The sequence below is a fragment of the Lepisosteus platostomus genome, chromosome 4 (assembly GCF_059453375.1).
Source record: "Lepisosteus platostomus isolate fLepPlt1 chromosome 4, fLepPlt1.hap1, whole genome shotgun sequence".
Taxonomy (NCBI): domain Eukaryota; kingdom Metazoa; phylum Chordata; class Actinopteri; order Semionotiformes; family Lepisosteidae; genus Lepisosteus; species Lepisosteus platostomus.
In genome coordinates, this window is record NC_142614.1 from 64,109,456 (window position 1) to 64,253,634 (window position 144,179).

At 35.5% G+C, this 144,179-nt stretch overlaps 1 protein-coding gene and 2 long non-coding RNA genes across 3 annotated transcripts; 1 reads left to right on the plus strand and 2 right to left on the minus strand.

Moving 5' to 3' along the window:
* Positions 1–29,348: 29,348 nt before the first annotated feature.
* LOC148673598 (uncharacterized) lies at positions 29,349–55,007 on the minus strand. The gene is made up of 17 exons (XM_088630239.1): positions 54,727–55,007; positions 52,425–52,471; positions 52,058–52,122; positions 46,354–46,487; positions 44,205–44,253; positions 43,640–43,844; positions 43,196–43,312; positions 41,891–42,109; positions 40,910–41,619; positions 37,301–38,122; positions 33,532–34,477; positions 33,297–33,365; positions 33,088–33,182; positions 32,852–32,986; positions 32,138–32,301; positions 31,413–31,503; positions 29,349–29,616 (listed from the first exon to the last, which is right to left on the minus strand). The coding sequence occupies exons 1-17, from the start codon at positions 54,748–54,750 to the stop codon at positions 29,519–29,521; spliced, it is 3,990 nt and encodes a 1,329-aa protein (XP_088486365.1). The 5' UTR covers positions 54,751–55,007; the 3' UTR covers positions 29,349–29,518.
* A 28,406-nt stretch (positions 55,008–83,413) lies between these two features.
* LOC148673599 (uncharacterized) lies at positions 83,414–85,027 on the minus strand. The gene is made up of 2 exons (XR_015936216.1): positions 84,886–85,027; positions 83,414–84,078 (listed from the first exon to the last, which is right to left on the minus strand). It is a non-coding gene; the product is annotated as an uncharacterized LOC148673599 (long non-coding RNA).
* Positions 85,028–89,192: 4,165 nt separating this feature from the next.
* Positions 89,193–90,604, plus strand: LOC148673600 (uncharacterized). Its single transcript, XR_015936217.1, has 2 exons — positions 89,193–89,266; positions 90,046–90,604. It is a non-coding gene; the product is annotated as an uncharacterized LOC148673600 (long non-coding RNA).
* Positions 90,605–144,179: the final 53,575 nt, after the last annotated feature.

A 144,179-nucleotide genomic window follows, 5' to 3' on the forward strand; every position in this document is an offset into this window, starting at 1 on the left:
CAATAAAGAAGAAAAAGCTAGACATACATACAATCTATTATTTTACTATTCATTTTTGAAGTTTGCTACACTCCATATAGTTGCATAAAACAGAAACGTTTGGTTTCAGTTCACTTAATATCTTATTATAGGTAAAACAAAAAGGAAAAAGTAGGATGTTGCTATTCTGTATTTTAGTATATAATCTTAATTCTTTCAGATTTTATTATTTTGCTCTGATAAATATAAATCCAGCATTAATATACTATTATTATACTATCATAATATAAACTGAACCTAATATTATCATTAGAGGGTTATTTTGTATTTTTTCCAAAATTATACATTAGAGAATAATACAGTACAGGTAACTCTGTTTATATGTGATAACACATTTATACTATTTTGTCTACTGTATACAAAGAATACAAAGAAGTTATAGCCTAGCTTTGCATGATTATTTGTACAATGATTATTGGTTAAAAGCAGAAACTATTACAGTTCTAACCCATAAATAATTGCAAATTGGTTTTTAATTTATAAGCGTTAAATTCAATATTTAGGAATTAAATACATACTGTACTTTCCATATTGAATCTAATTTAAATTTAAACACAAATGTAAAAAATTGAATTAATTTGGTTTTGGTTTGGTTGTTTTAACACTTAACAAATTGAACAAATTGAATCAATTACATTCATGTTATCAGCCATATATTAGGAAACACAATGAAGCTTCAACGCAGGTGTTAATCACAAGATTCCCTTTTGCAGAGTTACTTTATCACAGATATATCATTTCCAGGTGTCTGCTGTTTTAATATTTTTTCCTCTCCAGTCAGGAACAGTATATTTTCATTCTTTAATTTTAACTCAACGGCAATATATTGTAAACATGTCATATTTTAACATTGATATTGTGGTATTATTCCACTTTTCCAAAACAGTCATTTTGATCTCACCAATATGATAGAATAGAAATGTAAGAAACCATGTGGCTTATGTGTTTCCTGTAAGTTATTTTAATGCAATTATTATGAATAAGTAGAATCCAAAAACTAAAGGGAAAAATTATAATGAAAGGAAGGAATAAAAGTTGGATACCATGAAAGAATATTGGCTACAAAGAACAGCATCTGACAATGCTTATTCATTCTGCCAAGCAATTGTTCCACTGTCCACAGCTCTCAGCAGTGACAGACAATTCATCTAGTGCCAGTCATGTCCTTGGAGACTGGTCACCATGTACTTACCATGATAATCCAACCGCCATTTCCAAGTAGGGAGCCAGATGTGATGAGGTCAGCCCCTGCTTGCAGTGCAGGCAGGAAGGTTAATGATGATTGATGTCAAATCACTTTTTGTGAAGCGTCTGCTTGTCACATCAAGAAGTCACACGTACAATCATTTTGTGCTCTCTAATGGAAACATTTATTTCATTTTCAGCTGCACAGTTTTATTCCAGGAAGTCTTCATAGTAACAAGAAATGAATGCCAAGTTTTAGTCTCAAATTTGCATTTAAGCATTTCAATATGCATCTTCAAAAAGGCATTTACTAATCCCATAATTGTCAGATTCTGTGAAAAACTTGCACAATCATCAATTTGATTCTGAAAATAAAAGCCTGTCAGATTCATTACATGACACTTTTTAACTGCTGACTTTTTAAAAAATACAACAATAAATGTATAAAATGTATTGATCTATTTATGTGTGTTTTTGAAAATCTTTTGAAAAAAAGACCATGATGTACTCAAGAAACTTTGACTGTTGCACATATATACAAATTCAGCTTGGTATTGTAGGAGTCACTGTAATGGGGTGATTTATCCTGTTTAAGGAAGAAAAACTAAAAAAGAAACCAATATGTACTGCTTTCCATGAGAACAACATCTTCAGGTGGACGCAACAACAGTGGAACCTCTTTAGTGATAAATCAAGGTGGAACACCGTACTGAACCTCAGACATGCTCAATTATATTCTTATTATGTATAGAAAAACAACCACAGGTCCAAGTACGATGGTTTCAGCAGGCGTGTCTATCTGCTACAGAACTTTTGTTTTGTAGTGATTGAAGGCAATCTGGCCTTACTTGCAAGATCAGAATGTGACAGATACAGTACCGTATACCGAATATGCCCTTTTCACCATGCTTGAGCCCCATTGAACAATTGTGGGATAAGCTGAGATGACTTGTGACGTCTAGAAAATAGTTAACAGGTACTGTACATACTTGTCAAAGCTTAATGAGAATAATGGGTCAAAGTCCCCAAAGACAGATCTATAAAAAGGTGCAAAGCATGGAAACGTACTGTATGAAAATGTACAGCTTGTATAGCTTACAACAGTGTCCGTTCACACTACTATCCTATTGAGCAAACCTGATTATTAGCATAATAAATGTATCAGTCATGTTCAATAATATCAATGCACATGCTACAGTTTTCTCATATTACATTTGTGAATTACTTGCAATTGTACGTTTCTGTTCATGCATCAATTTTATAAACAATTCATAAATATAATCTGCAATTCCTTAATTTATCTTCTTACTATCAGTCTAAAAGTACATTTATAGTTGTAAGTAATTTCTGCATATAGCACCCAAATAATAGATCTTTCCTACCAATTTTATCAACTTTTCATAACCACAAGACTCACTTAAAACAATAGAGGGAACAAGGACAGATCAGGGTTATCTCAAGAACATATTGTACCTATAAGTACTTTTCAGAACAATTTTCAATTGCATACACCTCGAATTCAACACTGCTTATGGTCGAGTTAGCACTGACTGGAAGAGTGATGATAACACATGAACATCACTCTCCCCACAAGTTCCAGGGACTGTTGACAGGCTTATAACATCTTGGCCAAACCAAATCTACAGTTTCTGTGTTTAGCAAACTGTGACCTGCTGGGGAAGCGTAAGTCACAGCTAGATAAGGCATTAAGCCAGAAAATGACTAGACTGTAGGGCTTGACCTGTGTTAGTAATGTGTGTTCTTACTATTAAAGCACCTGAGAAGCCAGAGAGATCTAAAAAACCTATGACAAGTGATAAAGATATTTTGAAAGCTAGTGTTAGTGTCTGTTTCTACTTTGTTTTTAAAAGTAGATTGGTTTGTTACAGTATATAATGTATATTATATGTTATTCTGAAGTATATTTTAATAAATCCATCCATCCATTCTCTAACCACTTCCTCCATTTGAAGGTCACAAGGGAGTCAGAGTCTATCCTGGCAAGCAACGGGAGCAAAGCAGGATACACCTTGGACAGGACGCCAGTCCATCACAAGGCACACACAGACACACACATGTACACACTTACACCATGGCAAATTTTCTCAGAAGCCAATTACCCTACCAGCATGACTTAGTACTACGGGAGACAACTGAAGGACCTGGAGGAACTCATGAGAACACAGGGAGCACATACTGTACAAACTCCATACAGATAGCACCCCAGGTCTGGAAATGAACCCAGGGCTCTAGTGCTGTAAAACAGCAATCCTAATCACAGCATCACTGTACCACCCATATTTTAATTAATAGATTTAAAGTTTTAGAAGTTTTAATGAAAATCCTTTCTTATTTTACTAGTATTAGATTATAGATTGGAAAAAAAAGAGTTAAACATGTTGGGTTAGTATTTTTTTTAGGTGAAGGAAATACTGTGCTAAATAAAACTGACAGCATGTAACTCAGATTGGCACGTTTCTTTTAGATTTTCTCTAGACATGGCCCCCTATGGTTCTGGCACACACTGAGTCATTTTATTATCAAATGTTCTTTTTCTTTGGCTGCATACAGTGCATCTTTGGCAATTTGGGGTCTTTATGAATATTTCAAGAGTATTTGATCCAATATTTTGTTTATTAAAAGAAAAGTACAAATGTATTTTGTGTTATTTGCTGGATTATCTAACACTCTTTAAAAATGTAAAGATAGAGAGATGACTTTTTAAAACAATTTTACAGTATTTACTTTGTTAAGTCAACTGGTTTGTCCCATCATGTGTCAATAAATCAGCCTCATACCAGCAATTGTATAATGTTAAACCATCCTAAAACTTTTTGTATGTTTTCCCTGTTGATGTTTTCACAATAACTTTGTTAACATTTAATTTTCTGAGACACTGTTCACTATAAGCAGGGCATGATGACAAACGTGTTGGTTATGAAATCTTTATTGTAGCTTGAGACCATAGGTTTACCAATACAGATGAAAACAGCTACAGGTCCTGAAACCTGGGTTAATTGTGGTGCTTTCGCTCAAGTACAGAACACTGAATTATGGGGTCATGCTGTGAGTCTACAAGCAAATCCAAACCACATACTGCCCTGCAGAATGCATCCTTCATGGCATAACTGTGCATAGTCACATGTATACTGTATGCAGGAGTAGCTTTCAATGCAAAAAAATAAAATATTCCTTAAAATGTGTGTGCACACTTTAATGGATGGAAAAAATGATCCACGTAAAATTCCTAGGACCCATTTATTCTCTGTTTTTTTTATTTTCTTTAGAAAAGTAATTGTTCTATGTTTCAGCAGTTAGTTAAAAAAATACTTAAGTTATAAAGCATTGAAAGCATTTCTACAGATGTGGAGTCTTATAAAAGTCTAAAATGAGCACTGTGGGAGGATTGAATCTGGCATTGAGGACCATTATGATCAAATGACTAGTGCCTCTGTAACTGAAAAGAAAAATACTTCTTGTTAAATATTTCCTGTTAAATACTCTAAGACGTTTCAGGCACACACAAATATAAAGTATTATACTGCACACAGGTGACCCATAAAATAATTAAATACACCTGACAGATACTGTAGGTTTAATTTGAGACATGTTCTGACTATCGATGTTCTTTATTCTCCAGCATCATGCAAACAAATATTTATCGACAATAAAACAAAACTAAATGACACAAAATTGTGCACTCATTTTACACACACATACTGTATACACACAACATTGAATGTTACACTATTTACAAAACAAAGCATCTCAGAGGCCTGTGCTCTTAAGACCCAGATAACCAATAATGCTAACACTGGAACCTGAAACACTATACAAAGCCTAAGTAGGCCAGCAAAAGAGATAAACCTTGTATCCTAAGTAAAAGAATATGGCCAAGCGCTAAATCGCTAATTCTGATGGCTAACGTTAATGAGAATCTCTCCCCATGTTCTAGATGCATCATCAACATGGAGAGTATCTTTTTTGCCTGAGGATTCCACAATAAAGGACATCAGAATTTATTTTATTTATTAGAATTCCTAAAACAAAGCAAGGCAATCTCACCAAAAAACATGGCTCAAATCACTTAACCTCCAAGATTGATCAGAACAAAGTACTCTCGCATGGTACAAACTTGGGTGATGGTCATTCTTCTCTCTCTATCTTTCTTCCTTCCATTCTTTCCCTCTCTTTCTATTCTTCCCACCTCTCCTTGTTATGCTGTCTTTCTGTGTGCTGAATATTTATTATGATTAAACAAAGTAATTCACCAGAAAGTACTCTTTGATCATTTGTATTGACCTTTCCTGTAGCTGGGCAAACACCTTGAGCTTTACTCATTGTTTTTAGGCTCTGAGAACTTGGAGATGTGATCTTTCAAGTTATGACCACCGTAGTACAGTGGTAACAATATTATAAGAAAAGACAAGAGAAGACTTGGTCCCCTTGTCTCTCTGTTTTTTTATTTACTCGGTTGTTTGACTTTAAATCCACTGACATGTGAAAGGGTGAGCTGGACAGGGCAATGAAAAAGATTACTGCAAACAACATAAATGCGCTCTGGGAAACGGTGAGGGCTCAATGGGTAACAATGGAGAAAATGCACGTTGTGTGATGGAATACCTAGATAGTGTGCAACTACCATTGTTAACAAGTGGCTGAATTCTGATGAGAAAAATGTTAGGTACAGCATTCCATTTGTGCAAGATTAATAAAGAAATATTTTCTTATTTCAACATTAGTAAAACACATACCAATAATTACAAATAATTATGTATCATGAAGATGTATAATGTATATGTATAATGTAATTATACTCAATATGTATACTGTATATACACTATACATATCACATGTACAGAGACATTGATTGATATGCTTTTGATTGACACTTTTCCTCACAAAGCAAAAAAAATTATACTTCTTTTTTATGCCCCCAGCCACCTCATTCAGTTTTCAAGTGTCATGAAAAGACTGTTTTCAGGTCGTTGTTGGAGGTGTATAAGGAAATCAATATGCTATGAAATGAGGCATGTGGCGTTCTGCATGTATTGATCTGTCTGTTTACGTGATATAGTGTTCTTCATGAAACACCATTTTGCTGCTTCTTATCCCATTATGAGTATCATAACCACAGGAATCTGCTATCCTGCTGGTTACAGACACCTTTAAAAGGAGTTTGTTAATATTTAGAAATGAATCTACTGGGCAGGTATTAACATGGAACACTGTTGTGCTTTATTTGTCAATGATTCTTAAGTATATTCACAGCATGTCAGACCAATCCAAAGTGATTCATACAGTAAGTTTAAATTTAAAAAAATCATCTTCAAAGGAGAGTTTAACCATAATGTTCTGTGAATTTTCCAGGCCTTCTGTGGATGTCTGGGTTCACATCATTTTACGGAGTCCTGCTGAGTACAATTAGGAAAGGCTTGTTGGACTAAGTTTAAATAGTAAATGCAGGGTAAATGCAGACATCATCACAGCTACAAGGCAGGACTCTCAAGGTTTATCATATTCATTTCTAGATGTCAACAGTCGCTACATTTTTATGAGCACTATTTCACAAGTCCTGAGAGAAAATATTAATCAATTAATTTGTGTTAAAGTATGAGCAACACAGAAAGCCTTAAGAAAATATATCAGCTAGGCCAAATATCATTGGAGTATTAAATAATTTGCCCACAGATTATATTAGAAGAATTAATTCAACTCTAAACAATGGTTCATATACTGTATATAGTTATGACAAATCCATAATTAGTCATAGTACAATTAAACTGAGATATGTTATAGATTGCCATCCACACATTTTCACTTTACTTAAGCTTGTTTCACTATGGCAGCATGGTCAGTATAAAGAAAGGTCTTTTTTTTCTATCACAGATTCCAGCATTACCAGACCAGCCAGTAATAAGCTTAAAAATACTATCACAAGATCTAATTGTGAACTTTTTAACTTGACAGCTTTCCTAACTAGTGCCAGTTTGTCTTAAAGTTGTCACCAGGAGAGGTACAAGCCACCAAGCCACAGGTTTTTGAGACCCAACAATCAAGCACCTGGTCCATTCAAATTAAATACTAAAGATCGCACCTGGACAAAATAAGGTTTTCCATAAGTGGGAGCTGATTTTTGGATCTAATCCACCACCTAGTGGTGATCATTTTACAGCTCTGCCACTCCTTTAAACAAGTGTTTGAATTGTCACAATGTTCTATAGTACCTGAAGCACTTATTGGCACTTTTTTTAAAATATGGTTGTCATTATAGAAAATCCATGCCAGCACATGAGTACAAAAATAACTCACTGTTCAGAGTCAGTTAATGAGTGTTGATTTTTCCCCATCAACCCCTTCCATGTATCTCCTTCACCAAAAGGGGCAAAATCTCTGAATTGTATTGGGTGGATAATTGCTGTTGCCCTGTTATCTACTGGAATAAATTCCATTTGTACAGTATCCAAGTGAAAGCCTATGTATATCTCCACACCTGCAACTCTGGAGTAAGAAAGAAACCAGCTGAGGTTTTTGGTTCCAGAGCCAATGCTATTGTGAGAAGGGAGACCAATGATATCTTAAAAATACTTTTCCATTTCTTCCACCATCTTGATTCTATCTCCACTAGAGAAGTGACATTCCACATTCCCGTAGCCATTCTTCATTACTAAAGTCAGTCCATTGTGGCCAATTCCTCTTAATACCATATTGTACATGATTCTTACTCCATGTTGTTTAGATGACTGTGGGTGGCTAGCTTCCTGGACCGTTCCTGTGAAACATCTCCAAAACCTTGATCCAGATGGGTTCCAGTACTCATGGCAAGGTTCTAGAGGTCTTTTATAAACCTTGAACATACTGTAATGTCCTTTTTCCTAAGATTGGTTTAAATATACTGTAGCTCAAGATTTGAATGTCTAGTTTAAAGAAAAGTTAGTTTACTAATACAATTACCATAAGACCATAAAACAGGTTGTGAGGTTCAGCTCATCTGTTGGTTGCTATTCATTCAATATGATAAGAATCTTAATGAGTCACTTCTTAGAGGATGCCAGAGAATCTGCTTCAAGTCCGTGACTTGTTAGCCTTTTCCAAAATAAGACCTGAACGTGATGCAAGTGTTGTTGTTCTGTCAGCACCAATATACTGTCTTTAGCCTGCATCAACTGACCTTTTTAGCTATCCAATGTTCCAGGTGTGTATTAGCGACAGACATTTGATAAGTGGACAACTACAAAGATTATACTAAACAATCCTCCAATGTTACATCTGGATCCAGTATACATAGCTCTCTAGACACAGTGGAGCCACTCAGCAGGTGGTCTGTGTGCACTATCTGTGAGCCCTCATTGTTTAACCCTGGTTATTTGTTTTTATGGGACAAAATATTCAATGACTATACTATAGTCCAAACTTGTATTCCCCAAAGCACCTAGACAGATATTGTGGAATTATTTTAGAAAAAACTTGGAAATTTCATAAACACTGTCATAAAAATAATAATAATAATAATAATAAACTTTATTTTATATAGCGCCTTTAAAGGTGGCTTCTCAAAGCGCTTTACAGGATGACAATAACAATAAATAAGAAGACTACAACAATATGTCATAATGTCATAACTTGCTTATTGTTCAAAATTGCCATTTTACAGTTTAAGTTAAACCACTGCAAAACAAAAAATTAGTAAATTTTTAAACAATAATATTTGTCATTTTTATGAAAGCCTGCTTCTGCTTCTTTTTTGAACAGCTTGCTTGAAAACAGCTCAGATTACTTTATGAAATGTTTACCATTACCAACCTAGCTTGAAGATTAATAAACGTGCCATGAAAACAAATTACTAAGTTAGATATGCATTACACATACTATGGTAAATACCCTTGCATTTTTATTTTGTATGTAGAGCTACAGATTTCCACTCTTATGAAACCCCACAGGTGCAGAATGAATGTAACTAAATGAGTGCAATTACAGTAGCAAATGTATTTGTTAGATAAAGGAAAGATAGAGAAAAGCACCAACTCAGCTCTTGGCTCTAGAATTAAATAGACAACCAGTTTTCATGTTTATATTATATATTCAATACTATTATATTTTGCCTTATGAAATAAGCTACTACAGTATTATGTCACTACCAGACATTACATTTACTGGAGTATTTCTGCAAATGTTTGGGGAATTATTTATTGCATACAAACTGGTGTTAATCATTTGAAGACAATGATTGTGAATAAAATATCAGAATAAGAAATCTCAGCACACATGTGACCTACAGTTAGAATACACCCCTGGGAGGAAACTAGCCAATCACAGGGCACACATACAGTACATACAAATGGACAAACTAGAGATGCCTGTTAGCCTAGGAAGCATGTTTTTGAACTGTGGGAGGAAACCAGAGCACTGGCAAAGAACTAGGACTAGGACTATTGGTAACAATATAACTTTACATAAAAGGCACCCCAGACCATGATTAAACCTAGGACCCATGAGCTGTGAACACAGCTAAACCACACATTCATTAAATGAAAAAATACTATGCATGATTCAAATTTGAACATACTTTAATACCTTCCAAATAGACTTGAAACACAAAATATGGAACAGGATGCAGAGCCTTGTGTCACCTTTGACATCAGCTTGCGCATGGGAGGAGTAGAAGACACTGAACCGAACACTGAAATGAAATGAAAATTTTTGGTAAATCCTGTCTAATGATAAAATGGGTTAGAATGTCAGATGATATATTATAAGAGTTATATACAGTTTAGGCTAGTGATAGATCACACAGGGTGTAAGATGTGCACAAAAAAATGCTTTCAGTGTAAATTTGGTTTAATTGTGAATTTGACACCTTGTTCATGTAAAATGACCAAAAGGCAATCAAATAAACTTTTTCAGTTTTTCAGTCAGTAAAACTACCAGAACAATTTTTTGATGAATCTGGACCAGTGTTGAAATTACCTAGAAACCGAGAAAGCTACAAGCAGCATGGGAGTTGTGCTTCAGATGTGGTCATGACTAATGCTGATACTCAGGATAAAAGCACGACTGTGGAAAATGAGGAGCACGGTGTGCCACTCGATGCATTCAATGAAGAGGACAACACAACTCAGGTGCTTCTGACCGTTGGGACTACTGAACAATTTAAATTTCACCAAACCAAACATACTGTACATGGCTATTTATGGAAAGCTAATCTCAACAGCTTGACATGGTTAATGGTAGGCCCTCTGGGTCCAGCAAAATAGCCAGGCACAAAACTACTGTACATATAGAGAGGGTAACATCCACTGTGATCTTATATCTGCCAGATTTTCAAAGAAACATAGGCACATGGGAAAGTTGTGAAAAAAAGTTGTGCAACACACTCGAACGAAGGTGCATTTAGAATTTAAAATTTAGAAAGCTAAAGGGGACACTTTAGTGCAGAGCATCAATGCTCACTATAAACAAAATATACACCACTGCAAGGGTTTACTGCACAATTTACTGTACAAAGAAGCTAAATAACATAAATAAACCATACACCCACATTCAGTATTGTTTTCAATGTGAAATTGTCAAGAATTGAATAAGATCAATAGGGGACAGATCTTACATTTAAGTCCTCAAACATTGAACAGCACATTTGCTCAGAATATTGTTTGAGAACGTTCTCCTTAATTCTGTCTTACGACAGATAGAATTAGAATGTCAGATATGAGCTATATACAGTATAGTACAGGCTGGTGGTAGATCACACAGATCACACATTATGAAACTCTACTGACCTGATGAGAGGTTCATCAGAGTATGATTGCTTCAAAAATAAAGTCGATCTGATAGCATATGATTTTGGTATTTGAAATTACTTATTAAAATATAAATGTATATATGTTATATATTTGTTATATATTATATTACCTTGTTTACATGATATTGACATTGGTGACAGTGGTTATAGTGCATTACATTAATATTACTTGCATGTCACAGTATAGCACCTTGGTACCGCCAGTGTCCCTCACAAAATCCATTCTCTCCAGTTTATATTGAGCTCTGACACCTTGTGATTTACAAATTAGACTGTGAAGTATCAGAATAACCCACCACAACACCCAATCTCAACTAACAGGCATCTAAAAATCACTGTGAGTGACACAATGATAACTTAAGAATAGTTGTGTGCATTTTGAGGTTTAATCAGGTTAGCAAAATGTGCAAAACAGAAATGGATACAACCATTTATATTTCAATAACAAAGGAATATAATACACCAGTAAAATTTAAACGAACGTCAGAAAACAGTGTGTGATATTAGAAAATTGTCACAGCTGCTTTGAATCACACATTTTGGTGACATGCACATCTAAATAAAGGAAATTCAGATTCTAATGCGTAAATATTTATTTATATTTATTAGAATTCCTTCTCTCATTGCAGAGAAATTAATTAAAATAATTTGTATACTTGAACTTCAAGTAATTGATTAATTTCTATATTGGTATTAAAAAACTAGAATTTTTCACGTGCATTGCATCTTTGTGTGATTGTTTTATTTAATTGCTTTTTATAATTGTCTTGCCTACAAAGCAAAACAAGTACTATACTGTATCCTACATCTGTTTAAATATTATACAGTACATGTGTTTGTTTGGAGAAAAGTCTACTTAAATGTCGGGCATTTTTTAAAAGTGGTATTTCTATTGTCATCTTTCGGTCTGTAAATAATTTTCCAAGATAAACAATATTACTTTTGTAGTATATTCTAGCTTTATACATAAAGTTATTACAATCAACTAATTTGTCCTCAATATCATTTATGATGAATGGAAAATGTTAGACATTATCACAAAAGCCCTGCAGCCACTGTATATGCTTTACTAAATTACTGATTTACAGTATGCAGAACATTTTATCTTTAAATGTTCAATTGGTGATCTTTCCTTGTTTGTGAAGGACATTCTGTAAAACTTTGAGGACCTTTAATCTTTATTTCCCAAATTAGACTGTAAAAGGCAACTAAATAAACTGCATTGCTTACTCTTTAAATAGATCTAAGTTGGTGTATTAAAGATACATTTATTTTGGAGCATGGTGTGAGATTTTTGAAAACCTTACTCCTAATTAAAAGTTAGGTAATACTTAACTTGCATTACTAATTGAACATTCTCATATTTGTGAAATACATTAAGAAATAGAGTAGCCAGTACAGACTGTATACAAGTATAGGCTATATATATGCCCTGAGAGAAAAAAAAAGTTGATTGGCTACTTGAAGATATTCATTCCACAGAGAAATTGAAGGCAGATGGACAACTTACCCTACAGTACCTCCTTATTCTGCTCGGTCAAGAATGACTCTGATACCTTTCTGTTCAATACCTGAATGTGAGTATGGGTCTATGCAATATTACTGATATAAAAGAGGTGATGTACACCCGTGCCGCTTTTATTAATCACCAAAAAGTTAAGTACTGTATATAATAACTGTATCACAGAATATGTTTAAAAATGTTTAAAAATTTTTGTCTTAAAAAATAACACCAAGAGAGAAGTGAGAAGCAAGAATAAAGAGAAGTATTAAGTAGAAAGCAAAACAAGATTAAAAATGGCAAAAAAGGTGGTTAAGCTAAAGAAATTGCTGCTAAGCTTTTATAGAGTTAGAAATCACTTCTTGTAAGTGGCTTATGCCTATAATAATCACCGTTTGCTACATTGAGGCTTTTAGTTCCAACAAGAATGAACAAGTTCCTAGGGGATTCCTTTGTATGCCATAATGTTTCCCCCAAGTAATCTAATTGGTTTATTGGCCTGCTGGAGTCATCCTCCTCAAATTCTCAGGCAGATCAATCGCATAATAAAAACGCTCATTGTTGAATTCTACTTTCAGCCACAAATAAAAGGGATAGTGCCAAACAACATTTTATTTTTGTGTTTATAAACTTACATATATAAACCCTTTTAATTGTATGCATTCATATATACCTTAGAACACATACAATTTAAAAGAGACATTCACACTTTACTAAAAGAAATATTTTCTAACCTATATTTCAGTAGTTTGGACTAACCCCGATATAAGATACAGGAGTAAACAGGTGAGATTGAATTAGTATGTGTAAAACATACAGTACATACAATCTCAATGAGGACGTGGATGTCAGAAAAAAGTCCCCTCCCTCTATGAGCCATGAAACTGCTACAAAGGCAAAGATTGCAAAATTAGAGGAGGGAGGATTGCAAAATTAAACACACAAGCTATTAAGCCAGAAACTAAATATTTACAAGTAGGTAGGCAGAAGTGGGCAAGATTAAAATTTGACCACTTCCTGAATTTTCATGGAATATTTCATAAATATAAACTGCAGGTACTATTATAACGTGAATGAATTTAACTTAAAAAAAACAAGTAGTGGAACTTCACCAGTCTTTCCTTTTAATCTGTAGAAACATGTTTCTTTCAATTCTGGGGGAATAAATGAATGAAAGACATCCATAACAATGAGTCCATAGGGGACATTCAGTACAAATCCGGGTCCATAAATGCACCATTGAGCTAGTTTTGAAAGAGCCACAACATGTGATTTAACAAATGTGGCAGCAAGAGTTCCTTATGGGTGTCACTTCATGCTTGTTCTCAGATTTGTCACATGACATTTATACAAAAACAAAGATTGTTTTCAGCCTTTTGGATTTCTGTATCCCCCTACATTTTTGTCAGATCATTAGGCTTCAATGAATCACCAATTAATTCTACCATGGTTGCTGTTGCCATCCTGATTGATAGGTGTCCTTGGATCTCTCTCTAGGACAAGCCACAACGGCAGGTCCTTGTCACTGTCAATCATTTCTCCCCTCCTGGTGTCCTGTGCCTCACTTCATTTAACACTAGCAGCATGTCACTCCTAATATAGACCAAGGAAAACAATTAGCCATGAGAGGAGGTTAAGAGATAGCTCGTCTTTCTCAATCCCCGGTCACAAATTGCCTCATTTAAAACAGGAAGAGTTGTAGATTACCTTTTAACACTTAATATTTCAGCACTCTGTTTCCTACATTGCTTGGGGGTATTTCAGACCTGGATAATGTTTTGTTCAATAGGAAGCTGCTGTTCTTATGTCTTGCAGAGAAGAACATCGAAGAAGAAAACTATACCACCTTATAAAATACGAATAAATAAAACATAAACATGTTTTATATGTACAGATTTATATTACAGTTCAGTAATTTTGTGAAATAATAAGGGAAATGGTTAATACATAATGCAGTAGTATTTTTTTATTTCTACCATGTGTTATATTACTTGTTCTGTACCCCTATGTATATGATTCTGAAGTGTAGGGAATCACTGTTTAACATATTGTGCTGTTGATTCAGATTTTTCTAACGCAATCATGACCTTAATCTCACTGAATAGGCATTGAGCATGAAAAGAGTACACTGCAACTACCAAAAATATGTTCTTTGAGGTAATTGTAACTGAATGGATTAAAAACTGCACATTCAGTATTTGCATACAAATCAATGTTTTATGCTGATTCCTTTTTATAATTCATATGTCATCCACCACTGAAGTGCGACACCCTCTGTGGAATGTAATTGTGCACCTCCAGATCACTACATAACACATATGGTAGGAAAAAATATTGTTTGAACTAGCTAACCTAAATAGAGAATTTGTAAGTAGAAATAATTGAAAACTAGTTAGTGCAGTATATAGGATTCATTGAACAATTCTTCTGAAATGTGCAATTTGTCAGGACCTCTTTTTACATTCTAAAGCGTAAAACCCCCATTTATTTTAATTTTTGTGATGCGGAATTAAAATTGACGCTTGTTGGTCTAAAACCACCCCTAGGAGCATTCATCTGTTTTTTTAATTCAAGGTTCCCTTCTACATACTGACTATATCCCTTCTTTATTTAGATTTCTGACAAAATCAGGCTTCAATAATGAATGATTAGAAGCGAATCTATTTAAAAATTTAGCCTTAGAAGAAGAAATCATGTCATTGACTATAAACTGGTCTTTCCAATCCATCTCAGATAGGACATTGCAATATGTACAGTACAAAATAAAAGGATAAATGGACTTCATGCTGAAACAAGGTTTCAAAACAGAGAAAAAATAAATAACTGAACTGAATAAACCAAAATGTTACATGTTATTTTTTCTTTCATCATAATTCACACACTTTTAATCTGATAGACTGTGCTACTGTATAAATAGTTCATAAAAATCTTTATCCACTGCATTTAGTAATTTGTAACATCCATACCAGCTTCCTAGTATTACATCTACCAGGATAACTGGAGCTGCCATGTTGGCTATTGTGGGAAGGAATTCTGATATTCATTTGGTTCTCTCACCAAATCAAACCAAATCAAATCCTGCCCACCTTTTCACATAGGCTGTGAATGATAAAGTCTCTAAACAATACTTCCTTTTGTTACTGCAATATACTGTATAACAAATTATTATATTATTCAGATACTTTATAATAACGGACAGTAATTTTACAATATGAGATTAAGCAAATGACCAAGACTTGCTTGTATAAAATTACACAGGTGGTCATTAGAATCTGTAAAGCCACTGCTGTATTTTAACTATAACATTCCACTGTTGAAAATTTACAAATCTATAGTACTCAATAGTATGCTCTCACATATTTGACATTACTGACCATATTACTATGGTCAAATAATCAGGAATGTTTTTAACATAAAGTTGAAATAAAGTAATGGTGTGCTTTCCTTAACAGACATATACAATATGTAATATATGTAATATGACCAACTCCATATATTAAAATGTAATAGGTACTGAAAATTTAATGTCATTCTATATGTGTCTAAGATTGTGAAAAATGATATCAACATCCCCTTAAACATACTGTACACTGCTATGCAAAAATATAACATCTTAGACACAATTGAGAGTTACAATATGTACTGTATAGGTTATAAGCTTCAACTATTTACTCAAAAGCACCCTCCAGTGTTGTCTACTGTAATCACACCTTCGTTACTAATGAATAGTGTTTATTAGACAGACTTCCGGGAGGAGGTCAAATTCTAATCTTGCATTTTCACTCTCCTGCAAAACAAATACTCCCTAGCTGGTCATGGTTTTGCATGCATCTTTTCTAGCACTCAACATTTTGTTTCATTAAACAGACACACTGTATTTTGCGCTCATTGATGCTAGGACCTTACTTTTATTGCATTTGACTTCTACAAGTCATGACTGGAGTCACTTTCTCACATATTCAACCTCAGACCTTCTACTGAAAATAAGCATCTCTGCTGCTGCCACACTATCTGTGCTTTTCTTTTAGTTCTCCTGATGTCAGTGCTTCCAGGAACTCCAAACAATGTAGCCATTTTGTCTGTTCTCCCTTTCTGTTTCTGATTTTCCACTGAATGGGGGCTTCCACGCTCACACCCCTCACTGTCCCAAGCCCATGTGAGCCAGGCTGGTACAGTGATGGGCTTGCCCCCTGACCCCTTTACTCCCTCCCTTGGTTGGTGTCCAACTGACATAGTGTCAACCCTCGACTTTTCTACTTCTCTGAAAAACTTCCATCTGAGAATATAGCTGATATTTCTTCTTCTTTTGATGATAAAACTTCAAATATGTCCACATCCATTCCATCTAGTAAATTTTAGCAAGTGATAGCTCACTTTCTACTTCCATGTCGTTATTTGTCTGGGTCACCACAGTTTCTTCCACGGCCTACTACAGAAGTCTTATCTCAAGATAGCTACTGCTGCTAATGCTGTAACATGATTACTTACTGGCATTCACATCATAGGGGATTCTCAAGGACTTCATTCTCCAATAATGTTACTCCAAAACACTTTCCAAATTTACTTAGTCAAACAAGCTCAAGTCTGCATCATACGCACTTCTTATTCATTCTATGCTAGATGCACCCTTACTTAGCTCTTAGCTCTTGGGGATACTTTTGAGGGAATGTGACAACACAAATCACTGGCCAGGGCTAGAACTACCATTTTCTCATAAATGTGAGATAAATTATATACAAGCAGCCAATATGAAGTGGAGAAGATAATCCATCATATTTACCAATTAAATGTAAATGACTCATAGCCAGGTGTTCATGGTTATTAGCATTATTTATTCCTCTCCTCACAACCTTGAAGCTAGAAGGCTACATTTCACTACAGAACACAGATCTATAAGGAGAAAAATTAACAAATTGGTTAATATTTCAGCAAGAAATTGCCATATAATTTTATTCTGCAGAAAGAACTGGATAAAGGCATTTGACACAAAAAATGTCTGAACATTTTTTGCACTGGTACTATATGTCATGTCATAGTTTAATAGAAACAGATTTTGAACATAGCAGATGGGCTTTATAAGATTGTTGTTAGAGAATTAGGAAATAAAAAAAGGAAAATGAAACAATATTACGTTATTTTTCAAAAAACACAACTTATGGTTTAGACTTGAATTATAACACACAAGTATTCTCAACAGCTACTGTATGTTGCTTTCATTCTTCGAATGGCTGATCTGCAAAGATAGCACATATACACAGTTTTTTCCCACTCCTTCTTTACCAGTCATCAGAAATGTATGCAACATCTCCCCCTTGTGGTGCAATTCAGTTATAGGAACATGAATTTCAAAATGAAAAGAAGACATTCCATCCTTCTAGCTAATTTGGTAGATAGTAGCTAAGAGAACAGAGAGGACCTCATCTAACCAGGATATTGGGTTCAACAATATAGCTGGTTAGTGTGTTTCAGCTCCCACAGCCCTTTATGTTAAATGTCCTCTGAAGAATTCCAGAGGGTTGGCTTTGAAGACTTTGAATTCTTGCATCTATTAAAGGCAGTTTAAGTAGATGACCTAAAACAGTTAAAAGGTTAACTTTTTTCTGTCCATTATTTCCGGTGTCACATTACTTATTTTATCTTATTTTTGCAATTGTCATTTATGCAATAATATTCAGATTCAATATCAAAAGAACATTTATTATAGTTGTTTCACTTTCTATTACACAAACTAAGCAGTTACAAAAGAGTTGCATTTTTTCTAAGACAATTGTAACACAAACAAAACACACATAATACACCTGGTTAACAAGGATACCACACTATGAAATTGTAATTATTTTAAATGATATGTTTGAAACTTTTAGCTGCCTATATGCGTGATAAACTGTGACATGCCCGAGAATTAAAGAAAAACTATTGAAATGCATTTTTATGGTGATGGTATATTACAAATATTATACGGACAGTTATAATCCCATTCAAAACGTAACTCCTCCACATACTGTACCACATTATGAAAATACAGACAAAATGGTTACAATGTTATAATGGAAAGGCAATATGCAAGCTGTGAAGGAAAAACGAGAGATTATTTCTTCAGGTATACTGTATATGCATATTATACATGTACAGTATAGTATTACCTCAGTTCTGGTTTCCCTTTTGCTTTATTTTTTCCTATCTTTATCTAAAGAGACTTCCATTTGTACTTCCTTCTTATAGAAGTGACTAATATGGAACTTTAACAAAGAACTTTAACATAATAATATAAACAACAGAATGTTAATCATTTTAACCAGTGTCATTTACCCTTGATGGATTGTAACATTTGACTGTTTCACTTAACGAGGATCGTTAAGCTGAACAATGTCTTCTGTCATTACAAAAGTTAGACTTCTTGTACTGCAAGAAAACTATATACACCCTCCTTCAACAGTACTATAGTGATATTTGTATAACACCTCTCTTGCCTGTCCTCTTGTAAGTCCTTTGTCATACAATAGCTTCATGTTAGTAGCAATAAAGTGGCACAGAATAGAATCAACACTTTCTTAACAAGGCATTAGAAGGCCAACTGGGAATGTTCACACAGAAGTCCATTACTTAGTCACTGGGTCATATATCTATGTCTCCAGATGGCTTTTAAATCCTTCCCTTTTAAGTGTCACACGACACCTTTGCTACTTTGATACAGATCCCTCAGCTTACTTAGTCATTACTCTTTTTTGGCTCTGCATAACTGAAATAAAGCTGTTAAATCTATCGTCCTGTATTCAGGGACATATGCCTGGTTTGCAGTTCTTTAGAAGATGTATTATGGACTTCAAGACACATTTCCAGTGCATTCTGATGAACTAATTCAAAATTTGTTAGCACTTTCAAACAAAGCGGGTAGCCTAAGGAAACACAGAAAATTCTGATTTCTTTGGATAATAAAAGCAACTCAATTGTAAATGAATAATATCAATATATTATTAATATCAGCTAATTGTAAATTCATGATATAAATATGATTCATTTACAATCATGGTGAAAATGAAATGATTAAAAGAATCCTTACGAGCAAGTGTAGAAAATCTTCTGGGGTATTACTGTCTGAAACGGACGGTTTTGTTTTGCTTCTCAGGACCCTTTGACTAGGTCAGTGGAGCCAACCTACAATATAACCAACAATGCGTAATGTGTAATTTATTAGCTCTGGATCTGTGTATGGTTGAGCTCTGATCTGCTGTCTCATGGACAGAAAGCTAAAACACAGGTATCTTGGCCTTTTGATGCTCAGTGCACTTGAGAGTCTCAAAGAGTGATGTCACTGTTACACAGTGTTTGATTTTCACAACTTACACAAGACCTCTTCCTCCCTCTCTATAATCCACACTAAAATCAGTGATTGTCAAGCATTAGTCCCATTGATTTTGGTCACAGCAGCAAAAGAGGTCCTGACTACTTCATCATTAAAGATCCAGTGGAACAGAGTAGGCCAAAAGGAGAGGTGTTAACTCCAATGTCCTGGATAATTTTAACTTCGGTTTGCTCAATCTGGCTTTTCTACATTACCCCATTAATTTAATTAGTGAAGAATTTTCCCAGATCTCCAGTAGATTTATTATGCTGTGGGACTACGAGATTATAACGTCAATCTCCATGCAGGTGGGTGTTGCACTGTGGTTACCCCTTCTACGATACAGTATATTCAAAGCACGTTGGGGTCATCAAAAGAACAAACCACATCAAATTAACATTTTAAAATACTTTTCTCATATCTTTTCATATCAAACACAATAAATATGTATGAACAACATAAACATTTTTTAATACAAATGTTCATCCATTACATTAAATATTCCCTTACATTTCTACATTATTATTTCTGTATGCTTTTAAAGCATATTAAGAAATATATAATTCAGTGAATTGTTAAAGATCAAAAAAGCAGTCTTTAAGTCACATTAATCAAAATCTTTATCACAACAAAATTAAATAAACTCATTGTCAGGTATTCTTCATCATCAATATCAGTTATTTCAATCTACATAGCCAAAAGGCAAAAAATGATACATTGGAATATGAGAATTGTTACCTGTTTAATATATCATGTGATATACAGATGCAGCCATTCAAAGTGCGCGGTACAGACACCGCAGTACAGATACCGCAGGTATGATGACACGCGATACCGCGGTGCGTGATTGGTTGACCGACAGGGGCACTCGTGGTCCGTTGGTCTGTCGTAGAAAGACTTACTGTAAACGTCTTTACTGTGCCCATTGTAGATATTGAATTTTACCACTGAAGGGAAATCTTAGTAGCTGAGCATAAAAAGAATAGGAGAATACTTAACGCGTGTGAAGGCCATAAACGATATTAATTTTGGAACGTAAACATACAGTATATAGCTGGTCTTGGTACTTTAAAGAAAAAAATACACACCAGTATTCCATTTCTCCCTAAACATTGTAAGCTTCGAAGTCTTTAACTAACGTGATACCGGAGTCAACAAGCATACTTTTAGAATTTGATTAAAAGGGAATATAATATGGAATCGCGTATCCATCGCGTATGGAATGCTTGTTGACTCAGGTATCACGTTAGTTAAAGACTTCGAAGCTTACAATGTTTAGGGAGAAATGGAATACCGGTGTGTATTTTTCCTTGTGATATTTTAAGCTCTAGTTGAATGATAGGTGTCGCATTTTAAATCATTTTCGTAGCTAGAAATTATGAAACGCCCTGTTAAAAGCAAGGAAGTTTTTATGCCCCGTTGAAGTAAAACAAAATGCCTGACAAAGTATGGCTTGGACAGATTCCAAGTGCTTGTACAAATGTGCTAAAGAAATTATACTTTGAGTATACAGCTTGTCCAAAGTCATCCATTATTAATACTATTAGTAATATCTTCAGTAAAGGCTTTGATGCATAAATATTTCTGATAAAGGTAGGTTGGGTACTTTTGTCCAACTGAGCAATCTTGCTTTCATAAAATATACCAACATTTTAATGACTGATGATTAACATGCTGTAATACACAGTTCAAAATTAAAGGCTCAAATGCTGTACATGAGAGGTTAAGCTCCCCCTGGCGGTTTTACAAGGCGACGCCGGATAGTTAGTCACGTGACACACGTGAAATGCGTGATACTGCGTGATACTGTGACACGCCCACCGGGGTATGCCGCGAAATACCTCACTCATTTTGAATGGCTGCATCTGTATACAGTATGTCTGTACTGTATATACACGCACTGACACAGTTTTCAATAAATATACAGTAACACAAAAGGTTTCAACCATCCAGTTTCAACACAAACCTCATAATTTTCAAGAATAGAAGTAAACATTCCATAAATATTGATAGTTTCTTGCTATTCTAAATATGGAAATCATCTGCATGCAAATCCACTCTATGAAAATCTAAAGATTTATTCATTATTCCTTTATTTTACCTTGGTAATCAATTAAGAGCAGGCTTTCATGTCTAATTTCCTTGGAGTTGAACTCATAATTCTACTGTTTCCATGCTGCTGCCTTGAATTTTAAGTATGTTGTTATACAGTAGTTAAAACAAATGGTGTTCTTATTTTAACACATCAGTCTTTGAGTCCAATCGCTCTGCAATGTTTTCCTTTCCTTGCTCAAAGAAATCAATAATTCACTTTTGCAAGCATCTTTGTTCTTCCACTCTCAGTCACACACACTTTAGACTTCTGCTCTTTCACTCAATATAATGCAGGAAAGTATTGAAAACTTTCTTGTCTCTGTCAATGGGGTCATTCCAGTATGTGTGAGGTCAACTATCAGCAGGCTATCAACTAAATTATCTCCAGTATGCAGTACAGCAGGGACATGCACACACTTCTAAAGGTCAGACTGAAATTTAATGGAAGGATTTTTTTCCTACAGAGTTTTATATGCTAGTGTGGAATGTACACTTAAACAACTCAGGATGGACTTAAGTCTTATTATATTGTTATACTGTACATAGTGCATTGTATAAAAAATATTTTACAGAGGTTTTAAACATTTAGAACACCTAGCATTTATCCCACTACAAGACTGTTGGAGGTACTTGATTCTCCAGGTTTTTGTTTTACGACAGCTGTAAGTCGTAATTTTAGATAAATATTACGACTGCTGAAAGGGGCATCACTGAAATACAGGAGTTGGGAAGGCTTCAGAATACGGTATGCAAAGTTGTTAGCTCAGAATGCTTTGTTAAAAACCCATACTCGACACTTTTAGTGATTTTTTTTTGCCTGCCTATGTGTTTATACTGTACTGTATTTTAAAGGGGAATGTTTATTTTGAGTAAAATACGCGGCATGCGGCATGCAATATTATAATCTTTTATAATATTGCAACCTAGTTGCCAGACATCGATTAGGCACTATTAAAATCTAGAGACTGTTTAAGTCATTACCCTACAGTACTGTAAACACGGGATGTTCATAGATATAGAGTACTGTTACGCTGGTTGAGTTACAGAAGTATTTATTTTTTGTTTGATCTCTCATTTGGAATATGTGCTGGAAAAGGCATTGGTTTAGAATACGAAATGCCAAACTGTTAGCAGTTAGGTGCAAAATTCCGCGTTCATGTTGTTTTGTTAAATGGTGACACTCCCATCTTTCATTAAGTCTCCTTTTTACCTGTATGTGCGTGCCTAAAATACCATTCTCATAACAGATTGTGATCTGAGACTAAGAACTCTTACTGGATAACAAGCCACCCGTGTTTCAGATGTTGGAGATAGATTGTCATTTATTTTTTCGTCTAAAATGTTACTTGGAGTAAATCGATCGTTTTGTGCATACGTTATTGAAGACCAAAGATCATTATGTTGTTTCTGATACATTACCTTCCTGAGGCATAGGGGACATATTTTTTTAATCATATACTGTATGTTAGGGATTCGGTAAGAGAAACCGAAACCAGCGAACGAACCCACTTGCAGGAGCTGATAAAGCCTAGCCGTGATCCAAAGAAAGCCGTAGTTGAAGAAACGAGCCGAGAGTCCAGGGGAAGCCAGAGATCCAAATAGGGAACGAGTAACCGAAGCAAAGCGTGATCCGAAACCGTAGATAATAGAGCAATCCGAGAGTCCAGGGGAAGCCAGAGATCCAAAACTAAGCGTGAGTACCGAAGCCAAGCCGTGATCCGAAAAACCGTCGTCAAAGGGGGAAAATCCGTAATCCGAAAACCGAGAATGATACAAGACAGAAGAAGGAGTAGCGCAACCAGGAAGCTCGAAAGGAAAACCAATACTGAGCAAGGAGGTAGGGAAAGACAGGTGTTTAAGTACAGGATGAGACGGGGGTGTGGTGGTGAATAAGAAAACTGATAGGTAAACTGATGGAGTAAGGCTTCGCCTTCTTCTGCCTCTTCCGTTGCCGGGAGGCAGGGATCGTAACATTACCCCCCCCTCTACAGGCGGCTCCTGACGCCTTAGCGGGACAATCAGGGAAGTTGAGGTGGAAGTCTCGGATGAGGTTGGGATCCAGAATATCCTTCTCCGGAACCCACGAACGCTCCTCTGGACCGTAGCCTTCCCAATCAACTAGATATTGCAGGATCCACGAGACCATCAGTAATCCAGGATCTTATTGACAGTGTAAGCAGGGAGTCCATCAATTACACGAGGCGGTGGGGGTTTTCATAGTGGTTTCGACAGGGTGGATCTGTGAAAGGGCTTAAGGAGGGAAACATAGAAAGCAGGGTGGATCCGAAGGGTAGGAGGCAAGGCCAGCCGATAAGTTACTGGGGTAATCTGGGTGAGGACACGAAAAGGACCAATGTACCTGGGAGCAAGCTTGCCAGAAGGTTGCTTTAGAGGAAGGTTACGGGTAGAGAACCAAACAAATTGACCACGTCGAAATCTGGGTGGGATTCGACGGCGCCGATCAGTCACCAACACTGTAGGCCTACATCGGATGGTGGTGCACGATATAAAGAAAAAAAAACCTTATAGAGTATATTGGCGAATTTGAGTAGGTCTACTTGCATTTTCACATGACAATTGTGAATTTATTAATTCGCATCTAAGTTCATACACGAGATATTACTCTCTTTCATTTCTGTACCTTCATACTAAATAGAGGGGTATTTCAAGTTTCCTTTGTTTAATGAAAAACGTGGTAAACTGATATTTGATTCAAACTAAATCACTTGGTTTAACTAAAGTGTGCTTCAGTTAAAAATACACAATTCTTAATTTTGAACGCAAGATAGTGTACCTGTCTCTGACCCTGGAAATAAAATTATATTTAACCACCTACAATACTGAATGTATTACTTGCTATTCTTTAGCCATAAGTACTGTACATTACTTCTTTCAGTTGTTTTCAAATTAAAACAGTTTTTTAGTTTAAATAGTAAATACACACAAGTATATTTCAGAAAGAGGCAACACTTGTCGTCTCTGCTGCTAAGTAAGCGCTCCTTCTAGAATTGAGAGCGTGTATACTGCCCTCTTGAGGTTTAGTATTCACCTAGATTTAGCTTCCTAAAAACTGAAATGGGATTGCTGAGAAATTCTTCTGAAAATGATTCGATTTTGGTCTGCATTCATATATATAATACAGTATAAGACAGTATAAAAGCCTATAATAGTGTGAACAAATAATCTCCTTAAGATGCTTTTCCATTTATTGCTTTATGGTTTGAGAGAGTTCAGGTTATAGCAGATTAAAATAAATCAGTTTGTATAATGTACAAGTGGAACAACATTAGATAATGTGAATAGTTTTGAAGTAAAACCCATGTTAAGAATGAGGGTGAAAAAGTTTGCCTGCTTTTCCTAGTGTATTCACCTCTCCACCCTGACAAGCACATTACTTGGAAAATAATCCAAAAATAATATAAAGTATATCGGTAAAAATATTTCATGCACAATAGGATGAGCCAAATTAAAACAAAGCTTTCTTGATGGTGATGCTTCCACTGAATGCAACATAATCGATTAATGCTTCAATTCTCCAGTCATGCATCATCCATGACCTCTGCTGTCATCTTAGGTAGGCTCCTTAAGGAACCAGGTATAGACAGGTCACAGGGGAAGCAAGTCAGTGCTGAATGGACAATGCCGTTACCTCAGCAACACCACCTACAGAATTGTTCTTGGAACTCATCTGTTATATGTCCTCACAGGGAATGCTCTTACCCTCAGCTTGCCCTCACTTCAGCACCTTTTCAAATGGAATAATTACTGTTCTTGGCTGAATATGACATTGGTTTTGCCTAATTAGTCCCATAGCTGACTTAACAGTTTGTCAGTATGTGGACCAGGTCCATGGATGATAAATTGTAGGAAATAAAAATACTTTAGAATATCCCTGTCAGTAATTCAGATATTCCTCTCAATTTCTGTATACAAAGGAGAACTTTTAGCATATGAGTCTGACATTCAATATAACTTTTTTTAAATTTTTATGTAGTGTCTTTTCGGAAACAAAAGGACAAAACTTTAGTTAATGACTCAGAGAAGTTAAAGAGACCTGGCTTTCAGAAGTACCATTATTTTTTTATATCCAGAAGCAAATTAGTTCTTACATATTGCATAGTGTGAGACACGGGGATGTTTTTCTAGGAAGGTTAAAATGCTATGTAGCATCCTGATAAAGAAATAATTCAAGAAGACAGCAGTCCCTGCCATAAGCACATTGAACATGTCCTTCCTTGCTTCATGTTATTTTTTGTATAAATATATACAAATAGAGATCCAGAATGTGATCTATGCATAAACAGTACAGAATCAATATACAGTACTAATAAGGACAGGAAATATTAGGTGTTAATATCAAAGGTTGTAATATCAAACATACACAATGCACAGTAGCCCCTAAATGTTCTCACTAAACCTCTCCTTTTAACATCTATTTTTGGTATATTAGTGTTATTGTGTGTAATTGTGTTATTGCCATTTTCAATAAACATGTTGTAGTTAGCAACAGTAGTATTGACACTGTAAATTTACAACACTACTATTCACAAATTAAGTGGAATTCAGTGAATTGATTTGTTAATCTATGTGTTCAACAATTATATCTTTTTTAACCATACTTATTGCATCTACAGTTCTAAGAATTTTTTATGCACAATTAAGTTTCATTAGATTATAACTATTCAATTATGACATCTCTTTTACAGTCATTCATTTTTTAAATTGGGAGCTAAGCTTTCCTGCCAATTCATTCAAGACAAAAGGTGTGATTTGTTAGTTTGGATGTTCTGTATATGAAGTCCCAGAAATATTCACACTCAATCTTAAAACCCTTTTTCCCCCTTAAATGTTTATCTTAGTAAGTACAATAAAAAGAAACACCCCATAAGCCAGTGGTGTTTCCGAACTCAATTAACAATGTTAAACATCCACTCAGTAGACCTAAAAGATTTCCCAATAGAGTGTAGTTTTTAGATATGTGACATAAATCAAATTGCTTATGTGCTTGTGGGTTTCAACAAATTAGTAATTATCACAGTAGTGAAGGGTAGTTTTTCCTTTGTTCTTGGTTAGGTAGAAGCTGTTTTTTGTTATAGCATTGATGATAATATAATAGGAGGCTTAAGACAATACCCCAGATACTCGTATGCCATAATTTTGTTCATGCATCGCTACATGAAAATGAATGGTTCCTTTAATCTTTTACACAGCTAATCCTTCTAAATGGAAAACGGCAACATACAAAAAAGCTATGTAACCATATTACAACATAGAAAATGGCAATGAGCATGATGTGATAATTTGATGGGCATTATGGGGCAATTAACGTCCCTTGGCATTTAGCTTACTTACTAGGAGTGCTAGTTGTAGGGATAAGTTGCGAACTGGGGGATACAATACATTTGGGAGACACAAAACTGAAGCAAGAAGTATTTTGGTAGAAATTCTACATGAAGAAATTAAATGCTGGAGGAACATTAGTTTTGTGCAATTTCTGCATTGAGCAGTGAAAATGGCTTTTTATTATGTGGAGAACCACCAATTCTTTCTTCATACACCATTCTCTTCAAGGAAAACCACAACTGTACTGACAATTATGTCAATAAAATTGAAATAATTTAAGAGCATGTACGAACTGAGAGATTTGGTGAGCTGATTGAATTGAGAATTATTTAATAGAAAACGGAGGATACACTTACATAGCCCTTTTCAGGACACTCTACCCAGAGGAAATGGGGACTCCCCTCCACCACCACCAATCGACAACATTCACCTGGATGATGCAACGGCAGCCATAGTGCACCTGAAGACCCACCACACATCAGCTATCAGCAGGGAGAAGAACAGAGTAATGAAGCCAATTCATAGATGGGGATTATTAGGAGGCCATGTTTGGTAAAGGCCAATGGGAAATTTGGCCTTACTCTTTTCGAGAAACACCCTAGGATTTTTAATGACCACAGAGAGTCAGGACCTCAGTTTTACGACTCATCCGAAGGATGGCCCCTTTTTAGTGTCCCCGTCACTAAACTGGGGCATTAGGACCCACACAGACAGCAGGGTGAGCACCCCCTGCTGGCCCCACTAACACCTCTTCCAGCAGCAACCTTAGATTTTCCCAGGAGTACCTGGTCTCCCATCCAGGTACTGGCCAGGCTCACACCTACTTACTGTAGCTTCAGTGGGCAGCCAGTTGTGAGTTGCAGCGTGATATGGCTCCTGGCAGAATGTTCTTTGGCAATGTAAATTAGAGTTCCACAGAGATCTGTACCAGGACTGCTGATCTCCCAGATTTATTTCAATGGTCTAGACTGTAATATAATCAATAAAATAGGCAGGTTTGCAGACCATACCAAAAGAGGAGGATTAGTCAACTACTGTATATAAGCAGCAAATTAAATTGAAAAAGTTGTTGTTGATAACATTCAAACTGGTAAACCATCTGGCAGATGACAGTTAATATAGAGCAAAACAGAATAATACACACAGTTGGCAAATACAAACTAAACAATGGGTATCATTGATTTTTAAGAGGCTATATATGAAAAGGGTATTTTATGTTGAGATCATTTACATCTTTTAGACAGGGGAAGGAATAAAAAAGAAAAAACGTTAGGATACATAATGCTAAGCATAGAATGTAAACCGAGATATGTTACAATGAACAAGTTAGATCACCTTAAAAACCCTATATAGAATGTTATAATATCACCATATTATAAGTCCTGGGTTTAAAGGAATGTCTGAATGTCTCCTTGAACAGATTGGAGACCTGATCCCATCATTCAAAAGAATTAGAAAAAAGTCAAGCCAATGGTCACAAACCAGGGGACACAAGTGGAAACTGTGTGCAAGTGCATTTAAAAAAAGGTACTTCTTTGTGCAAGGCTGAATAAGCTAACCAGCCATGTTGTCAAAACCAATACATTGTCTTCTTTCAATAAATAACTAGTTAAGATCCTGAAATCAATGAGCAAATAATTACCAAATGGGCTAGAGGAGCAAAACTAAATTGTCTCATTTGTAAACATTCTTCTGTTCCTACATAAGGCAATGAGAGCAATATGCTTAAACCAGTAGCAGTTATCTATTGACCATAACATGTTTTTGTTACTAATTTTTCTATGCTTTACCAATGCAAAGCACATAACAGATACAAAAAATATATAGAGGTTGGAAAGTCTGTAGTAGGCCACCTATTTTCCATTTGTCCAAACTCCAGCTACTAGTGGAAACTAAATGTAATAAGGAATAATCACAGAACTGAATCAATAAGAAAGGCAAGGTGTATCCTGTACGTAGTTCCTAAAAGGTACTTTAATTCTTAAATCACTGAACACTTTTCATGTGACAAACTGCTATATCTAATGGAAACAAACAAGTTCACAAGAGGTGATGTAAAATTTTATTTTACATGTACAAAATAACCATTAACATTTTCAGAAAACCAGTTCTCATTCAAATTTAAAAAGTTTAGCTGTTTTAAAAAGTTATACATGGCTCTTATGAAAGCAGGTTTTGCATATTTACAACTTACATTAAATTAACATTGTTTTTTTTAACAGTCCTCCATGTTGTTAGTTTTGGAATACTTCATCTGTGTGTACAGGAGCAATGCAGGTTCTTCACACATATTTAGCACACTGTACATCTGCCCTAAAACGATAAAAGGGGATACAATTTTGAATGACAACAAATGTTATAAAACATGGAACAAAACTCAAAAGATTTAATTAAACCTGCAAGAGCTAACATCTGAATTTTATATCACTTAAGCTATTTATGATTACAGCGAGTATACAGAATTAAATTTAAGACACCACAAGTCAGTAAAACACAAAGCATTTTTTATACAGTTATAATGACAAATACTTCTAAGGCGTGTTTTGTAGTGCAGGGACAAATATTAAGATATTCAAAAACCTATACACTCATACTCCTGTATAAGAATGTTCGGTATAAGAATTTTCTCTAATCCAAACATGAAAAATGTGTACCTTGTCATTCGTTATAAAAACGAAATTTCACTAATATGAACTTTGAAGTTTGAAAGTGACTGACTTTGGCCGAGAACCTTCTGCAAACATTTGAATTCAGTGCCACCTAACAGCTGTTTTTTTCTGCGCGGGCACAAAGCATTATGGTTAAGGACACTGAGGAAGCAGTCCTTTGATTATGATCACAGCTAAAGCTTGTGCTCTCATTTTCAAAGTGTTTTTTTGTGTTTGTTTTGTGTTTTTTTGTAGTTTCTGTTCATTATGGGCCCTAAGGAAGAGAAAGATTCTTTAGCATAATAGTAACAGTATGTACATCATTCTAGCTGATAGCTTGGATAGCGGTCTATTATGAAAGAATAAATGTGAATGACATTAATTATTTTACAGCTATAGTTTATAGTTATTTAAGTAAAACTGTGTTGTTCACTAAGCTTGCTATAATGGTCTGTATGGTATTATGTTTAGAGGTTTTTGACATCCTTGTTTAAAACAAAAAAATATTTTTTTAAATATCTTTAGAAATATAACCCATCAGAAGCTTTACTTAATTTTGTTTAGAATTCATATAAATAACACTGTTAAGTGACCAACAGATACATTATAGATGGGCATGGTAAAATTGATCTCCATGTACAGTATACAATTTACATACACATTCGCATCTCTACATATTTGTCTCTTTTTACACGTTTGTGTGTACAAGTGAAAAATGTGACTGTATATGAAATAAAGGTTTGTAATGTAAAAGGCTTGCAAAATAAGAGCCAGCTATATGATATACCAATTACACAATATAGAAATGTGTAAGAGTTGTGACAGTGGAACACACCTCCCATTGCACAGCACATGGGAATGCGCAGCTACCACACCGGAGGCTAATCAAGGCTGCGCTTAAAAGATCCCCACGCGCCTGCAGACGGGGTTCTTCGTAGAACCGAATGTGTTCCCCTCACAGGTGACACAAACATTTACTCCGATCCACGAAAGGATTCTCTCTTATACTAGAGAACAGAAACATCTGCAGACGACTGCACAGAAAACAACAAGCGCTCTGCCGGTGCTCAGGCAGCTTCCTATTACATCCAACACTATCACAGAGTTAATCCTGAACAATGGAAAGAAGGCTCTCAGTACAGAAAAATATTCTGTTAGGGAGTTTGTTTAAACATTTTTTCAGGCTATAAAAGAAACTCAATTGTAACAAAAAGGTCACATTTTTATGTGCCTGTAAAAAAACAAACAACAACACAATCAGAAAGTCTTATTAATATATTAGGGCAAAACATACCATTACCATTTTTAATATTTACACCTCCTCATTAAAGTTATAGGATCTTAAATCAAGTATCAGCCAAAGATGGTGTCCAATGCTATAGCATTGCTAGCAATTACTTGCGTAGCGGCTTACTATAAAAAGTTCTTTAGCAATTACTTAGGTCAACAAAATTCCCATACCAGGTGAAATGCAGAAAACATCTCCTGAAGAAAGATTTTGTTCCTGAAGATCAATTTTTACATGGACAGTCCCAGCCAGAACATTGAAAATCTGAAATAAAAACAGAACCGCTTTTCTTAGAACTGTGATTGAATTAAGTCCAGCAGACAGTATATCCTAGTTTTTTCAACATAAAAGCACACATTCTGTAATAAAACTGCTATATGGCAAACCATCCACCTGCTCACCTCCCTGTGTATGAACATTAAAATTACAAACGCTGTGTGAGTGACAATAAAGACAATTTCATGGGCAACAGATATTTATAACCATCTAATGCTGAACTCAGTTTAGCAGCTGTGACACTGCCAGCCCACACTAGCTGTGTCATGTGTTAGTTTTGGGGTTTAATATTTTTTTTAGCTGATATTGATTGGTTTAAGCATAATTGTGTCTTTTGTAGTCAGATTATTACAAACTTGTCACTTTGACCTATAAGCTCCAGGCACTACTAAGTATAAAGATTTGTAGCTAGACATCAAGCGACTAAATCTTTTATTTTAAATATGAAATATCTAAATTATATATATCTTAAATATATCTAATTCAAGCAACTAAAATTGAGCAGCAAAATAACATGCATGCACAAACACCTGGAATCAATTTAAATAGAGTACATCAACTTACAAAAAAGCATAAGTCATGTAATTTTGAATTAAGCAGAAGAATTTGTAATACTACTCACCATCACATCACTGACAACTAACTGACTATTTTTTTTCATGAATGGCCCCAATAGGATTTTCCCTTGTGAGAATAAGGGGCATTTAACATTTTTAACCAGCCCCACAAATTTTCCAGAAGATTCATACCAGTCAAAATCATCAAGAACAACAGATTCAGCAAAACCTAGAAAAAATGGAAACAAAAAAAATCTTCATGCTGCCTACTAAAAATCATATCGTATGCACACCTTTTCTTCATACTGCAGCATACTCTCGGACTCATAATTGTTCTTAGACTTCTGGCCTCTTATTATTGCCTACAATATCTTGCAATGTTTTTGCTTAATTGTACTGTGCTGTATTCTGTAATACAGTAGTAGGATGTAGTATGAATACAGCAATAGGAATAATTGTAGTAATATAGCTACATATTTAATTATGTAGTGGGCTACATAATTAACACTTAATTGCACATTTTAATATTCCATAATCTATTTCACAATTGTACAGAGATCACAGACACCACTAAAAACTCAAAATATTTGTAGCCCAAATTAACACCAAAGACACAGTTTTACTTATTCTGCCATAGTGGTGTCTGTGTATTAAAATATTTTTTTTCCCAAGAAAACTTAAATGCAGATTTAATGCATTAATAAAAATTTGCAAATCTGATACAAATTAAGGATTTCCTAAACATTTATTACTATAAAAAGCAATGGTAATTGTATTACATGTGATTGTTGTTGTCCAAGATTTTTTTAGCCAAAGATAAATCCTTTCTTTTTCTGCTGTGGTCAGTTCCATCTGATTTAGTGACATCCCACTTGCTGGATTCTCTGAAACGTGGAGGCAGGATTTTTTGCCAGCTGATGAAAAAGATCAAAGGAACTGTGTCACTTGTTTATCTGCACAAAGGAAGATTCATACTAATGAATTACTAAAAATATGGAAGCAGTTCAGATCCTACCTAAAAAGGAGTTCTCTTGTTCACAGTCTACAAGTACATCATCTTCATAGTGAATGGTTCTCATTGAGGAAGGTCCACTCTCATAACCCTGATAACTATCAGAAAAATCAATTTGAAGATAATGACAATCTTATCCAAATTTCCACATTCAGGCTAAAAGCTATATATACACAAAATGAACAAAACCAAATTATAACCACTTATAATACCTTGCGCATCCTGAGTGCCTTCCTATACGGAGATGTTGTAGACTGGATCTTCTTTTTTGTTGCTTTCCTCTAATGATATAAAAATGAGAGGCAAAAGAATGAAGCCTAAGTGCAAAGTTTTAATTGTAAACACTGTAAAAATTGTAAATAAGTTGTAAAGATAATCATACATATTTAAAGTTCAAAAGGTATTACTTTCTCTTTATACATCACAAAAGCGCCATTGATAACTCACATATAACTGACAGAAGGCTGTGCTTCTCTGAAGTGGTGTGCTTGATCACTTGGAATGGAAGACAGCATTTCTTCATTAGCACCCTGTGCTTCAACAGAGACATGCTCTTCACTCACAGGACAAAACTCAGGTATAGACACACAGTTCAGTTTGAGTTCAGAAGCTGGGAAATCTCTAAGAGGAGAGACGCCATCCTGGTGATAATCAGCAAGTGGTAGGAAACCACCCAGCATCTCTTGTGTGTTCGGCACTGGTTGGCATTGTGTGTGGCCCTTGGAATGTTGGTGTACCTGAAATGATTTTGGAGCTGCAGATGATATCTGATCTGTTTGAGAAGGAGAGAAATAAGTATTTTTGGACTTCTGCTTACAGAGTATCTTATTTTTCTTTTCAGACGCTGCTCTTGGAACTGTGGATTCCTTTGTTCTTGGTGTTAATCTCTGCGGGACATTAAGAGGAGTACAGATGGCATCAAAAGAAGCTAAAGAGGCTCTTAAGTTCCTGGGGCCATTAAGGTAGTCCGCTATGATTGGTTGTTTAATTTTTGAATGTTTAGGTTTTAATTTTGCTGCAGTGGGTCCGGAAACAGTATCTGAAAGAGTGTTGCAATCCATCCTCTCTTCCCCTGAACAAACTTTCTTTAAGTTGACATTGTTTGCTCTCCTTTCCATGCATTTATTTATACTGCTTCGTTTAAGTATAGACGCCCGTTTTCGGCTTGGTTTAGCTGCACTTGAACCAGGCTGACCAGGGTCTTTTGGTTCCCACCAGTTGCCAGGAGGCTTTCTCTGACGTTTTTGGTGCACTGGGCTAGAAAAATACCCTCCTCTAGGTCTCTCTAGCTGTTTCTGAATTGTCGAAAGAGTCTTCAATATATGCCGTTCAGGCAGGCTGTGCTCTTCTGAGGGATCTTCGGAAATGACAGCGTGTCCTGGAAATGTCCTCTCTACAGCATAAAAAGAAAGAGAAATAAACAGAATATTAAAAAGCAAATTTACTTAAAGACATGAAAACAAACCTTGCATTAGTCAAAACTTTTAAAAGCTGTAATACATGTCATAATACAGAAAAGTCAGTAACACAGGTTTTATTTTTCTTAGTTTTGGCCAATGTAATACTAACTTAGAAGACTTCCATTTATTTGTGGGTAAACTATGCCCTCTAGAGTTTTTTTTCCATTATAACCCACTGACCAGTTAATACTTTATACATTACTTCTTTATACTTCAATAAGCTAAAAAAAACACACATTTGAAAACTGTACTTCTGTATCTTTTAGTTTTGTGTAAACACCACAATAAACAGCAATGGCATCACTTTAGAATATCAAATGAAAAGCAGAGGCTATCTGAAGCTCACGTACACATTTTGTATTTCCATATAACTGGGAGTACCTGGAAATTATTGCAGATTAGGGACTACTTTAAAACTAATTTACAAGCTCCTGCTCTGTTTTCCACCCCACACCTTCTAGCCCTGAGTGTCGGTATGTGGTTATTATCTGTGTATGTGTTTTTCCTTTGGTGATGTAGAGTGGGTATAGAAAGTCACTACCCCGTTTCAAAATGTGTACCTTTTGTTGTATGACACTCAGAAAATAAAAACAAATTAAATTAGGCTTGTTACATTTTTATTTACACACAGTAACCCACATTCGCCAAATGAAAATAAAATTCAACAACAATCTGAAAATTAATATTACAAAAGTAAAATACCTTATTTGGATAAGTGAAAACCTCCTTTACAATTGCATTTGTAAACTTGCTCAGGTATAACCAATCACCTTACAGATCACACAACAAACTAATTGGCTCCCACCTGTGGTGATTATGATTAGTTCAGGATAAAAACAGCAGTTTCTAGAGGATTCCACTGCTTGGAAGTGCATTTCAAAGCAAAGAATCCACTATGGGTGGAAAGGTGCTTTCAAAAGAACCTCGAGCTAAAGTTGTGAAAAGGGCAAAAGTCAGGAGATAGGTATAAAAGATTTGAAAGGCTTTAAGTATCCCATGGAGCACAGTCAAGACCATCATCAAGAAGTGGAAGGCGTATGGCACTCCAAACCGAACGACCGAGCAAGAAAGAGACAGGTCAGAGAGGCTACCAAGAGGCCAATGGCAATTTTGAAGGAGCTACAGGCCTTTATGACAAAGACTGGTAATGGTGTGCATATGACAATATCACAAGCGCTCCACAGATCTGGCCTGTTTGGGAGGGTGGCAAGAAAAAAGCCACCCCTTAAGAAAAGCCACATCAAGTCTCTTTTATGTTTTGCTAAAAAGCACCTCAAGGATTGTGGCCAAGTGAGACCAAAATCAAACTTTTTGGTCAGAATGCAAACAGTATGTCTGGCGAAAACCCAATACATCTTACCATGCAAAGAACACCATTCCTACAGTAAAGCATGGTGGTGGCAGAATCCTGTTGTGGGGGTGTTTCTCTTCAACTGGGACTGGGGCACTTGTCAAGATAGAAGGGAAGATGGATGGTGCAAAATACAGGCAAATGCTTGAAGAAACCCTGCAGCCCTCAGCCAGGAAGTTGAAAATGGGAAGATAGTTCACCTTTCAACATGACAATGACCCCAAGCAGACCGCCAAAGCAACCGTACAGTGGCTGAAGGACAGGAAGGTGAATGTCCTTGAGTGGCCTAGTCAGAGCCTCGACCTAAATCCCATCAACAAATCTTTGGAATGACCTGAAGAGGGCAGTCCATCAATGGTCACCACACAGCTGGACTGAACTTGAACAATTCTGTAAGGAGGAATGGGCAAATATTCCTCTCTTCTAGGTGTGCAAAGTTAGTATAGATGCATCCAAACAGACTCAAGGCTGTAATTCAAGCAAAAGGTGCTTCTACCAAGTATTAACTCAGGGGGGTATTCTCTTATCCAACCCAGTTATTCTTATTTATTTATTTTTTCTTTCTTTAACTTGGATGTTGCAAGGTATAATTTGTAAATAAAACTGGAAAAAGTGGTGACTTTCTTTCTTATTTTAGCAAATTAATTATTTAACATTTGATAAGAAAAGGTTTTCTTAGAAGAAACACTCCTGCTGCATCACTAGAGCCCATCCCAAGACTTTTCAGTGAAACAATTCACAACTTAAAAAAAATGTCTTATGGGATAACCACTGCCCTTCATCTTTCTTCTACATAGGTAGGGTTATACAGTTATACTGAATTTAAAGACAATAAAACATTTTAGTATAAACAGACAATTTAAAAATATAAATGGTTTTGCTTGGTTAGCCTTTTCTAACATCCAGAATTTATATAAAGTGTATTTGGGCACTTAAGTAAACCTATTTATTGTATAAGATTATTCTTAAACATTTGGATTTACAAAGTAAACAAAAAAGTTTCATGTCTTGAATAGCTGTTTTTTTATATACTTTTGTTTCAACTATTTGTTTCTTACTCAGGGAATCACCAGGATTTCTGAGACAAGACAATATTTTAAGATATAAGATAATCATAGCCATTAAAGACCCCAATCTTAGTACAAAATGTTTGCTAAACAGAATACTGTTTAATCATGAAAAAAAGCACAGCACTACAAACTTTTTAAGTAATGTTAAATTAATAAAATATGCCATATCATATTCATTTAAGTTCTTTGTTGATAAGCACTTGCACGATACACTGGTTATAAACTCAATCAGATCAGTGTAGAAACAGTGAACCAAGAGGCTACACCTACTGTATGCTACAAAACGTATTTAAGTTATTTACAATGATCCACCTTTTGATTTAAGCTTTCACTACCTGGTGTAGAAGCTAGCTCCTTGTTTCTTGAAGATAATGGTGGTGATGTGGAAGAAAGTGCTTCTTCTTCGTTTACAGAATTAGTTTGCTCTTCACAGATTTCCATGGCTAAAGATGCCGCGGCTTTGTTATTGCTTCTGCTCTTTGAAAGCTTTGACTGTGTCTTTCTTGGCTGTTTAGGCTTTGCTTTTCTGCCCTTCCTGGTGTTAACCTTTAACTGCTGTGCATCACTAATTACTTTTTTCCCAAGCGGAGCCTTGGACAGGTTAGGGCAAGAAGAATGGAGGGGGCTAACAGAATGATCTTCTTCATTAATGTAAGCATCTGAGATTTCCTGTCCATCTCCTTCATGCTGTACTCTCACATGCATTTTCAACTCATGCTCACTTGGTTTTAAAATATCTGAAATTGGTCCTGTATTAGTCCTTTTCCTTTGTCTGGTTGTCTTTTGTGCTTTAGCTTCTGTGGAATTCGAAACTTTGTGCCTTGTATTTCTGGTATGTTGTTTCTTCATCACTGTCTGTGCCTCTGATGCTTGCAAAACTTCAGTCTGCTTTGATTTATGCTTTTTTAATGTGGCTTCTTTCACTCCATTTCTGTTCAAATTCACATTAATGCTTTCTTCCTGACCCATAAGCCACCATGGCTGTGGAGGTTTGCATTGGCGTTTCTCGTGAGCTGGCTTTAAATGGATTTGCTCAGGACTTGTGAGAACACCTATCAATGCTTTCTTTTCAGTCTTGATGTTTTTCTTTAACAATTCTTCTTGAGTTACTTTTGCAGATCTGCACATCCCTTTGGAGTCTTTACTTTTCTGTTTAACTGTAGGAAAGAAGAAAAGATGTGTTAGTCTAAGCCACAGACATCTACTATAATTATATTTTCTAATATATTCTATATATTATATTTTCTATAATTCTAAATATATAAATTATCAAAATGTGTAGGATGTGGTCCGAAAATTCACACCTGAGGATAGTCAAAGCTTAGCACTTCAAATGCAGATTGAGTTTTAATAGTTTATTATTTTTTCTAGAGTATAAATGATAAGATTTTCTAACCCTGTGCTTTCTAAAACAGGAGTAAAAATGCCTGAGACTTTTACCTCTCAGCCTGTGTGTACATCCCTGCTTCGCTATGCAGCAAAAATGCTGGTATTGATGGGTTACAGATATGTGGCCACTGACAAGACAATACAAAAATTTATCACTACAGTAAAGTCAGTATGAGTATGGGAGTTTAAACGCCTTGAGAAAGAGGGAGGTGACATTTTAGGTTTCAAAAACACCTAATAATGTCAACGTCTGACTAATTTTATAGTGACTGTTTTCTACTGGTGTCAGTAACATTTCTGTAACAGGATGCAATTTATAGGGCTTGGTCTTTTATTTCTACCACAACACTATAATATATGTGAGGCTCTAGGTTTCACACTGTGCCACTTTTACTTTAACAGTCAAATCAATCACTCTGCCTAACTCAGCCTGCCCACTGCTCCCGCCTTCTCAACTCTCCCGGCTTTTGTTCTCCTATGCTATATCAGCTGCTGACTTCCCTGTCTTTCTCACACCTGAAGAAGGCTTCACAGCCGAAACGTTGTTTCCTTTTTTCTCTTTTCATTTTTGAATAAACCTTTACTTGTTCCTTTGCAGCCTACACATGCTGATGCAGCTACCTACTTGAAGTAGATCAATCAGATGGGTGAACATACTTTAGACATAAAAAAAACATTTTAAGATTTCTCACTGAAATAGTCATCTCTTCCAGCTGGTAGAGGCATTTAATACTTCCAATACAGCTAGTTGGCACTGTAGTTTTGATCAATACCTATCAGAAAGTGGTCTAATTTCAAGAAGTGCATTTGTACACTTATGTTCTTTTTTAAGATTTCCGGAAGTAGGTAAAGCTCAATTATTTCATATTACGGATATGAAATTTAATTTCATAATAGACTGATCTGAGCATTTAAGACATAGTAAAATAAAAAAAAACATACCAAATTAATTAATAATCCATTACAAAATAAACAAATTAAGTTATTTTTCAGATAGGCTACTGGAATCTAAATGAGATTTCCATGATTGATCATTAAATGGTAAATGTTTTAGGGGTGTTTAATTGATTAATCCTGCAAGTGTATCTTGATAAAAATGTTGATAGATTAAAACTAAACTTAACAATGGCTCCTGAAATGTTCAGTGTCTTAAAAAAAACTGAAAATTCATAAATACTAAATGTTAAACAGTTATAACTGTGAAACTGTATAAACTACTGGTTTGTAAAGATCAGGTTATGCACTGTATCGATGTGGATTCTTTTTTAAACTGCTGAGTCTCTTGCAGGGTATGGTTCTTTGGAGTGTTGTATGATGTCATGCAGCTATTTCAACAGAGACCAATTCAGATTCACCACAGTCCAGCACAACTTTGAGAAGTAGGTACAAATGTGATCTTATAATAAATTAATGTTTTAGGCAAATATGGTACTAACATCTGCAAACACTTAAGTCTGTCTTAAAAATAAACAATGTTTTCATTGATTGCCGTCATATGCTACTCTGTTCTACAGTAAGGTTTGGATGGGCAACAATCCTGTTCTATGAGTACAAGGCCATTACCTTGTTCATGACTTCATGTGCCTCTTAGTGTTTCCTTCTCTCCTTACTGGATAAAAGTACTTTCATATAGGTCTTAGGATACAAGGAACATAAGCGAACAACATTCTCCAAGATTAGAAATGTATTTTATAACAAGAGTAACACAATGTTTTACTATTTCTGTAACTAGGAGCACTTGAATACAATATGTAAAACCTTGTTTTCTCCCCTTTATCAACACCTAAAGGGGAGCTTGCATAAATTACACAAAGCCTACTAGAGGACCATATTAAAGAAATTTTATTACATAAAGACCTTTTTAACAGACACTACACTGAAAGATTAATTATACGTCTAGATGAATAAAACCTACATTTGGGATAGTAAATTATGCTACTGGTTATCAATCTAAAACTATCTAAACCATTAATAGCCAAAAGGATATTAATTGAATTTAGCATTATATAATGAAATAAAATCCTGAATACAAAAAAATGTATATGCACTGACAATAAAAACTCAGCCTTAGACAGCTTAATTTAGATTTTTTAATAATGAATTAAATCCTAAAATACTAGTTAGAAATTTTAGTAAGAACTTCTGTTGGCTTTGTTAAAAAAGTCAGCAGACCTGAAACACTCTGAAAGTGATTAGCAACACTAGTCAGTTGCCATCGTCTGCTGCAAAAGAAAATGATTTTTTAATTGCTATTTTTTCCATAATATTTGAATAAACATTTTAAAATTTATCTGAACACAAAAATTAGAATAAATGATTGATAATGCATAGTAAAATACTGTTTGGCTTTGTACTGTAAGAAGTTATGAAGAAGGGACAGAATATATCACGGGATGTACAATATTACAATACAACGACTGGGTCTGCATGCAAACAGAACCAACAAACTACTTCTGAGACAGTTACTCTTCATATTGTTTAAACATTAATATATACCTAAAGCATGTGAATATCTGAAATTAACTTTGCTCCAGCACTAATTTTAAATATGGTACCTGGTTTTATCACTGCATCCTCCGTCTCCGAAGAGTATGATGGACAGTGGTCATTGAGATCCCCATCTTTGTTTAAACTTTTGTTGGTTTGTGTTTCTGTACCCATTGTGTTTCTACGCGCATCTGTGAATTTTATTTTGGCTTTTACTGGCACTGGGGCTTCAGTGCTTAATTTCCTCTTTTTAGCTTCCTTTGCTTTTGGTGCCGTCTTTATTTTGTCCTGAACTTGGGCATCTTCATCAAAATAATCATTTTCTTGTTTTTTTGAACTGTTGTCCTTGATGCGTTTCTTCCGGCTTTGTGTACGTTGGGCTTCTTTCTTTTTATTTGGAACCACATCTGCATCCACTTGAGTATTTTCCTTAACAAAATTATTTGTTTGGTTATTTTTACTGTTCTCCTTAGTCTTTTTTTTCTGACTTTGTTTACCTCGGTCTTTCTTCCTTTTATTTTCACCCGCAGTTACATCTACTATGTTATGTTCATTTTTTGGAGATTTTGCACTGGTCTTGGACGGTTCGGCTTCCTTTGCCGTTTGCTTCTTGACATTCTCATTTATATCATGCTGAGGCTGATTACTTGAAGTACATTTCTTCTTTGGGATGGAAATCCAATTCTCCCATTTAAAATTTTCTTCTTCCAGAATCATAAAATCCTCATCCAGTTCAGGCAAGGGAGGATCTTTCATAGGGGATTCCTTCTTCTTGGTCCTGTGAAAAAGGACAAAGTTATTCACTTCACATTTCTGCCAGACAAGAATAATATGCAGAGATTATATAAACCCGATTTATAAGCCAGGAGATATTGCCACTTAGCTTCCAAGTCAAATAAACTTGTAATTTCCAAATGAGATCAATATTTCATGCAGCGATTACAAACTCCTATAAAAACAAAACCAATTTATCATCAACCATAAATATGCAATTTGTAATGCAATTTCCCATTCCCAAAATGTAAATGTTTTTCTACATATAATCTTACCTCAAAAGTTCAGAACGTCCACGGTTTTTCAACTTCTGAAGGAATGAAGATGTCTCATTTGCCTTTTTTGGTATACTGGTTGTTGCAATGGGGGAATTTTTAGGTTGCTTTTCCATATCCAAAAGAGACTTTTTCCATTTCTCGTGAGGCAGTGCATCTGTGATCTTCAGTTCTTTGGGTGATGGTGAGGGATTTAACAATGCACACTCATCATCTGAACTGAAACAAAAATGTTTAAAACGTGTTAAAACCTTCACCTACCAAGAGCTGATCAGAAGAGGTGCACAGACAGTTTAGGACAATGTAAGGCAAGGCGCAGGTTCGGAGAGTGCGGAAGAGTTCCTAAACCAGATCAGTTATGTGACAATTTTAACTTGCATTTTCAAATGTACTTATTTGACAGAATTCTTCTGTGGAAGAAATCTACTATTCCCATGCCAGAAACTGCCAGGCTAACAACCACCATCTCACAGAAACTCTCAAAGAACTTAAATTTAAACCATAACTTGATAAAATGGGTCCTAGACTTCTTAAGCTAAAGGTCTCAACAGGTATGACATTCACTACACTTCCAATGGATCACAAAAGGGCTGTGTTTTGTCCCTCCTCCTGCACATTTTGTACACTAATAAGTGTTAGACCAAACACAGACAGCTCAATAAGTTTGCTAATGACACAGCCCTGGTTAGGTTATTGGATACCCAGAAAACCATGCACCCATTCTAAATAATTTTAATAGATGGTGTAATGAGTTATTTGAAGTTAAATTTCTTGAAAAGAAATTAACATTTTAGGAAAAATGCAACACACCTTGAACCTACTGTACTTGGGAAAGGATTAATTGACACAGACCTAAGAGTTGACAAATGCTGTGACACCATTTATAAAAAAGGCCAAAATAGACCCCTTTTTTCTTAGGAAACAGCTATTTCAAGTTATATAGAACTATTTTTACACCTATACATAATAAGTTATGTATTAAAAAAAATGTTTACATACTGTATCACTTGTTGGTTTGGCAATATCAGATTTATTAATTATAACAGGTTGGGAAAATTAGGTTAAGTAAACAATAAATTCATGGTAAAACAGAAAAGAAAGCTACTTTTTATTTTCTAATACTTGAGTGCCGATAAGAGATGATAATTCTGTGCTTTTATTTGTTTTCTTGAAAGTAAACTTTTACTTTTAATGAATTACTTATTTTTGAAAGTAACAGTACTTTTACTCAAGTAACAATTGAGTACTTTTTACACCCCCGATTCTTGAATTCTTTACCACACCTATGCAAAATCCCATACTCACCTTGTCATCTTTTTAGGTTCTTCATCTGAAGAATGAGACTCATGTGATGGCACACACAAAGGATTCTCTGCTTTCTTTTTAGCCAGCGATTCAAATTCATCATTGTTGGAACTAAAACTAAAGGAAAATTTCTAAAAAAATCAAACATTTTTCCAAAACATCCGACAGGATCTATTGAAGTATCAGTAATCACACGTGGATTCAACAATAAAAAGGGGCAGATTTGTTATTTACAATTTCTATATGTAAGCTTTGGAAACTTTATCTTAATTAAAAAGTAGTTTGTAAAACCTTAAGATTTGTTAAAATTTACCTTTCTATACACTCCCATAGCTATTAAATAGTACAAATTTCATTTGTGAGAATGTACTGCTACTATACATTTTGAATCCTTGGCACGTGCTATTTTAATTAAGATTATAACAAAATCGAATGACTTTTTACCTTTTCTGAGCATTTTCTTCTTCTGGTAATTTCCGACAACACATGGACATCCCTTCTGCTTCTGTGGTTGATGGACTTTTTTCTAGAGTACCAACCTCAATCTCAATAACTGCGGAGATGTCACTTTCTCTACTTAAGTCAGTTTCACAGGCAACTTGACTTGAACTCTCCATTTGCAAAGAGCCTTGGCCTTTTAACGGACTTGCTGTTAATTAAAAGAAATAATGAAAAAAGTGTCTGAGATGTTAATAGAGTATTTTAACAGTACTCAAGGTGCAAAGTAGTCAGAGATGGCAGCAATTTGTTTTGCACAATATCTCCCCCCTTCCTCAATTCTTGCATGTGTCATCACTTTAAATAAGGGTCATTTATAAAGCCACATTGCTTGAAAGATTTTCCTTCCTTTCCCAGTACAGTATTTTCAAGTCATCTAGTGATGTTATAAGTATTGAGAAATGCAAGCACGCTAAATTAGGCTATATCTACACCACTTAAAGCAGGATGATACATACTAACAATTTTCATGATGCTCTCAAGTTTTCATTTTTTTAAAAATAACTTCTACCTCTGTTCTGTGATGTCTTCTGTACCACTGCCGAGTCTTCATGCGATACCTGTAATTGAAAAAATTAAAAACAGTTATGTCCTTAACTTACAATTTAAGGACATAACTGTTTCAATTATAAAATCAATTTTATATACAGAGGACTAAAATATAATTTGGTATTCAGCTTTGAAGATGCATAATTTTTATTTTACTTCTCTGCCACTATTTTAAATGTAAGCAAATTCAAGCAAAGTGAAAAGAAAAGGGCTCCACAGCTGAAATGTTTAATCATGTGTTTCTAATTTTCAGTGTGGAATTATTCAATCGTAAGCTTACATTATTTTAAAAATACAGTTTCACATCTGTTATTCACAAGAAACAGAATATCCATAGTCCCATCTATGTTTATTAAGACAGGAGGCAAGAAACTATACTTGAATGTTTTTTTTCCATCTTGAGTTTCCTGTGCAACAGCATCTGTACTATGTGTCCACATGCTGAACTATTGCAGGGACTAGTACTGAAAAAATCATAGTTGTTGTTTCTGTACATCTCTGGCTCTATAGTCACACAGCTCTCACTGTGCTTTTCTTGAAAATGTACTGATTTTACACGGACAAGTTCTGTCTCATATTTTCCCCCTTTCATTAATTGCACATAGTTATTCTTGGCATTCAGTCACAGACAAAAAAAAGGGCATCCTTCACAATTCCCACCGGGTAAACAGCTTAATGTACAAGCTGTTCCAATTTTATTTGTTTTTTTATTTAATCTACTTATTTTTCATTAGTCTGATAAAACATACACAGCTGTGCAACTGGCTTTAATTAAAACACGGTTTATTGACAAAAAAACTAAATACAAAGGAAGTTAAAGTATAGCATGCCCCAGCATGTTTTGTGTATTCTAAAAACTATATTTGGTTTTGTTGATTAAACTGATGGATAGAGTGTAGAACATAAGTGTCATTTAAATAATGAATGTGAAAAAGGAGCAGCATGAACAAACTAAAAAGGTTAATAAAACACACACTACAGTGAACAGCAGACAACCACATAAATGAGCCTAAACTGGATCCAAACACAAACTGTACTTACTCAAGTTAGAAGATTTCACTGGTGCCTTTAAGACATTTATGCGTACAGTAGAACAATAATATTTATAATGAATGATAGTGTGATAACCACTACAAGTAATTATGTCAATGCCAGTATGAGCTGCTGTACATAAGGACATAAGAAAAGGTTACAAATGAGAGGATGCCATTCAGCATATTTAGACCATTTGGTAAAAGTTAATATATATATAAGGATCTTATTCATCTAATTCTTGAAAAAAAGTCACAGCCCTTTCTATACTCTCACCCTTAAACTCTGTAGTCTGTTAGTCAGTACAAGACACAAACAATGTATGATATTTGCATATAATACCCTACACCACATAACACAGCCAAAAATAAAACTAACTGCAGTAAGATAGTGTTGAATGTTACAGCAAATGTTAATATTAAAACATTTTTTTCATATGACTGTCATATGACATTAATGTTCGCATTTGTTACATGAACAAATGTTTGGGCACAACCAGACATTAAGGTGGCCCCTTGAGTCTTTGAACACTGGTATAATATTGTAAGCAAAACTTAAATTTACATATATTTTACATAAAGCTAATAGTAATTTTCCTGCTGCTAAATTGAACAATTAAGTAAATATCCATACAGAAAAGGGATGCTAAATGCAAAAATGAAAAAAAGTTCAGCTGTGAAGCTTTCTTCAGGTGTTAAATATTGATAGTTCTATCCACTAACACTTTCATGTAGTAGTTCAATATTAACTTGGTTGTCTAAAAAGAAACCTTCCTGAAAAATCTGTCAATGGAAAACACCACAATTTCTAATTATATTTCTGCACTCTTTTCTCCAAATTATTTTCTTTCTGGTTGAACATTGATACTCCATTATCCTGGTTTATACTTGAAGAAAGTCTGTTCTTACAATATAAATTTCAAGTTTTCAATATATATATATGATATATATATCATATGATGTACACTGGGGTATCCCTTAGATATTTTAAATTTGACGTGCTTGCTCTATGTTTCACAACTAAACACCTTTGGAAAATTAATTTGTTCACAAAAAGCACACCAAAGATGTGAACCATACCGGAATCTGATATTGTGATTCTGATTTTTGTTGACTCAGTAGGATCAATTTCTTGTCTAAACATCTGGGTGTAGAAGAACTCTTAGGGACTGGAGATGGCATATTCATATCACAGAATGAAAGAGGTGAAGAATCTGTAAAAAACAAGATACATTAGACTTGCAAACTTTTGTAATTCTACATACAATATGATAAAAAAAACATTAGCAACACAATTGTTTTTTGTTACATAACCAACTAAGTACTGGGTAAGCCCAATAATGAAAAGCAGGGAAGGCTATTCCTTTAGTTAAGTTACAGAAATTGAGATGTATTTCCTGCTTACATTGAATTCCAAAATTCAAAACCACTTGCATTTTGTTTTTTTAAATGAATACAGGAGGCACTTTTGTCAAAAGCACATATACATTTCAAAAGGGGTGACTGCTAAAGATATTATTCCCAACAATGCTGCTAGAGATATTTAGCCAGGACCCCATATCAGTACAGTCTCCTAGGAGGTGAGGTGGAATGATATTAACCAAGATTAGACAGGCTCCTAGTGAAGGCAGCATGCCTCCACTAATGCAGACTCCATTATTATATTGGCGTAAACAATGCTGACATTCATAATTTCAAAAAAACCTTGGAAACAAACAGAAGAGACTACTAATTGTGTAAATGATCCTGCTTGCACAACCCAAAGAAGAATATAAATGTTCACTATCAACAACTCAACACAACACTTGCATGATTGCATATAATAATCATTACTATTATTCTTATTCCTAACACTTATATAGCACCTTTTCTGGACACTTTACAGGTAATGTGCAGCATTACTCTCATCACTCTGTTCTCCACCACCACCAATGTGCAACACCCACCTGGATAATAATAATAATAATAATTAATAATAATTGCTTACACTTATATAGCGCCTTTCTGGACACTCCACTCAAAGCGCTTTTACAGGTAATGGGGACTCCCCTCCACCACCACCAATGTGTAGCATCCACCTGGATGATGCGACGGCAGCCATAGTGCGCCAGAACGCTCACCACACATCAGCTATCAGTGGGGAAGAGAGCAGAGTAATGTAGCCAATTCATAGAGGGGGAGTATTAGGAGGCCATGATTGGTAAGGGCCAATTGGAAATTTGGCCAGGACACCGGGGTTACACCCCTACTCTTTTCGAGAAGCGCCCTGGGATTTTTTAATGACCACAGAGAGTCAGGACCTCGGTTTTACGTCTCATCCGAAGGACGGCGCCTGTTTACAGTATAGTGTCCCCATCACTATACTGGGGCATTAGGACCCACATGGACCACAGGGTGAGCGCACCCTGCTGGCCCCACTAACACCTCTTCCAGCAGCAACCTTAGTTTTTCCCAGGAGGTCTCCCATCCAGGTACTGACCAGGCTCACACCTGCTTAGCTTCAGTGGATGATGCGACAGCAGTCATAGTGCGCCAGTATGCACACCTAGTGCTGGGCGATAATTCGATAACGATAATTATCGCGATATAATTTTAACAAAAGTTAGATAAATGTTCGATATATATGTTTATGCTTTGTGCATGATATGCATATGCGCACAAAATACTGCTCGAGTGCGCGTGCGTGTTGCAGACCGGGCAGCTAACGTGGTGTTGTTTACCCACACGGTGGTGGCTGACAGGACTGTAGTTAGAGTGGAGAAATGAGCGACACTGAAGCAAATGTAGTGCTGCCAACGACCAGCTCGAAGGACGATGACATTGTCGACAGAAAAGGTCATTCAACTTCGGTAATTTGGAGATATTTTGACTTTTTACGATCAGACATAAAACAGAGCACTTTAAACTTTGCAGTCTGTCTGAGCCATCTTCTATGTGTGTTTTATCACACTGCAGTATTTAATTTTTCTATTAAGATTTATTTTGTAAATTTTACTCCTGCATATTTTGACATAAAAAAAACTTGAATACTCTCTGCCTCAGATTTGTTTAATGTTTCTGCTGTTTGGCAAGTGTTCTTAAAATAAAGAGTTGTTTCATTTACCAATTAACTGTCTAGTTTCTTCAACTTTCACTCAGGAGAAAAAATCTGCCTTTAAAAGTGAAAGAAATAATGATTTGACATTTATTGTGATAATTATCGATATCGACTGATATGAAATTTTTTTATCGTGATAATGTTTTTGGCCATATCGCCCAGCCCCACGCTCACCACACATCAGTTATCAATGGGGAGGAGAATGAAGCTAATTCATAGATGGGGATTATTAGGAGGCCATGATTGGTAAAGGCCAATGGGAAATTTGGCCAGGGCGCCGGGGTTACACCCTTACTCTTTGCGGAAAATGCGCTGGGATTTTTAATGAGGAAAGAGTCAGGATGGCACCTTTTTACAGTATAGTGTTCCCGTCCCTATACTGGGGGGGCTTTAGGACCCACACAAACCACAGGATGAGCGCCCTCTACTGACCCAACTAACACCACTTCCAGCAGCAACCTTAGTTTTCCCCAGGTCTCCCATCCAAGTACTGGCCAGGCTCACACCTGCTTTGCTTCAGTGGGTTGTGAGCTGTACGGTGATATGGGTGCTGGCACAGTGTGCTTAAATAACAGTCCCAATATCTGACTGGTTATTAAATTGCAAAATTTTACAAATTCCAAATTAACTTTGTGAACTTTGAGAAAGAACTGTATACTCGCCACACGTTCGCAAACCACAGGTCTTACAACGGGAAAGAGCAAGAGTTCATGCAAATTGTGACCAAAAAAACAGCTCACCTGCTCACTTATCAATAGATTGTACATTGAATAATCTGCATGAGACTGTAATTTATTCCTATATGTTCCTTGCAATTTACCGTACAATTTCTGATTTCTGTTATATTAAATTAAAACCTTACAACACCTACAATACAAACTGCTAATTTGTCACTTTTACTGTAAAAAAGGCAAAAAAAATCCCAATCACAAAATGTCAAAAACCCAAAGTGAAGCGGCAATGAAAACTCAACATTCCTGGAGGGAAATCCAAATAGAAAAGAAAGAAGAGCGAATGGGTCCTGATGCTGAATTCGAATTAGGCGCTAAACTAGATAACAACAATGACGATGATTATAGAAATTTTATTCTTCTTTTAATATTTTTTCCCTAATTTTCCGCTTAATTTCAGAAGGCTAAGAAAACCATGTCAGGACCTAGCTTTACAAAACCTCTTTCAGAGTTTTTTTGTTTCTATGTTCTGTCAGTCTCAACTTTTTATCTAAACTAGTAGACATTTTGGCCATCCCCGGAAAGCATTCGGGGTTCATACACGTGCTACAACTTGAAAAACTGAATTGACTTTTGAAGAAAGTTTGATATTTGATTGATATAATTGATATTTCAGACTTGTTGGAAGTCCCAATCATGCCACTTGCATTATTTGTGATAATAGCTTATCTTTCCATCTTTGGGATTGTCCATGCAGCAGTTGTTTTGTCCACTGAGGTAACCACAGTCACAATGGACTTATGAACTCCTGGATCTGCAATAATGCCTTCTGCAATTGGTATTCACATTGACATACTGTGTAGTGAAAATCAGCAATAACCATAAGTGGCACATTAAGTTCCAGATAGCAGTCTCAAAGCTCAATCGGCATACAAAATCACCTTCAACAACCATGTGCGTGCACTCTAATATCATGCTGTACATCTCTAATAGTACAGTCTGACCTAAAAATAGTGAGGTGGGCAGCGTTTAATGTGGTTCCATATAGTCAATGATACACTGGAGACCAGCATCTTTTTATAATTGAAACGACTGATCATTCAAAGCCATTATATAATAAGTAATTTCTTCAGCCCTGACATCTTCAAATTTCTGTGATCATTTCAGTGCTTTGTGTCATAATTGCATTCCACTTTTTCAATGATCAGAAAGAGCGACACACCAAGAAAATGAAAGTATAATGAATTGAAAGCAGGAGTACAAAGCCTATAATGGAGAATTTCTAATGACCAAATGCATAAAGCTAATACATTACACAAATAATTCACTCAAGTGTTGCCAAGGAAGAATCTGAAAACATGCCTCACACTGAGCATGGAAAACTCTGTTTAATAATATTAACACTGAAGAGACAGAAGGGTTCTGAGACTGATAAGATTCCATAAACTGAACAGGACCCAGTGATATCCTATAAATAGCAGGAAATTAAATACTCATTTACTGCTATCACAACTGTTACAAAAGTTACTCAAGACCGTTTATACCCATCAACTAAAAATCCTAATATAACTCTTATCCATAGATAGGGCTGCAAATCAATATCAGATAGTTACAGACCAGTAGATCTTACTTATAATACAAATTCAGTTATGGAAATCATAATTAGAACTACACTCAAGAATCACCTTTAGGAGAACAGGATTCTAGGGGATAAAAAAAGAGATGCGTTGCTTAACAAATATGTTAGAGTTGTTGTGAGAAAGCAACTGCAGGAATGGATGTCAACAAAACATACAATGCAGCTTAATTTTCATAAAGTTAAACTGTACATTGTTTAAAAATAGTTACAATTAGCATTCCCTAGTATGCTCAACGCCATCAAAACGGACACTGGCTTAGGCATAGAACAGCTGAAAGAGAAATTCCAAGACCAGAAAGCGTGGCGAGAGATGGCCTATAGAATCGCCGAGAGTCGGATCCTACTGACCAGATAACATCATCATCAGTAATTATGTAAATGAATACATTTTTAGTTATGAACTGTTATGATTCGTTCACTATATATTTAGGTGTTAAATGTTTTAGACCATTTTGATACTGTCCAAAGGAGGAGGGGCTTCCAGTAGAAAGGAGCCCACCAGCCCAGTTAGTGGTAGAATAATGTTTGTCATGTGGTAGAGGTAGCGTCGTCTGTGTAATTCATTGATTGTTTGCCCGTTTTTCTTATTGTATATAGCTCTGTTATATTGCATGAATGGGCAAGCCACAAAAGCTTCAACCAGGTGGTGAATAATAGATTATGATGACATTGCAGGGATAACTTTAAAATTATTAAGTGTCCTCAGCTATGCCACAGATTATGCTAGTGTTCAGATCTGAAAGTGCTGAAATTGTCGTATTGGTGTCATTGGATTTTTAAAACTGGACAGAGTAAAGTTTTGTTGCTTTTAATGCATTTTACATTTTACATATACAAAAACTGTATATGATGAAATAGTTTTTAATTTAAAAAATGTAAAAGTCTGCAATGAAATTGAAAAAAATAAGGACATAAGTACAGTTCATATGGTAAGTTATTATAATTTAGATGAAACTGATAATTAAAAAGCTGTATTTAGTTTTGAATGCTAAAATTCAACACATTCAATTAATACAGATCAAATATCATGCATGATAAGTACAACATATTATACCAAAATGTTCACTGAAATACAAGAACAGAATATATGTATATTATTTGGTATATGTGAAGAATAAACACTTTATAAGGTCACACTGTACTTTATTAAACTACGGACATCATTCCATCAGTTCCAAAGACTGTTGTAGTCTAATGGATTTGACGAATAACGTTAAAAGGGAAACTATTAAGTTGAGCTACCTGCTACCAATTCCCTATGGAATAATACACTTCCTCAAAATATCATTAATGATTACATTTGTACATCTTCAATACTTTTTTCCATCTGCACTCACATTTTAACTGAACAGTAAAAAATTCCAACCATTTTATTACCTGAATCTTCAAAAACATCATCTAGGACGTGCATATCTCCTCCTCCTTTTTGTATTGTTTCAAATCTGACAGAATAAAGATGAAACTGTCTTACATAAACTGCCAACTTAATGACAAACTGCTTTTAATCAACATCTCATATCTGGAAAAAAAATAATCTGACTGGAGTAAAATCATGATCAAATCAGACAATTGAAAAGTTTACGCTTGACACATCTCAATTATCAAGTTACTGTGTTGAGCAATGTCTTTGCTCTGTAGCAGAAAAGAAAAAACTGAAAAACATTTTATTTGTGTCATTTACATTTTGTTTTTTTCTGAACACCAGACAGCTCAACATTTAACAATAGTAATACAAAAAAAACACCTTTCATTCTTTTGGGGGAAATACCGTAGTTTTGGAGATGCCCTTCCCTGCAATATATAAGGAAAATGAATAATGTTGTTAATACATATAAAAAAAGCATAGGTTAAAAAGAACATTAGAAAGGCAAAGTGAACAAAAGGAATATTGCAATGGAAGATAAAACAATAAAACATTTTTCAGTACTATAACAGCGAAAGAACCATAAAGGATTAAATTAAATGTATCCGAGACAAAGATGGCAAACTCCTAGATAATAAAAATGACATGACTGATGTATTTCACACGGAGATGTGTTTCAGGTTCTGGCACGACCCAAACCATTCTAAAGCTCAATAGTATCTTACCAATCGTAATAAAAAAAAAAAACAGATGTTATTCAGAAGGCATTGATGCAACTGTTCCAATGGTAGTCCACACAGTTGTACTCCATTCAGCTAGTTATGTGACTTCTAAAGACAAATGGTTGCACCAGAACCTACTTAGGTGTGTCATAGGAAAAGTGGGTTAATACTTATACAATCAGTTATTTTGTTTTCTTTTTATAATTAATTTATAAAGGAGGATCTGTATAATTTTGATTTCACTTTGACATTAGTGTTTTTTGTTCATCGATGGCACAAAATCAAAAAACATGATGATTTCATATTGTAACACAAATTGTGAAAATGTCCAAGGGGTTGAATATATTTTAGCTGTATCTCGTGGAAGATGAGATTATTTTTATTGCAAGGATTTTATACATATTTTTTCTTTAGAATATTGATCGGAAAAGACCACAGATACAGAAGACAAAAGCATAAGTGCATTCATTACCATCTAAATAACTTTTTAATTAATCAATTCAATGTTGTGTTGTTCAATTGTTTGAAGGTTTCAAGTTAACCTGACAACCTTACTGCTTAAAGGTGTGCTGTGAGGTGTTTTTCAGGTGTTGCAAAAGCTTTTTTGTTTCAAACTAATCACTTCAAAAAAGGATAGTATTCAGTACAACCAAAAACACAAGGAAAACAACATAACACAGAAGTGATGGAGTCTGTTCAGGTGAAACTATGGACTATTTTTGTAATTACCCATGAAAGTAAAGAAAATGGTATGAACAATTATTTTATGTATGTTTAAAACAAAGGTACTTCAGATGTATAAGAAATTTTAATGCAGTATGAATTTAAAACAGTTTCAACAAATGGCTAGTTTAAAACTTCAGGTTAATGAGCTAATTACATTAATGCAATACAAGTACAGCAGCAATAAAGTATGAACGTTATACAACGTTCAAAGAAATGAAATGCATAACTTATTTTATTATTCCCTATAAGAAAATAATGTTTTTTTTAATCAGTTCCAAGGTTCAGTCTAGACAACAACACAATATAATACCATACAACACAGGCAAATTTGTCTGAAAAATTTATAGTGTACATTTTAAAATATATATACATCAACATACATAATTCTTAAGACTACAGTCTAGAGCAATAGGCCACTTAATACAGAAATGTCCAATGGTAATCTGACATTCTCTTGTGCTTCTTGGTAAAAAAAATTCGTTAGGATGGAAGAATGATCCAAAATCCTGTATTCAATATACAGTTGCCAGAATACATGTCAGTACACTTCACGTAACAAAATACAGGGTGTGAATACTGCTCTCTAAAACACTACAGGCCATAGAAAGAATAATTGCATATACTTTGCAGAACCGAAAAAAATAAGATGCACACTGCTCAGACACAATATAAAGCTCTAAATCCTAGTTACACCATCAGCAAACACTTCCTTTTAACTAATAGAACACCACCATGATGTGATAAACCCACACAAGATTACTGAACTATAAACAAGGAATGAACGTTTGTTATTCTACAATCAAGCTTATTGTTAAGGAAACCGATTTAACAGCTTCAAATTCATTGATTAACATCAGCCGGACGTTTTTGTTACTGTATGTTTCTGCCAAGTATTCGGGTTGACATTCACCGCAGACACGAAAACATCAGGTAAGGTTACCAGCGACAGGAAGACATTCAGCACCTATAGTGCTTCTGGTTGTTAGCAGATTACCATATACCCTTTTCCTGAAACAAACGTTTTGACGTTTGAAATCTCATGTCAGTCTGCCACTGCCCAATTGTGAAAATGTCTCCTGTCCGAAGAGACACTTCAAAGTGCATGTCAAATAAACGCAACAAAAATTGTTAAAAGAGCTCTAAAACAGGAGTAGGTTCTGTTTATTATTACGGTTTTGCTAAACATACCAGTTCAGTTTCCGGAAAGTGAGGGTTTGATTTTAAAGAGTACTCACCAAGCTTTGAAGTTTGTTGTCCATATTGTAACGTTTGTTTTCCCAGCTCTTCCTACAGGCCACTATTTTTGAGCTAATTATACAACGAAAAAAAAAGTCCAAGCACAGTTAACCAAATAACCAACTCTTAAAAAGGTGTCCCTAGACCACATTATATTCGTGAAAAAAAATGGCTTCACATGAATACTAATATGATATTTATTTTGTTTTCTTCAGATATGTTCCAATCCCCAAACTTCCGCGCGCTTTGGCGGACGACCCACAAACAAACCTTACGCGCATTGCACCACGGGACGAACCAGCCAGTGTCCCCGTAAAACGTCTAAGCTTACCGCATATTTAATTGTAACGTAATTCCCATGTAAAATAGTTTCAGTGTGAAATTCGGGCAAAGTTTTAAACAAGACGCAATAATATTTGGGGGGTGGCACCAGACTGCAATAATTTGAGTGTGATTTGTAAAGGTGCCGATGTATTAAGAAGACAAACGTTGCTGAAATGCTCTTACCGTAAATCTTCAAAAACTTAAACTTTCACTTGTATCTTGAATAATTGTTCTTCGTGGGGCTTATGACCGATTTAACTTATAATTTTACGAGAAACTCGCGTTTGATACATGTTTCTTTCTTATTAAAATGGATTAAAAATTAAAGTCAAGCTACATTTTAAAATATTCCCATCCCACCAACATCAGCTTTCCATCTTAAGAGACAGGAGAGGCAGATTTAAAAAATGCGCGCATATATTCTTGTATCCGTTTTTGCTTTTGATTAGGACTGTAAGGGAAAAAAAATATTTACTTGCGGCGGTGGGTACAAAATTCGTTCAGGGTTCCAACGGTCATGGAAATACTGGAAAAGCTATGGAAAAGGAAATGTCATTTTCCAGACCTGGAAAAGTTTTGAAATTTTATAAAATATACATTAAGTTTTGGAAAAGTCGTGGATTTTTTTTTTAATTGATCCAAAAGTATCATGCTCTATCATGTAATTTTGTTCGTAAGTTGGCAATTTTTTTAAAGGGGGCTGTGGCGTTACCGTTGCTAACATTACACATTATTGTCGTGTCAAACCCTCTCGCGGGAAGTTTCTAGTGAGCTGTAAAAAGATGAAGACCCAGGACGTGCGAGGCGTACAGTACTGTAAATTATGCGGGAAAACGTTTGACGTGAAGAATATGGGTGAAGCTGCGCTAGCAAGTGACGCGAAGGGTAAAAAACACATTCACAATGGTGAGGCTGCAAGAGAAACAACTGGAATCGGCACCTTTTTCAACTCATCTCCAGCTAGCACAGCGAAGCACCGCACGGTCACCTTACGCAGTGAGACAGCCCAGCAGACACAGATATCAGTGTCTAACAATGATGCGCTTTCTGCTGAAGATTTGTGGGCGCTGAAAGTAATTGATTCACATTATTCGTTCAAATCGTGCGCCAGCGTTGGGAAGCTGTCTTTTTCGTGTGGCAATGTTCCGTGCCAGCGAAATCGCAGCTAAATTTTCTTGTGGTGGAACAAAATCCGCATATTTGACAACTGTGGGGATCGCTCCCTATTTTAAATCGCTGCTTGTCAGAGAAGTGTCACGACAAGCAGGATATGGCCTGCATTTTGATGAGATTCTTCATCACGCACTGCAACTCATGCAAATAGATTTACATGTGAGGATTTGTGAAACTAGGTACGTAGGCTCGGGAGTTTATGGGGCATGCGAGTGCTCACGACATTATGGAGAAGATGCACAACACGCTCTCAGAGGGTTGACTAAAAAATCCGTTGAGACTGATCTGATTCTCAAATGACACCTTTCAATAATATTGCACGAACTATGTTCAGTTTGTCAAGATGTTGAGGTACTCGAAGTTATTCAGACAGAAAAGAGTTTGTGTTTACGCAGTGAAGCATTTCAGGGATGAAAAAAGCCATATATTTTCCTAGCCTATGTGGGTTTAATGATGAGGAATGTCGCTCATGTTCTAGGAGTAAACATGCTGTCCAGGTAAAAGAAAAGTAATGCCATGCAAGAATGTATTTCAAATGAAAGTTTTGTATTGGAAAAAGCTATAGCAACTATAGACACTTGTATTTATGGTGTCTTGTATTTTGTACACATTTCCTAAGAAATAAATCATAAGGGTGACCTTAGACTCAGATATATTTGTCATTATGTAGGTTTTAGTCCACATTTATGCTTAATGGTATTGAACTGGCCTGCGTATTTTTCCTCTAAACAAGCTCTTGCACACCTGAAGGAACTGATCACCAAACCCTTAATTGAATCAGGTGTGCAAGAGTTGGGTCAGAGGAAAAGTTTGCTGGACAGGGGCCCAAGGAATGAATTAAATACCACTGCTCTAAATCCCACAAATTATTGTAGCAGTTGTAAGGCCAATTTATTCATGAAAGTGCTGTAATATAGTCATGGAATAGGTTTGGAATTGTGTTGGTAAAAATTAGTGGGAACTGTGTTTGTTAATATTCATGTTTCTGAATAGTATTGTAAGCTCAGTCCCTGAATAGTGTAGGAGTGGGGGAGGCACTGAGAACACAACAGGGTCAAATTATAGAAGAGAAGCAGCTGTTGAGTGATTTTTATTAGTGCAAAAAATTTTTTTTTTTAGATTTTAGATAAAATTAGGGAGGGTACGAAAAGATAACAAATTATAAGTGGGAAAATAGGATAATGCATTTCTAGTAAAAGACACTACGATAGGAAGCTCCACCAAGTTTATGTTGTATTGTCAAGTGATCTGTAGTGGTTTTGTTTTTAGTAATTGTGATGTTTTATGGAACGGAAGAAAAACTGGATTAAAAACATTTTGTTCATTTTTAAAACCCACTGAGTAATGCATTACACATGGTCTATAATATTTGAGTACTGCAATCACTAAGGAACAGTGCTAATAATACAAAACAGTAATGTATGAAATAATACAGACAGTAAAATAATTCCATGTTCCACGAAAAAAAGGTGGATAAGTGACTTTTCAGAGAAAAAATCTCCGTCAATTAAGAAATGTAAACAAAAACTATTAATCAATGAATACTACGTTTAGAGAAAATCTGGACAGAAGAGCCAGTCTGTAAAGAAAACCAACAAACATAAAACAGAAATCAAACCACAGTCACTGTCCACAGTCACATTAATGGTTCTTGCCTCTAAACCAGATGTAATGACTTTTTCCTTCAGGATGACATTTGTTCCTAAAATAAAAAAAAAAATGTAGGACAGTGACAAATGGAAAACATAATGCTAGAAAACAGTGGGCCCTAATGGATTAATGAATACAGTACATTGAAAAATACATATAAGATGGAAAGCACTTGATAAAATTATTAAATAAGAACCGTACCAAGAGAAAGAAAAGGATTATAATGATTTGCAAGAACTTGTGAAACAGGATATTAGAAAAGTCAACCGTGAAATAGAAATGAATATTGGAGTGGAAACAAAAACACTATATAAACTGTAATATGTGTTGTGTTCACTATTATAACAGCTAAAGAAGGAGAAAGGATGAAGTAAAATTCTAGAGAACGAAAGGTAAATTGCTGATTTTCAAAATAAATATGAATGTGTTTTCCATTGAAGAAATTAATAAAATACCAAAAACTGTAGTAGGATATATATTAAATGGTGTGATAATTGAAGAGACAGTATTTCTATACTGTAGGTGCTAGAAGCACTTAAGATAACTCTACCAATTATTGTTAAGAAAACGAGATTGGAACATTGTAAGTGTATTACCCATCTATAAAAAGATTACAAAATAGAACCAATTTATTATAGGCCCTTAAGTTTTACTTATATATGACTTATACAGTATATAAAGGTTTTTGGATTTACAACTAAATTAGAGGACTGTCTGTTTGGGAATAGGTTCCTAGTTGACAATCAACATGGCTTTAGAAAATTTAATTACCACACAATTTGGTATTGTAACACAAGGGAATTGTAATGTCCTTAATTGCTTAGTAGGCTTAAAAGTAATAGAGAACTTAAACAATTCTTTACTACTTCTTGTGCCCTTGAATGTCTTTACAATGCGCCCCCACTCACTACTTACAGTAAGTCTCCTCAAGTAAAGGAGGTGTCCTGGGGCTACCAGGAAAATGTCCGCTGCTGCCAATGGTTGCCCTTATCTCCCCTCCAGAGCAACTTCAAGAAGAAGGCAACTACTGCAGATTCGATTTTCAGAGGGGTTTTTTTTCATAAAGTTCCATCTAAAATATTCTCATTTTGCATGCAGTGGGCGTTCAAGGTAACGTGCTTGGACTGGAAACTAATGAAAGAATAACAGACAGTGAATAGAGGTGAATGCTATAAGGGACCTCTCATGTGGCTCAACAGGTAAAAAGCGCAGGCAGGACTTTTTGATCACAGATTTGAATCTGGGTTATGAGTCAGCTGTTCTTGGGACTCTCTATGTGCCAGTGCACAATTGGGTAAGCCCTGCAGAAGACAGGACTGGATTTGTCCACCAGGGCTGTCTCATCACTGACCCCTGTGGCCACCCAGGCATTTGCAAGCATAGGATGCTTTCAGTGAGGGACATTCCTCTTCTCCAGCCAGTACTGAACCTAGTATAGGGCTTTGGTGCCTGTGACGTGTTAAAAAAAAAGGAATGTTTCCCAGGTGCCAGGGTTGGAGGAGTCTGCCTACCTACCGTTCATCATCCTCCCCTGCGTGGACGATAGCCGAGAGCCAGGATGTGAAAAACACACCATGGGCATGTCAATATTGATTGGGTATAATGCTCTAAATTTAGAAAACAAAAGATATGAAGTCCCCCATTGGGGGGGGGGGATGAAAATAACAAAGTACCAAAGGAATATATTCTGTACCACTCCTCTTCCTAAATTATTCCTGATCTAGATTCTGATATAGTCAATAAACTGGTGCAGTTTGCAGGTGATACTAAAATAGGAGGACTAAGAAACACTGTAGAAGATGCAAAGAAAATTCAAAATGATTTCGACTGAATTCAAGACTGGGCAGAAAACAAGACCTGGCAGAAAACAATGTCAACAAGTGCCGAGTATAATGTACAGTAGAAGTAAAAAACAATATACACAGTTTCAGTACTTGCAGATTTAACATTCTTAAATCCTGGCATTTAAAGTGGAGTTGCAAGTCTAAACTGCAAGTATAATGCTTTGTTTCAGATATGGAACATGAGGACATAACAACATTCAGTAAAACAATGTAAGACATTTATTCCATATTGCTTGTTGCTGGTTTCTGAAATATTCTAAATTTAGAATATTCAGTATTTTATATGCAGTTTTCAATGTCTACATATTTTGTGCCTGAGGTACATAAGGTATGTGCAGATGGGACTTAGGTAACAATGGGGTTAACAGAATGAAAATAAGATCAGTAGAATGCAGCCAGGCAGAACAAGCCAGTTTCTGTTTCGTTCTTACCACTAGGTGTCGCAAAAGGAGCATGTAGGTAAAAAGTGAAAACTGGCTAACGTAAAAAAATTAGAAATTGTATGTTTTATGATATTAACATTCAATAGATAACTAGTCCACGTATTAATGGGATTTATGTGCAAATGTATTTAAATTTCAATACAAATATTAACCTATCTTTTTAAAATTTTCATCATGTACATTCTCATATTAAACTCATCAAAGGTTTGTGGCATAGAGGGGTAACCCAAAGGCAGGTCTTAAATATAATTACACTGACAGAAAACTGTAAAGATAACATTCCCTTGTTGTTTTTGTTAATGCACAATTGTCTAGAATCCAAATTCTTTTCAGTTACAGAAAGAATGCACACATTTGAAGTGCCCTTAGAGAAAGACTAAAGACAAAATTCAGTGTTTCAGAAATTAGTATTCTGGCATCTATCTTCAAAAAAGCAATTGAGAGTACATTATTTTCATTTGTATTCTACTTAGGTTTTGTGTTTGCAATGGTTAGTCTGCTGTGCCCTTGAATCAAAACTGGAGAGTAGGACAGTAGCAATCTTTGACAATACTATGCTTAACTCAGAGACAGAAACACTCAATAAATTCTAGTTGCTGAGAGAAAATGTGTGACAACATTAAGCTGCAGAAAGAAACACTCATAAAAACACACCATACTAACATGCAAACTTCAAATCAGAGAGATATGGAACAAATGGAAAGATTAAACTGTCTAACAGAACTATTTCAAGAAATGTGGAAATGAAACATACACAATTTGGAGTCTTATAAATGGTGTGATCGTTGTGTGTTTATGGTGAATATGAAGAAATTGAGTCATCAGCAAGAAGGTTTAGAAAAGGTAGAAATCTGAAATGCCATGAAGACATGGCAAAGACACCTTTTTACCGTTTGTTATGAGACAAAACGGAATGAAAAAACAGGAACAATTGAAGTGAAAAGAGAGAAGTGTGGAGAGAAACTGTAACAAAGATGCAAACAGAATAATTCAACAGATGATTTGAAACACTTCTACTAAAATGCTGAACACAAGGTGAAGTAAGAATGTTGATATCCATCTCATTTCTCTTTCTGTATAACCAGACAGTTTGTCTGCTCCTAGTAAATTAGAAGTTTAATGAGGTTCCTAGGTTGCACAAACCCCCTTCTCAGTGAAAAACTGGAAACCAAAAAAAGAGCAACTCCAGGAGCAATGACAACCCTACCTCAATCAAGATAAATGCTGGATGAGATGACAGTCCATCACAGAGCACACACAGATACACAAACTCACACCAGGGCAAGTTTTCCCAGAAGCCAGCTTATCTCTATTTCTATTGTCATATGTTGATACTCTAAAAGTTGACAACCTGTTTTGTAGTTCACACAGATGGATCTGTGTGTTTTACTTGCTTTTTTTAATAAAAGGAGAAAAATGCTCTAGAAAAATTGTTGAAATATATAAAAGTATAAACACTATATAGAGGACTCAATTCTTTATGTGATACAATTAAACATTAAAATATGCAATTTTAAAGTTGCAAGGAGCTTGCATTCGTTTGCTTGTCGGTGTCCTTGGACCCAGCAGGATACAAGGTATTTAATTGAATGTATGTTTGTAAAGTGGATTTATAGAATTATCATGGCCAGAAGCTTTTCATTTGTATTGACCTGGGGTGTCTCTCGAGTTTCTTGCAAAGCATAAATATTGCTAGAGGTTTGCATGACATACAGTACATTGATTTAAAATATTTGCTACCTAACCAACTTTCTGCAGGTTTAGTTTTAAACAACAAATGTATGTGTCAACATATACAGCATAAAAGTAATTAAAATTATCTTTATTAAAAACATACAGATTTCCATTTACACTGCTGTCTTTAAAGTTTAACTTTAAAGGGTCATATTGACCATAGCAGAAAAAAACACAAGAAGAATAGTACAGCAGCTGTAATAGGGATATAAGCCTTGGTCATTAATACATTGTGCATATTTCTGATGCTTGATGAGTCTGTTTAGTCAAAGCTAATACCCTAAAAAAGCTGTCTAATGATTTTGTCCAATTTATGACAGTTCATATGTTTTTGTACTTTGCAAATAAAAATTTGACCAATCTCTGTAACCAAGAAGAGACATTTGGAAATGTTAAATGGTGATGGAGGCATGTTTCCATTAACATTTAAAATTCTTTTTAAAAAGGCATGTCTTATAAAGACAGTGATCTAGTAATGTGAACAGGAACGCATTAACAAAATGGCAAAATTGCCTCAGAAATTGTGAAAGCGGTAAAAGAGCCACAGAAAAAGCCACACAAAAAGAAATGAATTTTCTGAGATTTAATCATTAATAAATTAGAAAAATTATTTTATCTGCTTTATATATAAAGCAATAAATAAAACTGTAAACTGTAAAAAAAAAGAATAAAACTAAAGTAATTTTCATGAAATCTGATCATTGTAGAATAGAAATGCCATTTTCATGATAATTACATTGCCTATTGTTTTGATAACCACTACAAAATTACTTAGTGTCAACAAAATAGTTATTTACAAGAGAATCAGAACTAATTATTGATATACACATTTATATATAACCATTTAATTGTAATTCTTTTATTGTATCTTTATTTTACATCTTTGAATTTTACATTCTTTAGAGTAGATAAGCTATAATAAAAAAATAAATAGAAGAATCAGAGACAATAAAAATGGCTTTCATTTATCTATTCTATTTGATTTCTTGCCATTGAAAGCTTATTCTACTTTCAGGAGATAAAAGTTTATTTGATTTTTTCAAGTATGAGTTATATAATTGGTTTAGTTCTATGAAAATGAAAGACGAAAGCTATACCATACTGCTCAGGGACAATGCTTAATATTTTCAGTTGCTTTGTTACACCATTAAACATCAATAAAACCACATACAAAATAAATTGGAGAGAAATTTTCAGCATTTTCATTATGGGGATGTGTGCTTTTTAAATGAATGTTTATTCTGGCCTTTCTGTTTCCCGTATATACTGTATGTGCATTGTAAATGTGAATATCTGTCACTAAAACATTGATACTGTACAAAACCCTCCATAATAGAAAAATAGTAAAATAAAAGATCATCATAAACATACTGTAAATTACATAAATTAAAAACATATATATTAACATCACAACAAATGGTGTTAGTGCCAACACTCAATTTTTGCATTTTTCATGCCACTCAGTGTATGAAAAATGAAACTGAGGAGAAACAATGTCTTGGGTGTAGTAGCTTTTTCCACATTTGTCATTTACGGAAATAACTTTTTTTTCCAACATGTTTTCTTTTTCCTGTAATCAGATCAACTTGTCATTATTTTATGGTATTCACAGTAAGTTCCTGGTTAATGTAACAGTCAAGAAAATCTGTCAGAGGTCTTTGAAGTACTCACAGTTATAGAATGTAATGCCTTAATCCTCAGGCTTTGCAGCAAAAACATTGTGTTTTTTCATATATCTTTTTACTTTTCAGAGTGGAATTAACCTCTGCTTGTTTAATTCCTTCTTATAGGCTCTCTGATAAACTGAATAAAGAGGTAATCATAGTCATGTCTACCATTTCAGTTTGAGTTGCTGACATCCCTGATGTTTTTTTTTTGCAATCAACATAAAAGCACATTTTACTTGATAACCACTTCTCTCTTTATTCATACATGGTATTAGAACTAATGTTAAGGGTATGGTCATCATGAATACACACAGTATGTATCTGTTATGTCTTCAAATAGCATATTATATCTTTAAACAGTGGCCTTGATGAGAGGTCCATATCCAGCCCTGAGTATACAGTAGTTGTAGTGTTACCTCCACTATAAACAAAAGATTCTTCTGACAGCCCTCTTAGTGTATTTTCTAACTCCAGAGAAACTGTGATGTCTTACAAACTAATATGTGTGTTTTGTTTTGTGTTTTATCTTGTGTATTCTTTTTATTTATTGTTGTTGTCATCCTGTAAAGCGCTTTGAGAAGCCACCTTTAAAGGTGCTATATATAAGTTTATTATTATTATTATTATTATTATTATTATTATTATTATTATTATTATTATTATTATTATTATTATTATTATCATTATTATATGTACACCTTGAATAACAAATGTTAAAGTAGAAATGGACCGTTAAAACCCACGATATTTATAATTCAGCCTTCCAGCTGGAATCACTGGATCTTATTTGTTAGGATTGGACTTCCCCTTACCAGACAATCAAGTACAGTAAGTATTAATTTGCTTAGAGAACCTTTAGCCTCTTTTCATACAGAATTCATAAAATAATTCAATTTTAATAAAGCATAATCCCAGACATCTCATTCAAAAGCTATAAAACCCTATTAACAGAGCAACCACTTTACCTATTATATTTGTATATACAAAGGGAGTTGTATAAGGTCATTTTTTTCTTGAAGAAATGGCTTCGGTTATTTGTCTCCTTTTTCTTCCAATTAAAGCTGTATCATTTTCCATGGATTATAATGGTATGAATGAATTCCCTAAGGTCTTCCAGTTACCAGTGGAGTGGTTATTACTTTTTTTTCTTCTGTAATTAAGCTTGCTTAACAGCCAGTATGTTTGCATGAATTTTATTTCACACTTGGTTTGCGTCATGTCATCTTTGGATTGATGAATTTTCTTATGTCTTAAGCCATTAAAACCTATCCTTGTAATTCATCTAGAGCGATTGGCAACATCTTAAATTATGCAACAAATTTGAGAGCTTTTAAGGCTGTTGTGCTGATGCTTTTCAGTTTGAGTTCCATCATTTGCAAAAAAGCACACTACAGGGTGTCACCTCTAGCTTAATCTCATGAATATTCCATAAATTCATTAGGGCATGCACATGCACCTGCAGTATCCTGCTGGAGACATTCCAATGTGAGCTGAAATCACTGCATTTATAAATGATAATTATAAATAATGTTTACACTTATATAGAGCTTCTCTGGACACTCCACTCAAAGCGCTTTAAAGGTAATGGTGACCCCCCTCCACCACCACCACCAATGTGTAGCCCCACCTTCATGATGCGACAGCTGCCAAAGTGTGCCAGTACGCTTACCACACACCAGCTATCAGAGAGCAGGAGAACAGAGTGATAAAGCCAATTCATTGATTGGGATTATTAGGAGGCAATGATAGGTAAAGACCAAGGGGAAATGTGTCCAGGATGCCTGGGTAACACTCCTACTCTTTTTTCGAGAAACGCCCTGGGATTTTTAATGACCACATAGAATCAGAACCTCAGTTTTAAATCTCATCCAAAGTTCGGCACCTATTTTGCAGTATAGTGTCTCCATCATTGTACTCAGGCATTAGGATTGATACAGACTGCAGGGTGAGCACCCCCTACTGGTACCACTAACACCTTCCAAAAGAAACCTTAGCTTTTCCAGGTACTAGCAGGGCTCACACCTACTTAGCTTCTGTAAGTTGCAGGGTGATATACCTGCTGGTTATACAGTATTTTTCTTCATTTTTTCTCCTGCTGTTATAGTTTAAGCCCATACTGTTATATTTTACCATGCATGTTTTAAAACATGTATGTTTTAGAATTCAACTCCCACTTCTTTCCCTTCACCTACGTCCTACTGTCTAAGGTCATAAACCCTTCTTCATTTGTCAGGGTTTGTGACAGCGTTTCTCCACCACCTCCTTGCTCTTGCTTCTTAGGTTCAACTACCTTGTCAACATAATCAGTAAAAGAATGTAATAATTAAAACACATTAAAAGCACAGAATGTTGTGCTTATATCTGAGTACTAATCGAATAAAATGCTTTTAATTATGAGCAACAACAAAAATATCTAAAATATGTGGCAGACTAGTGCTGCCATAACTAACTACATCATGCAGGTTTTGATTTGTTTGGGCTGCCTATTGGCTAATGGGCTTGCGTGAGAATGTAGAGTACAGTAGGTGTGTGCCTTCTTCACCCTGATACAGTTATCAGTCAATTAGCTGCTCAACTGACAGTCTCCAGCCCTGAAACATTTTAGCAAGGGACCCTCTTTGCAGTTTGGTTTGGGGTTTGGGAGTTATTTATTTATACTGTACATCTTGTCCCTCATTTTGCTATTTCTACAATTTTGTAAAGGAAAAATTGTAGAACTAAGTAAAATGTGAACTGCGCTGTTTTCCTTAAAGACCAGGTCTTTTTTTCTAGGTCCCCATATGGAACCAGTCTGTCACAGAAGATCATACAGAACATAAGGTATTATTGTTACACATACAGTATATACACCTACCTGTAAACCAGATTGAATAGACAGTTTATACAGTATAAAAAGATAATCACACTTTGAGCATATAAATTAAATTTCAGTTTTTAGGAACAAAAGTCAGGATTAATAAATTTTTAATGCCATTAATTATTTAATGAAGAATTACCTTAGTTAAAATCTCTTTCCTGAATCTTGTCTTGATCACTAAAGCTGTTTGTGAAATGGAGTGGACTTCAACATGGTCACCTGCTCCATACAAGTGCACTGACTGAACACAGCCTATAATTTTGTTTTTAATAGCATGACCAAAATAAGGTAGCTCCTTTATAGAATCTATTATTTTCATACATGTCAATGGATGCTATAGTACAGTAAGTCTAAATGGTTGGGAAACGGGTCATCAAGGGCCACAGGACTCTTATTTACAAAGTCCACAACAGTCTATAACACAGGTCTACAGTCATCTAAGCCAGCATTCACACCCATTCCCTTTTTTTCAGTTTTAACCTCTGATCTTAATTATTAATTGAAACACTTATTTTGTGAAGTCAATTGACATTTTCTTTGGTCTGATTAAATTATTACTTAAATGTGCAAATGATATACAGGTTGTAGTACTATCCAGTGAAATTAAAGTATGTAGTGCAGCAAAGTAATCATAATACATTACATAATAATACATTACACATTATGGCAGATCAGGTGGAGAATTGAGAAATTATGTCTCACCATTTAATCTTAGCATTTAGAATTTAGATTAGTTTACATCCAGGTTTAAGCATGGGGAAACAAGATTTTCTAGTGTCTGTTCCTGGAAAAGTTCAGTAAGTTATGAGGGAGAACTCTTTCATTTTTCAAAACCAGATATTATTTCAAACAGTACTGCAGAATAGTAGCAGTGTTGTGACTCAGTCCTTTGAATGCAAAATCCTGAAGGTTTTCTATGGCTTTTTTCAACTCTACTCCACAGAGAATAGTCAGACTGATGCAATAAAGGTTTAATCAGATCAATTTAATCCTTCTCCATAGCTTTAAGCTGTTGCTGCTTTAAAGAGGAATAAAAAACTGTACACTGTATATTGGAACAGGGAAATCCTGTGCTACTTTGTATTTAATTATTAAATTAAAACTATTACTTTTGTATCAATGCATATGTATAATGTCCAGAAATCCTTAAGAGAATTAGAAATGAATTATACTTCCTATATATTATACAGTTAAGCTGTCAGTTGAAGTCCATATCATCTGGACAGTTTATGACAGGATTAGTTTTTAGTTTTTAGTTATGGCTAAAACAAAATTTTGATTTACTGTCAAGTCTTTTCTAAATCCATATTAATAATTACTAATATACTGTACAGTGCATCCATGTTTAATTTTCAATAAATAAAAATGAATACATTGGTGTTATTTTATTACTTTATTTCATCTACCCATGTTTTGAATTAGCTATTCATCTTATCTAAATATATCACCCTAATTTGCAAAGATTCTTCCTGATTAAATGAATAGTATTGATCATCTGCTTGATACGGAGACAGATTCCTAATAGCTTTTGTCAGCATATTAGACAAACATATTACTTACTAACTTCTGTGTCAGTAATGAACACATTTCACAACAGCCCTCTGTTACAGGGAATTATTTTAATACACTGCAGAATTATTGGAACAGTTAGGAACATTATTCAGTTTGTATAATTGTTCTGCTCATGTTGACCAAACAATAACATAATTTAACAGGGGTTTAATTTTATTCAATTTTATATATTAATTTCTTTCAATTTTAGGGAACTTGTGACAGATGGTGGTAAAACCTACCCATAAACTGATACAGTACTTCCTTATTTTTTGACTGAAGCATACTCGTTAACCCATTCATTTTATGCAATTAATCATCCCAGTTTAATAAAAGTGAGCAGACACTACAGTATGTTCTTTTCTCATCCCAATTTGCCAATGATAGAGAGTAAAAGTGTAGCAACGCAAATGAGCTGCGTAAGCAGCTGTAGCAACTGAACTTTAGCAGAGACAGATTGAAATGTAGCTGTTAGGGCTGCTAACTTTATTTGGAAAAATAATTAATGTTGTTTGTGATGAAGCTATAATTAATGAGAAGGAACATGATGGTGCAAAGGCTTTGCAGTATATCTGTCATACATGTATCTGTGTTATAGCTAATCCAAAAACAACCAAGTGTGGAACATGTTTTCTGGGAAATGTTGCAGCAAACATGCTGTCTCTGTCTTTTGCCAACGAGCTTTAAGAAAGATCAACACTTAAGTTCTTAAGCGCTCTGGGAAATGAATTCGACAGTTCCTCTGCATAGATGAAATAGAAATCTATGTAGAACTTGCTGACTATAACAGCAGCCTCCAATACATATTTGATAATATGTTCCACGTCATCCTCTCTTCCTGACCTCAGTGAAAGCAGTTGTCAAGGCAATGGAGCTTCTTAATCTCCCAACTCCAAGCCTACATCAGCAATTTGAAATGCACGCATAACCGATTCATCTTCTTGTTACCAACACAAAAAAGACACATATTGTAGTAAAACTGGACTGACAGAGAGACTGTTTCTTCCTTCTAATATTACTTCAGTTTCAACAGATGAAGAATCTAGAAAACGGTTGTACAACAGTAGTCAGAAATGCTTTACAGCATTTACAGATTTTACAGTCTGATGTTATGGTTATAGGGTTAAATCTTGGGAAAAATGAAGATAATTTTAGGAGACCAGATGGGAGCTTAATGCTCCTAATCCTTATAGTGTTGGGGATGGGGAACTCTGAAGAAAGTTGAAAGGGCTTGAAAGTTTAAAAAAAATAAAAGATTCTCAGTTGCTTTTAGCTTTCTACGCCATTTTATGAAGTAAATGGAAGACTTATTAATTGGAAAAAAACAGAAAGAACCACAAATAAATTAAAATCATTCTGATGATAATGACACGCCAAGGTGAAAAGAACCTCGTTCAGACAGAGCTCACGAGCAGGTCTCAGGGAACAGCGAGGTGAAGAACACTGCGACAAAAGGGAAAAATGAAGCCAAAAAGAGAAAGACAGAAAAGTAACCCAACACTCGGGGCTGCAGAGAGGTAGTTGCAAAGAACAAAAAAGCATTGAATATAATTAAGTAAGCACAAAACCGTAGAGGAAAAGAAAACTGGCGTAAGGAAGCTACAAAGTAGCAATTGGCGCAGTAGCTCGATTAATGACAGAGCCCTGCGTGAATGGCGAGGGAAGTATTTAAACAAAATTGCAACTAATAATTAAATAATTAATTAATTAGCTGCCCGTTCTTTTCACCTTGCCAGTACAAGACCAGTACAATTCTACAGTTTATAGTGCAGTTAACTCTCCAGCAATAAGGACATACTGTGATAAAAATAATGGAGAAGATAGTAGGTTTAGAGTTATATACTGTACATAGAGGGCAGAAACAGAAATGTATGTACTGTACTTCAGGCATCCACAGCTCTGGTCCTGGAGATGTATCTTTTGCGTTTTCACTCTAGACAAGCTTTAAATGGCTTAATTGGATTAACCTAAGAAAATAATGGATTGATTCAGAAGACAGTATTTGTAATTTATTTGAAAATATTTATAGTTAAATTAATCCTTGTATAAAACATACATTTAAATGATCCATTGTTTACCAGCAGGTGTCACTTTTTCTTACAGTATATTTTGGCACAAGAGGATGAGTAAAGTCACTGCAATGTGTGAAGAGGGATACTATACAGGTACAGCAGGTACTAACTACTAATAATTGTGTTACATGATGAACAAAGTCATTTGCTGGCTTCAGAAAGATCACAAAACAAGCACACAACATAAGTATACACTGACGGTATGTGACTGTTCTATGAAGATTTGTTAGATTAAAATAAATAAAAACTAGCATAAATATTTATATTGAGGCAGAACAACATTGATAGTTTTCACCATACTATGAAAGCAATGTCTGTGTGAATGATGTGACAAAGCCATATAATACATAGCAATCTCCTGGCATTTTCTACGGCAAGGTCAATATATTCTGTCATGATTGCTGCGGCTGAAGCTGTCACTTATAGCATTTTCTATTTGGTGGTTTAGGGCATACACTCTATCTTCTTTTGTTAAATGGGTGTCACTGCAGGTTTTGTGCATTCACTTCTACAATCACAAGGTTCCTTTCACTTCAACCTTTTACTTGATGGAGAAAGTAAATAACTGTTTTTTTATGGAAGCACGACATGTTAAATATGTATAAACAGTTACTGTATAGCTTTAGCAGATGTAACACTTTCATTGAAAGAAGTGCTACTGTAAGCGGAGTATTTGCTTTGCTTTTTTAGATTACACTAAAGTCATTTACATTCAATATTTTCACAAGTAATATGTGTCACAGTCCACGAGAGACTTGAGAGTAGGCTCGCTCTACCACATGATAATAAAGATTATTGTATAACCCTGGAGGAGGGGGTAGCTCTCAGTTGTGGACTCCCGGAGGTTTCTAGACAGTTAAATTAAGTTTTTCCTCCCCCCTGTGCTGTGCAGCTTATTCTACATACTTATTCTGGTACTTTCTCTGTCGATATTCCTTTTTTAGGGAGCGCTTAATGTCCTGCTTCAGCTCCTTGCAGTACTCCAAAACAGATCCTGGTAGGAGTATCAGGCAGCATAGAAACTTTCTCCCTTCTTTACCCAAGGAGGACTTAGCTCCCAGTCATGAGGCAGCACTTCTCAAACCACCTCTCTTACCGAGTCATTGTTGTTCATGTTTTTGGGTCCCAGAGGCAGACAAATCCTGCAAACCCACAAGGACCACGATCGTGCTATCCATGCTTAGAGTTACGAATGCAGTCCAGAAGCCCCTTTCTATATTCTACTAGCCCCGGCTTCTCCCAGTGAAGCGCTTGCGTCAAGTCAAAGTTTGTAGCAATGTAACTGTTTGCTCTTAAAACACATCATAACACACCAGGGAATTATTCAGTTGTTAAGTATTCCTTGTGAGAAAGAAAATGTGCATACAGTACACCCGTTTTACTGGTGCAAATCAGTTATAGGTTTTTGAAAGTTAACTATATCCCATTAAGGAGCTCTAAAAAGGTGGAACAGCTGTTGATAGCTGATGATTTTGATTTTATGCACGCAAAGGTGTATTACAAGTCTATTCACATGATTTGTTGCTGTGTTATGAAATGGCGATAGGTAATTATATCCATTTCCATATCATTGTGTATAGTGGCAAATACATTTTTTTCACTTAGAATTAACTGTTATTAAGATTTCTATCAATCTTTTTTCTGCCTTGACCAAGCAGCTTTGTGCCTCTTTATACATGCTGTGAAATGTGGCTAAGAGGCCCCTCTGATAAGAGGCTTCATAAAGCTGTGTCCAATGCTGAACCATCTCTATATGCAGTATATAGATGATGTATAATGTACAGTAGATGGACAAGTCTGTAGTTTGTTTCTCCCTACGACAATGGATCAGAGGTCACTGTCCATCAACCAAAGGAAGATCCACCAATTAAAGACCTCCAGGGTTGGTACCAGGACAATACCTGATAATATCCTCAACCAATCACCAATTCTGATGTTGTATTTTAAAGGCTAGCACGCAACTCATTTTTTCATGAGTTAACTCACAGGCTCTATCCTCTCTTCAGCTAATCTGACCCTCTGACTTTTCCATCCATGTGAGTGCAAGCATCCTGAGTCAGGACTTAAACTTTTCTCCAATATGCCAGGCCAAGAAAGAGGGTCAGTAAATTACAGAACTTTGGCCAAGATATTCTTTCTCCAACAAAACACAGAATCCAATAGAAGCTTTGTGTTTGTGAACCCAATGTTATTTTTGCCTGAACAATCCTTGTACATATCAATCAGTCCTTGTATATTCAGTAATGAGATATAGCCAGGGAACCAAGTTTTCCCCATCCATCTAACTAACAGAGAGACGACCCAAGCAGCAGAAGGGGCATATGCTAGTTTGATAAGATATTAAAATATAGTGCTGAAAATAACAGTTGTCAGTAATGCTAAGCAAAGCTCCCTAACCCTTTTCTTATCTTCCCTGCACAGAAGCAGCTGCCAAGTCGGACCACAAGCCGTTACATCAAGGAAAGTTTGACCAATGGATCTTTGAGTATAAAACATCTTAATTCACATTATAATTCATGAGAGTTAAACTATTAGTCCAAATATGTGTGATGTTGAGTTCACAACAGTAAATGTATATTTACTGGTCTCTGAGAATCTAACCTATAAGTTAGATTTTAACTATAGATTTTAAAAATATTTTAACTCTTTAAGTTGTTAACTCTGATCTTTGTAATCCCTGAGTGAACTATCAGCCTTTGGTATCACAGCAAATCGTTTCACAAATTTTTGTTGTTTGTCATGTATGTTTTAGGTGTTATATCAATACATCATATATTGTATGTTCAGAATCCACATGTGAAAAATTAAAGTGTTATAGTGCTTTTGTGTGTACAGTAACATACAGTATTGGCAAAAGAGAAAAGGTGAATTCCATACCTTATGTAAATATAACAATACAGAAATGATAAATTATTAGAATGTATTAGCCTTCTTCCAAAATCTGTAATTTTCTTTTCTGTGAGGGAAAATAATTGAACCATTAATGTCTTAACTCAGTGTTCTTGTATTCAGTTTTATTGAATGTGTGAAGTTGGTTTCCTGCTAATTGCAGGGTAAGGCCTTAGACAATTAAGATGTATACTTGAGTTGAGTAATGCGATTTCTCATTACTTAAGTAATGAGATTTAACTTAATTCTTGTCAAATACAAGTTAAATATCTCCAGGTCCTTTACTCCATCACATTGATTAACAGTCACTTAAGTCTATGATATTTGTTCAGGATTATGCTGACCCCATGACCAACCCATGACCCTATTCTGCATAGTATACAGTAAAACTAAGAAGGTAGGTCAGAGAGTAGTGGAACAAAGGAGGGATATCAGGACATCTGGGATTGAAGAAAGGGATTAAATTATATACAGTATACACCAAGGTGAAATGGAGTAAAGTGTGAAAGAGAATCTGACGAATATGGTTATCCTGTGGTGATTTGAAAAAGCTGAGGAATAAACTGTTATAGGAGAGAGAGAGAGTGAGTAGATAGGGAGGATTTACCTTTATTTGAATAATTAGTTTTGTTTCTTTTTTGTTGGGGGGGGGGGACTGGGAGTACTGTAAATAGACTGCACTTGTTTGCTTGGGTACTTTTGCAGTGGAGCCAGTTTGAGATAAAACGGACCTACTTTGGCCTCAGGACATTGTGTGACAAATCAACCTGCAACGAGTTTTTGTTACTTAAGTAAAATAAACCCCTTGGCCACACTTCTCGTTATATTTTTGGCTGGTTTCCTGAGTCTGGTTCTAGTTGTAACTCTACAAGACAGGTTCTACCTCCTTATGTTATAGACTCAATAAGGCATGATTGGGAAAACATAACATGTTTATGAGATTAATTTTCTCAGCTGTATAAGATCGCTTTATTAGCCATATACAATTTCTTGCATTAGGGATTTGTCTTTTCGCATACCCCAGCTTGCATTGGTGGGTGCCACTAATACAGTGAATAATAGCAATAAGAAAACAGGTGATTAATAGGCTGCCTTAAGGTACAGTTGTGCACACTATTTTATTCAAGGGCATATAACTGTTTATTTTGTTCTCTTGTGCTCATATGTTTGCTCTGAAAATTATTACAGCATGTTCAGTTTATTGAAGAAACACGTTATCAAATGATAATTGAATGAATAAACAAATCATGCATAGTTCTAACAATATACATGTAGTACTTATCAGCTACAGTAATGTATGCAGGTACTTGCAGAAGCTCAACCACTCATGAATTTCTTAATGTTTTGTGTGATGCAGAAGATTGAAAAATTGTCCAAAACACGGTGAATAGAATAAGAGAAGTTTATTTACAGGGGGGAATGCAATAGCAAGGAAACACAAAGATTCTCATAATAAAAAACAGTGAAAATGATAATAGAGACTCAGTGCAGGGTCAGTACAAAACAGAGAGAAACACTCCAAACTCCAGCCCTTAACACATGACATAAATTCACTTTAAAACACAAAACACCTCCTCCTCATTTAGATATTACTATTGAGACAATTAGGCATTACTTGAAACAATAGAAAGTCTGTATCGCCAACAAAGGACAAGCATTCCTGATCTGGATGGCACAGGTAACAAACAATTCTACATACAGTACATTTACACAAGACATGGTTGTAGTATTTATGGTCTGTTTACATGAGGAATACTGTTCATACTGTTCAATTATCATATAAGTATTTCATTTGTTGAGGTGTGTCCCTCCTGCTCTATGCTTCATATACCAGCAATGATAAATACAGTTTGACAATGACGTGACACGCCTGTTTCAGGTGAGTACATTTTGCATGTGTAGTTTGTAAAGTTTCTCGATTGTCTCAGTGACTCTGTCGTGACATTTGGTGATACAGAAATATTTCATATAAGCATTATACAGTACTGTATGTAGCAAGTATCTTTTATCATTCTACAGCATAAGCCTGGTTAAAGTAACACCTATATTAAATTCAAGTACACTGGCAATAATTCAAGCCAATTCAATCTTAAACCAAGACTCAAGTATTTTGCCAAATACAGGAATCCTTAATCTGATGTTTGTATGATTATTGCATTAACTAGACAAAAAGTTAGTCAGATGTGGAATACAGGTCAAATGCCTGTTGCACCACATGGTGAGCAGCTGAGTGTAAGCGATAAAAATTCAGGGGATTTAAAGAGTTTGTCAAAGACAAAAAACAACCCTCTTCAAGTCCAGTCATTGATCCAGATTAGTGTTTTATGATTCCTCAACAACCACTAAGTGTTGTTGTTGCACAAAGATCTAAGGATATCAAGGCCATATCAAGTCCTGCCAACCCTCAGTCAGATGGGCATGGCTACCTGGATGACTTGATGACATTATAGTTCTTAAAGGGTAACTAATTTAAATGGGCTCTTACTGTATAGGCAAAAATGGGTGCTCTGAGGACCTACACAAATTCAGTCTGATTATGGACTTAAAGGATATTAGCATTTTACTGTGACTGCTAGAAATATAAGACAAATATAGAAATATAAGATAAGATGCTAGAAATATAAGACAAATAAAATATAAGCCAACAGTCCTATCACCCTGCAACTCACAAATGGCAACCCACTGACGCTAAGCAGGTGTGAGTCTAGTTAGTAACTGGATGGGAGATCTCCTGGGAAAAACTAACATTGCTGCTGGAAGAGGTGTTAGTTGGGCCAGCAGGGGGTGGTTTGTGTGGGTCCTAATGCCCCAGTTTAGTGACGGGTACAAAAAGGCGCCGAACTTCGGATGAGATGTAAACCAAGGTCCTGACTCTCTGTGGTCCTTAAAAATCCCAGGGTGTTTCTCGAAAAGAGAAGGGGTGTAATCCCGGCGTCCTGGATAAATCTCCCATTGGCCGTTACCAATCAATGGCCTCCTAATAATCCCCATATATGAATTGGCTTCATTACTCTGTTCTCCTCCCCACTAATGGCTGATGTGTGATGAGTTATCTGGCTGCTGTCGCATCATCCAGGTGGGGCCTGCACATTGGTGGTGGTGGAGGGGAGTCCCCATTACCTGTAAAGCGCTTTGAGTTGAGTGTCCAGAAAAGCGCTATATAAGTGTAAGAATTATTAATTATTATTATTATAAAAATATCTGAAAATATGTCAAACTATATGTTTTCTGAGAAAACTGCTAAAATCAGCAGATCAGCAATGGCACAATTAATTGCTGTGTACAACAGTCCAATCGATAGGGAAATCCAGGTCTGATGGACTAGGTAAGAATGTCTAATTACTACAAATCTGTGCTGTAGTGATTGATGCAATTTTGTGACTGAATGCCACAACACTGTCAAATCCTGGGACCTTACTTGCTAGCTATCTGGCAGACTCATCCTGATTTGACAACATTCCACCAGGATAATGCATGTCCTTGTGCTGCTTGTGTAACAGTGGCTTTCTTCTGAGATTCAGGTGTGACTGTTATGCCCTACGCATCTCATTGAATATTTGTGAGATAAGCTTGGGAGACGTGTGATTTAGGCTTACAGACTACTGATTGGTCTCAGGCATGTCCAGGCTCAATGTGAGTGATAGAATCCCTTAAGACAGTATCCACAACCTGGTGCAAATCATGGGTTGCAGAAGTACAGTACAGCCTTTATGAATTCCAATCCTGGTCACATGCTACTAGACTGTTAGGTTTTTTTACATTTGACCCCCCGTTGACCAACAATGTTAGTGATAAATGTTATAATGATTTTACCTATTCAGTCTGTTCAATGACATTAATACCATGATTAACTGATCACTAACATAACAATGTGTTTGTTGCAAAAAGATCTTGTAATGCTCCTGATTATTAATGTATGATTTTGTTGTAGTTATAGTTTTTGTGATGGTCAGATTACTTTGATCTAGTTATTTCATGCACAGCGTTAAATAAAACCTCTGTTTAAGAATGGCAGAATGTCCTTTAAATCATGAATGTTTTTCCAGCCCCAGGATACAGTTTTACATAAGAAAAATATATACATACTACAGTATATATAATATATTTTTTGAGGATGTTTTGACTATTTTTTAATCAACTGTAATTAACACAGTCAATGGAACTTTATCATAAGCAATTGACCTACTGTACCTCTATAGAGCACCATTGAAATTCCTGAATTTTACACCTTTGTAGTCTTATACCTTTTTAAATTTTACTTTTGTAGAGATTTTATGTATCTTTGGCATAAACGTGTATTTTCAAAAATGATTGTTTAGGTTTTCAAAAAGGAAAAAAAGGAACACAAAATACAATCAACACCCAATGTAAGTAGTTCTCCCAGCCCTATACTAATTGCCCTGCCCCTAGAGGGAACTGTTGCTATTCATGTCTTCTAGACCTAAAGGTATGTTGCACAAAATATGTTATTTATTATTTAATTAATTTTGCATTTTACTTACATTTCTTAGATATTTTTGTGTGTATTACTGTACTTTGTTTTTTGAAAATGCATGAAGTATTGTCTCATGCTACATATTGTATACTCTTTAATTCAAACCATTTAAACCATGATGTAATCACTGTTCAGTTCATGCACTTTGACAATATTTAACATTAAAATGTATATGACAATTCAGTTATACTTGTATTTCTTCTATTTTGTTTCCTATTTTTTAAGAATAAACCAAGTCTTTTGTGCAGATTAGCTACAGGTTTATCAGATTGGCCATTACTGTGGGAAAAGTCCTCTATTTCTGATTTTACAGACATAATTCCCCTTAGGCAGATTTTATTTTTTTAAATAAAAAGTCTGTTAAAGCTAAATCTGTTAAACTGAGGATTAACTGAATGTGAATCTTTATAAGTAATCCATAGTATATAACCACTACCTTGAAGCAGAATTAAAGGAGGCATAAACCATGAAAAAAGTCATGAGTAAAAGTACAACATTTTAATTAGGAAGTATGTACTATGCCTTGTTTGACATTTAAGTACATTTTGGGGTGAGAAGTAGAAAAAGCTCAAGAGATTTACCTCATGCTGCTTTTCTGAGAAAATGGTGTAATTGCTACCTTTCGTTTCAGTGAAGCATCACCAGATCACAATAAGTCCAAGCAATCTTTAAAATCCAATTACCAGAGAAGGAATGTGCCAGTGCCCTCTTCAAAATCCCACCTGACCCCTGGAGTCCCTGGAGAAATAAATGTGTAGAATTCCAAAGTGAATAGATGATCCCCATCTTCCACCATGATCTTCAGGCTCATGCTTCTTGAGTAAATAGATAAATAAAAAATGCAATTACTGAAAAATCAAATTATTTGTTTCTCTATGTTTTAGCATTCTGCTACACCCCATTATCAACAATATATCAAAATGATGCTTTAGATAATCATGTACTGAATTAGATTTGTAACCCACCTACACTCCCTATTAACTATTGAAGTATACAGTATAGTATGGATAGTTCACTTACAATACATATTGGAACACAGCAGGGTCCTGAGCCATTTCTCATGGCGAGCATCCTGAAATCTTAGTTCACAGTGGGAAATACAGTAATTGCTTGAATTAAAAAAAAGAGCTCTGAGGAAATGTTAACCAGAAGAGCTTGCAGTCTTCAATAATAAGAACTGAGGATATCTGGTACAGAATGTGAGCTCCTGAACACACTGATTTAGCAATGCTTTCAAGAACTCCAGGCTTGGAAGCTGTACAATACACATGTTTTAGCTCATGATTGTTGATACAGTATGATATCCAGTTTATTGTCTCATTAAATGTAATCCATCACACAACATGATTGTTACCTAATCCAGACAGGTTTACTAGTGATGGCACAAATGCATTCAGCTCACCTAAGAGGAAAAACGCAAACAATTTTCAAAAGAAATCACATGTAAAACATTGTCAGAGAAAGCAATATGGTACAGTATGTAATCCTTCATTCAGGAATCTAGTCTGCTGTCTATAATTATGTACTGTATGCAGTAATTGGACAAATGCTGAACAGCAGTGCTGAGTTAAGAGTAAGTTCAGATACCCAAGAATTGTGGAGGATTGCTTATACCTCATGAAGAGATGGCATACTGTATTATGAAATAATTGAAATGGCAAGAACTGAGATAAACTGCCAGATGTCATGAAACTGTGTAGTGAGATACACCAAAACCTCCTTCTAACTAAAGAATAGATAATATTTAATGTAATGTGAGCTCCTTACATTCAGAGATAATCTCATCTTGTACAGTAGTTACATAAAATGACTATGAGATCATGACTGAGAAATTTCTAAAAAAAAAATACTAAATAGTTTATGTTAGAGGGTGCTGTAGAAGGCTGGATAAGTGTTTATTTTATCATTTGTAAACGTCAGTTACTATTCCAAAAGATTTTAATCAATTTCAATTGTGTTGATTCTGTTGGCAATATTTTTCATTTTAGTGGGTCAAGCTTCATGTTTCTCTGCCTGCAGGCTTGAATAGCACCTGATCCTCAAAATGTCTGAAACCATCAGACTTTTGGGGCTTAATTATTTTTCTTTCAGAAATCACAGTGAAGGCATTCCTTTGGTTATGTAACACAATTTTGACTTTAAAACCACCATAAATAATTTCTACAGTGTCTATTTAAGACATTAGTATTTTTGTACTGCATAATACAATGTGTTCATTATATTCCAAACTGGGTTCATGTGAGCTAAGCAGTGCTAATAATATGACATGAAAGGGACATACTACCATTTACATTTTAAATAGTGCACACTAGCTCAAGACTAAAATTGGACTTGCAATACATTCTCTGGAACTCTTACATTATTTGAAGGCCGTACATTATTACAGCTCAGTTATAAATGGGATCTGAGACATCTGTGAGGTATTTTTAGGTAACATACTTATTGTGAGATTCCTTCAAAATGGAATTTTAACATAAATAATGAGTACTGATTATTTTTATTAAGACATCCTTTGATGGTCTAACTTAAAGCTTTTTAATTTTTAAAGAAAGTAACAATTCTTCCCTGGTTTATGCCAGCGAACAACTGTATAGCAATCAAAAAGATTATGCGCCTCTTGACTGCAGTGTCACCTGGCACAGTCAATTGCCTGTGCCTGTTGTGTATAGAAGCAATAAAAGATCTGATTTTGTATGGTAAATACAGTGTTTGTGAGTGATAAAAAATGAGTTTGCACCCATCATGGGAGCAGGAAAGCTGATGCAGAAGAAAACTCAGAATTCAGCAAGAAGGGGGAACAACATGCATACTGCACATATAATGTTTCTGAGGAGTTCTTAATACAATATCAAGGATCCTTTAAAAAAACTGGGACATTTAATTTCCTTGAAGCATTACAGATTTTCCTGGCCAGCTGCTTTGAAAAGAAAACAAACCAGTGGCACCCCTAGATGATGGCCTAGTATACTGTATTTATTAGAAGCTTTAAAAAATCCTCACTTTTATTGTTGTGACCTTTACATTTTACTTATTTTTATATTTCACCACACTGGAAAGCTTTTCGTTCTGTACTGCTTCTATTTATTATCTAAGATACTTGTCGATTCATCTTTATATTTCTGACAGCAGAATTTCGGTGCTTTTGGATGTTATGATTTTTGGATGGTACCATGTTTTTGAGGCTCATTTGTTGGTTTCTTTTAAAGCTTCTCTCTCCCCGTCTGTGTGCCCGTGTGTCTCATGGAGAGCAAGCTGGGGTATGCGAAAAGACAAATTCCTAATGCAAGAAATGGTATATGGCTAAGAAAGTGATCTTATCCTATCTCTTATCTTATGTTCATAGACTGTATTGTGCTCATGTTTTATTAGAGCTTTAGTCCTCCCACTTAAGTGCCAGTTTATTAATTTACATTATTTTTGTCTTGAGGTTTTAACTTGTGCACAGTGCTGCGCCTCATGAATTTGGTACAGAATGGGACAACACGTTATTTAAAAAAAACATGGAAACACTTTCATTTCAAAGAGTAACATCATGGCTCTACACTGTGTTGGAAAGAAGGTATCAGTGTCTCTGCATGACTGAGACTGTGGTGAAAAAGCAAGCACACCCCTAAAGATTATGATGTGACATATTCAGACATATTTGACCTTTGCTTAGTCTTTACCAATTGAAAACAGCAGATGAAGCTAATCTCATTTATGTGACAAAAAAAAATCTTCTATGTCATTATATGTTTTTTTAAAATGTAATATCCTCGACAAGGGCAAGATGTAATCTTTTGTGAAGCAATCTAAACATTTTAGTTTTGTTCTTGGAATGTCTTGATTTACAAAATAAAACCTTCAAACGAAAGCTATTGCATGATGCTAGAGAAAAGAACTCTACTAACAGCTTTGTGTATTGTGTATTGTGTATTCCCTCAAATATTAATTTTTAGTATTTAAAATTATAGTGTACACTCTAAACAACTCACTGTATTCTAATCATGGAACTAAAACATCCAGACATTATTTGACATGTCAGTAACTGTTCTACTATGCTTTGTAAAAAGTCTGTATAACTTAGGGCCTAAACTAGTCATTTGAAATATTTTCCTCATCTTAGAGAAGTTTTTTTAGTTGCAATTATCATCTTGTTAGAGCGATGTGACATTTAATCTTTGATAAGCGATTTTATGTAGAATTAAAATAGAAACAGAGATTTGACTACACATAAACAGTGGAGAAAAGAAAGTTAATTTGTCAAAGCACAACATCATTCCACTCTTTAAAGTAAGTAATTACCATCAGAAATGCAACTTGTAGCTCAAAGATTTGTTTTTTCAATTAGATGATGATCCTTAACACACAAACAAAACTAAATTTAAATTGCTGAAATTGTAAAAAATAAGCACAGATTTTGAAACAGATGTACTGTTTTCACTAGTTCCCTGATCTCAAACCCACTGAGGTTGTTTAACAGAATGTGTTGGCAGACTAAATAGATAAATAAAGTCATACAGTCAATTGCATTTTCTTTTGAGACAATAGAATTTTATATGCATCAACACTTTATAGTCATTTTTCCTGTAGGCTTATGTAATGGCTGGAGGTATATATGTGCAAAAATGCAAATGGCTGAAAATGTCAACAGACATGGAAAAAAATCCTCCTCATTAATGACTTACTGTATGTTGCCTGAAAAAGTAGATATTGTTGGTCACGGTTCAATTGGTACTGTATATCTCAGTACAATCACTGAATATACAGTTTCACTGTTTGACATTTTGCCATATTATCAATTTGGAAAACAAGAGGTACTGAATGCACTAGTTGCCTCCGATCCTTTAATGATGACATCTCCCTTATTGAAATGATCATTGAAAGATTTTGTCAATCCCAGTAAAAGAAAAAGAGTTGGCTCAATGGTACAGGCTAACATATCAACTAATCTATTATTTGTACTTACGTCAGACAGATGGGCTCTTCTTTTTAATTCAGTGCTGAAATCAATAGAAGTAAATTGGCTCTCAGTTTAATCATTTTGAATGCTGTCAGTTGCTTAAAAGCCAATTATGCAGCTTTTGCCCTGCAGATGTAAATGATTTGTCATGAGGTGTAACCTATCTGAATTGTACCCATTGCAAAAATTTTATGTCTACAAAATTATGTACAAAAGAAAGTTTTATGAAGAAAAGCTGCACACCTTTTCATATGGATTATGTATTATGATTGTTGCTCTCAAAGTTATTTGCTTATTGATTCACATTTTTAAAGCTTTTAGTCAGAATTTTTATGACTAAAGTATAATTGCCAAACTACTTACTGTTATCAGTATGTGCAAAGATTATATACATTTCTCTGTGACTAAAACCTCCAGAGATTTATACTAATTGTTCTATCTATTTGCTGTATTATTTTACTTGTTGTTGTTTCTAATGTGTGTTCGTTTTAACTTCCTTTATCAGTCACATATGCATACACAGTGCAGAGATTTTCTAGAGAAAGTATTATGAACCCTCCCATCTGAGGGCAAATGATGAGACTGAGCAGTGATTCCACAAATTTTGTTGTGTCTGTCATGGATGGACTACCCAGTTCTGGACTTTTGCTTCCACCCTGAATTTCCCTTTGGACTCCCTTTGGACTTTCACCTGGACCACGCCCACCCGAGCACCAGTGCACCATCGACACGCCCCCCTGTTCATCAACTAGCCCTGTTCCTAGTCTTCTCTCCCCCGTGTTAGTTTCACTCCCTTCCAGATTCTGCCGTCTGCATAGAGTCCTGATTAACGCTTCGTGTCACAAATCTGCAATGTAACATTTACAATCAAAGTTTATATTCCTAACAAATATTTTAAATAATACTTGAATCGTAAATAGTGTTAAAGAGGTATCCCGATGCTAGAGTATTTTGTAACACTAGCATTATTTAATGGGCATCAGAATATTGTGAAACAGGCATTAAATAGTTATATGTTTGGTTATAACAAATTGGGTTTGCACAATTTATGTTCTATAAGAAGTTTCTTTATTTTCAAACTATATACAGTAGACTGAAACATGAATCTTCTGAGATTTAATGCTGGAGAAGAAAACATTTTAGATTTCACTTTTTTCCAACATTTCATCCAAAAACTATACAAATTTAATTTAATAAAAAGGTAAAAATACAACCATTAGTATTGCCTTCCAGGTAAACACAAATCAATAACAATTAATGCTGAAATACCAACAAAACTTTTGAAAATAGTTTGCCAAAGAACCACATTAGCAACAAACAATTAAAATAAGCTGAGTAATCTACTTGTGAAAATAATACATTCATCATTTGTAGTTCTATGCTAAATGCTGTAGGATTTATGATATACATCTTCAAACATGCACTGTATTGTAAGTTTCTATAACATAGGCTTTGAAGAGAGCTTCAAAAATATCCAAAAAACACTTTGTTTCAGCAGGTTTTCATTTTTAGCCACAGTTCAGTCATCTTCAGGCCGTGAGTCATGAGAATCAGTGGGTAAATTCAGTCTAGCTAACATGCGGAATCGTCTCCACTTCTCCTGGAGTCCAATTAGTCCATCAAAGAGGTCAAGAAGTGCATACTGTTCTCGGATAATGTCAGTGTCAGGTTGTGACTCCTCGTCATCATCTTCAGCACAGGCAGGAGCAGCTGAAAATAAATAAGCACACAGAGAATGTGAAGGAGCTTTATTCACTCAGTCTACAGGCACTCGGTTGGAGTGCAATAGACCTGCAGCTGTTAAAAAACCTTTTTTCTATTTCGCACCAAAAGACATTTAAAGAGTTAAATTATGAAATTTTCATTCAAAGTTCAAATAGAATTAAATAATGAGCACAAATAAATCTAAATCAAGAAATGTTTTGAGGTGGAGGTGCTCAATCTTCGTTTAGAATAGTAACACTTTTAAAAAGGCATTTTTAAGCCAATATAATTTTGAACTTAGTTGTAATAACACAGTAAAATATGTAAACAGGCTCCATCCAACTGTTGAGTTAACCTAAACTTTGATATTTTCTTATAAAGTGTATATCTGTAGTTCTGTACTGTATTTGCAAAGAGAGAAGTTAAAATTCCAAAAATAGTTTTAAGGAAAGAAGTTTAGAACTACTTGACATCTATGGGAAGATCAGCATTTTATCCTATTACTCAGTTACCCCTTAAAAACTGTTACCAATCCTGTAATTATTTAATGATTACACAAACTGCATATTACAGCACAAATTTGGACAGACACTATTCTCCCAACCAGCCCTATGTAAGGAAATATTTGAGACATTTTATGTGAAACCGCTGCTTTTGTTAACAAGTGGTAAGTAGTACAGTATTCTATGCTGTAGAAATACATTCAGTAGTACAATAGTACTAAAACATAGTTGGCCAATTGAACTCTCTCTCCTCTTTTTAAAGAGCAAGATTTAAGAAGTGTTATGAAGTAAAAAGGTTAATGATTCTTACCCCGGTAAATTGCTAAGAATCCCAAGATAATGAAAAAAGTGGTCTTCATCTTGTATGTTTTCATCTGCCTTCAGTTTTGCAATGGTAGTCTCAAGAGCAGCTTTCCTATATATTCCCTGAAAACTGAAACCTCCGCCCTTTAAATCACACATGTATCTGAAACAATAAGGAAATGGCTTCATGTTTGTGTCTGCATTGGGAAGTAGGATTTAAATGACTTCATTTACCAAAAGGGGTTGAAACTGTTATATTATATTATTATTTTATTTATGCTGTGTTCATTTGTTTGTTTAAATTTTCAGGTTGTTTATTTTTACTATGCAACATTGTCCCTGTGTCTCAGAAATGTCATACTTATAGTTAACGCATAGTAATTTAACGTCTGTTTAGCTGTCTGACTTATTAAAATAGTGTGCTGTTGTCTAAATTATATATATAAAGCACACATTATATTTACTCATAGGTCAACTAGCATATACTGTAATTGCTTTATATTCACCTACCATAGTTACAGATACCACAGCACCGTAATGTATACTGTTTATACAATTCTTCCAGCACAACTATTGTGTCTGTGTAACTGTAACATAAGGAAATCAGAGCTCTAAGTTAGCTGTAATAGAGTGAGATTTGAAGAAAAACACACATTTATTTAAACTGACATCTTTTTCAAAACAACAGGTACTGCCAGATAACATCAAACCATCTGGTTCAAAGACAAAAACAATTTTCAGTTTTCTGCAAAGATCCACACCACTTATGCAATCAATAGTGGAAAAATATTATTTTTTAAGGTTTCATATAGACTAACACTGTATATTATGTCTGTGCTTTCAAAGTTTTTTCCACATTATTCCCCTTTTTAAAACAATATGAATTTCAAGCTTCGAATGACATACTCTACTCAAAACCAGTCAGACTTCTTTCAGTTTGAAGTTGTATAGAGAAAAAAATATAATTATGCAACATAGAAGCACAAGATGGAAATGCATGTGTAAAACACTCAGGGGAGTCAATCTTGTCTCCACCCGGTTTCTTCTTGAAAAGTTCCAGATGGATTAAGGCAAAACCTATTTTAACTTGAACTTATACATCATAGCATATTGAAAAATGTATCAAATGTTTTAAACACTTCTTACAATTATATTTTGAAAGAATACAATTAGTAATCAATACTTGATTCACAATCTAATAAAAAGTCATAATACTGTTAATACCAGGTTGCTTTGTAATACCACTCATCTTTCGGCTCTGTCTTTGTATGTACACCACCAGCCAGCAATGACAGCTGGAATAGTTATTTAATAATGTTTTCAAAATAAAGTAAGTTCTATAATATTAAACCTCAGGTCTTGCTTTACTCGTTTTGACCTAAACGTTGATCTTTCTGCTTTAAATGACTCTGTAGAGGTTGTTGCCTTAAAGCACAAACTGCTAGTTACCCTAAAATAAAAATAGTTCTAGCTCGAATTATCCATCTCTTCTTCCATCCATCATCAGAAAACAGCTTACAGTATTTCTCGAAAGGGTCATTTACTTAAGAAGCACAGGCACAAGGCAGAACTGTAAATACACTATGGATGGGTTCCAATCCACTGTAGGCAGGCACACATGAGTAATTTAGAGACGCAACGTTTCCTTGCTGTGTCTTTGGGAGTTTGGAAGAAACTTGTACACCCATAGAAAACAAGCACTGATATGGGAAGAACATGCATCATTTTTTAAACAAAATTGCCCTAGGCTCGACCCAGGTCCCAGATGTTGTGAGGCAGCAGCTCCATCTTCCATGCGACTATTCTGCCCTAGTTCCAATTATACAACAGAAAATTCCACTTTGCTTGGTAATTATTTGCAATATGTTTTTGCCTGACAGCATTAAAAGTTCAACATTTTTTTGAAATTTTTAATCATTATCCATTACATAATACCTGCAAAGCCAGTCACATTATGCAAGAAAACACATGGATTTTTCATAGAGGTTTTTTTTTACTATAATTCAAACGAGGACACAGTTTGTGGTACTATATTAACAGAACATTTAGAAAAACCTGAGCATTTTACTAACCTGAAATAATGGTTTTCATATAGTAATGTAGTACCCAATTTTAATTTTCAGGCTGAATGAGTATTATGCAGCACAAGTGAGATGGGAAATGTGTGGAGGTTGGAGGCATCTGATAACAGTATTCCCACTAATTCAAACAACTACATACTATATATAAAGGATGATTTGTGTATACACACCCCAACAAAACTGATCTAACAAAATGTTGACATCTCTGAGACAAATCAGGCTTTTGAATAAGAAGTTATGGAGATATACATTTTCATGTTGATGTGCAAAAGTACTGGTAATGTGATACATACTTTAATATTCTGTAAATAGCATATTACCCAGAAAAACATTTATTGTATTAAGAAGAGAAGCACCAACATGCCTTGTTTTAAACTTATATGAATGCAACACAATGCAGAGGCACTTTTTTATTTTTAATGCAAACTTTAAAATTGTAATGTTCTGTATATTTTCCTTCCAGTCCTACGCACCTTATTTCTGCCCAAACATGACAGAGTAAATTGTAAATTTAGATTTACATGATATGGCTAACTGAATTAGATATTATTTTTCCACATTGAAAATTGCAATAGAGAAATGTATTTTGAAAATAACATTTAACATATCATACCAGAGAAGTTTAAGAACAGATAAAGGAATATTCTTAATTGAAGTGAACAAAAACACATTGACCTTCTAAATTTACTTTCTCCTTCAGGTTATGGATTTAAGTTTAAATTGATTAAGATTTAAACTGAATACAATTAAACTGAATGACAAATTGATTTATTACTTTAATTTTGACTGCAGAATTAAAATGACTTTAATAAAACAATGAATACTTAATTGCAAAATCCAATGTATTCAAGACAAGGTACAAAACTTTTAAGAAGTATTCAGTAACTGTCTTTGGGAGATACTGTAACTGCATCACCCAAACAGCTTGATCAGCAACATTGCCATAATTACAAGTGTCTGATTTGTGTTTTGCCACATTGTAGGAATGTTACAATGGAATGTATTTTACCAAAGCTGACTAAATGACAAGAAGAAAAAAAGTTCTTAAAATCTTTATTTAAAAAAAAATATTTTGTCTTTGCATTTAAATGTTTCAGTATTGTTTTTCTTATGATCCCTTTTAATGTACAGTACTTTCCATCACTAGAGTAATCTGCCACTGTACTGTAATATGGTAAGAAATATAGCTCATATTAGTATTACAGCTTGACAATATGTGCTTTAGGGCAAAAACTTTATTTTAAAATTAGGGAGAAATAAGTATTGTTTACTTATTATTGCTGAAAATAAAAACAAAGCTACACAATAATACTACACTGCCATTATGTGACCTTATTACATTATATTATTTAGAAACTTAATTTTATTATGAGCATACTTGCTACAGTAAATCCGTACACCAGATTCAATCTGGGAAGATTCACATAAATAAAACAACAACCACATAAGAAACAATATGCATTTCAATGTTTTTTTTTCTTAAAGAATTTGCCAAACAGAATAAAATGAACACCTGTGTAATACTGTATATATATATTTATCACACAAGGCACCTGTTGGGCTGTAAGTGTGATACAGTTCGGAAATTCTCAATCATTTTCATCTTGCAAGGGGAACAGCTCTAATTTCCTGATTTACACCCCTTCAACAAACTCTGCCCAGGCAATAAAACTACATTTCCTCTTTTTTTTATTTTTCTTTAAAGTGTGCATCATAAATTACCACTGCTTTACAAAATGGGAAGAACGTTTGCTCTGGAGCAAAATCATTTATCCCAGTAGTGCACTGTGAAGTAACAGCACTTAAGATTAAACACATTACCAAGAAGAGCAGTTACTCCAGAAAAGAATTTGCAATGTCAGCCAATTTTAGATCTCAATTTTATTTGATGCAGGGTGTTTGTGAAAACATCAGCAGATTTTATATTGTATATTTTGACAAGTCACTCTCAGGTTGAAGGCAGGGATATTATAAGTGCCCTAACAGCACTGGTACTTAAGACCCTTAACTGGCCCTTTACATCATGTAACACTCACTCAGCGCAATTATAAAAACTAACAATGAAATAAAAACATGAATAAGGCCTTGGAATTTCAGTCATCAGCACAAACTGAAATCTGGAAAACTGAAGTTTTCCTATGCATTTTACAGCAATCTGATTGGTTCGTTTTGCAGGGTGGGGTAGGAAAGCAGTAGATAAATGTGAGTGAACTGAAAAGATCCCCCATAGCACTGAAAGAACTCTGAAAATATAAAAGATGAAGACCATTTCATTGATTTTCATGGTTCTGTTGGTTGCCAGTCTGGGTAAGATATGTAGTCCTTTGTCTGCCATATAATTTATTGCTCTGTTTCTGAAGCAGTTTTGACTCAAATTAAACAATAGCATTGCTTAATATAATAGTATTGCTTAATTAATGAATTAATGTATTCATGTAATAGTAATTTCCTGCACTTTTTCAACAGTGTCTCCTTAAATGTACAAGTACTGTATGTTCAGGTTTTTTGTCAACTGTTTTACTGCTAGTAGCTAAGTAAAGGTGGAATAAAGAGTATAAATTAACTTCATACAGTATGTTTGAAATTTTTATGCTATACGGTATATACGTAAACTATTTACATAATCTGTTTAAGAAATAACATGAAGAAAAAATGTGTCCAGCAAGGAGCAATTTATGGCTGTGAGGACATCCCATGTTTGAGTTCTCTCTACAAATTTCATTTCTCTCTTCAAACTCCTCTTATATTCAGGGGTACCTGCAAACAGCTACTGTACAGTCTAAGGCACCCCATAAATCCATCTAGCTAAATGTCACTGTTACTTTAACATTGCCACTAGGTCCCTTTCCCTGATATATATATACTGTATATAGACTGCATTGCAAAATGTAAGTTTTTATTATATGGCCTTTTTTTATAACTGTGGTATAAAGACTTTTTAGTAAATCTTTGCTGTTTTCTTTGAGAAGACACCATATTCTGGCTGTGAATTAACATGCCATTCTTAATAAAACACACCTAGCATTAAAAAATCAACTGCCCTTTTCACAGTTTTCTGATGGTCTCTTCTCCCTTAATTCACCCAGCACATGCTTATGAGGAAAAGGAGACAGCAGAGAATGAAAATGAGCAGGAGCAAAGAGAGAGCCCTGATCTCTTCGATGGAGCGAAGGATCGAATTGAAGACAGATGGGACCGGTTCCTCAGCTTTGCAATGGAGAAGATTGCCAGTGGATTCACAAAACCTCGGTCTGGAAAATAGTGAAGTCATATTTAACCACAACTAAGAAACTGTAGTCTCCCCTTTCTTAAACCACCATATAACACATATCTCCTGTACCTTTGTATATGAACATTGAGAACATTTCCCAAGAGACAAAGAGACAAATTCAAAATATTGTTAAAATATGTTTATTATCATGATTTTCTAAACTGAACTAGCAGTAATTTCTCTTATTTCTCTCCTATGCCGTTGTGCTGTGTGTTTGTGTACTTATTGTATTAGAAACAAAAAAGTTTGATTTCTAACCTAAAATCACAGAGTAACACTTAACTCCATTCTTGTCATATTGAAACTACAATTTCTGTTATGGTTTATGTATACTATACTGTATTTTAATTTAAATTAAATACTGTTTCAACATGTGTGGCAATTGATGTATAATAACTATCTGTTCTTCCATAGTGCATTTATATTTACACTTCTTTTCATTATCTTCTTGTTGATTATATATTATGTTCATGGAAGCTAGATTTTTAATTATAACATACAGAGGAACAGGTGTTTGCATATAGCAGTTTGACAGAAAACATTAAATTATCAGCTTTACAGGATGTTCTTAAATAAATATTTATTTTTATTTTGTGCTGGAGGTAATATGTAGCAAGTACGCACACATGTAGAATACAATCACAGGACCATTCACGTAGCCAGAAGACAAACAATAACAAAAATGTCCCCTGCCTCAAACACATACAGTAGCTGAAAATATGCATTTAGCTTCTTAATTGAGATCACATGTCTCTAGTGCCTTACATAGATGCTACAGTAAATATGAAACCCCAAACAACCTGTTTCCATACAGTAGAGTCATTTTATGCTTGCCAGCCATGAGTATGGTATTACTATACAAAGAGATCTCATTCTTTTCTTTTCTTGTTTTCTCTTAGTGGAAAAGGGGGTAAACAAAAGCTTGTAGTAGTTGAGGTTCTGTAAGCCCAGTGTGTTTAAGTCCATTCCTCTAGAAATGTAATACTTATCCTCAAAAATCTGACAGGCTTGAAATTTAAACAGTGGTTCAATAACATTGATGCATTATTTTATATTAAATATACAGATCTGAATAAAATGGAATGAGAGCATGAGAACTTGTAGTTGAATTTCTCTCTTCAAACTGTAATGGGAGCCGGTCCTGACTCCCGTGTAGTGCGTATTGAGGACCCTATGCAGACTGTAAAATCTGGAAGAGACTGGAGAAGGGCAACGGGGAAAACACGGAGAGGAAGACAGACAGGGGGCGGTACCGACAGTGATCCAGGTGCAGGGGGGAGCGCAGGAAAACAAGTCCAGTAGAATTCCAAAAGGGAAGAACATTGTGCAGTCCAAAGTCCAGGTAGCCAGGAGATCAATCCAAGACAAACGGTTAAAAACAGGAACTGGGTTGGAACAGGAACAGGGAAGCCTATGCCATTGGGACTCTCCTGGACCCGCTGGTAGGCGGGCTTCCAGACATCCATCTTCCAATGCTGAGCCAAGACCTTAGGAGGCACAAAACTTATAAAGTGACGGGTTAGACAGGAGACAGGTGCATGTAATAATGAAACTAATAATGAAAGCTCGGAGCGCCTTTTAGAGGAGGCCAACAGTGACACAAACTCTGCAATCAGCTACAGTCTATTGCATCCCATAAATCCGTAACTAGAAACATCAGAACCACACCATACCTTTTGGCTCATCCTCAAAATACACCTACTATATTTAGACTTTTCCATTTTATTGTAAGATTAATTATTATAAAACCTATGCACTACTTTGCATTGCTTTATTTCAGTAAGTTGTAATGTATTTTAAGAAATGTTGTAGCTTCTTGGATGATTCAGTGTAAGTGCCTTGGATAAAAGACTAAACATGTAAATCATTCACAAATGGAGTACTGTTATAGTATACTATAATAGTATTTGCAGGGGTAATTCATTCACTAACATCATATTTATCTGATATACTTTAATCTCTCTTGAAAATCAGCAAGACCCTTCTAACTCCAGCAAGGAAGTTCAAAGGTGTATTTCAAGATACGTTGGTATATTACAGGTTCACAGACCTCTTCTTATCTCCAAAGAGGTGCATTGTGCTTTGGAAAACTATTAAAAATGTCTTTAAATTTAGCCAGCAGCCATATCACCCTGCAACTCACACCTGGCAACCCATTGAGGCTCAGCAGGTGTGAGCCTGGTCAGTACCTGGATGGGAGACCTCTTGGGAAAAAACTAAGGTTGCTGCTGGTGTTAGTGGGGCCAGCAGGGGGTGCTCACCCTGCGGCTCATGTGGGTCCTAATGCCCCAGTATAGTGACGGGGACACTATACTGTAAACAGGCGCCGTCCTTCAGATGAGACGTAAAACCGAGGTCCTGACTCTCTGTGGTCATTAAAAATCCCAGGGGGTTTCTCGAAAAGAGTAGGGGTGTAACCCCAGCGGCCTGGCCAAATTTCCCATCGGCCTTTATCAATCATGGCCTCCTAATAATCCCCATCTATGAATTGGCTTCATTACTCTGCTCTCCTCCTCACTGATAGCTGATGTGTGGTGAGCGTTCTAGCGCACTATGGCTGCCGTCGCATCATCCAGGTGGATGCTGCACATTGGTGGTGGTGGAGGGGAGTCCCCATTACCTGTAAAGCACTTTGAGTGGAGTGTCCAGAAAAGCGCTATATAAGTGTAAGCAATTATTATTATTATTAATACGTTTCTTTGATCTTTCTTAACATTTTCTAACTCGATTAATGGAATTACAACAAAGTTATAACAAAAATCAGGGAGAAAGGGTAGATTTTAATTTTGCAAACTTCCTCTAGCCTGCGTATATAAATGTTGCATCCAGGACTTCCTGTAGTGTAGTATCTCACTCTCCCACCACCCCGCAGAAACTCCCTGGCTGAATCCTCACAATACGGAGGGATGGTCTAGACAATGCCACCCTTTCAGTAAGGCTGTCATATTCTCCCAACCAGGTGATCTATGCCAAATATACTGTACTGTACTTTGCATATTTTGTCTCTCCCTCACATTTATTAGGATCTAACCAAATTCCTGTAAAAACACTTAAATCAAAGTCTGAAATTGTCCATCTACCATTGTTAATATCTGCATAGTCTTATCCTCAGGACATGATCCAGACCATCCTGCTATTTATTCTCGTGAGTGGCGGGCAATTCTAGCTACCAGTCATGGGCCCATTGCACCTACTTCCTTTGTCTGGAGGCTTCTTCTGAGCTTCAGGAAGTTAATTCTTTGTTCTTTTTTAAACTAGTAATTAGGGTAAATAGTTTTGTTTTTGTGGAATGGGTTGTGTGGGCTGTAATGTCCTTGCAGACATCACTGGAATGTTTTGATCACTGACAATATTGATATCATCTACCTTCACAGGCTTCTTGGAGGTATAATTCTGAAGGCTGTTCTTCATTAGGTGTGTCTCTTAACTGTTAGATGTGGGAAAGCATCCCAACCTTAATAACGGCTTACTGCTATCTTTCCAGTTTCTATTACTTTTTTGGTTGCAGCCAACCTATTTCTGCTATCCAAAGGCTAATACCAAAATACCTGGTTATTCTTGTTGCTGTGGCTTCCTGTAAGAGAAAAGTAGCCAGAAGCAGAACAATTAGATTGTTCTGTGAAGAATTACCTCTCTTAGGAGAAGGCGTGACATAGGGTGTCACACCCCTAATTGGTCATCATTGATATACAGTACAGTAATATGCAGGTAGCAATATCCCTTTGGCTTCTGGCTACCTGAGACACAGCCTTCAGAATTATACCTCCAAGAAGCATATTAAATTAAAGTAATTAAGAATTACCTTTCTCAGAAATTAGGGTAAATAATTTTGTTTTTGCATATTACTGTATATCAATGATGACAAAAGACCAATTAGAGGTGTGACACCCTATGTTATATCTTCTCCTGAGAGAGGTAAATTAGATTTAAATTTAATTAAAGGTAATTCTTCACAGAACACTCTAATGTGCAATTATAAGAATCAGTTCTATAAATCAGTTAATGCATCTCAGAAATACTCTATTTCTTGAGTAATAATATAAAACAAATATATCCTCAAATACATAAATAATAGCACCAACCTTAGCAAGGTTAGCCGCCTGAGAATAAAAAAAAAAAACTTGAGCACCATAGATAGGAAAAAATAAATATGTTTATTTTTTATTAATGAAACATACAGTATATCTGAAAAGCATGAACAAAGAATTAAATAAAAGTCAACTGTATATGGTTATAAAAACTAGATTACGGAAAAAAATCCACAAATCTGAACTAAAAGTACGTTCTCTGAAATACTGTAGGCATCTGCAGAGCTACAGTTGCAAAGATTTAAGGAAGCAGTAGATAAGGTTGAGATTAAAAGTACAAAATAAGAGACAGTAAAACTGGATGAGAGGAACTGAGAGAATAGGGCTACTGCACACAGATAGTTGTGGAGGGAATGAATCTAAATATAGAAGGTTCATGAATTAAAATGTGGTGAGAAGGAGCATAGAAGGAACAGCAAATTTATCATCAGAGAAAGAACTAGAAATAATGAATAATTTTAGGTAAATAAAAATACCAAGTTGAATATATAAGATTATGGATTAAGCTGTCTAACTTGGCCTAAAGCATCCACTATTAATAACTGGATGAATACAGATGTATACCTCCTGGCCTGTGTAGCAGCACTGCTTTTTAATAAATCTCAGAAGTAAGTGGATTTTCAGTTAGCTCCTCTCTTTGGTCTTAGCCACAGAATAGCCTATTGATCATTGTACCTGTTTAATAAGGAGCATCTTTCAGGACAGTGACACAACCCAGGACATTGTTTCAAATGATGGGAATGCTTAAATATGTGGGACTTAGTGCAAAGAGAGCCCATACGTACAGAATTTTGTCCAAGGTCTAGCCAATAGCAATCCACTGGATCACCGGAACGATACAGTTGGATTTTTGTCAACAATTTGTCAATTCAATTCATGGTCGTGAATGAATGTAATTCAATATTTAATATTACTGATCCTGTGATTCAATTCCTATCCTAACCCGTGTTTGATATCAGTATAATTATTCTAAATAATTACATATTGTATTACTTTTGAGTATCTGAGACTGATTAACAGGTTACAATAGTATAATTGGTGATGTGCATAATCCTTGTGTTGGTATCTGTTAGTAATCTTGATATCTATCACTGTATATCTTAGTATTCCTCTGGTAAATGATCTGCCATTTTGTCTAGAATTGTTTTATGTATTCACTTTGAATGTTTTTATGTAGAGTATACATGCTACTGTATGTATTCATAAATGCATTCTGTGTATTTTGAATCTGTGAGCAGATTGATTATTATTCTGTTGATCGATTAGCCAAGAAAAGATCATGCTGTTTACTGTTCCGATTAATAAATTGTGCCAGTAAGCTCACATACTGTAACTCTATCTGTTCATCCAAAATGGGTTCAGAAAGCTTTAATTTAAGGACCCACAGAAGAGATGGTGAAAAGAAAAAGAGAACTGATTGGTGGTCAGAACAGAGGTTGTTTTTCCATTTCCCAAGAAAGAAACACAAAGGCATTTAAGAGCTGCAAAGTAAGACAGAAAAAACAAGAAAGCCCAGATCTGGTAATATTTGTAGAAGGGTCATGGAAACCAGGGACAGTGGTTGGGCAATGGTAACACCTAAATAATTCAGAAAGGAGAAATGCCAGTGTCTTTAGCATAAATGGAAAGCCATCATCAACCCTCTGAAAGTAAGAGCAAAAAGCAAGTGACAGTTTGTATCTAGGAGAAAGGTGAAAGGAAAAGACGGAAGTGAATATTCACAGAAGATGCTTATTTCTATTGTACTGTACATGATATTATGAGTGCACTGGAGAGGCAATAGGAGAAGGGGAAATAAAACATTTGGATATTGTCCAGGTGTTCTCACAGGTAGCCCAGCTTCTGAGCAATGCAGTTGTTATAAACATTAAGGCCCACAGGGACATAGAAGTCTGGGCATAAGGGGAAAAAGGCAGTTCAGATAAACACGGGAAGAAAGCAGCTGTGGAAATGATCCTGAGCCCTAGGGTGGCAGCTGCTACTGCTGCCATGGAATATGAGGAAGTAAAAATTCAAGATCTCCAACAGAAAGCTTCCCCTAGAGAGAAGGGAGAGTGTAGAGCAGCACACATGATGAGAAGAGAATCTGGAGAGATTCTCAGCAAAGAAATGTAGTACTCCAGGAATGCAGACAAAATTTATTATGAGTATACCATGGCCCAGGTCACATGAACCAGCTGTCATTTTCTGGGCAAATTGCTGTCCCAGGAGCATCAGCCTAAATCAAATTTCTATTAGCTTTGTCATTTGTTTTTATCAAAATAGTGATGATTTCTAAACCAGCTCAATTTGTTCACCCAGTAAGAGAAGAGAAACTGAAAGATGCTAGGGTATCATCAGGAAACTTCTCACCTGCACCACCAGTGCTAAAAAGAGTGCTGGTGAATATTAACAGATATAAACAACTTGCAGGATCAATTCCTTCCAATAGGGATAGCTGAGGATGTAATAGGCGTATAAACTACCTAAAATGTCAGATCAAAGGAGTTGATGAGCACTGCTGATGTGAACGTAGAGGATCTTTGTGGTAAAATTTGGAAAGAATGCTAAGATATGGAAAAGTTAATAGCCTATACCCTTCATGCTGCAGTCATTACGTGTTGTAAAACCTTTGGAGGTTTACTGAATGATTCCAGTTTTTGTACTTGTCTGGGTTCTTTCTGGGAGGATCATCCACTGCAGTGCTATCCAGAGGAAATAGGGTGCTGAGAGTGGACCAAAGGATGGGACTCTGCTTTGGACCCTGACCTCAGTAGATGATTCCTTTGGCAAGCCTGTCTGGCTAAACAGTGTGCTCTGGCCTGGTCTCGGCAGGATACCCCCCTATGGACGCATATCCCTTTAAGCCAAGAAATCAGCATGCCTTTTGAATGACTACTCCAACTTTACAAATTCTGACTGGCCTTGAAAGTCAGACCGTTCTGCCCTGTGCAATGCTCTGGACAAAGCACAGCTCTGAACACTTGTGGCTCTTCCTATCCTGCATTTGTCTTCCCTCTGTTCCAGTCCTAGCTTGCCTGCCTGCATCCTGGGTGATTCCAGCTGAATGTCCTTTACCCTGGGAAGCCCTTTTTCTGGGGACTGCTAGAAATACCTGCAGTACTGTTGGAGAATCCTCCTGCCTGGGTGGCTCCTGCTCCTAGAGACCAGCTGCTGATTCCCCTGGACAGTCTTGCTTCAGGTTGGCCCTATTCTATGCCAGCTTGCTCTACACCTGGACTCACAGTCCCTCACAGTCATATTCCCTTTCTCTTGAGTCCGTAACACCTCCGCATCAACCACCATGCAGATTGCAACACATTAACTTAATTTAGGGCCTTTCAATCTGCAAATGTCTCCGGACAACTACTAAAGAGATTGTATAATGGGTTTTATCTAGTCATTTTCTAACACAGTTTTAGAATATTTTTTTATAATTTATAGGTGATAAGAGGATGTTAGTTAATGTTTCTGCAAGTGTGTGGATTCAATCGTTTCTGACGGTCAATATTTCAATATTATTATCTATAGTATTTCTGGTGATGCTCTATGTTAATTTTTATTCTTCTCTCTGCAATGTGGATGGCAGACTTTTTTAATCCTGTTTTGCATCATACATTTATCCATATACAGTATGAGGTCAAATCATGAAAACCTGAATCTTTGTAGTAATTCTGGAATGCAGTAAAGCTTTAAACTCAATGACTTATGGAAAACAATACACTTCATTTCTTATTTTCAGTGTATAGATTCTGTATTCTGTTCATTTTAGGTTGCTTCCCTTAACATACTGTATAATACATGGAGGTAGAATTTCCCACAGGGTTAAGGTTATTAATCCACACTGAGAAAATAAGGTTCTTATTTCTTTTTTTACACTATTCCAGTATTTCATTACTATTTTAAAATGAGACTTTTATATATTTTCTCCTTAAGTAAATAATTTTAATGATAAGATTATTCCAAAGAAATTGAAATTGGTAGTGGTACTACTAACATGTAAGATATATATCAACAATTAATGTCTTAATTAATGGTTGATAACTGTTGCTGGCACTCTGGTACCCTTTTTTCTGACTGCCCAATCACCTCTTATCGCTGACCACCCAATCTACGTAAACTTGTTCACAGCTCCCTCAACCACGCTTGGCAATCATCCCCACCAGGCACCTTCCTTTGCAACAGAACTCGCTGCATCACCTGCAAATACATATCTAACAACATGCTCATTCAATGCCTCTCAGGTGAATTCCGGATCACCCAGATGACATCCTGTATCTCCAGCCCCCTCATTTACTGTATCTCTTTAAAAAAATGCCCAGCTATCTACATTAGGGAAAACGGAAGGAGACTAGGAGCCCGTTTTAGAGAACATGTTAGGACTGTAAAAATTAAAGATTTCTCCAAGCCCCTAGTTTCTCATTTCACCTCAGACGGCCATGATCACACTGATCTCTCTGTCTCTGTTCTCAAAGAAGGGTTTCTCAATTCCCAAAGCAGAAAGACAACAAAAACTAAACTCAACCCTGAAACTAGGTTCACACTTTCCCCCTTCTTTCAATGACAGACTTATTTTCGTGCAATCTTCTCTATTCTCATGCAGGTTTTGACTTCATACCTTTCTCCACCCCTCTCCAAATTGCACTTTTTGAGTGGCCTCCCTGTCTCTCCCCTCTCCCCCCTTCTCCACTTTTCCAGCTTTTGTTCTCCTGTGCTATTTAACCCTGTTTTTCTGACACCTGAAGAAGGCTCCATGGCCGAAATTGTGTATTTCCTCTTTTTTCTTTTCAGCATGGAATAAACCCATTACCTATTCCTTTGAAAAAACCTAATGTTCTTTCATTCAGTGTTTGCATTTTGGTGCAAAATGGAATTTTGTTTGATGACCTTAGATTATCAATGATAAATCCAGATTTTATTTCAGATTATTGCTTAAAATTGTAACTTTATACTATTACATTTTTCATAACAAGCGTCAGGTAATCAGAAGCACATTGTTTATTTTTTGGTAATTAACTATCCATTTCAAACACATACTGTAGGTAATCCCCAATGTTTTTGAGTGAATCACACCCAGTCCCCCTTATTTATATTATCTTTACATGGTGTTTAAAACAGCTTCTTACAGTGTATGGTATCTGTACAGTTTCTGATAGAAGAATTTGTGAAATTATCATTCCCAGATGGTGAAAAGCTCACAGTCATCACACAGGGCACAGCAACATTCTCACAAGCGATCACATTCAAACACGCTCAGGTCACCTGTCTGTACACCCCATTCCCTATCAATCTTTCAATCAGTCCAATCAATTATCCAATTAATCCCTACTATTTAATACCGTTTTCACGATTGACATTGTGAGTTTTTTCAGGAAGTGGTAGCACTTTGTCTCTGCTCTAAGGAACGCATCAGTGTGAAATCCTGAAAACATTAAGAGAATTCTGAAACCTAAAACCAGTAACCCGAGTCCTGTAACTTGGAATCCTGAAGTTCTGCACCAATCCAGTAGTGAATCCCCCCAGTCTCCGGCTTCCAAGTCACACCCCTTTTCTAGCTCTTTTAAAGATGCTTCCAATAATTTATATTTTTTGCACTGTCAGATTGGCATACATAATCCCAGGTCAGTTACATTTTTAAAATTTATGAATACCTTCTGTATTGCTTGGTTCAGCATTCACAATACCATCCTCATATTAAAGCTTGCTATCCTGTGAAATTTGTATATCCTTATCTTCATTTCAACTCAATTACTGTTCATTTACAACCAGTAGGAATGTGATTCTCTCATTATGAATAACAAAGGTTTTCCTTAAGCCACAAAAAACAAATGTTATTGTTTATATTACAATTATAACTATTCTTTGGGAAAAAAAAGTAGGTTTTCCTTTAGAAGCCTGAATAAGTTTTGATTTTCTTAGATCTGGGGTTCTTAACCTGGGGGACGCTACGTAGTCTCAGGGGGGTCGTGCAACAGAAACAGAATCAATCAAAAGTTAACACACACACGAGGGCGGTAAACAGGACAGGTACTGTACGCAGCTTCAGGGTGGTTACACATCAAAGGACAATAACAGAGGTCAACAATTAACTATTATATACACCTGCACGGTTAAGATTATTTACATTAGCAGGGTGACTAAGTGGTCACTCTGCAAGCTCACAGACAATCACCCGGCTACAACTCCCAGCCTGCTCTATGGTGACCCCGGCGAGGGTGTTACATTAATTTCTACTGGGTGGGCCACGATTGCATTTACTGTATATTTTGTAGCACTTTTTTCTTTTGCGCAAGGTAGTCGTGATTAGTCTAGCAATGGAGCGTTTTTAGTGGGTGGCACTGGAACAGTGAGAGCTATAGATAATGTGGAGAAACACACAGCAGAAAACTCCTAACAGAAAAAAACGAAGAAAATGAGAAAATACAGCAAGTTTTTTTAACGAAAGCTACAGGAGCTAAGCGGCCAACAATGTACCCTCCAAAAAGCCACCACTGTGAACCAGAAGGCACTTCAGGTGTCTTTCGTCATAGCTAACTGGATTGCCAAAACTGGGACGCCATAAACGTTTGGTGAGACTTTTTTAATACCGTGCGTTAAGGAAACATGTGGGAAAAGCACTGCAGAGCATCTAGCATTGATACCAGTGTCAAATGATACTGTGTCTAACTGCTTTTGGTGTATGGCAAGAGACGTGGAAGAGCAGGTGATCTCTAAGATAAAATCTAGTGTGTATTTTTCTTTACAACTTGACGAGACCACTGATGTGTCCAGAGATGCACAAATGGTTGTTTACGCCTGATTTGTTGAAGAGGGAGAAATTAATGAGGATTTTTTGTTCTGTCGTCCTCTTCCTGAGCGTGCCACTGGATATCAACTTTTCATTTTGCTGGACACATATGTACGTAAGCATAAAATTGACTTCAACAAGTGTGTGGGAAACTGTTCAGATGGTACACGAGCTATGACTGGCAAACAGTGGGTAGTACAGGCCCTTGCTCCATTTCGCATTGTGGACACATTTATGATTCATAGACAAGCCCTTGTGGCTAAGAAAATGCCCCAGAACTCAAATAAGTAATGGATGAAGCTGATCTTACTGTAAATTCCATCAAGGCCAGTACAAGAGGCACACAACTTTTAAAGATTATTCCAAAAATTAAGCATAGGATGACTGGAGAGGCAGCCTTTTCTTACTACACACCCAAACTGTGGAATAGTATTCCTAAAAATATTAGAGAGGCTGGCTCTGTGGATATTTTTAAACAGCAGCTCAAAACGTATTTTTTTACTCTTGCTTTCACTTGCTTTTTCTTATATTATGTCAGTGCTATTTGTATTGTTTGTGCATGGTTCTCTTAATTTGTTATTGTTGCTTATTTTAAGTTGCATACAGTTTTTAACTTAATTTTTTTGTAACAAGCACTTTGAGTTACAAATTGTATGAAAGGCGCTATATATAAAAAATATTATTATCATTATTAAGTGAGTAGGCTTACAATTTCTACAATGTGACAATTTTTAAATCTGTGTGTGTGTGTGGAGGGGGGGGGGTCGCAAAATATTTTTAACCCCAAAAAAGGGTCACACTCTCAAAATGGTTAAGAACCCCTACCTTAGATTAATTTTTCAGTGAAAAGTGATGATCAAAAGATTCCTTAACCTGAAGCATACAGTTTAGAAGTTCACATTCAGCTTTCAAATATCAAAAGAAACCAAAAATCTATCCAGAAGAACCAAACTTTTACTTCTCTATAACCTCACTAACAGTATGTTAAGATAGGACTCATACTCTGGTAATCTCACAGGGTCGCTACTTGCATTCATCCAATCATCTCATACCTAAACCATCCTTTCCATCATTCTTGAAAGGAAATTCATTCACATTTTCACCAAGTATCTTAATAAGATTGTTTTAGATGTATTGAAAAGTTTTTGAAGTTCATTATAATTTGCCAGGTTGTCTGACCGGCTTCTAACATTCTACAAAGTGAACATATTGGCACTGTATATCATCACCATCTTCAGCAGAAGTATTTATCACTTCTCTGCTGAATGACGCCTTATCCAAGACTGCTGTGTGAACTTGTCTTTGGCTATCCTCCATCTACTTACTCCTGTAAACATACTGATTTCACATCACACACCACGAGGAATAAGGTAATCCCGGAACTTTAAAAGCCATAATTGATAACTGTATCGGTGCTGCCACAAGTTCTAGCAATCAACTACAGCACCACCAATCACCATTTAAAGTTCTAAAGTTTACAGTTAATGTGTCTGAGCATAATCCTTTAGTCTCATTACATAAGTACATAAGTTACATAAGTAGCAACTACCTACACTGTAAGACTGAAAATGTCAGTTTCAAAAACCCTGATTCACATACTTCGGTCCTTTCCAGTTCCTCGTACATGTGCAGTGATAAGACTGATTTGTAAGACCAAAACTCTCTTTTTTCATTGAAGGGAAATTTACTTGGCATAGCAATGACAAATGTCTTTGATTGAGCCAAAAACATTCCTTGAAACAACAACCCCACAAGGAATTCCTGTACCCAGGCCTAGCTCCATCTGTCCTCCCCTTTTACCCCAACACTTTTTCTATTCCCAAGGCCATCAAACAAAATTCCATTTTACAGAATGACAATTAACCTTGAAGGGTTTTTCCAGACCAACCAACATTTCATACCACTGACCACCTTACATACTATTTTTTTTTCCATAGCTCCCTAAACCACGTCTATTTTATTGCAACACAAGCTGTTGTATCATTTGCAAATACATATAAAAGATTTTACATTTGGCCCCTGTAGCCATGTCAAGATCATTTAAAGGACACCATGTTTATCCAGAAGTCTAATTCATTACACCTCTTGCAAAAAGCAATCTGCCATTTAGAAACATGAAGAAGACTGGTTAATTGTTTAAGGTGACAAGGTGACATCAAAGATCTCTCCAAATCCATAATTACTTTTCTGAATAATGATTACACTGTCCTTTCTGTCTGTGACCTTTTACGGGAATTCAAAGAGTCTTATACCAGAAAGACATCAAAGGCAAAACTACCCTTAAACGTGATTCACACAGTCACCCAATAATCTCTGCTACACTAATATCTTGATTATTTGCAGGTTCCTGTTTCCACACTTCCCATTGTAATACAGTAGATTACCAAAAAACACCTCTTTAGCTCCCTTTCTAACCTCCCTATAGCGTTTCGTTTAACATCCCTTTGCCTCATATTTCTTCTCTCCCCCCCACATACACCTGGAGAAGTGTCCACAGCTAATGTATATATCTTCCTTATTTTTGAGTTTCATCATGGCATTAAGTTCTTTTGGGTCCTTTCTTAGCTAGTAACAGTATGTTTGCAGATGAATTCAGAATAGGAAGATTGACAAACACTACAGAAGTTGCAAAATAATTTACAATTGATTTAGATCTGGTGAACATCTGGCAGATAACATGTAAGGTTGTCAGGTACAGTATATTACACACTTACAGTATAACCAAAAAAACGTATGTATATACCTGTATGTCCTACTCTGACAGTCTAAAAAGACAGAATCTTTATCTTGAACTTGACTATAAAGGACTTGATCTTATTATTTTTACTCTTAAAAGACACTGAACCAAAGGAAATCTTCAGAATCCACAATGAGATAGGAATGAGAGGACACAAATGGAAAGAAAGGAGAAGGAAGTGCATTTAAAACTGAGCACAGAAGTAACTTTAGACAAAGGGTTTTATTTATTGCTCTGTTGAACTTAGCCATCAAAGTAGATACCAATGCTTCTTTCAGGAAATGACTCATCAGATGAGACCCTCTGATTACGTAGCTTCTATGGTTCCTTGCTATCTTTGTTATGAGTTTTGTACTCTCCAAACCTAGTTATTCTAATGGAACAAATTGCCTTTGTGCTTTAACAGAAGAGTCTTTGACCATTTAGTACTGCCTTCATTTTGCACAATTTTGTAACATAAGATAACGTAAGTATTTTTTCTTTATGGGCAACCTGGCACCTTTGCTTAAACACTGCAACAGAGAAAAGCATTTCTGATGTTCATACACTTCACTGTTGAGTACATTACATGCTCCAGCATCATCTTACTGAAAGGTCCATTGAATTCTTCAGTTTAACTGAATTTATACGATTTTGTCACTACAAACATCCATTTGGATTATTAAAAATAGAAGATGAATAAAAAGCTTTTCACTGTAAATTTCAAATGAAAAGTGGAATTTGAATGCAAGCCTACAGTGGACTACAAATTTGAACACAGAAGAATTCTACCCTGAGGCATTCCCACTTGAAGAATTATTCATGAAAGGATTTTCAGACCCAACAATCTTGATAAACAATTTCACTTTATCCTTGTCACTCTCCTGGCACAAATAAAACAGAATTCCACTTGCTGTCCTGTTGTGTGAAATGAATAAGGGCTGCAGGGGATAATCTTTCATCTGCAAATGCTCAGGGACATTACAGTCAAATAAAATGGATAGGCCAGCATGAGGTCTCTGAGCATTTAGGAACAGTGGTTTAAACAACACTTGCCTCGTTTAACTAGATTGGAGATTAAGATTCCTGATAGGCATGTGTAAAGCAGTTTTTGATTATACTGACTTTGATATGCCCACAAGGGAAGAGAAAATGCAGTTGGAATTTTAAGTATTGATTAAGCATAAAATTATACACATAACCTTCATTCAGGTTATGGCCAAGGTGAAGAAGTAGTTGTGAATGAGCTTGTCAATATGGATTTTTCCAGGTCTGAAGTTAAATTAGCAACTGTACACTTAAGTTATTTTCTACAAGATTTACAAACCGACTACATTAACAAAAGCATCTAATCAAGTAATACGTGTTAATTTTTCCAGTATTCCTGATAAATACAATAACGTCACAAATAGGACACAGCAATAGATGTTACGATACCTAGTGTGTGTCTCACTTTGGAAAGTGTTTCTCTAAAGCACAAAATCATAATTATAATAATGGCTGTGGTATTTTGTGTTTAGCATTGAATTTACATCAAATCAAGGTCAGTGTTTTATGGCTCTTATGCAGATATTATCAGTTTTAAAGTTAAACATGTACAAGTACATATGTGAGCTAAACACAGGTGGAAAGTTATAACTGAAAAAAGAACAGTTCAGACTGACAAAGTACACCAGCTCTGAGCCTTTGAAAGTAATGGGAACAAAGAATGAGAAGCTAAACCCTATTTTACATGCTTCATTTATATTATATTGTACCTATTATTATTATTATCTGGACACTCCACTGAAAGCACGTTACATGTAATGGGGACTCCCCTCCACCACCACCAATGTGCAGCACCCACCTGGATGATGTGACGGCAGCTACTGTATAGTGTGCCAGTATGCTCACCACATAGCTGCTATCAGTTGGGAGGAGAACAGAGTGATGAAGCCAACTCATAGATGGGGATTATTAGGAGTCCATGATTTGAAAAGCCCAGGGGGAAATTTGGCCAGGATGGTAACAATTCTACTCTTTTCGAGAAACACCTGGGGAATTTTAATGATCAGAGAGAGTTAAGATCTCAGTTTTACATCTCATTCAAAGGACGGCATGTTTTTTACTCTATAGATTAGGACCCACACAGACTGCAGGATGAGCACTCCCTATCCCACTCATACCTCTTCCAGCAACAAGCTTATTTTTTCCCAGGAGGTCTCTCATCCAGGTTCTAGCCAGGCTCACACTTGCTTAGCTTTAGTGGGTTGCTAGTTGTGAGTGATATAGCTGCTCTTTTGAAAAGTGCCGTGAAATTTTTGATGACTAAAGACCTTGACTTAATGTATTCCTGAAGGATGTCATCCCCTGTAGCACAGTTTCTCCAGATATTATACTGTTGGTGGGCATTGGTTTGCAAATTGTGATCCAGAAGGAAAAATGAAACCTATCTGACTGCCAACACCACTTACAGAAGAAATCTGCTTTACTTTCCCAGTACTTACCAGGTCCAGTCTTGATTAGCTTCTGAGATTTGATGAGATCAGAGTACAAAGTGGTAATGCTGCTGCTGGCAATTTGATCAAAGCATGGTCTAAACTCCCTCCTGGATACAGTTTCTTATGCAATCTCATATCTTCACTGACCACCTCTGAACTCTGTCAATTCAACAAATATGTTTTGTCAGGTTTCAGTTGTGAAATTCTCTTATGGTCCACTTTGGGCTGTAACTGTGATCTTTGCCATTATGAAACATATACCTTGTCAATTTCATGCCACATTGTTAAGTATGTCACCTTTAAAGTGGTAATAAGAGTGCACTTGCAGACTTTCAATGGAACTGTCTAAATACAATAAGAAATACACATTTGATTTTTCTGCAATACATGTCTACATATGGAGTATAAAATGAGTTTATTTACCATGTTAACAGAGCCATATTACTGAAAACAGTCTCATTTATATACAGTATAGCTAAGGTAATGCTGGCTTTGTAAATCACTCTTTTTTATTCTTTTCAATCTTTTTACAGCTATATACAGTATGTGTGTATAACATATATACAGTATATATATATCATGCATTTGTATTTTTCACTGTAAAAAAGTAATAAAAAAATACAAGTTTTTGGTTCTCTCTTCATTTATAGTAGAACCATTTAAGGGTTACCAGGATACAACTCTGGTTTTAGAAAATATTGTATCTTTGTAGAAATGGCTTGTTTTAATAATTCGGTTCATTAGATTAATTACTTTTTTAACCTTTTTTTTACAAAAATCTTTCGTTTCTCTGTTTAAATAATATAGATACAGTATCTAAAATAAATGAATCATGAATAGAACTGCAGCACACAGTCAGTATTAGTTTGTGCATGCACATTAAAATAATATCAAACAATTCAGAGGGAAACAAAGCATTACTGCATTTTTTACAGCAGACCTCACCTTCATCTGAGCCAGAGCACATTGTCTACCATTTTCCAACATGGTTCAATTCATGATCTGATTTTACTTCTTTATATATATATATATCATTTCCAGACCAAGGGTGCTACCTGCAAGGAGTAGGTTTGCTCTAGACACTCTGATTTCTTTACAAAGTTCAAAGTCATACTGGTAGATTAAATGGTTCTTGAAAAATTGGCTCTGATGTGAGCATGTGCGTGTCTGTGTTTGTGTCTGTGTGTCCCCTGCGATGGCATTCCATCCAGGGTGTACTGTGCGTTGTGCCTATTGCTCGGTGGGATAGGCTCCAGATCCCCTGGCAACCCTGTATTACATAAAGCAGATTGAAGCTGTATATAAGTATTGATATGTAACAGATAATAAAAATAGCATCAGGGTAATTGTCACTACTACACTGATGTCAGGACCCATAGCTTTGAAACAATGGACAAATTCTTTCATTTTGAGAGAAGAGAATCCAATGACACCGCCAGGTTTTCTCTCGAGAAAGCAAAAAATGCAATCTTTATTTGAGTCTCCTTTGAAGTAAAACAGGTCACGTTCTGAGGTATTCAATTTTTGAAGTACAGTATTCAGGTGGACAAATAGATATATATATATATAAATGTCTAATGTGTACTCTAGAGAAATACAGTGCAATTTTAATTATGGTCCATGGTAAAGACTGACTGAGTGAAGCGAGAGAGAAAACACTTCCGTTAGAACTTGTAATTATATGCTTCTGTTGGATAATTTAGAGGAAATTAATGTCATTCTTAACAGTTTTTTGTTACTGATCTCATACAGACAAGAGATTCATCATCATTAATGCACTTAATGACATTTCCATACCAACACTTGTGCTGTCTTATGTTCTATTTAATATCTATTTAATTATAGAATGGAAAGCCAAACAACTTTACATATTTCTTTTAAATGAATATCAAACATGTTAATAGAAAAATATGAGAATTCATTGTGAATACTTTATAAAGATATTATTTGGCAATAACCAATAAATTCAGTGAGGGTGAAATCAATACATTTGTTGGAGCAAGCTTGATGAGGATAGCTGAAGACATCTACCTATCTGGACAACTGGAGGAAGCTTGAAGAGGCCTTCATCTAGCAGTGCATAAGGGCTAAAGGTGGTGATGGAGATTATATATGGTACTGTAGGTAATTCAAACCACAACAGCTAATTGGGACAGGGCGTATCCTGGTTTTCATGACATTAAGCAAACTGAGAAAATAACTTGCCCTGGAAGGATGCCTTCTAAACTAAACAGAATGCGACCTACAGTTAAACCTTTCCCTATGTAAACCAAGCTGCTAAGAAATGAATGGGTTCTTCCTATTCTACAAATGCACACATTTGTCTGTTTTGAATAATGTGATTCTTTACACAGAAAATCAGAGGTTCCTAAAATCAACACAATGGCAAGTTCTCTTAAGTTTCAAATACTTAACTCTAATCTGCTCTTTATGATTGATCTGGACAAGGACTTCTCTTCTTCTGTCTTCCTCTCGATGCCCCCCAAGGCTTGTCCTGAATATAGTGGAGTTCTTCTAGCAGGACAATAAGAGGCTGAGTACACTGTTGGATAAAGTGAAAAAAAGGATACAGAAAATCATTATTAAAGTTGGAGCAGCCCAGCAACACTTCCCATCACTACAAAGTAGGAGAGAACAAGCAGTTGTGCAACTGGTGAAGGGCATGCATGATTCTCAACATCCATTGCTGTCCATTGTTATGACTGCTTTAATTCATTTCTTATCTGTGGACATGAATTAAATAAAGCCAAAGTCAATCAAACACAATAACAGTCACTCACAGAGATTCTAAATATAAAATGTACTAATTGTCAATACAATACCAAAACATGCATAGCAAACCATCAAAGCAATAATGATAATATATGTGTGAATTGATCTGCTGTAATAAAAATGGTTGATCAATCACTCAGAAATTACAAAGATAAGAATTAATGACATCTGGATTAAAATATGTACCATATGTAACATTTGTTGCCTCCTAAATTACATCAGTCTCATTTAATTCATTATATTCATTCTCTCAAATACAGGTAAATATTTATTTACTATCATGAATTTAACATTAGCAGACGTGTTTGGAATAATAGATTACTGAGAATTCTAACGTTAGTATATAATTTTCATACTAAAACAATTACCACGCTGGCCAATTCAATAATGCGAAGAATTTTAAACTTCCCTATGAACCTGGTATGTGTTTGTCCAATCTTCTTCAGCTGGCTGGCTCTAGAAGATAGCCTTGTTGAACTTCTTTTATTAAAAACAGTCAGGGATCAGCATTTGACTTGGTTCCGTCCAGAAATGACATTAGATTGGGACAACTCATTTCATCCTTTACATGTAATGACAACTCATTACATCCTTTACATGTAATGACAACTCATTACATCCTTTACATGTAATGACAACTTTACATGTAATGACAACTCATTACATCGCTTTAGTGCTTTACAGAATATGCTCTGATATTCAGGCTGCTGACAAAAAAGGTCTTAATTTGGTTTATCAAATAAAGTAGTAAAAAACATAAGTTATTTAACAGATTTAATTAATTAGTTAATTAATTAATTGCTTACACTTAAATAGCACTTTTCTGGACACTCCACTCAAAGCGCTTTACAGGTAATGGGGACTCCCCTCCACCACTACCAATATGCAGCATCCACCTGGATGATGCGACGGCAGCCAAAGTGCGCCAGAACACTCACCACACATCAGCTATTAGTGGGGAGGAGAGCAGAGTAATGAAGTAAATTCATAGATGAGGATTATTAGGTGGCCATGATCAGTAAGGGCCAATGGGAAATTTGGCCAGGACGCCGGAGTTAAACCCCTACTCTTTGGAGAAACGCCCTGGGATTTTTAATGACCACAGAGAGTCAGGACTTCGGTTTTACATCTCATCCGAAGGACGGCGCCTGTTTACAGTATAGTGTCCCCATCACTATACTGGGGCATTAGGACCCACATGGACTGCAGATTGAGTCACATCTGCTTAGCTTCAGTGGGTTGCCAGTTGTGAGTTGCAGGGTGATATGGCTGCTGGCTTATTTAAGAGAGAATTATTCCAGAGAGAATCTTGGGAAGATTTCTGTTACATATATACTGTGCTCACTCTTTCTGCCTGGTATCTTGAATCAAAGGTACAGTAAATTCCTTGGTTAAAGTCATGTGATTTGTAATGTTGTCAGATTGCCAAATTTGATGGAGAGACAGAAGAGGAGCAAGCAAAGAAGTGTGCAGTCTCTTTTAAACCAGGAAATATAAGATAGTAATTGGTTATGGCATCATTATGTGTAGTCTTTCTGTCCATCCTGTAGGTCCTTCATTGGTTTGAGTAATTGATTGTGACCTCTGACGCATGGTTTTGGTAAAAAAACCTTCAAGGCTACCAAACTGAGAGGAGCCATGTTGGACCATTCATCATTAGGGACCCAGTTTACAATGTCCTGGTCTATTTTGGGTTATGTAACTTATTAGAAATGTCCATTTCACCTGCATTCCTATCACATAACACAGAGGCCCAATCTGCTATTTTATTTTCTGGTTAAGGCTACAAGAAGAATAGAAATATTTAATTGCATTTAATTCTCAGTTTAATAACATGACTTGCCACCATACCTGGTGTACAGTAGTTGGAGAAAAAACATATATCTACTAAGATGACAAAGATGTTTAAATTATTTGAACCTATCCTGGTTCCCATGGCAACCCTGCTTATCTGGTAGTAGAAAAGTGTAGTGAAATAAAATGCATTGAGAGTGCAGACCAATTCAGCTAATTGTATAAGAGTATACATTAGGCGATCAAGCACTGCACATTTTTTAAATCAGCACTTAAGGGCTGTGCAACCATCATCATGGGGATGCATAGAGATATGATGTCCATGGTGAAAATAAGACATTCTGGATTCTGTTCATGGGTTATGACTGAAGATCTTATGATATAATTAGTTGTTCTCTTATTATTTTGTTGAATTGCTCTGTGAACTTTTGGGCTCTCTTCCACATTGTGGTAATGTTTATTATTTTAAAATTTGAAAGTGCCAGTTCTAAATGACAGTCTTTCTGGAAAGCACTGAAACAACAAACCTCTGGGTTATCTATCTTTCTACTGTATAACTGCCTTTAACAATTCATTTAACTCTTTGTGATTACAAAAGCACATTTTAACAAGCTCAACATAGAAAAACAGGAACAAGAAAATAATTATAATTACTGTGTATGTCAGCGACTAACTCAGTTTTACTAATATTTACATGATAATTGAGTATAATGCATAATAGTACATTATAGTGTAGTGTCATCTACTGTATTTCTTCTTTTTTGTTAATCTCCTTTGGAGTTTAATAACATAAATAGTTAAAATGGATTTGTTTTTTTTATTAGATAACTTAATAAACAAACCCTTTGCTTGAAAGTGGTTTTTCTGGCTATTATTTAATTTTTGTAACCAATTTGTGCTCAATTTCACCTTTTTAAAAAAAATGACGAAAGAGAATTAGTTATTATGAAGCATGAAAAGACATTGTGTCAAAATTCTACACACCTTCAGCTGATCCTATGGCTTTGTAAAGATTAGCCATCAAAAACTGTGAGAAAAATGTCAGGTTATATTGCACGTTAAGTACAGATTTAGATTTTGCCTGCACATAAATAACATTGTGGCATTTGTTCATTTATTACGCTTTCAATTAAATTAGTAAGCAACCTTGGAATCAGAATGAGAATTGATTAAGTGTTGAAAATGTTTCATTGGATGAAAGTAACTTGCATTTTACATTTATGTGAAAGCAGGTTTCTAGTATTATTTCTTTGAATTTATTCAGTCCATGCATGCTGATTATTTAAGCTGCTAATAGTTAGGCATGAAAAGTATTAAGACCTCCATCTCTGTTTAAAGCTGCCAAGGTAATATAATGACACTGTGGTGCCATGGACTTAATTGAAGTGTTAGAGATATACCACCTAGAGAAAGCCATGAAGGTTTCATGAATTCACATATAGAATATGTTAAACGTTTCAGTATGCATGCCCTTACTGGTAAACATTTTAGAAAATGATAGATGGCGCACAGGTCACAGTGATGAAAAATGACAAAAATTGGTAATGAGATCATCTTAAGTACATTAAGGTTAAAATGTTACTATCAGTGTCGAACTGATCATCATCACTCCTCAGGAGAAATTGCATAGATTGTGAGCTGTGATATACAAGCACAGATTAATGTCTAGGATTTATTTGATCTGTGTTCTATTTACCCAAGTACACTACTACCCAATAATTTACATCTACCTTTTTGAACATTCAAAGACGCTTTGTGAATAACTGATAACAGAAATTTCTGTTTAAAAGTGCAATTTATGCAGTCTAGCTGCAAAAATACATTACATGTATAGAGGAATTTGTATCACATTGTCTGATGACGGAAAGGTATCTAATAAAATTTTCTTAGATATCAGGCTTAATTTGACCACGCTGTTTAGACTCGTTCTAGCAAAATATCAGCATGTGATTTCTAGAAGTTGTTTCCATGATGTTGTACCAAGTATGATATCTATTAGCACAAAAAGTGACAATTATATTGTTACCCTATTCTGCACCTGGAAAAAAGAGTTTCCAAATATGAAAGATGCAAATGCCAGCCATTGTTAGAGGTAGTTCGAGGTAAAAAAATTATAGTTAAGAGTAGACAGGGAGTAGGGGAGAAGGAGTATTTGCACTCAGGGAGAACAGGAGAAGTGTGAAGTCAAAAGCTGCAAATTAGAAGGACTAAAAGAAGACGAGTCTGTCGTTAATGGAAGGGGGAAGTTGTGGTTCTAGCTTCAGGACAATTTTGGTTTTCGGTGTCTTTCTGCAAAAGGAGCTCTGAAACCCCTCTGTGGGGATGCAGACAGAGAGATCAGTATGATTATGGCTGTTAGAGGTGAAATGGGGAACTATCAGCTTACAATCTTTGACATGTTCTCTGAAATGATTTCCCCGTTTCCTTCCTGTCTCACCAATGTAAATGAGGTATACAAGGGAGCTGCTCCAATGGGGCACCACAGAACCTGAACAGAATTACTCTGAAGTGCCAAAGGCTTCTTTTGATTGAAAATGCCATCTTTGGGCATGCATCATTGTTGAGTTTGACTTTCCGGTAGCTTTTCGACATCTGACTGGGGGACAAACCATATGTACGGATACATACGATGCTATGAAACAGGTAAAGGTTTATTCCATGCTGAAAGGCAAAGAAAAGAGACACAACATAGCCAGCAGCCATATCACCCTGCAACTCACAACTGGCAACCCACTGAAGCTAAGCAGGTGTGAGCCTGGTCAGTACCTGGATGGGAGACCTCCTGGGAAAACTAAGGTTGCTGCTGGAAGAGGTGTTAGTGGGGCCAGCAGGGGGCGCTCACCCTGTGGTCCACGTGGGTCCTAATGCCCCAGTATAGTGACTGGGACACTATACTGTAAACAGGCGCCGTCCTTCGGATGAGACGTAAAACCGAGGTCCTGACTCTCTGTGGTCATTAAAAATCCCAGGGCGCTTCTCGAAAAGAGTAGGGGTGTAACCCCGGTGTCCTGGCCAAATTTCCAATTGGCCCTTACCAATCATGGCCTCCTAATAATCCCCTTCTATGAATTGGCTACATTACTCTGCTCTCCTCCCCACTGATAGCTGATGTGTGGTGAGCGTTCTGGCGCACTATTGCTGCCGTCGCATCATCCAGGTGGATGCTGCACATTGGTGGTGGAGGGGAGTCCCCATTACCTGTAAAGCGCTTTGAGTGGAGTGTCCAGAAAAGCGCTATATAAGTGTAAGCAATTATTATTATTATTAACATTTCAGCTGTGGAGCCTTCTTCAGGTGTGCTACTGTATGTAAATGAAAAAATGTTATGTAATTTAAAAAAGACACCTTCACACCACTGTGAATTTGATCTTCCAATACAAATACTGTAAGTCTAAATACAAAAGGTTTAATTCTATAAATGTTTCATTATATACTGTAAGTTCTATTAATCATAATAGTTTTAAACAACAAACTTTTAATGAAGCAGTCATATACTTTACTTAATAGTACAGGTCGGTAGCTGCGTCAGCATGCGTAGGATGCAAAGGAACAAGTAATAGGTTTATTCCATGCTGAAAAAAAGAAGAGAGAAAAAACACAACGTTTCGGCCGTGGACCCTTCTTCAGGTGTGAGAGAGACAAGGCAGTAGGCAAAGGTAATGTAGTGGGAGAACAAAGGCTGGGAGGGAGGAGGGGTTAGAGGTGGGAGCAGGGGACAGAAAGAGAGGCCAATCAAGAGGTGTGAAGACAGGATAGCTGTAGAAAGGTGTGAAATGAAACTTCCAATGAATGGAGAAAATTTAGTAGAATAGTAGTCTATTAAGACTTAAGTTAAGAGAAGGGGGAAGGTGTGATCCTAGCTGCAGGATAATTTGTTTGGTTTTGGTAGTCTTCCTGATGTATGAGTTTGGAAAACTGTCTTTGAGAACACAGATGGAGAGATTACAGTGGTCGTGGCCTTCAGAGGTGAAATGAGAAACAGTGGGCTTGGAGAGATCTTTAGTCTTCACTTTACTTTTACAGTGTGTCACAGACGCTTTCTTGTAGTAGAGCATACGGGTCACAAAATACAGTACATGTAAGTTTGATTTTGTTCACATACAGTATAAGAACATCCAACAGATTTTTGAGAAATAAATACTATAAGATTTTCCTAACATTTCAGTTTGAATCCTACTGTTTGTGGTACTGATAGTTTAAAAACATATTTTTATTTTTAAATAAATATTTTTATGATAATGTAATGTAGCCTCCACATTTTTTCAAAATAAAAAAAATAAAGAGTGTACTAAATTTTTCATCAACTATTGTCTACTTGTTTACAGTCCCAGAAAGTTTTTCTTGCACAACAATTTCTAGTACAGTCATAAATCATCTATAATTTAAGGCTTGCAAAAGCATTCCATATAAAACTGAAAAACATGTTAATAAAGCATAAATCACATCTTAATTGCAAGGACACCCATCACAAAAACAGATTGAGAGGTTCTGTATGAAATGTTTTGAATGTTTTGTTGATAAAACTGTTGCATGTTATTTTCATTTTTATTTCTCTGGAAATATTTTCATATAATCTTTAACACAACTTCTGTCTGCCTTCATGAAATTCTACATGTATGAAAAAAAACGACACCTTTTTTCCTCGTTTTCACCTACTTCCCTTTATTTCTTCAGGTAATACCCAAGTCAAATCTTATCTCACCACCTTGAGGCTTGCAGAAGCCAAAAGAACTGATGATCGATAAGAGCTCTGGAATCTCAATGCCATCTAAAAGAACCTCTATTCATTGATGCATGTAATGATTAGATATTGTCAAGCTACTGAACCTAACAGAACGTGGTTCAGTTCAGCCATTCCCTGCGCTCCTTCACTGCACTCTTTATCAGAATGGTTAGAACCACTTAGAACAGTACAAGATGAGTCAAATCCAATAATTATATCACAGGAACAATCACGGACAATATAAACTTCAAGGAAATGCTCCAATTTTAGTACCATTAAAAATATGTACCTGATATTACCTGAATAAATGAATGGATATGAAATCATGCAAAAAATAATGTTGTCATTTCAAATGCAGCTAGGAGTATACTGTAACTGCAGTCAACATTCAAGGGTTCTTGTAACATAAAAATTGAAGGGATGTCTTTCCTGGCTGCTTACTTTGTCAATAGCACAGGATTAACAAATCCCCTTAGTGTCTTTCTTACATCAAAACAATGGTTGAAACATGAAGCTCGTTTGCATTCTGTCAATATTGATAGCTTATGTTAGCTAAAACCTTTATTTCTAACAGTGCTGTAATTTCCTTACTTCTGAAAAAAGGGAAGGACCCCTCTCTATGTGCCAGTTATCACCCTCTGTTTTTATTGAACTCTGACGTTATCTTATAATAAAAGTGCACAGCAGGATCAGATGGGATTTGTGAGAAATCGTCTGACTACAGATAATGTGCATTGCATATTTCATGTCATCCACACCTCTGGCAATGACGTTTCATTCTGGTGTTTTATTGCTATATGCCGAGAAGACCTTTGACCACCATACACTAAAGGTTCATCAGTGAGTAGAGCAATAAATAGGTCGAGAACTGGACATAAAAGAACTATTGGATGAATCTGCAAAACCTAAGGCAAGACAAATCATGTTTTAAGAGCACACAGAGTTTTTCTATTTTGTATTTTGTACATACAGGTTAGAGAACATTAAAGAGTTTGCTTATTTTTCTTTCTGTTTTGGATGTGGTGGTAATGACAGTTAACGAAAGAGAAAATAGTGTAATGAATGATTTTGGATTTGTAATAAAATTATAATTAAAATTCATTTTTAATGATAACTTATATCTAGTCAAACCAGTTGTGGTGGTCAAATAATGATTTGTTCAGGATAATATTGTTTAGTTAAAATAATAAGTGGGTGGCTGTTAGCGTGTCACTTTATATCATTTGCAGGAGTTTGCCTTCTGGCCTAAGCTTTTCTTGAGGGAGAAGCTGTAATGTAAGAAACTGTAGTTCCCTTAATTATATTGGAGGTGCAGAATCTTTTTCTCTGCACTGTATGATGGGGACTCGCACACTGCCCTCATGCAACTTATATTCTGTAGGCCGTTGCATAAATAGATATTTGTTTTAAGGTTTCAAGAAACTCTCACTCACCCGCACTGTAGGCCACACATGCCAAAAGTCACACTAAGCCCTAAGTCCTACCTCCAAAATCAAACTTCTGTGATGTGCATCATTGAAGGTTGAACCACTGTAAAAAGCGTATTGAGATACTCTCACATGACATCACTCGTTGGTTATGGTTAATGGTCTAAATAAGATAGATTTGATAATACCTGTCTGTTTATTTAAAGCTTTGTGCTATTAAATACTCTGTCTTCCCGTGTCCAAAACAACATAGAATATGTATTACAAATGAGAGGAGGCCCATTTTAGCAGTTGGTACTGTAGATGTAAAAAGTTGTGAATGTTTGTTTATTGCAAGGCATCTAAATAGTGTCAGATTTAAACAACATGCATCCCATGGAAACTCTGTAATTCCAGGATGTTGTTCTAAAATTGACTTAGCTCTTTGCTGACTACAGCACTAATATAATCAAAAAAGGAAATTGTATCAATTAATTTAAGGGGAAGCATACATTTATAGTTAATGCCCTGGATTTTTAATCGGAAAGTTGTTGGTTTAAGTCTCATCAGACATTTCTGCTGTTGTAGTATTGAACTTAACACACATTTCTCCAGTCCACCCTGCTGTATAAATGGATATTCATATTTCTGGGGTAGCTTTTTTAAAAACTTCTTTTTACTTAAAATTGTCTCTTAATTTGAGTCACTTAATTTTAGTTTGCTAAGTGTTACAGAAAATAAGATAGGTTCTGGATTGATGAATATGTAGACTTGAGTGTGAGGAGGTACTAAACATTTTCTGTACATTGTAGGCTTGTTTATAACCCTCACCTCTCATCTCTGAAATAATAAATCACTTTTTAGGCATCACATTTGATCAGGGCATTTAATATCACTTATAAAACAACAGGAATTCAGCAAATGCCCTGTTCAATGTAGACACTGTTTACAAACAGAATCAGAATTTCATAGGAAAAAAGATAAAGGAATTTTAATTATTGGCACATTGATTAAATATTTTGAGCATTTACTAATGGGGATTTATTTACAGCCATCTGTTAAGTACATCCTCTAGGTGGAGACAGAACTGCAGAACTAAAAAGTAATTTTGTTCATGGTGGCCGCACTGGATCTGAACGGAAATTCGTTAAATTGAATATTATCTAGGGAATCTTGATTGTGGTGCACACTGTGATTAATGCTCCATTTGGAGACCCTGCAAAAAGAGCTAATTGAAACACTAAGAGCAGAGGGTATTAGTCTTTGAATTGTAATCAAATATGTTTTGTGATACATTAGACATATAATGCTGCTAGTTGATTTCCAATATTAAAAACATTTTGTAACACAGAATGAGTTGAATATTTTCAGGGATTTTACCTAGGTCTGTGATGCAGGATGATTTATCATGTAGGGATAAAAAATGGCAATTAAATCATTGTAATCTTTTCTAAACTTGAAGATAAACTGGTCTGTTAATTCTAGAGGATCAAAAATACACCATTTTCATACACCATTGTACAATTTAAAGTGAATCTTTCGCTTCACTTTTTTGCTACGTATTTTATTACTATAATTTAGTGGTTTTGAACATACATTTGAATACAATATTTAAATTTTATTTAAATACAATAACCCAAATCTATAATGTTTTTAAGCAGATTAATTTAACTCATGTACATTTAACATCTGCCAAACTCCAGATATTGTTTTTTAAATGCAGTATATTCACTTTTCCGCTCATTCCAATAACCTACACCAATCCTATACAAAGTAAAAAATTAATTACATCTACAGTATGTAGTAAAATATGATTAGACTGCTATTTACACTTTTAAATTTAAAAACAAAGAAAAAGAGTTTGAAAGACAAGGTTGCGGATGCTCCTATAAAAACAGGTAACCAGCAATGTTCCACTCATTCACATCAGTGGATCACCCCCACATCTCTATATAATACTGTATTACGTCTGCTGCCTATCTGATTCACAACTCAAATCTTATGCCTGTCAATGAATAATTATTCAGTGAACAAGAGTCTGATTCTGTAAAGTGAATCTGAAGGACTTAAGTCTTTAGTGAATAAAACTGGATTTCTTTCAAATCACTAAGGCTTCTTTGTGTTCTGCTGCTTCTTCTCCTGTGAAAGGACAACCAACAAATAAGGAGCTCAGACTGGACTGGAAATGAATACTTTTTTGAAATTTATTTTAAAACTACTTGGGTTAGTGATTAGCAGTAGCAATTTGAATCAAGGTTGGAATCTTATACATGCACATTACATATTATACATTATACTGTACTGTATATAAAGAATTAAGAGAATATGTTGTGGTGTAGGTGCGAATAATTGTTTTGTATATACTCTATACTGTATATTAAAAAATAATACTTGTACATTGTTCTGTGTAATAACAGTTTTGGTATAACAATATTTCAGAATGTCAAGTAATTTTGGTTGTGTAAGATCTTCTAGATAACCACTTGATATTCATTATGCAAGTCTAATGTAATGACTATATAATGAGAAGCAGCCTACTGTAAATGCAGTAGTGAGAAGGTATGTGATTCCTGCATCTTTAGCAGAACAAGTTTGAGAAAAGCCCCTGAAGAGACTCTGACTTATATTGGACGTGGCCACACCCTAAAGATAATTTTCATTTTTTTTATTCATGTTTTCAGACAACCAAATCAGCATTTTATTTATTCTTTTATAAAATAATAAAACTAAATGTACTTTGTGTTTACTTTCCTCACTGCAAACCTAATCACTCCCTTAACTATGTAAAATATTTTTTTTAAATGTATTTCAGTATTTTTTGTAATGAAAAATATAAAGTAGAATAATTTACTGTATGATGCTTTAAATTTCTCTATTGGCTCCAGTTAATCCATTATCTCTTAAGAGACTTTACACTTTCCTATTCTGTTCTTTTTCGGTTGTGGTATCAGGTTCTTTTTGTATTAGTTTCAGCCCCTATGGCAGTGATTTTTTATATCTTTCCTTTATCCTTTCTTCTGTCCCTTTTGGTTTTCTCTGATGGTTCATTGCACTATTATGTTTTCTGCCTGTTTTGGTCTAGGTCCTTTTTGAACACACTACATGGTTCTTTTATTTCTCTCTTATTTTTTTTTGTATTTTATCCATTAAATTCTTTGTGTGCACTGTTCTCTAGTTTGATTTGCCTACTTTTGAAATGAATTTGCTGTGGACCTCTGGCAATATATTTTTGTACTGTAACCATTTTCTACTGATTCAATATCTATTTTATTCCAATCTGCTTCACTTAAGCTCTGTCTCATTTCTTCATGGTCTGCTTTATCTGAAAGTTAAATACCATAGACTTTAGTTGTACCTTTAGAGTCCTAAAATAAATTTCAAAATAGACCCAGTTGTGTATGCTCACAGTCTTTCAGTGTTACTCTTAATTCAACATTGCTCTTTTTGTCTTCTACCAGCTGTGCCACCTTTGTCACCCTGATGAGGGTGTGATTGTGAGCATCACGCTCAGAGGAGAGTGTGTGGAATAGGGCACAGTGAGCAAAGAACGTTTCCCAACAGTTGCATGGAACATAAATATTTAAAGATCCTCATTTGACATAACCAATAAAGTGTTACACATGGTGGAGCGGGCATACACAACACTACAATCATTTAAACTTCTTAATCTACTCCAATATTATTATCCTTACTCTTTTATTTTTTGGGTGCATGTACAGAGATACAACACACCCCACAGAAAGAAGCACTCTCAGTCTTTCTCACACTAAACAAAGCACAGCAGCCGACAGACTACTGTTGTTAAAACATTCGCTGAACATGCATACAGAGCCACTCACTGTTACGAACCATGGACTGAGATCCGTGTCAGGTTTTGTAGTAGACCCTATGCGATGCGGTAAGAGCTGGAGAAAACAGTAGGCGTGGTAAAAGGAAACACACAGGGGTTTAATAGTGCACAAAATAATAGTGACAGTCCGTGAGACAGTGAGCGGGGGAAACAAAGAACAGCATCCAAATCCAAACAAGTCCAAAGGCAGGTCAGGGCACAGTCCGGTAGTCCAGCAGCGAGTAATCCTTCCTGGGACAGGACAAGGTTAAAATCCCCGGGAAGGTGGAAAACACGAACAGACAAAAGATGGAGGTCCAAGGGTGATGGGGCGAGATCCTCCAGACCCCGGGCTCAGGAAGCGGGAGGTGTCGGGGATGAGGCCTATGCCCTCAGGAGACGGACGTAGGGTTTCCTGGTGCCAGGCGGACCTCGCGACATCCTTACCCTAATCATGAGCCCCGAGGACTAGAGGAGCTAGTCTTAAAATAATACACAAAAGAGGTACACCTGGGAAGCTTAGCAACAATCACAGGAACAAAAACGGGAGTAGTGGAGCGCCCTCTAGGGAGGGATGTCAGGCGTGACACTCACTTAAAGCACAGTGCCTGCTCTCTTACTGTATAGACCACTGCAGCATTACCCATGCTGGTACTGCCACATAAACACAGGCCACACACCTCCCTCCCTCTCTTGTCTGCACCTAGCTCAGAGTAACTAGCTTTTTCTCTCTCAAAGAAATGCTCTGATGGCACTTATCGATATGCCCACAGCTGTTACTCATTAGTCCAAGTTACCACAGTTGTAGTCACTTAGCAATAGAACCCTCTTTAGTAAGAGTCACTGCCTCTCTACATTCCATACCTCTGATTCTATCATAATATCTAGAATTTTTCACATTGTAGAACGTTAGGTTTTATCTATAGTATCAGACAGGCACCTCTAATTTCCAGAAACCACAGGAAAAGTCCCTGGTTTTGTCTCCAAGTAAACCATACCTGTGTTAAAAAAACATTGTCTGGAATCTCAAGTACTTAATAGCTACTGTCCACTGTCACAAAAATTTTGGAATGAGCAGTGGCATCCTACAATATGTTACATTTAATGAGCACTTTACATTTGGGGCTTAGAAAAACAAAGTGATAAGATTGTAAATGGTTTGTGGATTGCTTCTGAATCTGGATCATTTAATAATAACTTCAGGTAAATCTGAGTGTCATTACCGTTATGTTGAAGCCCAAATATTTGATGGCGGATAATCTGACAAGGGGGAAAGATGTAAATGCCAAATAATAAAGGACCCAGCACAGAACCCTGTGGAACACCCCAAATAAGGGGAAAGACTTTCCATGGATTTACAGATTCCATGTTTTCAATCTCTCCCCAGATCACCCTTCATTTGGACACAGGTTTTAAAATTAAAATTCAAAGAGCTTTATTGACATGACCAAAAAATTACAGTCTTGCCAAAGCAAAAATTGTTAACAGAATTATATGTTTCTCTGGAGTTGTGTCCCTCTAGATTTCTCTTTGTAACTCCCTTGAGCTCTGTACCTCTGTATCTCTTTCCCACCTCTATGTCAATTCCCACCTACTCTTTCCTTTAATCTCATGCACTTTATATTCTAGCCACCTTATTCTTTCTCCCTCACACATGAAAATGGCTCAACAGCACAAAAAAGCTCCTTCTTTCTACCTTTCAATGTCAAATTTACCTTACCTTGTTTCTTTACACCCATATAATTTTAACAATAAAGCATAAATTGTGACGCAAAATTATTAATACATTTTTGAGAGATGAGAGGGAAAGACAGGAAAGATGCAGGGATGTTAAGCAAAGAAAAAAAAGAAAACAAAAGAAAAAGTGTCAACACAAATCAAAATATGAGTGAGAAGTATGAAAAACTAAAATCTGTAAATATATGGAGAGGCTCCAAAAATAAATTAGTCTATCATTAAAAGCTGGTGGAAGATGTGATCCAAGTTTACAACTGTAATTTTCAGCATGGTATTAACCTTTGCTTGAACCTTCTTACAAATCCAACATTAAAAATCACTAATTGTTTTCCGCAATTATTTTTAGTTCTTCCTTGAATGCTCAAGTGAAATCTTATCTAACCATACTGAGGAGAGCATGAGGCAGAAGCACCAATGATCGATAAGTCCTCCAGAATATCATTGCCATCTAAAAAGAACCTTTATTCAGTGAAGCATGTAATGATTAGATATTGTCAAACGCCTGGACCCAGGAGAACATGGCACAGCTTGGCCATTCACTGCATTGCTCCATCACACTCCTTATTAAAAAGTTTCATAAACAGCAAAACATAAGTGAAGCCCAAGCAATTACTGTATATCACAAATAAACATGGGCAATGGACAACATGGACACCAGGTAAATCCTTTATTTTCAGTGTCAAAAAAAGGGCTAAACAGTCTGTAGATGTACAGTATAAAGTAAATTTTGATAATGTACTGAAATTTTAATGGATTTGGTACAAAATGGAAACACTAAGAGAATGAAAGTCAGATAATCTGCCTCCCCAAATATTGTTCTTTGAAATATGAAATTAAAGAATGGTAATTTATGTGGGACATAGGCAGATTATATTGTCATCATATGATTTGATGTTTAGTTACATATTGAATGTATAAACATTTCAAAGTCTAGCTCAACATCAAGTTGCCTTGGAAAAATGTTTTTTAAGCTGATAAGAATGATAAGTTCTGTGAACGTGTAACAAAGCACAGTGCAGTATTATTACTTAGTGTATATTTTACATTATATTTAGATTTTCACAAGGCATCTTATAGAATTCTATAGAAAATATTTTTGTGAGGTTGAAGGCTGTGATAATGCAAAGTAATGCATCCCTTGGGAATGAGAACTGATTAATATGCACTTTGTATTTCATGTGATGCATTGTGAACTCATCACATGAAAGCTATACTGTTTTTACAAATTCACATACCATGTACTGTACATCACAGAGGGAAGTAATCCAATTTAGTTTTATTTTCTTCTTTACACAAGGGGTTGTGGGAGTTTGGAGCAGGCGACCCAGCCATGTTGTTGAAGATGATATCTTTAATTCTTTCAAAAAAAGATGGGAGGAGGTCTTTGGACCAATCAGCTACTAACAAGCATGCAAGCTTGCAGTATTAATAATAATAATTAATAATTATTGCTTACACTTAAATAGCACTTTTCTGGACACTCCACTCAAAGCGCTTTACAGGTAATGGGGACTCCCCTCCACCACCACAAACGTGCAGCCCCACTTGGATGATGCGACGGCAGCCATAGTGCGCCAGAACACTCACCACATATCAGCTATCAGTGGGGAGGAGAGCAGAGTAATGAAGCCAATTCATAGAGGGGGATTATTAGGAGCCCATGATTGGTAAAGGTCAATGGGAAATTTGGCCAGGACGCCGGGGTTACACCCCTACTCTTTTCGAGAAATGCCCTGGGATTTTTAATGACCACAGAGAGTCAAGACTTCGGTTTTACATCTCATCTGAAGGACGGCGCCTGTTTACAGTATAATGTCTCTGTCACACCAGGACTTTATTCAAATGTACGTAATTTAAAATGTCTTTGTTTTATTGAAGTGAATGGTAATTTAATCAATGAAGAAGCATTACCCAAAATATACAGAGCAAGGCTGAGGTAGTGGGTAAGGCTCTGAACTCTTAACTGGAAAGTCCCATTTTGCAAAATGTCAGCCTGTATACTGTACTTGACAGCTGGATAATGTCCTGTCCAGGTGTTAGTCACAATATTTCTGTATTGTCCTGCTTTTTAAATCATTTTGTTAAGTTATTATTGTGCAATACATGAATAACTTGCATGAATGTAAACAGTACATTGTATACAGAATGTATACAGTAGCTGTATGACATAGAGTTTACAGTGTAAATTTCTGTAAGAAACAGAAATTCAGAGTAAAGTTAAATAAGTTTAAATGACTGATATAGAATAAATGTGCCTACAGAGACAATTTATTATTCATAAATGAATTTGTTTGCAGTGGTGTCTTAAGCATAAACCATAGGTAGAGACAGAAAATATGACTTTTTCATTCTAGGGATTTTGCACCAAGAGGAACATGTTTTAAATATTATCTGAGTCTTGATTGTGGAGCACAATGCACATTGTGATTAATGCCACCATTTGTAGACCCTGCAGAAAGTCAGAACTACTGTAATTAGAACACATTAAGAAGTTTATTAATTTTTAAATTGTACTTACTTTGTTTTGTTACAGTGGAATTATAATCCTGACATTATTTCTCATATCAAATGCATGTTATACCTTAAAATGCATTAGTTATCTTACAGTATAAGTTTTCTGTAATCATGTCAAAAACAATGAATTGTTATTGGGGAAATATCCAACAAAATAGCTATCCATAATCTTTTTTTTTCTATAAGTATAGAAGTAACTTTAGAGGTAAGTATAAGTATAGACAGATGACACAGTGGCATTGAGGTCATTACTACCTCAAAGCTCTTGAGTCTTGGATTTGATTCTGGACTGAGGCATGTTATGCGGAGAATTTGCATGTTGTCCCTTTTTTGTCTATGTTTTCTCTTGGTGCACTGGTTTCCTTCCCAGATGTACAGTCCAAGTTTGACTGACCGTTCTAAATTGTCCCAGTCTCTGGGGCTCTACAAATTGGCATTCCATTCAGTGTAATAGCATTGTGTGCTCTCAGTCCTGCTGTGTACTCTATGATTTTGGAATAAGTGCTGAGTTGCTACAACTCTCACAAGGACAAGCATCTTGCTGAAAATAGACAGATCATATGAAGTGTAAAGAGAAAATGGTATATTTATTCTGAAGTGAGTTTACAGAGTTTCAAAGTAGTTTTAAAACATTTTTTGTCCATATTGTAAGAACATAAGAATGCAAAAAATATTAGATAAATTACAAATGATGGGAGACTATTCAGCCATCTAGTCTGTCTAATTACTAGCCAATTGATTTGAATGTCATGTATCTGTTTATTGAAAGAAAGGTTTTTCTCCAACATCATAACTGAGAAGCTACACAACAATCTGTGTAAAGAATTTCTTCCAGTTCTCAGACTTAACACAGTTTTCAAAGCCTTTGAGAAATATGAATATTTAAATTAGACAACCTCACTATCTTCTCTGCTATGGACTAAAAAGTTTCATTTCCTTGAGTTTGTCAGTGTAGGGCATTCCATTTAGAATGTGAACATATGTGTCTGCTCTTCTCTGGAGAGATTCTAGAGCAACAATATATTTTTTATAATTTGGAGACCAAATTGTCCATATTATCTTATGTGTGATTTTAGTTGTGAATTGTACAGTACTTAAATCAACATTACATTCCATTTGTGTCACATTCCTTAAAAAGGCTGCTTTCCTCACATTATAAATGTTTGATTTGGACTTAATTTGGACAGTTTCAAAGTACACTTCAAATCACACACACAATATGATCACAGTTCCCTAATGGTTCTCTCACCTTTGTTTGCCTCACTCTGTCTTGATTGTTTGAAAAGACAAGATCAATACAAACATTTCCTCTTGTAGTTGCTCTGACAAACTGGATAAGAAAGTAGTCATTAAATACATCTACCCTTTGTTTCTTCTCCTGCAACTTCTACAGGTTTCCTAGCCTAGGTGATGTCTTCTATTAAAAACACTACTAGTTCACATACTGTAAACTTTTAATTTCATTATGCAATGTTGAATTATAATTAAAATCTTTATTTGGCGGACAGCACTGTGGTGCTGTGATTGTGGTGACTGTGACACAGCAGTTCTAACCACTTTTGCCTGGTGCTCTGGTTTCTACCTACAGTCTTACCAGACAATTAAATAACACTAGATGATAATTTTACACAGCAGTATATGCAAATTTGCAAATTCCAAATTTTACATTAAGTATGTCCACCTTCCATTCATCATTTTACACTACCTGCAAAACAAAGTCATTAAACAAATTTAATACTGTACAACAAATAAATTACCCCTAGAACATAAAATTACATGAATGAATTCTACTTCATACTAATGTAAAGAAAATGTAGAAATAAAGCATACTTTTCCTCAAATGTCAGCAAATTACACTCAAATATCTAAGACTAATACTGTATAATATACATAAAACATAATATAATATAGATTTAGTGTAGGTTATCAATACTTTAGATCATGATATCATATTCTGCATGCTTTTATGTATTTTACAATTTTGTACAGAAATGATGCATATGTGATTAGGCTGGATCTTTCCTCCCAAAAACACAATATTGTCCATATGTAAGACATACATTCATGTTTATCATGTTTAACATCAGACAATAGATGTGTATTTGGGTATCATTGAAGATCTTTTAAAAAACATTTGTTTCTGCTCTTTCACATCAAATATGAGACCCTGCAAAAACAGTGGTATAGTCACAGTGTAGATCTGAAGGAATCAATCTTTGGCAGCAAACTAATATAAGAAAACATCTTGAAATTATATTATTCTGAAACGGGCATGTATGGATGAACAAGTAATTTTCAGAAAAAAAAGATCCTGAGGACAAAAAGCTTTAATGAAAAGTTCTGGACTTCTTTTTAACATGCAAAAAAAGGCTCTGAATGTTGATCTGTTTTTTCTGCTGTAAGAGATTATGAAGAAATAATAACAAACAGACAAGCATCTCAAAAGGAATTTGACATTTTTCCTTTTAAATCGACTTAGATTGGTGGCATCTCAAGTGTGCCTGCTGGAACAGGTCACCTCAACATTCTGCTCTTATCTATGTAATACAGTATATTCATAATCTTACAAATATCGTACATCACATCTCATTTACACTCAGATCTAAGCAAATACATTTCAGACTGCATTGAATGAATGCATTGAATATGCAATACAATGCATTATGTTAGATTTTCAAATCCATTTTATACTGATTATAAATTTATACTCTGTTCTAAAGGAAAATTGAGTGAATATTCTTTACGTTATGTTCTTTTTTACAATTAAGGTACTATAAGTGTCTTATCTCTTAAGCCACTTCACATTTTCTTTTCCTTTTTTCCTGTTCCTTTGCTGCTGTGATGTCAGTTTTGTATTTCTTTTTTGTTTTACCCCCTGTGGCAGTGTTATTTTATGTCTGCCGCATTCTTTCTAATGTCATTTTTGATTTTTCCTGATGGTTCAGTGCACTTCCCTTTATTCTGATCTAGGTCCTACTAGACAAACTCTAACTTTTATTCTCCTAAGTTATTTTGTGTTTTTTCCATTAAACCAGTGTGGACACTATTCTCTAGATTTTGATTTGCTTACTTTTGAAATGAATTTGCTGTGCACCTCTGGTAATATATTTTTGTAGAGTAACCATCCATTTTCTACTCATTCCATATCTACTGTTTCCCAATCTTCTCTTAAAGTCTATTTCATTTCTTTATAGTCTGCTATTTCTGAAATTACACCATAATGTTTGATTGAACCTGTCGAGTCTTAAAACATGCCACATTGTGCATGCTCACAATTCCATTTTTCCTCATTCCTCATTCTCCATGGGTTCTTCTGAAAAGGTTGCACCAACATAAGCATACCATCCAAACACCATGGGATGAACAATATAATCTAAAAAGATTAATAAATAAAATAAAAACAAAATAAAATAAAATTTTGAATGGTCAATAGCCTACAGGGTAATGTGCCAGAATCTGAAGTGGCAAATTAAAAAAAGCAACTTGTTTCAAAACTTCCAATGGGTTAAGCACGGACATTATGGTGATAGTTTTGGCTGTTGACGGGATGGAAGATGTTTGTGTAGCCTACAGTATATTGAATACCTGTAACTATCCCCCTGTGGTACTATGGTACAAAATGTTTATATTATATGTTTCAGAAACAAATGTTAGTTTGTTTCTGAACACTTTTATTTAGGAAAGGCTATTATTAAGGCATATTCATGTAATCAAATGTACTGTATATTTATGAGAACCTGTCTTTATATTATTCATATTTAACTGTCACTGTTCTGTGAGTTATAATTTAAAAGATTTTACTGTGTGACAGCAACTAGTAATATGGATCAAAGTACAAACAAAGAAATTCTTCAATAAGAGACAGCTACTTTTCTGTATCATTTTCAGTGAAAAAGAAAGGAAACATGCTGTTTCTCCAGGTTGACAATTGAATTCATTACCCTTAAAGCAAAAAAAATGTGCCATATGTGGTCTTGAACAGAACTGTGTTGTGTTGAAGGCCTTAAGGTTTTTAGATGAAACCGATAATCAGCATGTTGGTGAACTGTTCAATTCTGATGTCAGGCCTGCAGCATAAGTTGTCTAACAGGTAAAGTGGAATATAGCATCAACATGAAAATATACTGGAAATACCTGTTTTGTAGCAAAGGTTCATTATTTTTTAAAATTCATCACAAATAATATTAAATCATGCAAACTTGTGATGCCAAACGTTCTGGAGGTGATGCTCACAGTGAGCTACAATCACATCACAGATATTTTTCATTGTATTAAAAATAAGTCTACAGACAATAATAATGTTTCCCAGAAAAGGATAAATAGAAATAAACTCAGAAAATCATCAAAATAAAGAAGAAGATGAGAGCTTAATGTGCGTTTCATTTTCAATCCAGAAGCTAAAGCCTCTATTGAACATACTGATTTGCATGAAACTGTTGGCATATTTGTGTAATTACAAGCTTAAGGAAGGTCTATAAACCAAATCATTGAAAAACACTCTTCAATTTTATGCACATTATAATTTTAAGTAACAAATGTTGGGTCACACTACACTGTATTGCCAAGTTCCAGAAAACTAAATTCATTCCAAATCAGAGCACAATGAACAAACAAATATTTCTTGCACCTGTTTTGATAAACCATCCCAGTGAGCCTCAGTATCTGTGGAACAGATGTAATAATTGGAGTGGATTGTTAAAAAAAAAAATTAGATGAGTTGTTGCTTCCTAGTTGTCAACGCAAATACATCATGTGAATGTAAATTGCCATTGGTTATCTATGATAACTTAATTAGTAGAAAATGTCAAAGAACCTTTGCAAGAAGTATTCAGGATGCAGTTGACGTTATTCATGCAATGACCAGAAAAAGAAAATGACATTTAAAACTTAGGATTTACAATTTACTTAACATTTCCTGAACTCAGTATACATTGTTACAGATCAACACTTCCTAAAGTAGACCTAGTACAGAATTAATCATTTTGAAGATGCTTAGGGTTTATTCCCTTCCTGATCATCTCTTGTAATACTAAAACAAAGTTTTATCCCCCATAGCTGTATTGATCTCTATCTCTCAGATCTTCTCATGTTTTTCTTGTCTTGTGTTTTCAACTCTGTGTATCTTAGAATATAGGTTTATCTTTGTCCCTTTGTATACTTACTGTATAAAGCATCTTTTTAAAGATTTTTCTTTCTTGGTCCTTTATGCCATTATTCACATTTTGTAAACCTAATTTCATGCCTACGGAAAACGGTGTGATCTAGTAATATCTTATTAAATTTAACCATTAATTCTCAATAAATTCAGTATCTAAGATACATGTGTCTTTTCTTTTTAAACTGTGGTTTATTCCCTGAAATTTTTTTTTCAATTTAAAACTAGAATTCTGACTATCAGAATTTGGTGGCCAATAATGTACTTGTATCTCTAAATATTTTTTATTCTAAGATTCCATAAACCTTCAAAGACATGCAGTTTAAAATCTTCTGTCTATTTTCCAATTTATATTACTACAATGAAAGGTGTAATTCAGCTCCTTCTAGGATTCAATCATGGTAACTGTGGGTACTTCATAACCATATGAAGTGTCATTGTCACTGTCACTGAAGATGTCACTGTCTGCAACAGGTTCCATGACAAAGGTACAGTAGAATTGAGTTGTATAACTTCACAACGAATGGTCTTGCCCATCTATTACCCATTAGTAATACATTCATCATGTATTAACATATTTTAAAAGCGATATTATGTCAATAATTACTGTATATTTCCTAACTTACTTTACTCCATGGTTCTACGGTCCTTGAAGGACCTTGGCCTCTGCTAATACAATCTTCCATTGTGTCTGATCTGCTGCTTTAATCCTCCATCTCCTTACATCCAGCTCACTTATATGTGCCTCCACATCTCCCAGCCATTTCAATCTCGGCCGTCCTCTCCTCCTCTTTCCTCCTGGGTGTCCCTCTATAGCTCTTCGAAGACCTCTACCCCACTCCATCCTTTGGACATGCCCAAGCTATCGCAGTCAACCTGCCTTATTTGTCGCAACCAGATCTTGGTCCTGGTACAGTCTCCTCAGGTGATTTTTTGCTCTTATTCTCCATGTTTCTCTTATCCTCACAGGCCCATACATCTTTCTCAGAACTTTCCTCTCCCAGGTGTTCAGACGGCGTTCGTTAGCTTTAGTTAGGGTCCACGTTTCTGCACCATATGTGACCACAGGTCTAATAACAGTTTGGTACAGAATCTCCTTGAGATCCCGCGATTGGCTACGGCTCCACATAAGCTTATACAATCCCCAAAGCTCCTATTGCCGGCCGCCGGTGTGGCGCTCACCTCAGTGCTGATCTTATTGTGACGATTGTGATTGGCTCCTGCCTCAAATTCAATAAATGCCTTCCGCAGAGCTTTAACGCTTCGCGCTATTAGGGCCACATCATCAGCATAGGCAAGGTATTGGGAAAGCCTATTATAAATATTCCCATCAGTGTTAGTTTCAATCCCTCTGATTGCCTTCTCTAGGACTATGTTGAATAAAATAGGTGACAAAGGGTCACTTGTTGGTTTCCGAGATACTATCCTGGACACTAACCTTTACGGTGCTCTCCTCCATGATCATTTTGACCAGCTTTATTAACTTATCTGGAATACCAAACTGTCTCATCCTCTTCCACAATCCTTTTCTACTTACACTGTCATATGCTGTCTTAAAATTAATATAGAAATGATGCAAGTCTATACCATACTCGCAACACTTCTTAATATTATCCGTAATGTAAATATCTGGACCACTGCAGAACGGTTGGCTCTGAATCCACATTTGTAATCCCCAATGACCTCTTCAGTCCTTGTCATCAGTTTCCTGTTCATCCCTGTAACTAAGATCTTATACACTGACAACAGGGATATACTGTACCTTTGAAGTTTTCACACTTCAGTTTGCTCTCCTTCTTATGTATCAGACTGATAAGGGCACATCTCCACTCTTTTGGTTTCTTTTCTTCTTCCCAGATTCTCCTAATCAGTGCATACTGTAGATCCTCCTTGTCCAGCACATTTATTAGTTCCCCCATAATTCTGTCCTCCCCTGGCGCCTTATTATTCTTTTAGAGATATTATGACTTACTCAATTTCTTCCCAGGTTGGTGGTTCAACGGGCTCTTGATTAATAGTACTTGCCTCGTCTTCTTCTGCTGAATCCTCCTCTTCAGTCTCTCCTTGGTTGAGCACTTCTGAGAAGTATTCTGCCCATCATTTGATAATCTCCTCCTTTTCTCTTACTAGATCACTTTCCTTACTTTCTACAAACCCAATCCTTGGCTGGTACCCTGATGTCTCCTGCCTAATTGCCTTATAAAATTTACTATGGTGCTGTATGCTAAATTCCTGCTGCATCTGTTCAATTTTTGCTCTCGCATATTCCCTTTTTTTCTTAATACACAATTTCCAAGCTTCTCTTCTTCCTTGCCTATATTCTTCCTTGCTGCCCCTCATGTTCCTTTGAGGCATCCTTTTTCTGGCTATATTCCTGGCTTCAAGAGCTTGTACTACCTATGATAATTAAATAAAGTTTATATTAATGAAAATAACATTGATCAAGTACAGTAAAACAAACAATAATACAATCGCAAATATAGTAATCAGTTAAATAAACAACATGAGTCCCTCCCCTGCTTCTATCAGACGCCTGCACTTTCTCTCTCTGCTTCCTTGAATAGCATGACCCACTCTAATGAAAAGGGCAATAAAACTGTCAGTGAGCCTGTACATTTTTTCGTTCCCCACCCCACCAACACCACCAGGAGTACAATACAAAAACAAGTTGAGATACAGACTTCGGCAGGAGGCAGGGAGAGATTCGCTAACTAGATCTGAAAGTTGCATTTAAAAACCTTCAGTTTATCCCACTCTGCTCTTCTTCCACACAAGACTTATTAGGCCAGTTCAAATCACAAATGAGCAAATTCTCGAATGTTGCAGATGTCAAGACCCTACTGTAGTCCAGACAGGTTGATGTTCATATTTAATATGTTATGGTCAGGTGCTACTGTGGCATTACGTTCTTTTAACTAGCATCCACACCAGAGCTTCATTAATAGTGAGTTTATCAGCTATGATGTTTTAGATTTAAAATATGAAAAGCAATCATTTTTGTGTAGAAAAATAGCCAATTCAAGATAAGTTATAACTTCATCCCAAGTGGGGCTCTTCCGTCAGTTTCTAACAACATTATTGCAAGCCAATTCTTACCTTGTTAATGTAGTCAAGGGAAATTTAGAAAGTAATTTCTCTGACAACTGCAGATCATAGAAAGTTTAAAATCAGTACCTTTTGTGTAGCCATTATGTTTAAGACTTTCCTAAAGGCTGCAATGGAATCCTACTGTATGTGATATTTCTCATTTGACGTGTAATGTCACATCTTAGCGCTGTTGCTCCCACTTACCTTAAACACTAACTGATACAACAAAGGCACATATCAAAATTATTTTTGTGGACTGCTTATATTGTTACAATTCCATCTTCTCAATACCAGAGGGTATTGCAGAGGTGCAGACCCTCTACAGGGCTGAAATTAATCACAAACTCACCAGTGTACCTAAGGATCTACAGCTCCCTCAACTCTATATAAACTGAGCTTTTAGTCCCTTCACTTCTCAGTCTCGTTACTTCTAGTATGAGCTAGTGTATACTTACCTGTTTCTCCTGATTCCTGTGCCCTGTTTTTGTCCCTGTTCTTTCTCTTCTCCTGCCTTTGCCCATTGTGCTTTCTTACATTGTTTTCTCTTGGTTCCTCTGTGATTATGTTTCACTGCTTTTGTGTTGATTTCCTTTGGAAGTCTCTGAATTATCAGATATAAATGGAATTAGAGACTAAAGATGAATAATTGTAAAACGCCAAAGTTATAGAATTACTCATCTGATTTTATTTTAATCTGATTGCTGTAACTTTGTTTATTTGTCGTTTGTTGTCCTTCTAGCCCTGACATGGAAGGTTAATTAATGATGTTTCTATAAAGCTGCAACGTTCTTTTTCTTTTGTGATTCCTTTGAGTGCATTTTCAAATTCCTTTTCCCACTCACAATTACACCAAACAGTACATCATGAAGAATATTAACTTTGTCCATTCATATACTCAATTCTTTGAAATCCAGTTTAAGGAAAACAGTGAAATGAACACATGCATTGAAGGCTATTGCCCATATAAGCCCATGACTGAAGTTTAATTGTTGTGTGAAAACAAATGTAATCCATTTAGTTCCAGTGCATTGCCTTTTGAGCAGACACCAGCTTGATTCATTGTGTTCGTTAATCAAAAGTGAAGGGGCCCTTAGTTTTTATATAAAAGTGATTCTTTTCAGCTTTCACATCAATAACAAAAAACAATTAATGTATAGTCAGTGGGATATTGCCTATAGCACTAATAGGTCAGTTTTGGAGGTTGCTATGCATTTATTTTTTATAGTTTTCCAGTAAAGAGTTTTCTTTTGGCTTCCCACTGACATGCTGTAAGTGATCTTAAGTGAATGGCTACAGAAACTGATTTCACTACTTCTCACTTCAGCCTGCTGTATATTCTCCCCTTTACAGCCCATTTAATAAAACAATTTCATCACTATTTCCTTATATTATAGTGTTTCCAAATTATAGCTCTTACACCTAACTTTCTGTATTTAAATTGAAACTCCAGCAAAGAAAAGCATGTTGAAATTTCCCGTTTCTATTTATTCTTTTTTCTAATCTAAATCTAATTAAAACATTTTTTGTTTTATTGCAATAAGAAACAATACTTTATATTCACACATTGTTATACTGGTGACACAGTGGTATGAAAGCACTGCTGCCAGACATCATACTGTATGTCTGTTAATTTAGCCCCAACACTATATGGATTATGCCTACATGGAAAATGGATGCATTTAATGCAGCTGTTTTATTTTACACTTACAGAATTATGAAGGAGTAATGTTACCACTTGGAAAACTACTGCAGATAGTACGGTAGTGAGGTGATTAGTTTTGCTGCTTCACAGCTCATGGACTCCAGGCCCATTTCCAGCCTGGTACAGTATGTTCACACCCTAGCAGTTAAAGATGTTCAAAGCTTCTAAATGTAGTTTTAACACCTTTTCAATGCGTTGAAATATTGTGATATTGTGGGCCCATAAAGAGGAGCACCACAAAATACTACAGAGGATAGATACATCCTTGTTATTAGTGATTATGGAACTCAGAACCCCGAAACATTTGTGTTAAAGCCCTGTCTCTCCATACAAGTGTTTCTGCATTGGATCAGTTGTTCTTTAGAAAAAAAGGATATTTAAATAGACCAAGCAATCAATTTTATTTCTCAAGTTATGAGGGGGTTGTTTAATTATCTAGAGATTAAAAGCATTCATAGTTTCCCTTATCATCTAGAAACTGATGGCCTGGTTGATGATGGAAGAGTTAGCTCAGGAAAGACTAGAGGATTCTCTCAAGATGTAGAAGACCTCATTTGATCAGTGTGCTTGAGGTAGAGAATTTAAATAAGGATAAAAAGTGTTATTACTTCTGCCATTAGGAAGTAGTAAGCGGTTTCATACATGGCTCAGTCCTTATGAGATTGTGGAATGTGCTCTTTCAGTGACTTATGTGATTGACATGAACTGTAAGAGCTTTAAGGCTCCTAACCTGTAATTCAATCATTATCTTCCAGACTCCCCATGTGCACTCTAATTTTAGCAATCATTTGGTAATCATCATAGGAAATGTGATTAGATATACAATTAGAAACTATATATATATATTTATTGGTGCAAATTAATAAATTGGCCCAAAGAAAAGTATGAAAAAAATTAAAATGCATTCATTGTTTGAATAAGAGAAAAAAATATTCACCCCTTAATCTCCATTAACCCCATTAATCCCATCATCCAATTTAATGGTTATGGTGGGATAAAACTTATTTTGCAAATCCTTCAATTAACTTTGGTCAGTACTCAAAAGATTACAATATGCCGACATTTAAAATCATACAAACACACAAAACAAAAAAACTGGGATTTACACTGATAATGAGGTATTGACAATTTCACAGAGGTATTCATCTGCACTGATATTGTTTTGGAAAATGTTGATTATTTTAAAATATTTTCTCACCAAACATGTAATACTGTAAATGGTATCCTTCCTGCAGAAACTGTAAAAGAAGAATTTATTGCAGGGTTCTTTGTATAAAAAGACAAATTAAAGCATTTACAAAATATCTTACACTCTATCTCCTACTCATTCATCTACTGATGTATACAATTTTTGGTTAGAACATTTTGTTTTTTTACAAGTTTGTAAGTTTACAATTAGTCTAGCAGATACAAGTAATCTGAACTGTTTAAATTACTCCTCAGTGGGACAGGTTATTGGTGAATTGACATGAAAAATCCGAAATGGATTAATCTCAGATAATGGCAAATACACAATCAAGGCATATAATTACATTTTTGTGGTTTGTTGCAAATTTCAATTTATTTTACATGTCATGCCCTTGCAGATAATATATTATTTCCCATAGGCAGAACAAATGTAGAAGAACAGTAAAAAAAAAGTTTTTAATGATTGTTCAGGAGGGAAAATGTTTAAAAGAACATCTGATACAGTAGGAACAATCAAACAGGCTGTTTTCTACTTTTAAAGCTACCTTCTGAGCCATGTACTACTACTACTTTGTATTCTGTTGAAAAAATAACTTTTTAGATACATTATTTTTATCCAAGCTTTGTGGAATTCAAAATGGACATTTCACATTTCAAGAACTAAAGAAGAAAACATTACTGAAATGTAAGAGGTTTGAAAACTCAGCTCAGATGGAGTGGTTAATCTAATACAGTGGTTTGAGAGTTAGTTACTGTGCATGAAAAACATAAGAAAACTGGTTCAGAAGTTATTAATGTGAAATTAATGAATGCAGACCAAACATTGGCACAGAAAATGTACTGCACATTTTCACAATACACAATTTGCACAGTACACACAGCAAATAACAATCTTTGTTTTACAACCTTCAATAAAGTTGCTGAAAAACTGACTACGTATATACTGTACATGAAGCTGGATCGGTTGCAAAAGAAAATATGTTTCATTCATCCAGCTCACAATTTTGTTGTTACACAAAATAGTGCAGTGTACTATAGATGTGGATATCCTTGCATTAAATTCTGTTCAGGATGCTGGTAATAAACGAAGATCCATAGACAAATAAAAGCAACATGTAAATGAAAACAACAGTGGAATGAGTTCGGATGAATCTTCTAGTAAAGCTGAAAAATTATTTCTTAACTTTACATGAAAGATTAACTGGTATTTATCAGTTTTTACAAAATTTACAATTCTGAAATACAGGAAGTGTTTCTTCCTGACACTCAGTAATGTCAGCTCATGAATTAAGAACCAATTATAGAAGGTAAACCAATTATAATTAAATATTGTAGCAAAATATAACAGATATACAGTAGGTAGTTTGCTGAGCTGCAAGAGACTTTTAAGTTATCCGCAGACTAATTCTCTTACAGCACTCATTTTATGGATTTTGTGTTTTACCGTTTCAAACAAAGCAAACCTACAATATTGGTCTGATACAATAAATGCATTTTCCTGATGATCATTTTAATTTATTTCAACATTGTCTGTGATACTATTGAATAAAACGTATGCATGATGAAGCATCAATTACCATACAAAATGCTGATACTCTACATCCTTATGCACATAAATAATAGTGATTAAATGACTAATTGAGATGATTAAAATTACTGCTATTGTATGACTGTCTAATTAGTGGCGTTATAAGAGGCTGTGTTTAATTGGTTTGGGGCAATTCAAATACAGGTTAGAAAATTAGTCACGGAAAAATCCTAGCCATACATATGAGAGCCTTAGGCCAGAAAAAGGAAAGCAATGACAGTTATTTCTTTTCAAACTGCTGAAGGAGTAAGAATAAAGGATTTTTCACAGACAGGACAGAATACATTTCTACAAAGACAGGTTGAAGAGGAGGATAGTGACTTAGAATTAGATTCAATGAACAACAGTCCAGGCAGGTTTGGATCATCTGTCTGATATCCAGTAAAATGACTACTAATTCTGAAGTTGCAGTGTTTCAACAGAAAAATCGTGAAAGAAGGTTTCTTCTAGAGTTACAATATCTGCAGGATACCAAGCCTATCCAAAAGCCAGATTGTGGCGAGGCTGGACATCATTATCATTCAACTTTCAGGAGTAAGTAATCCAGTTCATTTGATTTACGCAAAGCGTACTGGCTAGTACACAACTCTTTCAATGCTCAAAACAGGGACAGGACCAATGGTCTGTGGAATTATGAATCTAATGCCCTCCATAAGAATGTTAAAAAGACTCCAAACCAAGTAATTGTTGAGGGATAAGTCTGTTACATGCGGCAATGCTTATTAATAAGACAGAATTAAGTGTTGTTGTGCTTTCCTTAATGAGGCCCCATCTCTCTTCCTCATCTCTGTGGTGCAGCCACAGAGAAGCTATTCATGTAAGTTCTGATTTAAAATGTTTCCTCTCCGATAAGGAGCAGCTCCCAAATGGGGATGCGCTCAGTCATGTCTGGCTATCATGATCAATGGCCAATTGACAATTCACAAAACTCCTACACCAGCAGTTATTAGAGCTAAACTAAAGAATCACCTGGAATAGACGGCATGGATTTAGCAAAGAGAAGTCTTGCTTAAACAACTTTAAACAAACCTTTAAACAAGTAACAACAGTAACAGATACAGCACATACAGAGTATGGCATGATGCATTTAGATTTTTCAGAAGGCTTTTGATAAGTTTCTCAAGTATTGATAAAGTTCTCAAGTTACAGGCTGTAAGCATTCAGGGAAACACATATTTTTGTTTGGATTTGTAGGATAATACTGGATTACACTCCAACAGGTTACAACACTTGCACTGCCAGCAATACCAGCATACCACCTTATCATTTTTTGAGGCAAGGAATGGTTAAGGAATGACTGGATGAAATTTTAGTTTCCTTTATCTACTAAACTACCAAACAAACAACATGTGTTGAAGGACCTCCTCTCATTTGCCATAATTCTCCAAATAGCATGCACAGTTGGCAGTGATCCTGGAAATTGCTGGGTGCTATGTTGAGATGCTATTCCAATTTGGGAAGGCAAGAAGCAAGAAAATAATTGGACATTCAAATAGTTGAATTGCTTTGTGCTTGTGTGACTGTTGCGGTTCCGCGCTGGCTCATGCCCTCCGCCGCTCTACTCCGTCCATTTTGTCTCGCAACACCTGGGGCGCGAACCCGGGTCTCTGGCGTAATGCAATAGGGAGCGTCCCTAGACACAACAAAAAGTGGACATTAACATGAAAGTGTATCAGCCATGTGTTGTACCACTAAAGACTTTTAAAAGTAACGCTACTTACATATTTTATCCCATATCTTATAAGTATGAATAAGAAACTTTAGTATTAACTTACTGTTAGCATATAAAAATATATCTCATTTTAATATGTGTGTGAAATATTAGTACATGTCTTATGTTAAGATGAATCAGAGTATAAGGTTCGGATACCTCTAAAGGAAATGACACAAGGACGACTAAAAACTAAAGGAAGGAGCAGAGACGAGGAATGTGTGGGGAAGTTCAGGAGAGATGACATTTGGAAACAATCTCTTTTTAGAGAAAAAAATACCGTAAAACAAGAACATGTTTAACGATTATTTTGTTTGGTACTATAATTTCAAGCTTTTGCAGATTTCAAGAAATCAGATTAATTAATATGCTATGAAATCCATAGTTTTTGGGGGGCCTCAGAAAAATCTTGGAAAGGGGCCCTTTCAGAACACGATTTGCACATACTGTACACTTCTGTTATTAGCTCCAACCCCAAACTGTTTTTTTACAATTAAGTACAGTTAAACAAATGAATTATATAACTAGAAAACTTGTATGATCCAGCTTTGAATAACACATAATACATTACTTAAAAACAAGAACAAGAAGCACACATTTTACAAAGATAATGTATTTTAACATTGAAAGTAATAAATAGGAACATTAATAACAATGAATAACAGTAAACAGGATCTCTGTTGCTTCAAACCTATAGAAAATCATAACTTGGAAATTACTGCACTGAAAATTTAATAGAAAAGAATTGTAGAAATAAATACAAAATTAAGTAAAAAAAAAACAAATACAGTCAACAAGGGTGTCAGAGAGTCACGAAGCATTAATCAGGACCCTATGAAGATGGTAGAATCTGGAAGAGAGTGAAACAGACATGGGGGAGAGAAGACTGGGAACTGAGCTGGCAGACAAACAGGGTGACATGCCAAAGTGTCAAAGGTGCACTGGTGCACAGGGGGGCGTGGTCCAGGCAAACAAGTCCAAAGGAAATCCAAAGGGAAATCCAGGGTGAAAGCAAAAGTCCAGAACTGGGTAATCCATCCACGACAGAGAAGACAAAAGTTAAAAAACGGAGCGGGATCTGGCGTGGGGGTGGGTAATAAAGAAGGGGTAATGGGGCCAAGCCCCTGACCCCAGGACGCGATTGTGAAGCCGATGGCGTCGGTCCACTCCTGGGCCCGCTGGTAGGCAGGCTTCCGGGCGTCCATCTTCCAAAGCTGAGCCCAGAATGGTAGGAGCTTCTGGTTTATAAAGGGAGGGGATGGAACAGGAGTCAGGTGCACAAAATCAACGACAAGGGGAAAGAGCCGGAGCACCCTTAATAGGAGGGACTTACGATCGTGACAGAGTCACCATGCATCCACGCATTCTCTGTCACATTCCAACGTGCACTGTTCACTACAATCAATCAATTATCCGACCTCTTTTTCCCTTTCTCCCTACTTAAACCTTTCTGCCGCACCTTTCCATGCTCACTATTGAGTTTCACTCACCAGAGCTACTCCTTTCGCCTGTTTGTCTATCAACATTTTTGGATTACGAATACTGCCTTACCACCAACCAGGATTTGGATTTGGAAATCTCTCCTGACTCTTGGTTTATTGATTTACCCTCCCCATCGACTACGCACCTGCTTAACTGATCGGATTTGGTTTTCGAACCCAGCTCTCTGGATGACGGATCTCTGCCCTCCTTCTTGACCACGGTATTGCCTTATGATTTGGACTTCGCACTCTCTCTCTCAACTTGTCACTCCAGCCCCGCACAGGGTCCAAATCAGCCCTTCTAGATTATGACATAGGGAGGTTAGACCAGTAAAGCTAAGCAGATGGGAAAGTTTTATAACAAAAGGTCTATAAATCAATTTGTCTAGATTTTCTGAAGGTAAAATAATAAATTACATCTTTATATAATAATAGCCAATAGTCTTGAGTTTGAGCTTCAAAAAGTTCCTCTCTGCTTCTGTCACTGGGAGTGTGATTGCAATTCAAAGGACTACAGGTTGGGTTCACAATACCACAAGGAATACAATGTAGTTTTATGTCAATTATATATAGCCACTAAACTTTTTGACTGCACAATCACTTTCACTCTTTTATTTGGCTAGGCAGGGTCGATTTTTAGCCAGGTGACCCAAACAGCAACGTATACAATGGCAGGAAACATGAATGTAGTAAAACACCTCAAGTAGTCTACATGTCTAACTTGAAAATGTGCCATGTCTACCGTTCGCTAGTTACATGGATCTGACAGACTCAAGACCAAATGAAATAGAAATGATTACATTATTGTGCATCTTACATTATTACATTGACTTGATTTGGCATACCTCTGTTTTGATATCACTTTTCCCACTCTTCTTTTCTGCTCTTCAGAAACATATTATGTACTTATTATGATTAGCCATTTTTTTGACTGGGCAAACAAAAAGAGCTACTATAAGGATTTACTTTCTAACATTTGAATGTGGCGCTTAAAAAATATTGTTTGCTGCATATTGATGGGGTCCTCTCATGGCCTTGGGACCCTAGGCAGTCACCTACATTCGCCTATGCCCAGGGGAGGCCCTGTATGAAACACATGTGTAGTATATCAAATGAAGTTGCTGAAAATGTCCTAAATCATGTGCATTTTCACATACGTAAAAGACAGTGACATTTCAGTGATGTCTGTAAATAAAGATGCAGTACTACTGTATATGTATGCCCAATATGTTTAAAATTAGGATTTCGGACATCCCTATTAAGGATTGCCTTGCCCTGATACCTCAGGGTATACAGTAATTGCACTTTAGGCTCTGCACCTTTCTCTATTTAATAATTAGCAAGGAGATCTCCATAAGTAAAACTTAAAGTGAAAGCATTTGACTAAAAAGGTCTTGGCCCCTTTTTGTCTTCCATCATACACATAATTTAAAGTGCACCTTGTGTTTAGCACAGTATAGTGAACACCATATAAAAATCAATACTTTTATTAGTACTACATTTTATTTAATTGTAGTACATTACCACGTGTCTTGCATATTTTCCAGATACTAATGAATCTTTCTTCATATTTTAAAGGCCTCTGTTCTAACTAATTTTCTAACTTTTTAATGTTTTAAAATGTCTCTTTTTGTGACTATTGAATACAACATTAAACAGTACACATCACATTTTATCACTATGCATACATATAATACATTATATATATATTTAAAAATTGTCTTTATATAAAAGATTGTAGGTATCTCAAAGAAGTAGCCCAGTCTTGTTCAAACTGACAGGAAACAGCTGAATGAGATACTTGAATCCGCTCCAAAATAGGTCAAATGATCTCCTCTCTTTTGGCTGCCTTTGTTCTTATGTTCATGTGGAGCACTGACTTCAGCTGATGAGTATTTGGTGATTCAAAATAGTCATCATGGGGGAATGAGTATGGTACAAAAGACTGAAAACATGTTAAAGTGTACTGAAAAAGTTGCATAAAGGGGAAAAATGTTAACTGTATATACATGTAACTGTGTGTACATATTTGGATCACTTGTAAATACAAGAAAATGTTAAATGATCATAGTTGAAAGAATTGTGAAAAAATATATTAAATAGGTATATTTTTACTCCTTGTATAAAGTTGCATTACAAATATCAAATTAAAAGAGGACTGATTAACTTAATTCATTAGTAATACTGGCATGTCTGCTTGAGTGCAGATTTCTTTGTTGCTAATTACATTAGTATCAAGTCTTAAGAACTGAAATCATTTTTAAAATACAAGATTCAGAAAAGGCACAAAAATTCAGTCACTTAAACTAAAGGTTTTGAAGAATCATAAGACACCAATCCTGAAACCAGGACTGGGAAACTGCTGGATTACTACAGTATGTACTGTAACTTACTGTATGATCATCAGCAATTGATTCAAAAACTTCCCTAGTGTTTATACCGCTACAGAAACCTTGACTATCTATAGCATAGTTTGGGGGAAACAATAAAACAAACTTGTCATTTAAGATTCTAATTGTTGTTTTCTAACTGCTTTCTCCTGGTGAGGGTCACGGTGATAACGCTCTGAGTTGAGGAGTCCAGACTTCACTTTTTCCAGCAACAGTCTCCAGCCCCTCCATAGGGATTCGTGGGCATTTCCAGGCCAGCCAAGAGAGGTGATCTCTCCAGAGTGTCCTGGGTGTGCCCTGGGGTCTGTTGCCTGTGGGAAGTACAGTACCTAGTACACCTCCAGCGGGAGGTGTGAGCAGATGCCCGAGTCACATTAACGGGCTCCCCTCAATGCCAGTTGGGTGATAGGTACTGTATGAGTGGAATGGATCTACTGTAGATGGACTAGACCTTGACAAAGGAAACTGACTCTTGTCATTTACTGTAGCATTCACATTCATCAGAATCCTTGAACACTTTATCATAAAACCTCAAACTTCATATGACTAGTCAATATGAAGTGATGTATCATTAATTTGCCAATCAAATCCAAGGGACTCATTGTCTGGAGGAAGGACACATTGTCAATATATTTTATTTAATATAATTTGTTCATTTGTACATATCCCTAAAAATATTTTTGTTTCTGTTTAACATAACACATCAAGATTAACTATTACCTTAAAAAATGGCTAATGTTTCATTAGAAAACTGCTATAGAATAATTTCTAAATAAAGAAGGAAAACCATTAAGCGAAAAGAGAAAAATGCAAAATGTCAAA

Excerpts from the sequence above, each read along its gene's own strand:
- LOC148673598 (XM_088630239.1), bottom strand. The coding sequence starts at position 54,750 with ATGGACAACAAACTTCAAAGCTTG. Across the intron at positions 33,366-33,531 it reads CAGCCTTCTGTCAGTTATAT|AGGAAAGCAACAAAAAAGAA; the intron begins GTGAGTTATCAA and ends TTATATCATTAG. Across the intron at positions 32,987-33,087 it reads ACAAGAGAACTCCTTTTTAG|CTGGCAAAAAATCCTGCCTC; the intron begins GTAGGATCTGAA and ends CTTTTTCATCAG.